This window comes from Thermobia domestica, chromosome 6, assembly GCF_964235325.1.
Source record: "Thermobia domestica chromosome 6, izTheDome1.hap1.1, whole genome shotgun sequence".
Classification (NCBI taxonomy): Eukaryota; Metazoa; Arthropoda; class Insecta; order Zygentoma; family Lepismatidae; genus Thermobia; species Thermobia domestica.
This window is the reverse complement of record NC_137459.1, coordinates 306,016,559-306,160,737: the sequence shown is the minus strand read 5'-3', so window position 1 is coordinate 306,160,737 and position 144,179 is coordinate 306,016,559. Positions and strand designations below refer to the sequence as shown.

General features: G+C 35.1%; 1 protein-coding gene across 1 annotated transcript; it reads right to left on the bottom strand.

Annotated features, from left to right (window-relative positions):
- Positions 1-24,497: 24,497 nt before the first annotated feature.
- On the bottom strand, positions 24,498-141,667 carry LOC145687612 (uncharacterized). The gene is made up of 3 exons (XM_081761081.1): positions 140,544-141,667; positions 64,880-65,094; positions 24,498-24,736 (listed from the first exon to the last, which is right to left on the bottom strand). The coding sequence occupies exons 1-3, from the start codon at positions 141,665-141,667 to the stop codon at positions 24,498-24,500; spliced, it is 1,578 nt and encodes a 525-aa protein (XP_081617207.1).
- Positions 141,668-144,179: the final 2,512 nt, after the last annotated feature.

Here is a 144,179-nt window from a genome sequence, read left to right as displayed (position 1 = left end):
CCTGAAGTACTGGTCTCACGTTCGATTCCGATGAGAAAACTTTCAAAATAAAAGCATATTTACGGTTCTGGTTCGATTCTTAGTGAAAGAGCATTAAATATTTCAAGACATTAAATTAATTATTTCGTTCCTTTCCGTGAAGTACTGGTCTCGCGTACGATTCCGATGAGAGAACATTCAAAATAAAAGCATATTTAGTGTTCTGGTTCGATTCTTAGTGAAAGAGCATTAAATATTTCTATTTCGTTCCTTTCTGTCGTGAAAGGAAGTGCTATATACGTGAAATTCTTTTTTTTTATGCAAGGATTAATTCAACTCAATGGTCGTGAAGTACAGGTCTTGCGTTTGATTCCCCGTGTCCTGCGTGTTCGGTCCTCGATGAGAAAACATTACACATTTTAAGGCATGAAATTAATTCGATCCTTTCTGTTGTGAAAACGAAGTGATTATTTTTCATGCAAGGACTAGTTCAACTTCAAAATCATGACCAAAATAATAATAATAATAATAATAATAATAATAATAATAATAATAATAATAATAATAATAATAATAATAATAATATTAATAATAATAAGGTGATGCTGTATTTTTTAAATTTATTTTTATAGTTGTTATTTATGTTTAATACCACTTTGGTCCGGGTTCGATTCTCGATGATAGAGGGAAAGAAAGAGAAAGGGAGCATTGAACACTTGAAAGCATTATAGTGCTTCGAAATGAAGAGATTCGAACAATGTACATATCATATGCTACGTTAAAATCAATACATGAAATTCTTTTTTTTTTCACGCAAGAATTAATTCAACTCTAAATCGTGAAGTACTGGTCTTGCGTTCAATTTCAATGAGAGAGCTTTCAAAATGAAAACATATTTAGTGTTCAGGTTCGATTCTCGATGAGAAAGCATTGAATATTTTAAGACATTAAGTATGCTCTTCGCTATGCAAAATAGCTATTCAATACATAACGAAAAGACGAAAATCAATCAATCAATTGGGAAGCTTCGAACTTGATATTCAATCAATTGGGAATCTCCGAACGTGATAGCTGAAAGGACTCTCATCAAGATCCGATAGCCGTCCAAGAGTATGAGCATAGTAACAACGTTCGCTTACGTTCTTCGCAGGAGGGAGTGGACGGGTTTGGGGGGTTCAAATTCATAACGAAAAGACACATATCAATCAATCAATTAATTAGGAAGCTTCGATCATGATAACTGATAGGACTCTCATCCGTCCAACAGTATGAGCATCCAAGACTATGAAGGCCAAGAGCATCTAGCTATTCAATACATAACGAAAAGCAAAAATCAATCAATCAATTGGGAAGCTTCGATCATGATAACTGATAGGACTCTGATCCGTCCAAGAGTATGATCATCCAAGACGATGAAGGCATCCAAGACTATCACCATAGCAACAACCTGTTCTCATAAACAAACATTTTCCCACGCTCTCCTGTACTAGCCGTAAAAGGCTATGAACATAACAACTAAAGGCTTGTCGAAACTTGCCTCCCAATTCCAGGAAATGATACCGAATTCTAAGAACGGGAGGGATCAAATTTCAGCTGGAGTGCCTCTATTCTACTACTACCCTTCGTAATTTTCTCAGGACAAATGATTTGTGTTATATTGTCGATTCGTTAATGAGATGTTTATTTTTGAAATATGAACATCTCGCTTGAGTAGATTTTTGAAGATCGTCCCGAAAGCAAACTCACCATCACGAGTAAACTTTTCCTATTTTTTCCAGATGACTTATACCATAGTATACGATTGCTATTGAAAATTTGACTTATCAAATATGAACAAAATCGTTACAGCTGTCTGTGAGAAAATAACAAATCTCTAGTGAACTAACTTTAATTTTAAGGATGGGTGAAAATTAACCCTTAAGTACTATGGACGAAAATAATCGCGTAACTACTATGTTCGTCCGTAAAATAATCGCGTCTGTCAGACCGCATTGTTGTTTCACATTTTCTGAATAGTAGTTTCATTGCATATTTTTTAAAATGATATCCTACATATCTTGGTTGCTTATAGACAAGTAAAACATAGTAATTTCACTATGTAAAAAAAGCTTTTTTTTATTTTTAAAACAATGAGAAAGAGAACATAGTCAAAATTGCAACAATGTTTTCATTGTTATTCTAAAATTGTAATTGTTGAAACATTCAATTTTTTCTCCGTTTCTATGTAGCCAAAATAACACTAATTTAAAATACACTGTTCTTATAGATGCACTGAGAATAAAAAATACAGTAAAAACGGAGAAAAAAAAACATGGAATTTTAGCTTTTTTAAACTTACAGGAAGGTACTGTTATAGTTGTACTCTTACATTTTTTTGTAGTGAAAAGGTAATGAATAAAACTTATTTTTAGTTCTTATATGAGGGAGAAAGTAAATAAAATACGTTTTTCTGGTAAAGAAAATACCGCACTAACTTTTCGGACAGCATGCACTTTCTTCAGATAGGCACTTATATCTTATTTTTCTGCACTGCAAGAAAATCGGTACCCCACAACGCTGACACGAATGAATATCTGTGCTTTCCGATTACAACTCAGTTGACAGAAGACTATGTTTTAGTTTTCAATTATGGTGGGAACATCACTTTCAAGCTGTAGTATGGTCTTCATTGAAAAACTCAGCTCTCGTGACGGATGTCCGATGAACAATCTACGTTCTATGTGAGGCCTAACAAGTCCTTTTGCCAACGTTTTCATGAAATCAAGTCTTGTCATCACTGCGGACTTAGCGTAGACTTGATGCAAGACATACGCATTGACACCACACGCAACATCCACCAGCATAAAGAAAATTGTCAATGGCTATCGTCTTGTTCGACGACTTGATGTGTAATCTGTACATTTTTGTCTAGAGTATCCACTCCGCCTTTATTCATGTTATAAAATGTGATTATTTCAGGTTTTCCAGTCTCCGGATCATTAATTGATGTGTGGTGCAAGACGTGCCACACGGTAAGACACAAAACTGCTAATAATCAGTAGATAACGAAAGACAACTGATCAACAAAATACTCACGTAACTACTATAGTATGTCCGTGAGACCGCTTGACCCCTCCAGTGCCGCGCACAGGGGATCAATTATAACACGAACTTCACAATACGTAACCATTTGCTAGTCAGGAAGGTAGACGAAAAGATCCACTTGTAGTAGTGAGACTGTGGAAAATATAATAAAAAGTCGCAGCGGTCTGAGAGACGGTCCATAGTACTTACGGGTGAAGAAAAAAAAAGAAGAAAAAGAAACGCCTCTGGAGAATCACATAAAAACCTTAAGCTTAAAATTTGGTCTGGATACATTAAACGGTATGGTTTCTAGGCAAATGTTCATCCGGAGGTACAGACGAACATATGCCGAAAATAGCTTTTTCGAACTATGCATGGGCCATGAAACGGGAAATCCGTTAAAATATCTAATTTATTTTTCCCCCATGAATATTATACTTCTTTGTTTCTTTTCATATCCAGAAAGCAATAAAAGTACAAAAATATGTGTGTCAGCGCTTTTGAAAGTTTCGTTTCCAAGGAGGATAAGGGGACAAGTCCTACAATACTAAGATTTTTTTTGCTCAGAATATATTGAATGTAAGAGTTTGTTTAAGTTGGAGGTGCAAAATTCGTTATACAAACTCATTAAAAAAAGAAAAAGAAAAAAAATCATATTTCAGTGTTTTCGAAAACCACTCTCGGATGGATAAAAGGGGAACATGTGCAACTGAAAATTCAGGTCATAAAAATGCTGATATTTCTGGACACATTATTTTTGGACAGGACATTTCTTTTGTTATTAGAACAATGAGTGAACAATAAAAGTGCCTATGCTAAGAAGATATCCCCTCACTCTCTTTCTGCTACCCTACTATCTAGCACATCCCTCATGATACAGCTCACTCTTAGCCAATGTTATAACCAGTTTCTCTTCCTCTCCCAATTCTATACTGTAAAATTGTTCTTTAAGAAGTGAATTTAAATGTTTTGTGCAGAATCGAGTACTACATTAACCCCTGAAGTTAGGGTGGTCAAACTCATAAACTCCTCATTAAAATGAGTAGACAGTGCCTCAGCTTCTTTAAATACCTGTTTTAAGAATAAAAGTGCATTTTGCTATTGCTTTTTCCCCTCCTGATATAAAGCGATGTTATATGTTGATTGTGATCACATCGTGGGAAAACTGCTGAAAACTTTGAATTAAAATCAATGCGAAAAGTAATATATCAGATAAGACCTTAGGATTAGGAAGATTAAAATATCTATATAAACTCATAATTTCAAATAAATGGTCATGTGACCCAACATTCTCCAAAATTCTTTTTTTTCTTTCTTTCTTTCTTTCTTTTTTTTTTAAGAAAGGGAAATGTGCAGTTTGTACATTTGTTTCAGCACATTGAAATAGATCTTGACTATGGTTTGTGATCACATCACGGATAACGGTTACCCGTTTGAAGCGAATATTGGAACATAAGTCCACTCCCTGCCTCAAGGTTTCATCACGCCACATTGAGGGCGTATCCTAAGCAAGTTGTTTTGTTTAAAACAAATGATTAAAACTTGTTTTAAACTATTGATTTTGTTTAAAACAAATTTTATATACGTTTTAAACATTTTGTTTTAAACACGTGCATTGTTTAAGACTTGTTTTAAACATATGTATATTTTTATTTCGTTTCATTTTTGTAAAAAAAAAACAAGAAAAAAAAACTGCCAGAGAAATGAAATTGTCAAAATATGCTCCCCATTCAGAAAGGTATTTTCTTCCCATGTGAATATTTTTATTTCTCGTGGCTACAGCAGGTCAATGTGGTCATCTACAATTTATTTCGTCTCCTTTTCCCCTTGTTTTCAACGTTTATTGTATTGTTTAAATGCTTATCAGTTAACTTGTAAAAAAGTGTTGTAATCGAAAGTTGGACTAGCTGCAGAACTGATACTAAAAATAAATGAAAAAATATCACACAAACAAGTTTTTGTGTTGTATTCGGAAAATATACAAAGGGTTCTTTGCTAAATTACGGTTCTGAAATTAAAATATTGCAGGCATTCGTTGATACAGTACATGTTGGTTCTCAGCTTCCGTACAACTGGTTCTCAGGATCCCGGGAAAACTTGATGTATATACATTTGTTCGTCTGTCTGTATGTATGCACCATACTACAGGGCGCAATTTTCGGTCTTTTAATATCAAATTTTCAGGGTAGAGGCACGAGACGTCCGGAGTTTGCCGTGTATATTTTGACTGAGATCCGACGTAAAATTTCAAAATTAGTGGTTTGGTTTCCACGTTAAACAATAAGCTCTGTCCCATGTATATTTGCTACTGATGCAAATCTGAAATCAATCAAACTAAACAAACTAAGTTTATGCTATTTATTTCGTAGCCAAGAATACGAAATAAATGAATCAAAAAGTACGTGAATGGGTGTGTGCTAGAGTCATAGGAAACCCGCTAGACAAGGGCGTTTCTGGAAGCATGGGAATGATTAAAAAGTCATATATTCGCAACCACGAATCCGAAATGAATGAAAGAAAAAGTACGTATCAAGGTGAAATCTAGAGTTTTATATGATTGCCGCTAGAAAGAGGCCTCCGTTTAGGTGTTATCCGCCCCCTACCCTGAATTTCAGATTTTGGTGTCAGTAATGCAGATTTAGAAACCCTTTGCTGAGCAAAGTCCAACAGAAAAAAAAATATGAAGTCCTTATATCGAATAAATATGAATTATGATCAGTTATAATCCATTTTCATTGCCCGTAAGGAGTTATAAGCCTATATTACTCTCGTGTATCTTTTTTGGCCCAAGGATTCCAAAGGTGGTTATACTTTCGGGTTTTGAACCTGCTTAAAATTCTGGAAATTGAGCATAATCAACTTTCCAGTTTTGATCACCTTTATTTCCTCCGTACTTATTCGGTGTAAGAATCTTACTCGTCAAGCTTGTTCTGTTGGACTTTGCTTATGAAAAGATTTCTAAAACTGCCTTAATGCCCCCAAAATCTGAAATTCAGGGTGAGGGTAGGGGCGGCTGCCCTCCTACTTCACTGACGCCCCTGTCTAGTGGATGTCATATGAAACTACCCTACGCCCTTTCACGTAGTTTTAGTTACATTTATTTCGGATTCTTGACTGCGAAGATATTACGTTTTGAAATAGAATTCATTTGCTGAGCAAACCTGAACCTTATTGAAAATGGACTTGAATCCTTTGTGCTCTGAACTCCCCAAATATTACTTTTCTTCAATATATTATTGCCTTGAAAAGAGAAAAGAAAATCAATGACATAGGCTTGCAGAAAATATTCTAAAGTTAGCACACCATGAAGTGTGCTTTAAACATTACTTTACGAAAATTTATTATTTTAAAATAATTTTATTAGCATCAGTGTTCTGAAATAGTAATGAAATTTTGCAAATAATATTCCACTCGCCTCAACAAAACGCGAGCTTAGCCCCTAAAGACATAATTCAGAAACTTTCAGAAGCAGTAACTCTTAAATAACTTGGTTTAGGGCTAAATTAGCAGCACAAGCGTATTTCTGGTTACGTTCTAGCCTTAAAACATGTAACATGACTACCTTTGCATTTGAAATTTCGAATACCAAAGATGGCCGCCATGATGCTTGATAGCACCATTTGATGTGTCAGACCACTTCTAAGTTTGATCATTCTCCCTCAACCCGTTCTCAACACACAAGGGTGGTAAGGACTTTTGTTTCACCATGTACATTGATAGATTGTGTGAAATCTCCGTAGTAGGTAGATTTTAAAATCTACCTAAAAAGCTTATTACAACCAAGAATGTACTTATGAGAGTCACTGACAAGAGAGTGTAATAAAAGGTGGTCCATGATATGAAATTGAAAATTACTAATCCATAATGAAATATTCTGTATCCAACACAGTGTAGTCTTAACCCGGATAAAATAAATGAAAAGTTCGGTTGCAAGTAAAGAGCAAAAATTTTTAACAAATAAGTTATTACACTATTTTGAAATATATGTTTCAAACGTTTTTACGTTCGTGTTTTAAATGATGTTTAAAACATTTTGAACATTTTTTTCATGTTTTAAACACACGTTTTGCTTTTTTTTTTAAAGAAAAAGAACTGTTTTATTTCCAATCTTGATCCTAAGGAAGTAGGGAAATTCATTTTTTTAAGGGTGCGGGAATAGGGTTAACTTCATAATTCTTTATTCACCAATTATTTTATAGGAGCAAAGAGACCTCTACTCCCAGCCATTAGAGGGTTACGCCCTCTCTTTGGCATAGATTCTTGAAGGATTTCTATTGATGATAAGATAAATGAAGATCGGCTAAGTGCAGAAAGTATGAACATAAGGAATAGTAATCATAATGTCACAATATATATTGAAGTTGAGTGCAGATATATGGTTGAGGTGCTAAGGTGCTAATAGGCACTCCAATACATAGAATAAAGAAAAATGATGATGATGAATGAAGTGAAGTGCTAACACATCACAAACAGAATTTGATTAGTGAGACAGATGTAGGGTTAAATCTTATGTCCCGGGGCGACTCGGGACTAATGAACACATGGGGAAGCTCTTGTTAATGGTGAGGATCTAGTGCTGAGATGGAAAAAGATGCGGTATATGATGATCAATGACGTATATATCCTATATTTCCCTTTCAGCCGCAGGGAGGTGCTCGTTTTTAACATATAGAGATACAAAAATATAGGGAAATTCAAAATTTAAGCCAAATATATATACAGTAAAGCTACGATTATCCGCGAGTGCTGTGGAAAATAAATTAATCCTGCTGCAGTCATTCTCGATTATTTTTCATAAGCAGTCGCTGCCGATTGATACTTCATATAAAAAAGTACTGTATGTTCTAAAACATGAAAATAAATTTCATTATAAAAATCAATATTTCAAATTATAGTGAGTTTTGAAGTGCAACTCTTGCAGAAACCAATTGTTTGTTAATTATGAAATACGGGAAATCGAAAGTGTGATTTGTGTTATAGTACATTACACTCATTGTTCACTACGGAAAATGGAAATGACATGAAATATCTAAATTTTACGTTCCACGCTTCTGTCGGCTAGGTTAAAGGAGACGGTGATGATGAGAAATTAACGAAATGGTGGAATGAAGAAAGTGTGAAGAAACGGGAGGACTCCGAGAAAACCCACGCACAATGTGTTTTTGATCACTTCGAAGTGAGAGTCCAAGGGTAACTATTGGAGGGTTAATTAAGAACCTAAAAAAAATCGGGAATGATCGGGAAATACAATAGGCCCTACCGTGCGAAGGTCGAAAATCACTGACAGGTTTTATGGATCGTCATCTTATAGACTTATGGATGAGTGACAGGCTCTTTCTCTTTCGTTTTGGTCATGCCTTTACATTCTGATTCACGGTTTCTGATCACTAACCTTGACGGGGCGAGCAATATAAATAATAAGACAGTCTTATGCTCGAATACTGTATTTTTTTTTTGTTTGCATATATATATATATATATATATATATATATATATATATATATATATATATATATATATATATATATATATATATATATATGTATATATATATATATATATATATACAGGGTGGGACATTTTAATTAATCCACGGAAATATCTGAAAAATGATAAAACATAGAAGAAATGTTTGAAGTACACGTTATATATTGCTAAGGGGGAAAACCATTTCCGCCAAAAGTACCCCTCCCCACCCCCCGGAAATGGGGGTAACGGGGGTAACTTTGAAATGTCAAATGGAAACATGGGTCGAGTAATACCTCGTTCGAAAGGTCTTGGAAAACTAAGTAACGCTATACCAAAATTTGTTTCATATGGAGCACCAGTTTCAAAATGGCCGCCATGATATAGTTCGGAAACTCCAGTAGCCGTAGTATGAAAACCATGGGAGGTAAATGAATGGAACAAAATTGAAATACGTAAATATCATAGGGCATATCGAATGATGTGACCCCTGCGATCCCAGCGGCTTCCCTGAAGGGATCTTGTGAGCTAACTTCAAAATTTCAATGTCCGACCGGACAACGGTTCGGGCGTACGCTTGACCTACCCACTGCTGTTTGGAAGGCATATTTCAGGCATAGAGAATTAGTGCACTCAGTTAATGCGGATGGCCACAGTCAAGGGCGCCCATAAGGGGGGCAATGGGGGCTCTTGCCCCCCTAGAGAAAATTGTGCTTCAGGATATCGAAAACGCAAAATTTGAAACTATATTTGAAATGTCGCTTTTTCTTGCCTCCCTTGGAAACCACAACATGGGCGCCCTTGGCCACAGTTACATTTTGATTAACTATTAGGACTCATGTCATATTGTGAGCTTGAGGGACGAAACAGTGTGTGCGTATATCCCCGAAATGCTTTCCGAATAACCAACACGCATTGCACAAAAGTTTCTGTGGCGACGGAGATTAGCAAATTCACACGTTTGTAAGTTCCAGCAACTGCATTATTCGACAACTTCTTTCGTATAACGTTCCTTCTGTTTTCGCATCAAATCATACTTAGCCATACAGATATGCGTTACCATTCAAATAAAATTTCACCTTTTTTTAGTCACTACAGCGTCATCCTTACAAACAAATGTTTCAACCATACCATACCTATTTGTAAGGTTGCCTTAATTTGCGAATTAAAGTAGAGTTCTCATTTGAACTTTCACTGTTACTTTCCACCCCACTCACATACAGAACACAGGAAAATATTATTTTGCAGGACTTGGATATCTCTCTATATATTATGGCAATTTTACTCTAAAATTTTTATCTCTGTTGTATCATTCTCGAGCCTTGGAACGCCTCCGTGGTTTTCCTATTTAATTTTCGTTATTTTCATTTATCTCTACCCGTATTCATACTATGGGCACTAGACGTTTTCTTAGACACATTCACAATGTCTTGGCGATCATTTTGAAAACGGTGTCTCATGTCGAAAATATTCTTACAGAAGCTGTTTGATATTAATTTGTCTATGTAACATGATGTTACTCGCTTCAAGTTGCTATTTGAAATTTTCAAGTTGGCCCCGGATACCTTTCAGTGGAGTCACCCCAACAACACCTCTCCATGTGACTTACGTCAGTTACCTACTCCAGTTTTTCTTCTGTTGATTTATCTCCAATCGCTTTCATACTACGGATACTAAACCTTTTCTCTGACACTGATACTATGTTTCGGCGGCCTTTTGAGAACACTGCCATTTCACCTCAATCCTTTTCTCCTGCAAGATGTTTGATTTTGCAAGATTTATCGAACGAGGTACCACTCGACTCATGTTACTATTTGAAATCTTGAAGTTAGCCCCCAAGACCCCTTCAGGGAGGCCACTGGGATCACAGGCACCACACCATTCGATATGCCCTATGATATTTACGTATTTCAATTTTGTTCCATTCATTTACCTCCCATGGTTTTCATACTACGGCTACTGGAGTTTCCGAACTATATCATGGCGGCCATTTTGAAACTGGTGCTCCATATGTAACAAATTTTGGTATAGCGTTACTTAGTTTTCCAAGACCTTTCGAACGAGGTATTACTCGACCCATGTTCCCATTGACATTTCAAAGTTACCCCCGTTACCCCCATTTCCGGGGGGTGGGGAGGGGTACTTTTGGCGGAAATGGTTTTCCCCCTTAGCAATATATAACGTGTACTTCAAACATTTCTTCTATGTTTTATCATTTTTCAGATATTTCCGTGGATTAATTAAAATGTCCCACCCTGTATATATATATATATATATATATATATATATATATATATATATATATATATATATATATATATATATATATATACAGTTTAGTCTTTGCTATAAAGTAGTGGTTCTCAAAGTGGGGTCCGCGGGTCCTAGCCAGGGAGTCCCCGACGCCTAAAAATTGAATTGTTATAATAAAATGGAACTCACAGTTGTTATGCTAGAAGTATTTTTAAAACAGCTGTGCTCAGTACGAGTACAAAAACGTAACTATTTATAATTTCCAGTGCTCAGGGATTTCATTGATTCTTCAGGTGAAAAACTCTCTGCTGAAATGCACAAAACTTCAGGACAATTGAAAGCATTAGCTGCAAGTTTTCGCGAATATTTCCTTGTACCAATACCTGGTAATGGCTGGATTGAAAATTCTTTCCCTAATGTAGAAATCCATAACATACAAGGTTTGAATCTACCTAACACAAAAAAAGAACAGCTATTAGAACTATCCTGTTATAATTCATGGAAAAGCGTTCTCAAAGAAAATGAACTTTGTAGCTTTTGGTTGCGTGTGCGCTGTGAGGATGTAGGGTTGTTGTGTAAAAAGGCATTGCAACAATGGATGCCTTTCCCTACCACTTACTTAAGTGAGCAGATCTTTTCTACCTTATTAAAACCTTAAAGCAAAATGTGGAACCGGACCTAAGATTGACGGTGACAAAACTTACTCCAATTTCAATACAAATATGGAAAAGCACAAATAATTTCATTCTTCACATTAGTGACCCCACATTTGAGAACATTGTTTATTAAGTGGATTTCTTTTTTTTTAAAATGGTTTTCTGTCTTGATAGTTACTGCATTTTCAATTGAAACTTCGTTCATTAGGAAACAATCATGTATCTCTAGAATAAATTACTTATTGCACTATTTTTCTTGACCTTTTTCTTGTCAGTGGTAAAGGATTTTGCAAAAGAAAGCAAACAACATTTAACTGTCCAGACTGTCCTGAGAAACCAGCTCTGTGTGCTTCACCATGTTTCAGGGAATATCACACTAAGAAATATTACAGAAAGCACTGTGAATGCCAGTGATTGTAATGTAATGTATACTTGTTGCCTGATATACCATATAGCCATATATAGATTTTATGTATTTCAAATGTAACTTTTTTTTTAGCACTAATGTTACACAATATTGTGTATTTTTGCACTTTGTCAATTTCAAACATTCACAACATGTTATTTTGCTATATGTCAAGAGTTATTTATGTATGTCATGTGTTACATATCATTTATTGAAAAATACAATGATTGAATTTGAAATGTTTAGCCGTTTATACATTTTTTTTTGTATTTCTAATACACATTTTGGGGCCTTTAAAACATATTTTAGGAAAATATAATACTTTCATTTTTTGGTTGCTTAATTGCCCCTTTCCCAGGGACAACCCGAAAATGTAATTCCGCAGTGAAAGGGTTTGTGGTCGATATGACGTTATTTTCGATACAATACTAAAAGATCATAATGAAATAATGATTGCTTAAAGAGAGAACAAGGGAGAAAAATGAGGGAATAAAACTTTCAACTACCATATAGTGTATGTAAAGTTTAACAGAATATAATCTTTCAGTTATCGCGCAAAATAGTTTCGCAGAAGCTTCAACATCTCATTTCTGTGCATTTTGAGGAAGATTTACTTTCTTTCTCTTACAATCCTGTTTCTCTTTGATACTTATAAAGGGTCGAGTATGAAGACAAAATTCCAAAAAATCGTCACTCTCTTTTTTCTGATGGCTCAAAGCTTTTACAGTATAAAATTCGATGTCATCATCCTACTAAGTTCCTTTTCTTTCCTTCTTTCTCTCCCCCCTTTTCTGGGCCTGTATGACATAAAGAAGAAACGTACAGGGGAAAGTGTTATTTTTATCACATTCATACATTTTGTCTATATGTTGTTATATGAGCCAAGCGTTCTCTGTCTATTCAGTACGACTGAAAAAGAGAGGAAAGGGGAATTGGACATGCTTGACGTAATTCATGACTGAAAAAAATAAATAATAATAAAAAAAAAAACTAAAACCTCTTTGTCATGCTGTCCAATGCCTATCCCTTCCTCAATTTTTTCTATTCTTTGACGCGTTTTTATCCTCAGTTTTTTATTCCACGGATACGGAACGTCCTTCCATGGAAAAACGCACACAACGTGACGTCTCTGCGAACATGAGCATGGAAATTGTCGAAAAGGATAGGAAGCAGCGGCTACAAGAGACACAGAAACACACACACACACACACACAACGTAACACAACAACCAAGTAAAACATGAGCAAGATACTTTGTACAGACAAGATCAAAACGACAACAAGAAAAAGCTGGGAAATCCCGCTTGAAAAGTCAGAGAACATTATACTATTTCTCTTAACTTTTTTGTCTTTTCTCAGTTTTTCTTATTTTTTTAAAACAAACCGTTTTCTCAAATGATATCTACTTCACAGCATTATACAATATGGGTGTGTAGTTATGTACTGATGCTCAGACATACTCCACATTCTGTTCAAACGAATAGGGAACGCAAGAAATCATGAGAGCTCTTGTACCCTTAATCTACCCAGACATCCCCATTACATAAGGCCTTCATTGCTTTCTTTTATATTATTTGATTTTACCAGTTGTGCACGCGTGTACTTGCTTCTTTTTTATATATTATAGTAATTCAAATATAAAAAAAGTGTGAGAAAAGAAAGGAAACACTCTTTCCGTCAACCCCTGCATTTTTGTTTTACTACTGCAGAAATTCGACGTAAATTTTGGTGTTCATGTGCTCTCTATAAACAAGCTACGTATATTTACTTGCATTCTTCTAAATATTTCAATTACATTTTATGCAAAGTCGAAAAGGAACTTTAATCAAAATTGATGACCGGCTTTAATTAACGATCCATATTACTAAGACAAAATTAAGTATCCCATTAAATTATCACATCTTTTAGTCTATGTATCTACCAAACAAATTTCCAAATACATCCTGAAAAGATCAATATACACTTAAATCATTAAGAATAAATATGAACAACGGTAAATGAAGATCAAGATAATCGGAAAGGGACTATTTTCAAAGTTAATAGGCCTGGATTTGGCGGTGAAAGTTCGAGAATATCCTGGAAAACCTCAGTAAGCATGACCTGCCCCTACATTCCAACCCGGGAACTCCCCATCAGGAAACAAGAACGCTAACAGCTAACGAGTGCCTGTAAACGTTCATGAAGAGGTAGAGAATTTCAGGACACGCCAAAAATAAAAGTAAATTTGATTATTATCAGAATTAAATTAACTTCCTAAATTACACTTTGACTACATAAATGTCAGTTTTTTGTCTTAAATGGCTAATCATTTTCATAAAAATCAGCATCGAAGATATCATCATTGGAAAACAAAATGTTGAATATGAGTGCCTGAAGTAACCACCCATTTCTCCAGTCGTCCATGAGGAAATTGCAATCATTGGTAGTCAAGAGAGAGAGAGAAAGAGAGAGAGAGAAACATCATACAAGGTGTGGATTACACAATGAAATATTAATCAATTGCAGGGACACTATAAGTCAAACAACATACGTGTTACTAAATTTTCCCTGCTGAAGGTGAATTTCCAATGCAATGGAAATCTGCCAAAGTCATTCCAACTTATAAACTTAGTTCAACACTAAGATAACTCCGACATGTCACTTTCATCCTGTTTTATTTCATTTTATTTTTATTGCCAAAATGTGATTTCCCTACAACTAATGCACATATCTGAGTTAAACAATCTTGAACATTAAATTTGCAATACACCAGCTTCAGAAAAGAGCTTGGTGTTGTTATGTCCAGACAAGTACTTGGCTAGTATTCTTCAGTTTCTCCTCTCAACCGAAATCAATTGCTGTAATATCTTGTTCCATCTAAGTTTGCTCCTGATTGTACACCTTTAAAGTGTATAGTCTGCTCGCACTTGCTCTTCCGGTAAAAGCAAGATAAATGACTCATGCGAAATAAGTCTTCTGTATGTGAAGTATCGCCAGAAAGCCAGTCAGTCACCATCATGCGATGCATAAAAGTTTAATTAGAAACGTTCGTGTCACTTCTTGAAAATTCATGTAAAAACAATATCACATCACCCATGTTTCCTCCTGTATTTTCATGTATTTAATCATTTTGGCTGGTTGATGAAATCTGCCTTCTTTACGAGAAGGTTTAAAAAATAGAAAATACGCTTGAAAGAAACAGATACAAGATTAAGCGACACAAGCCTACTCTATCAATGGACAAAAGCCTACGATGACAATGGAGTCAACTACCCGGAAGCATGACAGTGCAAAGTGAATACTGAGGAGGCCACCCGCAGGTCCCATAGGTCCTATTGGATCGAAATGGTCGAGAGCAAATTATTACTGGAGTTTGTCTAATGGTACTAGTGGATGATTTGTGGCTTGTTCACATGTTCTGAAAATCGTGAGTCTCTGGCAATATGGCCGCCAAGGTCAAAGGTCGCCTGAAAATTACTCTATACCAGAAATCTTTAAATATATATTTAAAACGGTTGAGATTTTTGAAAAATAGTCTTCTACAAAAGTTGTTCAAAATGAAATTTTCAGCAAATTTACTAGTTTTACCTTTCTTTCCAGTGGCGTAAAGTGATCAAAAATTTAGGGGGATATTATTTCATAAACTATCTTACAAATCTCTGGACCATACAAATAGCCACATGATAAAGACGTATGTATATATTTCAGGGTAGAGAGTTGGGGTATTACCGCCCTGTTCTACCTCTTACAACATGACGCCCCTGACTAAAATCTACGTTTATCGCAAAAATCCGCGCAAAGTTAAATACTGCTATATAAAGTAAACGTATAACTACATTTTATTTTATTTAGTTTTACGGCATTTACTTAAATGTAAGTCACTGTAATTTCTCAAAAGTTTTATTTCATTTAGTAGGAGGAGTCGTACTGTATTTAGTAAAGCCAGTAACAACTAGTTCTTTTTGTATATAACCTACATATTTTATATCTTCATTATCTGAGTTCTGAATATAAATCTCATTTACATAAAAGAAAATATTTTTAATCGGCAAAAATACTTAAGTTACATTCACGGTTATTACCATGTTAAGTTTGAAGTTATATATACTGATATTTGTTTATTTTTTTTTAATTGTATGAATTTTTTTCTCCCCATCACTTCAAATACTGATTGCACTGTACTGAAGGTAGAGAAAACGTATTTCCATTATTACTTACAAAGTACAACTCTAAATTTGAATATAATTGCAATCGATATTTAGGTGTTATTTAGTTTAGAATATATACATTTTTACACGAGTAGGTGCACTATGATTTATAAAAAGAGACCTGACTCAATAACATGAAAGTTACGTGAACGGATTTTTACATTTTCTGCTTTCACAACTGCAGAATTCATAATAAGACATGACATTAATGGTACACTTACAAGATGCGTTTCTTGTGTATTGTTTGCAAGTGCAGGGGAATGGAAAGTTGATAGGAAGAGTTCCAAGTGTCATTTCTGGGATCCTTTTGCCATCATTGTCTATGTAGTCATAATGGCATTAGATTGGTTTAGTTCTGGGGCTTCATCAAGTATGTGTACCATTTGAAGCACTGAAATCGTTGATGATGTTTGGAGGTTTTGCACATCACATCTTGCGTAGAATTCTTTCGATAGCCCAAGGAACAAGCAGAACAGATATCATATTCGATGTGTATACATAAAAAAAAGATAGTGTAAAATCGCGTGAGTGCCTCAGAAGATGTGACAAGATGTGAACTTACGATCAATGCAAAAGATATGCATGTATTATCTCACCTCCCAAAGTAAGTACTGGCTACAAATGGTTTTCGCTGACAGTTTGATGAAACAGTCATGAATTTCGAGGGATGGATGTGTTTGTTGGTGGTTTTTGAAATTTGTGGGGAAAGAAACATTCGCATATTAAATGAAGAAATGATCGTGATTTGCAATGCGAACTAGAAGAAGCTGATAAGAGTATACTTTTTTTCATATTAAACATGAAGTTTCCAACTCGCGCATTAAGCGTCTACTTCTTGCATCCTCTGATACTGATGCCTTCATTTGTGCCTTGTATTATTACCAGAAATACTTCAGAAGTTATAGATTAGTAGAATTATGGGTATTATGTGTGGCTGGGATCACTTCGCGGCATGTCCCCATCCATATTCTTGCTGAATGTTTGCAGAGTCCCGTGATTGATGTCTTACCGGCAGCCTACGCTCTAACTGGATGTGACACCAGAACCAAAGTTAGCACTGAGCATTCTGCTGTTACAATTGCAAAGAAAATGGTACAGTATTTGACTGAATTCGGCAAAGAATTGCCAGAAACCATGATAATGTCTGCAGAATCCTTTCTAGTGCAGATGATGTCAAGTAAATTCTCATCGATGGATAAATATAGAATTCACCAGTATCATCGCATGAAGCGTCTGGATTTCTCCAAATTACTGCCAACCTCATCATTGATACATCCTTACATCAGAAGAGTTTACTTTCAGTGCTTCAAGTGGAACCACATCCTGGATGAAGCCCCAGAACTCGATCCATCTAATGTCATCATGGCTACATATACAATGTTGCGAATAGATCCCAAAAAATTACATTTTGAACTCTTCCTATCGACTTACTTTTCTCCTGCACTTGCAAACAATACACAAGAAACACATCTTGTAAGTGTACCATTAATGTCATGTCTTGTCGATTCCTGCAGGGAATGTAAAAATCCGTTCACGTAATTTTGATGTTATTGAGTCAGGTCATTTTTTTTTTTTTTTTACAAATCATACCTATGTTAACCTACTCTTGTAAAAATGTATACACACTAAACTAAATAACTAACCAGTATCACTGTATTTGTTTATCGATTGCAATTATATTCCAATTTAGTGTTGTACCTTGCAAAGAAAAATCGAAATAAGGTCCCTGTTTGTACGGTCAGATAATCAGTATTTGAAGTGATGGGAGAGAAAATAATTCATACAATTAAAAATAAAAAAATATTAGTATATATATCTTCAAACATGGTAATAAACGAGAATGTAATTTAAATACATTTGCAGATTAAAATTATTTTGTTGTAAGTAAATGGGATTTATATTCAGAACTCACTAGGGATGACACCAAAGTTGAACCTGGAATCTGGGGATAACCTCTATATTACTTGAAAGGGTTTGTCGAGTAGGCTCCAAAACATGTTTCGATTCCTTGCCTGGAACTGACCCCACCCCTTCAGGGTTAGAAATACGTATAACAGCATGACCTATATATCTATATGTCAAAGTACGTGAGACAGTGTAAGTTACATGGCTCTCACACGTTAAAAACAAAGGCCAAGGTAGCACCATCTTGCCAGGACCGTAATGAGTCAGTTACATGACTCTCACGCATAGTCAAAAACTAAAGCCAAGCTCAAACAAACATCTAGTCGGAGCCTTCTTCCCTTTCATTACCCGGGCCTTGTCGTGGTTAGAAGGCTTAAATCCTGAAGGGTGACTAATCGGATAAAGAAAGAGCTATTTAGATCGAGTAAATGAGCTCAAATTACCACCACGACTAGTTTTCCCTAATTAGCAACTCAACATCTATTGAAAGTTTTTGTACCGTGTGACCTGTCAAACAACTCTTTTATATGATCAGTTGACGAATATGTAATCAACGTTCTGATCTGACAACGTATGTAAGTGAAATCGTGGAACATACAGAAATGTGTCACATCTAGCCGTAACAATGAGTCACATTAGTTGTGATACCAATTGAGTAGTGCATATTATATTCTCAATAACTAGTCATTCAGATCACTTTGATATGTATTACATATAGGTCAAATTGTTCTATACGTTTCCAATCCCGAAGAGGTGGGGTCACATCCGGGCAAGGAATGGAAACTTGTTTTGGAACTTACTCGACAAACCCTTTGATGAAATGTATAGAAAATTATCCCCAGATTGAAAGTTCAACTTTGAAGTCATCCCTGGTCAGATAACGAAAATATAAAAAAAAATGTAGATTATATACAAAAAGAACTAGTTAAAATGCCTTTACTAAATGCAGTACAACTCCTCCTACTAAATGAAGTAAAACCTCTGAGAAGTTACAGTGACTTACATTTAAGTAAATACCGTAAAAGTAAATAAAGTAAAATGTAGCGTATACGTTAACATTATGTATATATTAGCTTTTAACTTTGCTCTCATTTTCGGTGAGTGAAACAGGGAGGTACATACCCCTAGCTCTCTCCCCTGAAGCATCTACTTACGTCTTTATCATGCGGATATTTGTAAGGTCCAGATATTTGTAACATAGTTTAGGAAATAGTGTCCCCTAATTTTTGACCACGCTACGCCACTGGAAAGGAAGTTAAAAATAGTGAATTCGCTGAAAATTTAGTTCTGAACAACTTTTAAAGAATGCTATTTTTTAAAGTAAAAAGCTCAACCATTTAATATATATTTAGATTTTTGATATACAGTAATTTTTCGGCGACGTTTGGCTTTGGCGGCCATATTGCCAAAAAAAACCTCCCGGTTTTCAGAACATGTGACCAAGCTAGGAATCATCTAGTAGTATCATTAGACAAAGTCTAGTAATAACTTTATCTGGACCTTTTTGATCCAACAGGACCTATGGGTGGCCCCTAGTCTAAAACAAGAAAGTAGGGAATCCACACTTGAATATATACCCAATACAGATTGATAGATCTTTTGGAACAGGAGCAAGCAGAAAATGAAATGACAATGCAACGACTCGAGATGGGACATGTCGCTAAATCGAGGAAAGCAAAGTTGTGCCACCTTAATGGAACTCAAAAGAAGGCTTGAATCACAAAAAAAAAGACATACGTTAATGTAGTGTCTTACTGCATATAATTTGCGTGTGACTAGTGATTCTTTGTGCTTTGTTTATTTTATGATTTATGCAAACTCTCTCAGAATTTATGTCACTCCACTTTCTGTAACACATTTTGTAACTTCATGAAACATTTTCATATCTCGATGTCAACTATACAGAATTTAGTCATATGCTATAACTAGCCCTTGGTTAGCTAGAGGCTCCGCCTCCAGACCCCTGAGTTTACTCGGCCTACGTCCTCGCACCTTTTGAAACCACAATTCTATTCTTTCTTTTCCTATTTCAACTATCTAAGAGATCAGATTTTGTATCCCAAGAAACGCCCATTTAAATAGCATGGGAATTTCTTCATTCCCCTTTAGACCCCTAAACATTAAAAATATTCACTTTTGGCAATTTTCCTGTCGGTCCGTTTTGGAAGGCTACAATCATGCCAAATTTCATCAATCTAATCCAGCCGCAAGTACCTAAACATTTTGGGGTGTATAAGACGTCAGTAGTAATGGCTTGAATTGGCCGAAATTTTCCGCCCCACTGGAGCGTGGCGCCCGCTTCGGTATCACGTGGTATGACGTCATAGGTTCAAGTGATGTTAGGCCAAGCATTTTTGGGTCACGTGATGTTAGGCCACGCCTTTTTGGGTCGCGTGGTGTTGGCCCACTCCTTTATAGGGTAGTTTCACCGAGGGGTTGATTTTGTTCCCTTTTAAGACATAACATTTTGGAGATTGTTACCTTTGATGGAATACAGGTGTATGTATAGCCCGCCTTGCGGTATTTGATTTCAGCTTTTGCGCCCCCTATAGTGTGACGCTTGCTGAAATTTTGCGCCCTGGCTTATATGGCTAAAATTTTTTAAGCTTCACTTTTATGGAGTAGTTCCACTGAGGGTCTATTTTGTTCCCTTTTATGGGTATAAAACTTGAAGATTGTTATTTTTATTTTACATGGTAGGGTATGTGTATAGTAAATTTCCTTTGATGAGTATCAATGATTGATTTTGGAGCCTTATTAAGTTATATGGTTATTTGGAAGTGTACGTAAAATCATTCCCTTAAATTTGATATGCACTTCGTGGTCTGTTTCGTTCCACCTTAGGGGTGAACATGGATACCTTACATGTGTTGATTACTACTTTATAGACATTGCAATCGTTCCGAGTTCGATTCTTGGTACTAATTTAGGAAATGTTGAGTTGAACGTCCCTTGAGGCTAAGGGAGACGACGATGATGAGAAATGATGAAATGAGAAAACATGAATTTACTTGACTGAGGATTGAAGCAGGGACCTCACACATTGGAGACAAGCGCTGAGCCACCGTGCCCCATTCAGTGCAAGCAGTTTCACGTATGAAAAGAACATGGACATGTTATGTTACATTACACATTTCTGCTTGTTGTTACGCATACGAGTTTGTTGTGAAATTGCAGAATCTGCTTTTACGAAAAGTATAATGTCAGTTCGTTTATTGAATATTTCTTAGATGTTTAAAATGGGACGATTCCGGACCTAGTTAACAACATTAATTTATATCGTTTTTTTCCGCAGATTAAATAAAAATGCTGCAAAGTTTAAAAAAATCTTCTTCGTGCACTGGTTTATAATCATATGTTTAGGAGCAGACGTCAGCTACATTGTGTTAAATGTGCTTACATATTCGTTGTCAATATCATTGCCATTCTTTTGTTATTGCAGATTGAACATATACAGTATTTAAATGTCAAATAGTATGTAATGATTAACTTTGAAAGGATATATTTATTCTTTGAGAAGGGTAAAAGGAATGGGATGATGTGATTTTGGACCTAGTTTGTACCTTTCGTTTCCGTTCGTGGATTAAAATAAAAGATGACGTCACACTTACTCTTTGCTTAAATCTGATTAGTTCATTGTTCGAGTGATTTTTTTAAACGCTCAGCGTTTTGTTGCTCATTAAGAGCTTCATTGATGGAAACAATGTTGCCAGATTATAAAAATCTAAACTGCTCCGATTCTTTTTCGAAACGGTTTCGAAAAAGAATCGGAGCAGTTTAGATTTTCAAAATATGGCCCACTTTTGCGCATCTTAGAAATATTCAATAAACGAACTGACATTATATTTTTCGTAAAAGCAGATTCTGCAATTTCACAACAAACTCGTATGCGTAACAACGAGCAGAAATGTGTAATGTAACATAGCATGTCCATGTTCTTTTCACACGTGAAACTGCTCGCACTGAATGGGGCACGGTGGCTCAGCGCTTGTGCCTAATGTATGAGGTCCCTCCTTCAAGGGAACAAAATCGACCCCTTCGGTGGAACTACCTATTAAAGGTGGTGGGTGTACCCCATAAAAGCGAAGTATATGAACACACACACACACACACAAACATACAAAAAGGCGTGGCCTAACATCACGTAACCTCATGACGTAATCCCAAAGGCAATGCTAAGGTGGTCGCAGGAGCGTCAAAGTTTACCCATGAAAGAGAACAAAAATAAGGTAGGCTATACATACATCCTATAAGGTAAAATCGGAATAACAATCTTCAAATTTATACCCATAAAAGGGAACAAAATAGGCCCTCAGAGGAACAGCTCCATAAAGGTGGAGCGTAAACCATGTAAGCCATAGAGGACAGGGTGCTAAATTTCAGCGAGCGTCTACTATAAGGGGCGCAAAAGTTGAAATAAAATACCGCAAGGCGGGCTATACGTACACCTGTATTCCATAGAAAGGTAACAATCTCCAAAATTTTATGCCGTAAATTGGGACAAAATTAACCCCTCGGTGAAACTACCCCATAAAGGCGTGGTCTAACACCACGTGACCCAAAATGCGTAAATTGACTCCCTTGCAACAGTTGGCTGTGAAACATTACGGGAAAGTCCATTGTGTAGTTAGGGGGTAAGGGTACGCAGTTACCGACGGGACAAGGATACGCTTGCGTATTCTTGCCCTTTCTTTTCTATTAAAAAATCAATTTGATTTCAATCTAAAAACCAAAAAGAATATAAATTCCGTTGTAATAGATAGTGATGGAAAACGTTACGAATACTGGTTCCCATGTGTATCCTATAACGTTAAGAATTCCGAAGAATTCCGATATTTTTCTTATGTACGAGGGACAAATTGTTATTCTAAATTCCATTCGTTACATAACAATATCTAAGGTGGTGTTTGAATTTTCGAAACAAATAAAAGTCTGAGGCAGTTAAATATGCAGTTATTGAATAACAGCACGCTTGCTTATTTTATTCAGGTTTCAGAAATACTACATTTTGTCCTTTTTTTATCTTAAATGTCAAGTCTTCGTTAATAACATTTTATTAGTCCAATGTTTGGTATGGGATCCTATGAACATATATAAAACTACCCTAACCTAACATTTGATAATACGTAGCTTCATGAAGGGTAGGTCGAGGAATTTGGTAGGTCAAGTTACCCTCGTAGATGATAAGCATTCTTTGCTACAAGAAACTGATGAAATAAGCTGGTTAGAATATATATATATTGTAAATGGTCTAAATATTATCTGATTTTTTGTGTCTAATGCATTCTCATTAGGTAGGTCAAGTTACCCTCGTAGATGATAAGCATTCTTTGCTACAAGAAACTGATGAAATAAGCTGGTTAGAATATATATATATTGTAAATGGTCTAAATATTATCTGATTTTTTGTGTCTAATGCATTCTCATTACTAATAGGAGAATTAAGGATTTTTTTCCCTTTGTTTTGCGGAGAGATACTGCAGCGCCTTTGGGCACAATAAAGCCAGTATTTACCGAAGAAATGGTACGAAGAACGAATTAGTGTGATATGTCACATTACTGGATCAACTCTTCTATGGCTGAATTTTAAAAGATCTAAGAATAGTGGTACAAGATTTTCCTGAACGCAACCATTTGCCTCATCTCTTTAGCCATGTGAATCGAATGGCAGGAAGAGATTGAATAAAGTCTTTTCGTCGTAGACATCCAACTATTGCTTTGCGACAGCCTTCAAAGACTGGCCTGGAAAGAGCTCGTGGTTTTATCAAGCCACAAGTTGAATGCTTTTTTAATTGTCTACAAGATCTTGTAAGGGAAAACGGTTTCTTTTCACAGGATATCTACAATATGTACGATACTGGCAAAACTACGGTTCCTCATAAAGTTCTAAAAGTGTTGTTGACTAAAAATCAGTTGTGAATAAAATTGTATCTAGTGATTGTGGAGTTACCATCACAGCTGTTTCCTGCGTGAGTGCATCTGGTTCCTTAACTCCACCTGCGTTGATATTTCCCAGAAAACGAATGAAACAAGAGTTACTCGATGGATATCCGTCGGATTCTGTGGGAATGATATCTCATTCTCGTTTAATCAACTAATAACTCTTCGTACAATGGTTGCATTGTTTACACCAACATGTGCGATCAAATCCGGTCACGAAAAAGATATTGTTACTTGTTGTCAATTAGTACTCTCATATTTCAATCGAGGCGATTAATTTCTGCAGGTAAAATGGGATTCTGATGTTAAGTTCACCACCGTATACCTGCCATAATTTGCAACCATTAGATTGCTCGTTTTTTTGTTCCTCCGAAGTCCTGGTATTCAACAGCGTGTGATAAATGGGTGAGGAATCATCCATCCCGCCCAATTACATAATTGTAAGGTGATAGTTTGTACACACTGAGGCTTACTACAAAGCTGCAACCATTGGTATTGCAATATCCAGCTTTTAAAGATGTGGAATTGTTCCACTGAATCCAGATGTGTTCACTGAAGAATGTTTTCTTCCTTCTACTGTGGATGTCGTAGACTTAAATGTAGAAGCCAGCTCTGAAGATGAAAGCATTTATGAATCAACGAATCAAGCAGAAGAGCTGAATATAGTCCACAATCTTCCATCGGAGGATTCACTGGAAGTATAGAAGAGCATATGCGGTGCATTTACATCAAACACTCCTTCGTCAGTTGCTCGTTCTCCTCCATCTGTTTCCAAAGTTTCAGCCAGTAACGCAGGATCCTCACTAGAAGCAAGCAGGAGCTCATGCGGACTGTCCATATCAAACACTCCTCTGCCGGTTGCTCGTTCATCTGATACCAAACCTTAAACCAGTAAAGCTGGATCTTCACTGGAAGTAAGCAGGAGCCCATGCGGACCGTACACATCATACACTCCTCTGGTGGTTGCTAGTCCTCCTCTGTTTGCCACCAAGCCCTCAACCTGTAAATCTTGACCTTCTTGAAGTCAATTAGAGATTCTGACATGTTCTCCTTTCAAACAGGACTTACTTCCGAAACGGCGCCCTCCAATGACCAAAGCAAACATCAACTTGCACCAAGAAAACTACAACCAAAGATAACTCCTCAGGTCAGTGAGAGAGTAGTATACGAGTGTCCATTATGCAATGTCATCTAAAGCGATCCTCCAACAGAAGACTGGATACAGTGCGAGAGATGCAATGAATGGTGGCATGAACAATGTAAATCATGTGAAAGAGTGGGCACCTTCATCTATGATAAGTGTTAATGCTGTTTTGGGTACGTATTCTTGCCCCTTAGATTTCGAACTCTTGCGCCACATGCAGGGGCAAGAGTACGAATTTGAGCATTTTCATTTTACGAATTCTAGTTCCTCCAAGGACAGAGGTATACGAAAGTTGAGTTCACATTTTGTATAGCAGAGATCATGCTTTGTGTTCCATGTACAAGTTTCCCGTTGTAACTATTTTTTTTACCAAAATATATAAGTTTAATTGAAATTTGCGTACACTTGCCCCCTTTCCTGAATTTATGTCAGCTCATGTAGTTTTATACATAGTTAGGATAGGATTGTGCTTATACAGTTTTAGTATGTACTTTATATACTTTATGTACTTTATATGTACTTTTTAGGTACTTTATATATATATATAAATTTAGAAACTACAAATTTTTGTGTTATTTTTTGTCAGTACTACCAACATAATTTTGCATTAGGAAAATTTTGAATTCAAGATTCGCTTACTTTCTCTTGAGTTAACATCTGTATATCCCATTGCCTGGAGTTATTATGGGAAAATTGATATAATCTTTTTTGAGAAAGTTGTCGTAAAAAAAAAAAAACTCCAAGAGTAAAATACCCATTGCGACTTCTTTCATTACGAATAATTTAACTATACGGCTATTAATAAGCTATTTATTATTGAATTATGAACAAAATCACCTGAGCCGTTCATTAAAAGAATCGTTGGAAAAATAACTGAAACCAAGGATAAACTAACCTTCGTATATTTTTCAGGACTACAAATTATGCCATATGATAGGTTTCTAATGGAATACTTACTTTTGAAATGTGAACAAAAACTCCTCAGCCAGTTTTGAGAAAGCCGCTAAACAAAAGTTAACATTAAAAATAAATAATCTCTTGTAAATCTTCTACGAACAGGTAACTGATGCAATATTTTCAGGTTAATAATGAAATATCCCAGACAACACGTACGTGTACGACACATGTGCCCTATCCATGCATAAGCCGTATATGTGCACATGTGCATTTATGTGGATGATGAACACATACATAACCCGTGCATAAGCCGTACACGTGAATTTGCGTGGATGAAGCACACATACATAACTCGTGTATGTGCAGATGTGCATTTGCGTGGGTTATGTACACGTACATAACCAGTGACTAAGTCGTGCATGAGCACATGTGCATTTGCAGGGATAAAGTACACATTTATATAACCCGTGCTTAAGCCATTATGTACACACGTGCATTTGCATGGATGCAGCGCACGTACGTAATCCGTGCTTAAGCCGTTATGTACACATGTGCATTTGCATGGATGCAGCGCACCTACGTAACCCGTGCTTAAGCCGTTATGTACACATGTGCATTTGAATGGATGCAGCGTACGTACGTAACCCGTACTTAAGCCGTTATGTGCACATGTGCATTTGCATGGATGAAGCACACATTTATATAACCCGTGCTTAAGCCGTTATGTACACATGTGCATTTGCGTGGATGCAGCGCACGTACATAACCCATGCTTGAGCCGTGCATGTACATATGTGCATTTGCGTAGATGAAGCACATTTAAATTACCGGTGCTTAAGCCGTTGTGTGCACATGTGCATTTGCACGGCTACTGCACGTGTGTATGAGACGTCCATAATACCGTGCATGTGTATAGTTTTACTTTCATTCTTTTACTCTGATTCTAATCAACAATATAAAGTAACCTCCGTTTTTGGTAGGTGTCGTTTTTCCTTCAAGCGGTATTATAGAGACTTTTCGACGAGTGACAGCTGAATGATTGTAAAAACTTCATACCGTCCTCTGAGCTAGGATACAAGATGAACAGATGGCAGCACTGTACCGTTGTAACTACTGTCAGACAGTTCATAGGTTTATAAAATTATTTTCGTGACCTATTACAGCAGAATATGTTGCGTTATTTGTTACTTGGCAAACATGTCAAAGATACTACTCAAAGGTTTGCTCGTTGCAAATAATAAACTCCAAAAGTAAAATTCTCACTGACAACTATTAGTTACTTGTGAAATACTTTGGAGGTTATGTATTTGGTGTTATAGATGGTGTTACTGCGTAAGGCACCATATATATATACTCTTTTCTCCGTTGCATCTCGAATATGCTTTTACATCACCTCTGCACTACGAGGAAATCACATGTGTCCTACATGTAAGTCATCTGGATACTGCGTGTAAATCATCTCTGCCCTACATGTAAATCCCCTGTTTACTGCGTGTAAATCATCTCTGTCCTACATGTAAATCACCTGGGTACTGCGTGTCAACCACCTGTGTGCTACGTGTAAATCACCTCTGTTGTACATGTAAATCACCTGGGTACTGCGTGTAAATCACATATGTGCTACGTGTAAATCACCTCTGTCCTACATGTGAATCATCTGGGTACTGCGTGTAAATCACCTGTGTGTTAAGTGTAAATCATCTCTGTTCTACATGTAAATCACCTGATTACTGCGTGTAAATCACCTATGTGCTATATGTAAATCACCGTTTTCCTACATGTAAATCACCTGTGTGCTACGTGTAAATCGAATATGTGCTACTTGTAAATCACCTGCGCAGTAGGTGTAAATCACTTGTGCAGGACGTGTACGTGTGCATTGCACATGTCCTGTGCACGTGAAGATGTTGAATAGGACTTGTGATGTATACGTGCATCACATGTACAGGCGTGCATTTATACAGATGATGCACATGTTGCATCCGTGCAATTATACATGTACTATACAGGTACTGTATGTGCATTGTGCTGTCTGGGATGCATTCATGAAATATGAACAAACTCAGCTGTCATTTTGAGAACATCGTCTAAATAATAAAATATTACTGAAACACCTAAGAATAAATTACTCCTCGTGATTTTTAAAAGAACAATGAGTTACGCCATACTACGTGGATGATATTTAAACATTGACTTATGAAATATAAACAAAATCATTATAGCCATTTTAGAGAATATATCATTTTTCTATTTTCGCTCTTCAGTAAACTGTCCTTATAACTTTCGAGGGGCGAAAGGACAGAAGAAAATATTGTGATTGCAAAAATAAAATTAATTTGAAGTTTCGACGAATTTTTACTTTTCATGGTCCATAGGTACCGATAACGTGATTTTTCTACATCTTACCTTCTTTTTGTCTTCATATGCATTCGGCTAAAAGTCGTAACGTTCAACGAATCGAGATCAAACATTAAACCTACGTTTCTTGGTTGTTTCTCCGAGGTGGATTTGATTTTTTTCTACCCCTAAGGCTGTGTCCAACACACGGATTGTGTTGGGATTTCTCTATGTAATAATATGACATATTTATTTCCAAAATATTATGAAAACTATTTGCTTTATACATTTCAAAATTCGTCCGAATGTTTGTTAGTATAAATATTGCATGTTCAGATTTACTTTCTCTTGCTAGGGTAATATTAGAGAGCGCTAATTAAAAATTAATTTTCTTGAGTTTAAAAGCTGTATAATATATGGCACTACATTTTGCAACAACGCAGAGCAGCAGATAGGAGGCGAAACAAGTAGATTTCTTTCATTCACCGCCCTCGCTAGGTCACGTGCGTGAACTTTGGGTTGTACCCGGAGATAAAGAAATCGACGGAATGCAGATTGACAGCAGATAAGAGCAAAGTCTATTTTTCTCTCTTCATAGATATTAAATACTTCATTAATTCTACCTAGGTACACCTTGTCTCAAAAAGGTTGAGCGCATTCTTTATTGGTGTTTTGAGGCAAAAATGTTCTAAGTCCAACTTCGGGTACCTTCGGAAAATAGTAAACCACGTTCGAACTACCAAGCCAGCCTTTGCAATCGGGAAAAAGTTTGCAGATGTGTTTTTCTTCTTTTAAATATAATAAGACTTATTATCAAGTGTTGAAAAAAGCAACATTGATTGAAATACTTAATGATACAATATTTCGAAACCTTGTATTAATGTCAGCACATGTTTGTTTGTCATTTAGCTCTCCATACGTAATGGAACATTTAGATATGTAAATGAATCTTTCCATATGTAAAAGAATGAAAGAATGCTCAAAGTTAAGACATAGAACATAATTATCGCCTGAGTACTAAAATAATAGTCAAAGTAGAACAAAAAGAGCGTTTGTAGTGGATATGAATGTCATAATTTTCTTGAGATCCGTTATACATCGCTAGAAGCATGTTTCCAGAAGCCCTTGTGGTAGCTCACTGTTAAGTTGTCGGATTTCAAATCATAAGGCTGTGAGTTCGATTCCAATCTGGGTCAAAATTATTTTAAAAATTATATTTTCCGCAATGCATGAAAAATTATATAAAATAATTACATTAAAATACATCAGTTGTATATATATATATATATATATATATATATATATATATATATATATATATATATATATATATATAACATAATCATTGAAGAATGTAGTAATTATTATGTTTAAAATATAACATCTGAAATAGGTAGGTCTTCACAGTCGGTCGGTTCTATAGGCTATATATGAGAATGTTAAATACAAGTTAAGAAACTCGTTCAATAACAATAAATAAACCATGTAGTGCATTTATTTGCAGCTATTTGTTATATAGAGGGTAATTCTCCACATTCATAATACACCATGTCATTTATGTTCTTGAAAAATTATTCGATGCATAAACAGAGCGTTTAAACAGAGAATCCAAACTCGCAACGCTCGCACGAAATTCATGAAACCTAAAGGTCACATGAGTAGACTGGAATTGTATTTATGAAGCTTGCCACAGCAGAAAGTCTTTACATAGATTTTCGATTCAGTTCCTAATATGCTTTTGCAATGTGGAAGTGGTGATGCCTTGAGTCTCTCTCTCTCTCGCTTGCTCGCTCACTCTCTATTTATACAGAATATAAAAGTGGATGTATGTGTGTGTTTCAACATAATTCTGATATATCTAGAGCAATTTTAACAATATTTCTTACAGTCTGGAAAAGAGTACTGTCGGGATACATATCAAAAAAGCCAGAAACGGGTCGAAATTAGTATCGAATTCATAGTTTCGTGGTCGCTTAGATGAATAGTTCTACTTTCAATTCAAGTCCAATTAAGCTCCCATTAGCACCCAGGATGGTTACCTTGCGACATAAAAATATCGAAATCAACCGATATTAGAATCGAATCGTAAGTTTTCAGCGCCGCTAACAGTGCCGCATTTCCCATTAGTCCACATTAGTCCACATTTCACATTAGTCCTATTGCCTAGAGGGCAACATATTTGCAGAATGCAAAGTTTAAAACTTGAATAATATTTTATTTTTTTCCGTGTGAAAAAGTTAAAAATCAAGAGCAACTATACTATTTCATGAACAATCCTCTTTTACTATTCTAATATGTTTAATAATAGCGTAAGAAATCTAAAAATAATTCAGAACATGCTTCACATTTGTTATTTTTTGTTACGTAGTTCTAGCTGTAGCATGTAGTGAGTGGTATTTAACTGTAATGAATTAAGCATATTCGAATTAAGTTTTATTTTTAAGTTAAGGATGTAGGGGCGGAGAAATTTGTAATTGTTGGGGGCGCTGAGAGCAAAAGTGCGTAGGGGCGCTGAGCTTTTGAATGCAACACTGGTCGCTAAATTAATTGGTAGAAATTTTAATGTCATTTAAGACCAAATTTAGTCCTAACGGTGGTAGTATCCGTTTGTTCTCCTAGGAGAAATGAAAGGGGCTGACATCAAAATTATAAAAAAAAAGACTGACATTAGTGTCGAATCCATAATTTTCGGGGTAGATTAGATAAAGAGTGGCACTCCAGATGCTTAATTATAAAGAACATTAGTTTTTCTTTTTTTGTTTACGTTGGTCTACTTTTCCTTGATTTGAGACTTTCAAATTTCATCCTATTTTCTACTGAAATGTGTATGTAAGGCAACAAAGAAATAATTATATATGATAAATTTAAATTCATCTTAATTTGAAAGACGAGAATCACTTTACCATTATATATCGTAAAGGTTAGATTGACCGGTGTTGTAACAAAGCGGTGCTTGAGCGATTGACGGTAGGAATTCAAGCTCCGATAAGTGATAATTTCACAGTCTTCTTTTATTTCAAGTATAAGCTCTTTAGTCAACTGAGAAGAGGACGTGAATCATGGGTCAGAGTTGATGTCGATGGGTGTTGGTGGGTCGGAGTTGGTCGCAATGGTTCAGAGTGGTTCATACTTGGTGGTGGGTCACAGTGGATCAGGATGAATGATGGGTCAGAGTGGGTCAATGGGTCATTTGGGTGGTGAGTGATAGCGGGTCATGGTGGGTCGTGGATCAAATTTTCATTGACCCACACCATCTCTGGTTAAAATAGTACTAAAGGTAAGAGGCACCGAAGTTGCATGTCAGCTATTATGCTCAAATTTTGCACATAGATAGTACCCCATCAGAAAGCAATAAATCTGAAACGGTTCACGGTATCACGTCCTAGGACTCGAGATGTAGGGGTTTGTCTGATTGGCTAAATTAAGACATCAATGATTTATCCCTCAACAAGCAAGCTTTTTATGATCGTTTCCGTGAGGAAGTCAGAACACGTGGCTAGTAATCGTAATATTGATAGTTCGCGTAAACCCCGGGGTATTTGTTTTGTGTTTTTTTGACTCACCTAAATATAAACAAATCACACATATAGGCATTTTAATATATTTTGGGAGAGTAATTTTGTAGTTCGTTGTCCTTTCATCGCGTCTCTGCCGCTGGTAGTAAAGTTTTCAAAATTATAACTGGGTCCACCGCGGATTGTCACTGCGGGGCCACCAATTTTTGGCGAGAGGTCAATAGTTGACCATCTGTAGTCCACCGATGCTTACAGCTTAGGGTAATGAACGATGTCTTTGCCTTGTAGACTTCATGACTACCGACGTCGGCAGTCATCTAGCTTTTAGTATTCCTTTACTAACCATCTATCGTTTATGTTTATACACGGTGTTGTAATAATAATAATAATAATAATAATAATAATTATTATTATTATTATTATTATTATCATATTTTTAGTAATAGTAGTATAATTGATAATAGAATAATTATATTGTCTATGTATTGTCTAGGTAGGACTATACACAGAATTTGGCTCGTTTTGGTTCGACTCGACTCTAATCCGAGTCGAGTTGGAGGATATTTTTCGCGCCGACTCCTAGAGTAGACCTCAAAGATGTCTGTTTCGAGTCGAGTCGAGTTTCAAAGAAAAGTCGCTCGTGCCCATCCCTACTAGTGAGAGCTTAATCGGAGTTAAGCGAAATCGAAAGTCACACTATTTATATAAGCGACCCCGAAAACTATGAATTCGACACTAATACCGATCATTTTCTAGCAATCTTTTATATGTATCCCCCTCCGATTCACCATAGGTAACCCAACAGCACTGTTTTTCAGACTATAAAAATGTGGTTAAAATTACTCTAGGCCAGTGGTTCTCAATCTAATTTCTATCACGATCTCCTTTTATCACATCCTCTTGCCAGCGATCCTTTTATAATTTGTGTTTTATAATAAGCTTGTGTGGGATTTTTAACATACCTATTTCTATAATAGTAGAATCCATTTCTTGTTTGTAGTGAACAGTGCCGTGGCATTGAAAATCAGCGCTCGGGGCGAGAGAATACGACGATGTTTCCGTACACATGAGGAGGCCGACAGACTAACTGCGAAGCGCCCCATTGTTGGCACGAAGCTCAATAAAATTTTCAAAAGTAAACCCTGCCTTTCCTTGATTTTGAACACATTTATTACGTTTTTCCTTTTATTTTATACATGTGCACATGCACTTTCTAACATGAGTATCACACTTCCTCCGAAATTTGTGCCCCCTTTTTTCGGCGCCCGGCATTGACAGTGGATACAGTAATTGTAATATCTATATTCTCAACGACGAAGGTGCTGGTTCAGGATTGATGTTAAACTCCTTCATTGAAGAGGCCATTAACGTATCTGATCTAAGCCCACATCTTCCTGACCAAATAATAGAATGATCATGCTACAAGTCTTTGCAACTGGTTTTCTGTAACGAAGACTTGGACAAGTTCTGCCTGATGAGGAAAGAAGAATATCCTGATCTGGTATCTGCTGCTTTAAAAGTAATAATTCCATCTTCTACATCATACTTGTGCGAAATTTTTTTTTCATGGTAAACATTAAAACAAAGACAAGAAATCGCTTATCAGTTGAAAATGGCTTCATAATGTTCGTCACGAAGATTGAACCGGGCATTGCTGTACTAGTGAAATTACACCATGCTTAGGTATCTCATTAGGTTTCAATTTTAATTGTATTTCAATGTGCAGGTTTTGTTGTCTGTGTATTTTTCTAGTATTTCTATATACAGTTCTCATTAGTTTCATATCATACCCCTTTCAATTAAATTCATTTTTAAACAACTCTGCACCCTTTGAAAATGTTCAGTAGACTTATTTTTTATTGTGCTTTACAGTAGGCCTATGTATAAAAATAAAAGTATGCCTATCAGAACAAAATTCAAAATAATATTTAAAAATAATTTCCGGTATTATATTCTAACTATATTTATCTCTTCTGCTTATATTCGCGAACCCCAGGGGCCACGACTCCCAGGTTGAGAAACCCTGCTCTAGGCATACATGAGTTATGTTGGAACATATATACACACACTTTTATATGTATAAATGCAGATAAGAGAGAGTTGAAAGAGAGCAATTAAGGTATTACCGCTCTCAATCTCTTCACTTTACTTTTGCGATTCGTGAACTTCTTACGTGACAGTTAGGGGCTAGCTAGTTTTTGTCTTGAACCACGATCCGACTTTCGATATGCTCTACCTAAATGCTGTAATGCCAATATTGGGAAGTTATCTGCGTATGAAAATAGCTGCAAATAAATACATTACATAACTTATTTATTGCTATTACACGATTTTCTTAATTTGTATTTAATATTCACATATAACATACCGACGTTCTGTCAATACCTCAAATGTTATATTTTAAAGATAAGAATTGCTTATGTCGTGAAATGATACGAATATATATATTCAACTGATATATACAACTGATGAACTGTAATGTAACTATTTTACATAATTTTCATGCATTGAGGAAAGTAGAATATCATAAAAGAATATCACCTGAACGGGTATCGAACTCACGATTTAAACGCTCGGGGGTGTACCACTGAGCTAACGTGACCGCTTTTCGGAAGCTGCTTCTGAAATATAACTGAGCTCATACGTAAATGCTCTTTTCCGTATGGAAATCACAATGACGAAACGAGAGTGTGAATATATAATTTCGAAATATTGCATCGTTAAGTATTTCAATCAATTTTACTTATTTTCCACATTTAATACCATTTCATCATGTCTTATTATATTTAACAGAAGGAAAACATATCTGTACATTTTTTCCCGATTGCTAAGGTTGGCTTGGAGGTTCGAACCAGCAGCTTTGGTTTACTGTTTTCAGAAGATACCCAAAGTTGGACTTCGAAAGTGTTCGTCTCAATACAGCTGTAATCATATCGCTCAATCTGTTTGCTATATTGTATATGTTTTTATACGTGTAAAGTCAGTGTAACAATTCATTCTTTAAACAACTTTTCGTATGTATTAATATTCCTTTATAAAAACTGTTTTTAATATTATTACGGCGCAGCATTTTCAGATTTCTTTCGCGAGTCGTTGACCAAGTCGTTCCCCACAATAGGTGTGTCGTGCAAGGGGAAAAACACATCAGGTAGTAGCTTTTACCTATTGCTTCCTGCTCATATCTCAGAACATATGTAACTATGGATAGGCGTACAGCAGTAATTACTTTATGGGAAATGGAAGGCTACTCTGCAACTGCAGCTAGCAGGCGAGTAGGTGTCCCGGCCTCTACAGGAAGGCGATGAATTCGGAAATATGGTGCTACACGTCAGACTGGTAATTTACGATCTCCTGGTGTCCGCATGTGTCAACCGAAGCCGAAGATGCGAGATTAGTAAACGAAGCCCGGTTAGACCCACTAAGGACGTCTAGACAACTAAGGGAAGCATCTCTCTTTCCTGGTAGTAAACACACAGCTCTGCGAAGGCTTCGTTATGCTGCGTTACGTGGCCGTGTTGCTGCCGTGAAGGCAAAACTCTCAGACGACCACAAAATTTACCGTCTCGCGTTTGCACAGGCGAATGTGGGTCGCAATTGGGAAAACGTAGCTTTCTCAGATGAATCCATATTCACAACATCAAATGAGGTACGCTGTTTGTGTATCGTTCGAGAGGCACCCGATATGACCCTGGATATGTGGCTGCTTGAAATCGCAGTGGTCATGTATCTATTTCCTGTTGGGGTTGGATTTCCAGTAGCGGAGCAGGACAGCTTCACAGAATTGAAGGACATCTGGACAGTGCTCAGTATTTAAACATTATGAATAATATCATGGTGCCATCTGTACGAGTATTTCAGCCTGATGGTGTAATTCAGTTCCAGCAAGACCAGTCGCCAATACATATTTCCCGTGTGGTTCAGGAATGGTTCGCAGTGCAGCCTGAGATTGATTTAGTTGACTGACCGCCTCGTGGAGCAGACCTCAATCCCATGGAAAATATGTGGGCAGAAGTGAAGCGTACTCTAAGTGACAGTTGACCTGAGGCAGATCCACCAAGAACTCAGGATGACCTGTGGCATCTTGTTTACGAAGCATGGCTGGAGGTAGGGAAAGGAGATAGATTTGTCACCTATTTAATAGATTCCATGCCCAGAAGAGTGGAGCGTGTAATAAATTCAGAAGGGTCTTGGTCACAATATTAATGTCCCCACCTTAACTCCCGAAAACAGCCCTTTTCAGGGCTACCTAAACGCTTCTGAAAATATTTCTAGAAGTAAACCACTCCTTGTATCCGATTTCTGTGCAATTCCTCTAACAAAATAAATAAGATAGTTCTCTGCAGGCTTTGAACTCAAGACGACCTCATTAAAAAGCCCGAACTCTACCAGTGAGCTAACATAAACAAGCAAATCCAACCTGAAGAACTTTCAATTTCCGGTATTCCATGACACTGATGCTCATATACTTTACAAATGTTGTATTCAACTTGGGATATTCCGCAACAAACACACACACTTAAACAAAGCGAAAGAGAGAGAGAGAGAGAGAGAGAGAGAAATACACAAAAGTATATTCAACGTATTCGAATGAGACTAAGTAACGATATTCCGTTCTAAAGATAAATTTTGTTTCTTCCCGTGACGTTAAGGGGATCGGGAAAAGTTATGTGTCTTGAAGCAGGATCCGACTTTGGATACTCTGTTTATACACTTTCTTTATCCGTAGGAATATACTGTATTTCACGAATGTAAATGACATGCTGTAATGAAAATATTGAGAAGCTACATCTGTATGACAAATAGCTTCAAATAAATACACTACATAGTTTATTTATTGGTATTAAACGATTTTTCTAACTTGCATTTAACATTCTCATATTTAATACCGACGTACTGTGAAAATTCTCAGATTTTATATTTTAAACATAATAATTACTATGTTCTGCAATGATTATGTTATATATATATATATATATATATATATATATATATATATATATATAACTGATGTATTTTAATGTAATTATTTTATATAATTTTTCATGCATTGCGGAAAATATAATTTTTAAAAGAGGATTGACCCAGATGGAATTCAACTCATAACGTTACGATTTGAAATACGACAACTTACCAGTGAGCTACCGCAAGGACTTTTGCTAACATCCTTTATAATTGTTCTCGAGATAATTATGACATTCATATCCACTACAAACGCTGTTTCTGTTCTACTTTGACTTTTATTTTAGTACTCAGGGGATAATTATATTCTATGTCTTACCTTTGAGCATTCTTTTACATATGGAAAGATTCGTTTACGTATCTAAATGTTCCATTACGTATGGAGAGCTAAATGACAAACGAGCATGTGGTGAAATTGATACAATGGTTCGAAATATTGTATCATTAAGTATTTCAATCAATGTTGCTTTTTTCTACACTTGGTAACAAGTCTTATTATATTTAAAAGAAGAAAAACGCATCTGCAAACTTTTCCCGATTGCAAAGGGTGGCTTGAAGTTTCGAACCTGGTTTACTTTTTTCCGAAGATAACCGAAGTTGGACTTAGAACATTTTTGCCTCAAAACACCAATAAAGAATGCGCTCAACCTTTCTGAGACAAGGTGTACATAAACATACCCGCGAATAGTTACCTGTAGAGGCCTATTGGAGCTAAAGATGTACGAAAGTTTCAGAAAATCTGTCTATGTTACTTTGAAGTGAGGGACGTGTTCATCTGATAAAAATCGTTTCGAACTGTATAGTGTAGAGTAAACTCGCTTATTTATCGCATCAACTGGCAAACGTTTACATAGAGATCAAAGAGGATTTACCCTGTTGTGATGTACAGTGAACTGAAAAATAGTTAATATATGTGTAAGAAGAAAACGACCGGGAACTGCTTTTCGATATATCGTATCGTTTATGCTTTATGAAAATCAATATTGAAACCGGAAATGTAGTAAATTTCTACCAGTTCCGGTTTTCAATAGAGAGATAGGAATGGAGATGGTATATTTTCTAAAGACGTTGAATCAGTTCCCTGAAACGGCTTGTCTCGAGCTATTATAGTTTTTGATTTATGACCGATCTCTATCACTACCAATTTATATTGAATATTGACGAAGGAGATGGAACCTATTCTTAGGACGCTAAATCGATTCCGGAAAACCCTTCTCGATATATCTTGCCACCTTTGGTCTGATACCTGTTAACAGACAGACGAACATAGCCGTTCTATTAGACTTCCTATACTTATGCATAGAGTAGTTTGAAAGTTTAATAAACCCAGGTAGAAGAAATATTATTCATCAAATCTATTTTCGTGCAGATTAAGAATATGGGAATTTCAAGATTTTTTTTACATAAGTTATTATGCCCTAAGGAATAACGAGGAACGCGGTGGCTCAGTGGTAGAGTGCTCACCTTTGGTGTGTGGGATACCCAGTTCGATTCAAGATCGCACAAAGTGGGTTTTGTGGTGGATAAACACCATGTTCGTTGGTTTTCTCCGGGTTTTCTCGTTTCCTCCCACTTTCTTCATTCCACCATTTGATACATTCTCATCTTCACCGTCTCCTTTAGCCTAGCTGACATATCCGAGGGACGTAAAATACAAGGATTTCATTTCATTTTGAAATAATAACCTAAAGCATTCTATAGTGTTCTGTTCTTTGCTAATATCCCAATAATAGCATAATAGCATACAGATTGATTATACCCTTGCAGACTGATATGCCATACAATCGATTTTTTATGCCAAAAAATGCACCAATATCTGCCAGGTAGTCAATATAAGCAAGAATGTTATCTATTTCGTCATATAATGTTCTCCATGAAACGAGACGAGACGAAACGAGAAGTAAGGTTTTCTCTTCTCGTTTCCTAAATTTAGTAGGTCCCGTCTCTTCTCGTTCCTCGAAGACTTCTTTCGCTCTTATTGTTCCGTTTTGATAATTTATGTATGTATGTATGTATGTATGTATGTATGTATGTATGTATCTATCTATCTATCTATCTATCTATCTATCTATCTATCTATCTATCTATCTATATATATATCTATCTACTATATATTCCCTAATCCTTAATTTTATCTGGAAGTTATCACAACCATTCTGCGTCGCGATTGGTCCACGAATATTGTGATATAACAGCATTTAAACCATGGTTATTACTGGAGTAAATTGTGTAATGACTTGCATATTTTAAACGTAGATAAATGCTCTTCATTGCTTTCGTAGCATCATTTTTTTTAATTTTTAATGTTTTATATATGAATCATGCAACACTAAAGCAGTGTTTGAGACCAAGACTTGGGTGAATTAGTGTTGCCCACGGGACTCGAAAAATTTCTCATCTCGAAAACGAGGCGATAATTGTTGTTTTTCTTGCCTCGTATCGAATTTAGAAAGGTACCTCTCGTGTCGTTTTCGAAGTTATAATCAAGACGAGACAAGAAATTTATTGTCTAGTGGAGAACACTACGTACAGAATAGGATGAACTGGTGGACTTGCGCGTGTGTACGTCTGAAGTGAGCAAGAGAGTTAGCAATGGTGGGTATGCGCGTAAACCAGAAGTTTATCTAATCATTATATGAGCTAGAAATTAAAAAAAAAAATATATGTACGTTTCGAATTGCTAAAATTTAAATACATCACGAATATCGACCAATATCTAGTTTGTTTTTTGTTGTTTTTGTTGCGCCATAGTGAAATATTTTCCAGTATAGACTGCAAAGTGCTTGCAGAAACGTTAGTTTAAAATGCAAATTAACAAGTACCTCTTACACTTTCATTCAAGAAGTCAATCCTTTGGGAGTTCGTTCGACAATACGACTACAGTTACCTGTGACAATTTAGGTTTGAACTTCCTATGAAGTATTTCCACTTATATAGGTAATATTGATTTAAACGTTATCAAAACCAGTTGCGTATTTAGGATCTTGTTTAGAAGGGGGAGGCTTGAGAACAAGTAAGAAGAATTTGTGTTGTACGTATAATGCGAAAAAAATAATGAAATTTTTTCGGGAGGGGGGCTTGAGCCCGATAGCCTCCTAATGCCCCACTAATCAAAACATATTTGTTATAATTATGAGTGCCTAAATGTAAATTTCCTTCATAATATTATTAAATACTTATGCTCATTGCATTGATGGTGATGGAGCAAGCTTTTCAGTGCTGTATCTCAGTTACATGAGTTACACGTTATCCAGGTTTTCGCCAGGCGAGATTGTAGACCACGAAATTTTGGTTGAGATGTTTCACTCGCAAATCATCAACAGATCAGCTCTGTTGTGATGGATGGTCAACTACAAAATAGAAGAATGTGGATATATGGAATAATATAGCTTTCTGTGGACATATTTTTTATTGATTCCATGCGATATGTGATTATTCCAATTTGCGACAAGGTTCATGTATAGGCCAAATTTGATTGAGAGTTTGATAAGTTTCCTCAGTCGAAAATAATAATTCCAGTTTGCAACCAACCGGTAATTGGTTCTTTAAATGAATCAGGAGAGTAGAAATAATACGTTACCAGATATTTTTCCCTAAAATTATGAAGTGTTATGAACTACATAGGGGAAACAAGGATAAGCATCTCTTTGTTCAAAAGCAACGTAATTGTAGATTCCTAAGATGTAACGTAATGTTGATCAGGAAACTGAGTCAATATACTATATAACACACACACATTATATATATACTATGTGATCAAAATTATCCGGACACCTGGCTGAAAATGACTTACAAGTTCGTGGCGCCCTCCATCGGTACTGCTGGAATTCAATATGGTGTTGGCCCACCCTTAGTCTTGATGATAGCTTCCACTCTCGCAGGCATGCTTTCAATGAGATGCTGGAAGGTTTCTTGGGAAATGGCAGCCCATTCTTCACGGAGTGCTGAACTGTCGAGTGGTTTCGACGTAGATCGGTGAGACCTGGCACGAACTCGGAGTCCAAAACATCCCAAAGGTGTTCTATAGGATTCAAGGCAGGACTCTATGTAGGCCAGTCCATTACAGGGATGTGATGGTCGTGTAACCACTCCGCCAAAGGCCGTGCAGTATTAACAGGTGCTCGATCGTGTTGAAAGATGCAATCACCATCCCCGAATTGCTGTTCAACAGTGGGAGGCAAGAATGTGTTTAAAACATCAATGTAGGCCTGCGCTGTGAGAGTGCCACGCAAAACAACAAGGAGTATAAGCCCCATCCAAGAAAAACACGACCACATCATAACACCACCACCTCCGAATTGTACTGTTGGCACTACACACGCTGACAGATGACGTTGACCGGGCATTCGACATATCCACATCCTGGCATCGGATCACCACATTGTGTACCGTGATTCATCATTGTACACAACGTTTTTCCACTGTTTAATCGTCAAATATTTACGCTCCTTACAGGAAGTGAGGCGTCGTTTGGCATTTACCTGCGTGATGTGTGGCTTATGAGCAGCCGCTCGACCATGAAATCTGAGTTTTCTCACCTCACGCCTAACTGTCATAGTACTTGGAGTGGATTGTGCTACAGTTTGGAATTCCTGTGTGAAGGTCTGGATAGATGTCTGCCTATTACACTTTACGACCCTCTTCAACTGTCGGCGGTGTCTGTAAGTAAACATACGAGGTCGGCCTGTACGTTTTTGTGCTGTACGTGTCCCTTCACGTTTCTACTTCACTATCGCATCAGACACAGTGGACCTAGGGATGTTTAGGAGTGTGGAAATCTCGTGTACAGACTTCTGACACACGTAACATACAATAACCTGACCACGTTCGAAATCCGTGAGTTCCGCGGAGCGACCCATTATGCTTTCTCACGATATCTAACGACTACTGAGGTCGCTGGTAATGAGTACCTGGCAGTAGGTGGCAGCACAATGCACCTAATATGAACAACGTATGTTTTTGGGGTGTCCGGATACCTTCGATCATATAGTATATATCGGGTCCAAATGATCTTGGCTCTTAGAAATATTATAATATTTATTTATTTATTTTGTATATTACCGTTACTCACACCCATGATTTGTTCTTTCATTTTCCCAGATATTTCTTTTAAAGTTTTATTTTTTAAAGATACATTCCTCATTTTGGAAAACAAAAATACTGATGATAATGCTTTTAGTTTTGCATTTCCTCTGACGTGTCTCCTTTTTTCACTGCTCAAAAATCAAGAATTAGGATAAAATGGTTGAAATATTCAAGTAGGGAAAGTGCATCCTGCTTGACAAGAAGGCATAAAATACAATTAAAAGGATGTGTAGGTGGATAAGGTTGTCTCGTTTCTGACAGCGTCCAGTCCTGCTTGCCGCAACCCTTTCTTCTTCCGAACCATATGATCAGGTTGTCAACTAACATAACTTCGAAGATATGCATTTTCCGCATTTTTAGAAGAACGATTTTATCTCGTTTCGTAACTTCTTTTCCTCCCCTACCAACTTTTTGAAGATCAGTGAGGAACAATAGTGTGAATGGATCAGGTATCGGCACCTCCACGAATATGAAATGAAACCCTGCTAATGTGCTTTCCAACGCTGTCATATTTCATTGTAAAAAGTAATAATGAACTATAAGAGCTAGATTAAAAATTAAAAAAAGTTAACATGTAGTATTGGGGTAGTTTAACATCTGGAGAAATTTCGAACTGCATAAGACAAATACTTTTCATAATACTTTGGAAAGAAGTTCACCATGTTTTTATATAGGGATTGATGATCTCAGTTGAAAACGTTAGACACGGCCTTAAGGGTAGTTTACTGAAGGGCGAGAATTAAATTTGCTATTTTCTCATAAACGGCACTAATAATTTTGTATATCTTTCATAAAGCAAATTTTCAATAACAACTCTATACTGTGGTATGAGCTATATATCTGTGAAAACTGAGAACATGTAGTTTGGTCTCGGGAAGAGTTATTTTGGGATGATTTTCTTTAAATAAATATATAAAAGAGTCAGGCGGTTTTGTTCTTATTTTATAAGTAAGCATTTCATTATTATCTGGCAATATGGCATAACTCATTTTCCTCCCACGAAAAAACTACGGGGGTTAAGTTTTCTTTGTCTTGTTTTCTCAAAAATGACTCAGGTGATTTCATTCAAGTTTCATAAGTAAATATTTCAGTAATAACTTGATAATACTAGTATACCATCTAATTTTTTTTTGTAAAATAAAAATAAGAAAAGAAAGAAAATACAGGGAGTAGTTTACTGTTGAGGATGGTTCTTTCGGACGATTTTTTTCAACAAAGACTCACACAATATTGTTCATATTTTATAAGTAAATATTTCGTTCATAATTCTATAATCCAATGTATATTACTCCTTACAAACGAATTTACGAGTGACTAGCTTAGTCTTCAGGAGATATTCTTTACAGATCACTTTCTCGAAAATGACTCAGGCGATTTTATTCATATTTCATAAATAAATTTTTAATAAATATTTCTATAATGTTCAATAAATAACTTCTATGAGAATATGCACAAGTGCTATTTTGCGGTGAGACTTTTTGAGAGTTTTGTGAAATACGACTTCTACAATTTTTGTTATTTTATATAGCCTACAAATATTTCATTAATAACCCTAACACATTGCATAAGTCATTTTCTATTCGGAAAATATATAAGGGATAGTTTACTTTTAGGGGTGAATTTTCTTTGGGCGAAATTTTCCGAAAGCGCTTTACAATTATTTTCATATTTGACAAGAGATGGTTTCATTCATATCTGCACCGCACCATGATTTAGTTTAGAGTTGGAAAGAGACAGTTTAGTTTACCTTTTATTTTTAGAAGTAGAAAGAAAATTCAAAATCTCCCTGGAGAATTTCATTACAACCTTAAGTTTATAATTTAGTTGAGATATGTTGAACGATATGCCCTCTTGGCAAGTGTAAATCAACAAGATCGGACGAAAAGACGGACATAAGTCGGAAATCACTTTTCTAATGTCTATGGACATGAAACGTTTAAATCAGTTTAATCCTCGAAGTCGATTTTTTTTCACGATCACTATACTTTCTTGTCTCCTTTCGTCGCTCGAAAGTTAAAAAAAGCTCTTCTTGCTCTCTTTTATATTTTTGCTCTATGCAGATAAAATTGAAACTGAAGGCTGTAGTGGATTTCTATCACTTCCAGTATTAATAAAGAGTTAAGAATGCATATGAAATGTATTGATAGGACAATTAATCGACGACAGGAAAGAGCTTTCACTGTACACAAATACACTTTCATTTTGCTGTTGTATTATCGTTTTTTGCCCGTAAGAGATCAACGTTATAACCGAAAATGGTTGATTTCTAGCACTCCTGGTGAAGTGATCTCCCCCATCAACGAACTCGATTTCTAACTTATTTCCTCTACATCCTGGTCACAATTGATTGTGATCCATCAAACAGTTCTTGAGATATTTTGTCTCCCTGTCGAATGGACACACACACAGATGAGGAACATATATAAAAGAGTTATGAACGGTAAACCAAATTCATTATTTTATACACACAAGGGATAATTCCCTAATATCAAATGGGTTTAATAAGTCTGTTGACTTTTCCGAAGTTCTAGATGCTAATAGATGTGAATAAAGAAATTATAGTACAGGGGGTCATTTAGCGGGGCAGGAGGGGGCAATTGTCTCCCAAGTGTTTGAGGAATATATATAGGTACTTTAATCGATTCTCTACTAATATACTAGTACAAAATGTAAATATCTTATGTCGGTGGTGTGCTATTGACCCCCTCAACCGAAGTATGAAATGACACTTCTCTTTCTTTATTATATTATTACCTTGTATAGATATGACGATCACATTTCCAAATAAATCAAATATATATTCGAAATTGACGTAGACAATACATGAGGAACTTTCATAATATATAGCCCAACAAACTGCACAGGTTATTCAGAAGTGTTATCACTAATTCAAGAGATGCAATGTTACCAACTTGCTAGAACCTGTTTTTATTCAAGTGGCACTACGTTCAAGTATTCTTACATATTGATAAACTAACAACTGATCAATAATTAAATATTGTGTTTGCTCTTGAGAGCTGTCTGAGCTCAAGTTCGAACTTATTACTAGCCAAAAAAGAAGGTCGAAAATACTGCCTTAAGCTTGTCGTATATCTTTACATTAAAAAATAAGAGAACCACAATTATGTATATAAGCTCAGAAATTTTCCTATTTTTGCCAGAACCAAAATAAATAAATAAATAAATTGTGAAGCTGATCTGTACATATAATACCTAGGTGTATATGAATACATTATCGGTAAAGGAAGAAGTTCATTAACTTATTTTGTTCCAAATAAACCAGCAGGATAACATGATATTCAAAAATGTATAATTGTGATTTCAGTGTGGTTATACGAAATATGTTACAAACTGGTATATAAAACATATACCAACAGTTTATCGTACAGTTTCATCGATACAAAGTTATCGTTGGGCCCCGTCTTTTTGTCTTCAATGATATTACATAGCCCATTTCTTTTCCTTTCAAAAGTGCACATATCCTAATATATGCATATCTTAATTTTAGTTCATAGTTACTCACATGTATTTTTTTAGACCACAACTTTCACATGTCGTTGTAGTAAGAACATACGCTAACAAATTTCTTAAGCTTTTTAAAGGATGGAAATAGATCCCCAGTTAAATCAATGTATTAGAGTGTGTGAAGTGGAAAAGCAAATTAGGTAATCCTGGGAAGAACGCAAGAATGATTCGACTGCTGAGGAAAAGCAACTTGTTTCCATTTCATTAACCACGGACGCAGTTGAGGATGAGAGAGAAAAGTCAGAATCAAAACATGCATTTCGTTTCTGTTGTTCCTTTGATAACACCACTGGGTACAATCTTAAACGGCCACATCCTTTGCATCGTCTTCTATAAATGAATTTATATTTGCAGGTTATTTTGTCTATTTGTTTCGACAGCGACACCCTAACATTTCGACTTTTCTAAACCTCAGAAAACAATAATACACTCTTGAAATCCAAAAGGCCATTTGGGTGCACTTGATTTTCCAGATGCAGAAAAACCCAGAATATTGAACGCCAACATGTTTTTGTTCTACGAGGTAAGTATTTCCTTGTTATCTACACTGGTGTACTGCGCCCATGAGAAACATGTACTTTGAACTATGCGGTTGCATACTCCAGGAAAATCTTACACAGTTGAGTAGAAAACAGTTTCGAGCTCTGTGTTTTCTCTGAAAAAAAAACTCTAAATGATGTAGGATAAACTCTTTCTAGAGATTTACAGTAATATTTGAAAACGTCAAAGGGCAAGGCACAATTAAATAAAATGATCTTTGAAATTAAAAATCATCAATTGTTAAATTGTCATTTAAAGAACTTACCTGTTCCACAAAGAGAAATACACATTCTTCTATTTAAGGGTAAATAATTTACTGATCCACATACTCCATAATGAGTCATGTATAACTATTTAGACACGTACTAATGAGTTTGTAGTTTTTTCTAATATACTGTACTGTGTGTCCTTCAATATTGTACTCGTAGAAAACATGAACTGAAGCTCCTCACACAATGGGAGCGCTGCACGTCATACTAATAACACTGGTCAACATTATTGTCAGAAAGAATCTGAATAGTGTTGTAAGCTAAGTCGAGTGTACTAAATTCAAAAATAAAATCAGTTTTGGGCTATGCTTTTTTTTTGTGGGATGCTACGAACTCCCTATCAAAATCCTCTAAATTCATTGAAAACTCTATAAATGGCTTATTCTGCTGTGGCTCAATTAAAGTAATTTTCAGTCGAAATAAAGCGAAGTAAGTTGTAATACTTGCAAAGAGTTCCGATACATGTTCTTGAGGTCACAAACACTTTCCAGGAAATAAGTAACGTTTAGCAACATTACCGTTGAGTCGCGCCCATACATGTAAAATTGCGTTGTGATCGTTGGCATCAGCATCGCAGCATTGCGAGTTTTGATAGCGTGGGAAGTTGCTGTACGTTGTTCTATTTCGTTTGTGTTTGTGTATTCTTACATGAGGAAGAAGAGAAATGTCTCGTTTCTGTGTAAACAGTTCTAATTCTTTTTTTTATATCTGGGAAAAGTGACTCTGAAATTGCAAAAACAATTGACTCCCCTTGCTAAGAAGTGTTACGAACTATATTTTGGGTGCAAGTTTGGCGCCCCAAGAAAAAAAATGCCCCCTCCGCATATGTGCTGTTTGACATGTATTGAACTCTGACAGACTGTTTGAAAGATTCGCGACACGTGCCGTTCGTTGTTCTCATTATTTGGAAGGAACCGACAAATCACACAACATAGTTACTTTTGTCTAACAAAAGTAACTGCAATTCTTCAAATTATTCAAATGGAATATGAACAGTCGTCGTTTTGGAGAAAATTATCTGAAAAGAATCTAATCTCATCTCAAGAGCAAACTTCTCCTTGTAAATTTATTCGTAAAAGTAATTAAGGCACCATTATAGAGTTATTAATGAAATGTTTATTGAAGAAATATTGGACAAATGTATATTTTTGTGGACAATCGAATTAGCAGTGAAACAATTAGCAAATTGCTTGAAGCAGATATTACTCATTGTGGTCTGTTTGCAGTTACGATACTTTACGTACTTCCATTACTTATTTAATAGTTCTAAATTAAAAATATAAATAATCTATCACATTTGCCACTTAAAATTACCGTAATTTTCTGTGTTGTACCTATTTTCTTTTTCTACAATGAAATTATGCATATTGAAATATTATCGTTCAATTTCTACCACTGAATAGCAACATTGCAAGGAAAAAAGAGCCAAACCCTATAACTGTAATAGATTTTGAAAAATGGGCTAAAGTTATACCAATCATGAAAGATCTTGCATGGCAAAAAACAAATGGAAATATAAATATCATTCTTGGTCACACTGAGTATTTACTGCTTTCAAAAGAAAGCCAAAGTGTTGTATTTTAACAAGGAGAAATGTCATTAGATTGCATTCCAAATCTTAGGAGATGTTAGAATGGGAAGTTTGAAAATTAAAAAAAATGGGCCAAAGTATACACAGGTTACGGTACCAAAGAATGAGAGAACTGGAGCAGGAGTTGGCTGATCATACACAAAGAAAATGTAGGGTCTAAAGAAACTTATAGACTGGAAAACCATAAATGAAAAAACAATATATGATTGTTAGAGTAAAAGACTTGAATAGTAGAACAAACACGGGAATACGTGCCTGAGAAAGACGAAATTACTGAAAAGAAACGGAAATTCTATGAAAAAGAGCAGAACACAATAGATAAGATAACGGGAAGCACTATCATTTTGCGAGATCTAAATGCTTGAGTGGGAAATAACATGGAAGGAGTTGGAAACCCTATTGGTAAACATGGGGAAGAAATCCGTTTTTATAATGGAGAAAAGCTATTAAATATATGCGTGGCAAAAAACTGAATAATCACGAACACAAAATTTCCGCACAAGAAAATACTCATGTATAAGAGACGAACCTTCCAAAAATGAAAAACCAATAATCGGTTACATAATTGTAAATGAAGATAAAATGTTAGGGATGAACGAGTAAGAACAGGTCCCGAAATTGGCAGGAACCATTAATTGTTACAATGGAAATTGTAATGAAAACCACAAAAAATAAAAGAGAACAAAGAAAAATATTATAATGCAAACCTACAAAAGCTATAAGTTGAATGAGAAAGACCATCAAGAACAATTCAAGAAGATTCAGGAAGAAGTTGGAACAATAGAAGAAGAAAAGAGTGAAACAAACAGTTTAGAAGTAAGCTAGAAAAAACTTCAAACAAGTGGTACTGAACTCAGCAGAAAAGGTAGACAGCAAACACAAATAGGAATACATAAAAAAGAACTCCATGGTAGAACGGCAGAAGTTAAATAACAAGTAAGATGAAAGAGGCATGGCAAAAATACCTGACGACAAAAAAATGAAAATTATCAACATTACAAACTCCGAAAACAACAAACGAAAGAAAAAGTACAGGCAGCAAAAAAAGAAAACATGGCAAGAATTTGGCACCATCATGGAAACCAACAACAAAGAAAACACAAAATTGTTTTACACAACACTGAAGAGCCTGAGAATTTACAAAGGTTACCCAATAAAATTTATCAAAGATAAATTCGGAAAACTGTTAACAAAAGAAGTAGATATTATGAACAAACGAAAGAAATATTTCATTGAATTATTAGAAGGAAATAACTTCTAATAACGCATCGCGGAAGATTCAGAAGCACGAAATTCAAATTAGGAACCATAAAACGATGAAGATGCAATTACGAAACAACAACTACTACAAACCATAAGGAAGGTAAAACTTGGGAAAGCAGCAGGACATAATACGATAGCAACAGAAATAATCAAAATGCATGGGAGAAGCAGGAAACAAACTACTATTACATACAATCCGACTAGTTTCGAAATACAATAAGATCTCAGGGATTCGAGAATAGCTGTCATCATTCCTATTTACAAGGACGGAGACTATCACCACAAAAGTATATCGCTACTGAGTGTACTAGGAAAAACGTATGCAAGAATCTTGGAAAACAGACTGAGACAAGAAGTCGAACATCATCTAGGAGAAAATCACTGTGGCTTCAGGTCAAGTCGCAGCACTCAACATGCAATATTTACTGTGAGGCAAATATTGGAGAAGACTATCGAATACAATAAAACGGTGGATCTGTATTTCATTGATCTGGAATAAGCTTTCGACAGAATACCCTGGAATGCAACATAGGAAGTTCCTCGAACAAGGAAAGTTAAAGAAAACCTAATATACTTTATATGTATTACAAAGCTTTTAAAGAAACTGCAAAAATTTTGTTCGGACATGCAACACTAGATAAGCGATTAGTTCTATACAACAACAGGAGTAAGGCAAGGATGTATATTGAGCTATCTGTTATTTATAATTCTAATGGATGATATTATGAAAACAATAAAGGGAAAGACAAAAAATATTTATTGTAGGGAATTCGCGCATAATGATACATATACAGTATCAGAATTCGCATTTGCAGACGATTTGGCCTAGTGGCTAAAACGGAACCGAAACACAACGTAAATATACTGAAAAATGAACTTAAAAAGTATGAAAATCAGCGTAAACAGAAGAAAAACTATGGTAATAACAAAAGAAGCACAAAACCATGCAGCAAAGTTGGCAGATAAAGACTTAGAACAAGTGTCACGTTTCAAATATTTAGAAGCCCTAATTAGGAATGATGAAAAAATAGACGAAGAAATAAACAATAGAATTGCAGCAACAGGAAGACTATACCATGCCCTAAGGAGAAACTTTATAAGTGAAAAAAATATATCGAAGTTAACAAAGTTAATTTTCTATAAAATAACGTATCAACGTTAACATATGGATATGTCATGGCCGTTGAAAACCAAATATCACTATAAGTTATAAGCAAGTGAAATGAATATTTAATAAAAATAGATAGAAAAACAAACAGGGTGAGAAATCAAACCATCGGAACAACACTAAAAAAAGTAGAGCATTTAAAACAACAAACAGAAATGACAAAACTACGATGGTTTGCAATGTTTACCGTATGGGAAAGGACGATACTGTGAAAGCTGTGGCACGCCAGCCGAGATGGAAAGAGACCAAAAGGAAGACCCAGGCAAACATGGGAAGAAATGGTAGAAAAAAATGTAAAGGAAAGACGATTGGGGATAAATGAAGCAAAAATACTTGCCAAAAGTCGTCCTAAATGGAAAGCTCAATGTAAGACCTCTACATCTGATGGTAGTAGAGAACCAACTAAGTAAGAGATGACACCAGGGAATATCTGTATGACTAAGAGAGTAAAGTGTAATCCAAGGAATGGTGCCACAGTGGTTCTCCTCGTCCCAAAAATATCAAGTCTTACACATCAACCCAGAAGATTATGACAACAGTGTTTTGGGACACACAGGGTGTTGGTTTCTGAACATCGTGCCACAATTGACAGTGAAATCTATGTAACCACAATTACGAAGCTTAAGGAGGCAATAAGAAAGAAGATACTACTACGAGTAAAAGACTTCACTCCATCAAGCTATATCATGGTAATGCACTTCAGCTCACTTCATTTTTCATAAATCAGGCGATTGCAAAAGTGGGTTGGTCAATAATGCCTCACCCACCATACGACCTTGATTCGGCCCCTTCCGACTTTTACCTGTTCAGACCTATGAAAGAAATCCTACGTAGTTTCAAGTTAAATGGCTTTGATGAAGTTAAAATAGCTTTAAAATCTTAGGTCAAGAAGCAAACTCCTGAATTTTTACAAAATGGTTTTGATACCTAAGTTCGACGATGACGCAAATGTCTTAAAAGCGTGGTGACTATGTTGAACGGTAGCTTTCTTTAGAGTAAAAAATGAAATGGAACTTTAACGTCCAATGATTTTGCCGGCTAGGCTAAAAAAGACGGTGCTGATTAGAAATTAATGAAACGGTGGAATGAAAAATGGGAAGAAACGGGATAACCACGAGAAAACGCACGCAAACGTATTTGTCCACAACAAAGTTCAGTTAGCGCGTGCTAAGATCGAACCAAGGACCCCATGCGCCCGAGGTGAACGCTCTACCACAGAGCCACCGCGTCCGCTCAATAGAGTAAAATTGAAGCTATGATCTGTAATGCCTTTTGCTGTTATATGTTCATTAATTAATAGACTTTTATACCACACAAGACATTACTTTTTGATTCACCCTCGTGTCTATCTTTTATTTGGAGTGCATTATCTTTTATTATATATATTGTACAGCGCATAAATTTTGTTACAAAGTATAGTATTGAATACAAAAAGTGGAGCTGCCTTCCTGAGACGAAGTCCGAAAAAGAGACTCTAGGTCCCTACGAATTCTTACAGTTTCTGAAAATTCCGCACCTAAACAAGAAAGGAGTAATTCGTATAACATTAATTTTTCAACTGAATTTTATTTCATTTATTTTTAGAAAATGATAAATGTCATTATCATAGGTATTCTGCCTTTATTGGCAGGCCACTTGCCGCAGCTGAGAAGCTTCCATGCTCACGATCCTCCGCAAACCTCTTCGTCTTCGCGTATGATCCTTCTGTTTTTATATAATCCATTAATTGTAGTCTCCTTCGCCCCTCCCTCTCTTTCCCGCCTAGTTACCATCTAGGACGTCCCTCATGATACAATCTCTTCTTAGGCAATGTCCCAACCAGTTTCTCTTCCTCTTGCTAATAATATCTAAAAGTGTTCTTTTCTCACCCACCATTTCTAACACTCTCTCATTCGTTTTCCGCTCTACCCAACTAATTCTTTCCATTCTTCTCCACACCCACATTTCGACGGCTTCCAGTCGATTTTCGTCACGTTTACGTAATGTCCACGTTTCCGCCCCATACAGTACAACACTCCACACGAAGCATTTTATGAGTCTTTTTCTCAACTCTTTATTCAAGTTCCCACAAAACAGACTTTTCTTCCTCCTAAAGGCTTCTTTCGCCATTCCTATCCTTGCTTTTATTTCACGTTCGCACTTCATGTCATTACTAAGAATACTACCCAGGTGTCGAAGACTATTCACTTGCTCTATTTTCTCCCCTCCTACTTTTATATTTGACACAGACCCCTTCGTTCCAATCACCATGGCTTTTGTCTTTCTAGCATTTATTTTCATCCCATATTCTTCAAATCCCTTTCTCATTTTTTCTAACATTTTATTGATTTTCTTTTCAGATTCTACAACAAGCGCCATATCGTCTGCAAATCTTATGCATTTAATCATTCTACCTCCTACCGAAATGCCATCATCATCATGTAAACTCTTTTTCACTATCTCTTCTAGATAGACATTAAATAGTGTTGGCGAGAGGCATCATCCTTGTCAAACTCCCCTTCCAATTGCACTCTCTTCCGTCAGTTCTTCCCCTATCCTAGCACTCACTTGTTTGTTCATGCATAAGTTTTTTATTAGTATTTTATCTTTCCATTCCAACCCTATCTTCGTTAGAACTCCCAACAACAATTCCCAATTCACGCGGTCAAAAGCCTTTTCTAGATCAATAAATATAACATACACCTCTTTCCCTTTTTCTATAAATTTTTCACCGATCGCCCTTGATAATCCAATTGCATCTCTTGTGCCCTTGCCTCTTCTGAACCCGAACTGCTCCTCCTCAACTTTTGTATTTGTTCTTTCATATAACCTTCTGTTCAGTATTCGGAGCAGAATTTTAGCTGCATGAGATGTGAGACTAATAGTTCTATAATCCTCACATCTCTTTGGGTTCGATTTCTTAGCCATCGGTATCATGATGGTTTTCAGAAAGTCTTTTGGCCATTCTCCTGTTTCATATATTTCATTTCATAATCGGAACAATTCTTTCTTTCCCTTGTCTCCTATATTTTTAATGAATTCGATTGGTATGTTATCTATTCCGGTTGCCTTTCCATTTCTAATCTCGGATATAGCCTTTTCAAACTCATCCCTAAGAATACTAAATCCTTTATAATCCTCGCCTACTTCATTTTCTACTTCAACATTTAGGCTACACGGTCTATCCCTACTCTCATATAAGTCTTCAACGTATTCTTTCCACCTTCCTATGACCTCATTTCTCTCGCTGACTACCTTCCCATTCTTATTTTCTACTGCCATCATAATACCCTCTTGATAAATGTAAGAATTCTTTATATTGGAGACGTGAAATTTCAAAATTAAACTCAATTAGAAACGAAACAATACATGTTTAGGTTTTCCGAAAATTCTGTCCGAAGATGAGAATGGAGGATAGTGTCTACCTATTAAAATTTCTGCATTTGCTTACGTTTGAGGTGTGAAATTTGGCTTTGATTTCTTAACTATAAATAATTGAACTTATATTTCTTGAAATTCTCCTCTTAAAGATGGAGAAAAGAGACGATTTCTATAATATTAAAATTTACCACTATTTATTCAGAAAATGTCATGAAATGTGAAATTCGCTTAAATTCGTAATGTGAAATTTCGTAAACCAACTCTGAACTAAAAAGAATGGAATACGTATTTCAGAGTTTTCGAAATTATCCTTTTAAGCAGGAGGGAGGATTTAATTTACTTATTTCTCGACATTCAAATCGGTGTTTGCTATCTCATCATCATAGAATGTTCGAGGAGAATTACTGAACATATTTAGAACTACTCTAGAGCATGGTTTCATCATATCACTTTCACTGAAATGTGTATCCTAAGGGGAGGGGTCAAGGTCTAAAATATTTGCTAAAGATACAGTATCTTTCAATTCTCTCATGTATGAAGATGAAATTTAACATAAAAACCAAGTAGACACGCAACCCAGCGTTCTAGGAAATTCTACTTCCGTCTCATCTCGTGAAAAATGATTGAGAATTTTAGAACATAGTTAGCACTTGGCTGAAGCCATTTCTTAACCATGTCAGTTTCGTTAAAATTCGTATCCTAATAGGGTGTAGGAGTTAATGTATACGGCAAAAATTAAATATCTTCCTAGCATAGAAGATGAAACTAGGTATATAACTTTTTACTTAACGAGGTCATCATGTGGACACGCCCCAGCGTTTTCGAAAATTCTGCTTCCAAAAGAGGTTACAGTGTGGCAAGTTGTTTGAAACGTCTAAAATGAATTTTTAAACATATTTAGCATGTGCGACATTTCAATTTTATCAACTCACTTCGAAATAATCGTAAAAGCAGAAGAGAATTTAGATTTCTTGCAAAGAATAAATACTGCATCGTATGAAACACATTTTTGAACATGCTCGAGCTAGGGGTTTTATTTCACTTTTGTTCAAATAAGTAACGTAATGGGGAAAGAGTGATCAAATATAACTTTCAAATATTTCCCATAAACCTATTCTACCCGTACGAAGAACGGGCTTGCATATAATAATAGTAAATAATAATAGCCATATTCTCACAAATTTATATTTATTTCCAGCAAGATTCCTGCATAGCATTGTAGTGCAGTGGAATATTATATTTTACCAGTTTTGTGAATGAAACCACAGTTCTTACAGAATAGTTATTTCGTGTTTAAATATTTAATTTAATGTTTGTTACAACATTCGTAATATCTGTAATTTCAAATTTAGTTATGTCAGAGACTCGCACCCCTAGATTAGGAGCCACTGCTCTAGGGACTACCAGGAAACTTTGAATTTACACCTACATAGGATTTGTGACGTGGGGTACCACTAAGAAAAATTTTTGAAAATTCACGAAAAGAGGAGGAATTGTGGTGAGAGTTATTTTAATAATATACACTTATCTCCGAAACGTATAGGACTGGGAACTTAAAATTTGGTATTTGGATTTCCAATTTAAAACAATTTAACACATGTTTCACCATTTCTTTTATATCTTAGTAATAAAGGAGAAGGAAAAGGTGAGAATAGGAATTATTACTCATATAATAGCATATCGGTATCTCAGAATCTCTAAAAGTTACAAACATGAAATTTGGCTTTAGGACTTCTCATTTAAAACAAAATCACTTAAAGACAGTAAACAGGACCAACCAATATTTTTCAATTAAAATTGAAACCAGAAGTTGTAGTAGATATCTACCACTTAGTGTTATTTACTAGTGATTATAGTGGAGATGGAATATATTCTAGGGACGCTTAATCGAATACAAAAACCGTGCCTATCTATTGCCGTTTGTCATACACAGTATTGTTCAAGAAAACTTTGCCACTCATCTCTCTTTGAAAAGGTCTGTGGTCTTACCTATAGTTAGAACTAAATCAAATAAATGTGAATTTTGTTTGGTCGATTAAGAAGTTTATTTAGAGTCACAGCATTATAATTTCCTTTTGCGGTTGCAAGAATATCATCTTTCATAGCAGTGTGAATGGTCAAGATTTCTTGAACAAGACTGTACAACGATGAACGTTAAAACCGGAAGTGGTTGATTTCTAATAATTGTGTTTGTTTACAGGGTAAAAGAAGAGATGGTACCTATTTTAAGAACGCTAACTCATTTAAAAAAAAAAAAACTCTTCTCGCTGTCTCTTATAGGTCATGTTCTATGTATATTACATTGAACCTGGAAGTCATACTGGATTACCAGGGTGTCTATCGGTCACGAAAAGGATTAAAGAAAGTCACGAAATCAGAAAATGGTCATGAAAGTGAAGAAATTTTGCTTTTGGGTCACGATTCATTTTGTCTGTACAAATATAAGTACATACTTGTAAATGTTCTATAAAATGTCAAAATTCACCACCAAAAACGCATATGGCTTTAGACGATACCAAATCACAAGTAAAGCACGCTTCTAGCACGTGCGTGAAAATTTGCCCAAGTCGCACTCAAATTCGCTTTTGAGAATGCTACTAAATTTAATGGTTTGTTAAGGAAAATGTCATGAAATTTCATTTTGGAATTTTAGTAGACACCCTGTCATTTCTGATTTTATTAGAGTGTCATGGAAAAACAAAATGTATTCTTGGGATGCTCCGTCGATTGTCGAAAACAGCTTCTCGCTATCTATTACAGCTTTTGCTCCACAGTAATGAAAATTAAACAATCGATTATGGAAAACAGCGTTTTGTTACCTATTACAGTTTTTCTTCCATAGCAATCAACGTTAAAAACAGGAAATAGTTAATCGCTACCAATTTCTGTTTTACTTGTAGGTTAAGAACAGAGATAATATGCATTCTTAGGACGCTCAATCGATTTTCAGAAACAGCTTCTAGTTTTCTACTAACGTCTTTTGCTCTGCAGTGATCAATCTTGAACCAGAAGTCGTTGATTTTTGCCACTTCCAGTTCAAGAGTCACCTCCGTTAATTTTAAAACATTTTTTCTTTCATATTTATGTAACACTTGATTTAATTCCAACTAAACTTTATATGTCTTACAATCTGGAAAGAAATACACGGGAGGGTAAGGAACCCATAGCATCCCAAGGAGTGGGGATGGGAGAGCTGACATTTTAAAATAATTGTAATGATCGATATTCGTGTTGAATTCGTAGTTTTCGGGTGAGTCGCTGATATGGATAATGACTGTTTACATGCCGTTCAAGTTCATCCCTGAAGAATCGAGAAGAGTGACATTTTAAAAGTAATCGAAAATGACGGATATTAAAGGCGAATCCATAGTTCTCATTAGTGCTAAGACGAATAGTGGTACATTTGATACATTTTAAAAAGAAGTTAGAATGCAACTTTTGAATTTAATTAATGTAAACTTATGCATTAAGAAAAACTAGACTATTTGCCATCCAATGTTGTAGTGCGACTGTAGAGTTTTTTTTTATTATTTTTGAAGTATACTTTTAAATGGCACCACGACATGGGAGGGAAAGAGATTGAGAAATTTCTGGCCTTTTCGGCATATTCTTAAACGTTTATAAAGATTTTATTAAGATTTTCTTATAATTTTAATTTATGTTTGTTTCTTATAATGCAAGTACCAAATTTCACAAAATTAAATCCCCACGTTAAGCGGGTTTGCATATCCGGGCTCCTAACTATGAAAGCATTTACGCTCAGTCCAACCTCAATCATTTCACGAATTCAACCTGTTTTACGTATGTTATTAGGACATAATATCGATTGTGATTTATTCTAAAAACACTTTTATACATTGCAAGAGCTGTAACGTCCAAATATTTACTGAGAACTCATAGTCGTATCGAAATAAACAAAAGCGAGTATGGAACAGTAAACTGCTATAACAAAAGACAAAAGAAGATGTTGCAAAGGCATACAAAACGGTTGACTGGTTTGGGACGATACACTATCGATCACATGTTTGTGAGTTCAAACCCGGTAGCAAGTTGTTTCTTTTTTAAGTGTCTTCCTATTTTTATCCGGAGGCTGAAAATATTTCTTTGAGTAACTCATTGAAAACTTCTTTTGTTTCAAATTTGATTAGAACGGAACATTATATGAATTGCGAATCTTAAATCCATAGCTAAAAAAATGAAGTATACTCACTACTCTATTATCCTCTGATTTGTAACGAAAAACTATTTATAAACAGTGGTGACTTCAGAAAATTATCCTCGGGGGGAATTTCAATATGCGGGAGGAGGGCAAACATTGGTAGTCCACATTGAGCACGATCGGATATATGGTCCTGAAGGCGGAAATTTCTTAGCTCGAGAGGGGTCTCAAATTCTCCCTCAGATCATGTCCTGAAAGCATCATTGCTTAAAAGCTTTTCGTAACAAAGATAATATTACACTTGTTTCTCGTTCTACATTTAGAATTGGCAAAATCATAATAAAAGTATAAAAATTACAATACCAATCATGTATAAATTATCCTGTAAGTTACCAACTTTGGGTCAGATTAAAACTCAAACATTTGTTTTCCGATTGCACTTAGAAGTAAGTCCTCTCTATATAATCCTGATTGGAAAGCCATGTTTAAGACTAATTAATTAATCAATATTTATACGAATATTTTTTATATTACTATTTTTACTATTCAATAGTATATACACTTCATTTCCAAAATCAAAATCTCGAAAATGTATATTGTACGGGTGCAGAGTCGCAAATAAATGATTATTTATCATATATATTGGTCTCTATTCAATATTCTATTTAATCGAATCCGACAAGAACACAGACAGAAACATCGAGAACAGGTGAAAAAAAAGAGAGAAAAAGACATTGTACCCGGCGTGGACTCGAAGTAAGTTCGAATGGTGCTTTACAAGTCGAACGCCTTAGACCACTAGGCTATGGTAACAACTAGTAATTGCAGCAAAGGCTTCGAGTAGTAGTTCTTATTACAGAATAACATTTTCTATTGCCTAAAATTTAAACCTAATTTACTTTGATATAATATATCTATTAATTTGTTTCATGAACGTTTTCGTTACTTTGATGAATGATGTATGTTGTTGATATAGATTCTATTACACGTTCTTTCGTAAATATTATAGAAAATATCAGGGTTATTTATGATCTTTTATGGAAATTGACTGGCGCATACGCAGTACACAGACAGTTCAATTGGAAGGTGAGGAAGGAAACGCTAACACACTGTTAGAATGTTTCATCGCTGTGAAGTATAAAGAACAGCTAAAATGTATTTTACGCTTGTCATTGCGTGAAGAATCACCAGGTTAATGTTTGTCCAAGTTCTCACTGATCAACTGGACTCATGAAAAATAATTAATATTGTCATTACTGCACAATATGAAGAATAAAGAACGTATATTACACCACATTTTTCTCGAATTCGAACTTAGCTAAGGAAGGGACAATAAAGAAAATGTGGTTTATTCATTCGAATTTAGATAATTCAATGAAACTAGAAATTACACAATCAAAAGGAAAAAATATCGTTAAAAAGACAATAATACTTTTATCCGAGATGTGAAATAAAGTTATTAATTAACTGAAATGAAAGTAATATTGAGCATGATATAGAGTAAGAAAAAAAGTAAATGTATTCTTAGAAACGTTCAAAGTAAATTCACAAATACTTGTTGAAGATATACTACTCTTCCTTTAAGTTTTAACGAACTAATAAGTAAACAAGCAAAGGAAAAGAATGAAGAACGAAAGTATTGCTCTTGAAAAAAATAAAGATATAATAAATAAATGAAACTTAAATAAATGTTTACACAAAAAATAACACACTAGTACTTCGTGTAGTCACCTCCAGAGTCAGTAACTTCTTGAAGTCTGGAGGGGATACTAGATACAAGTCTCGAGCAATACGACGGTGTGTCACGAAAATGTTGCCACAGTTCCATAACATGATTTTGAATAAACATTTGGTCTCTGTCTTCACGTCTCTCTTCCCATTCTTGCACCATGTAGGCCCACAGATGTTCAATTGGGTTCAAATCTGGGGATAGAGGGGGCCACTCAATACAAATTAACTCTGGATGTTCACTTAGCCACTCTCGTGTTTGCCGGGAAGTGTGAACAGCACTGTTGTCACGCATAAATATATATTCTTCCTGTTCGGGGAAGTTTCTTTCTAAGGACGGTAACAACGTATTTTCGAGGATATTAATGTAAACACTGCTGTTCATTCTCTCAGGCACCGCAACCAAATCTCCAGGACCAGCAGCCGTCATGTATCCCCAAAAGTGTGCTGATATTCGTCCTGAACAAGAATTTGAAAACCTTCTCGTCGCTCCAGATGACTAAGTCCCAATATGACTGAGGTTGGGTTATATTATTCTGTGCCCATTCCATCGTCTGGCCTTGTGAGTTTCAGTCAGGAGAATCTTCCTAGCGGGTCTTGAACAGTGTAGACCAGCCCCGAATAATCTTCTTATTGTTTCTTGAGAACAATTATATTCGCTGGCTTTGTCCAAGAGGATTGACGTGTGGCGTAGAGGTCTGTTGATTACTTCTGTAACTAAAGCTTGATCTTGAGCTGCAGTTGTCACTTTTGGCCTTCCACTTCTTGACCGAAACCTGAACCATTCACCACCTTCTTCATGTCGCTGAACCCATTTCTTGACCGTTTTCTTGTCACATCCCAGATCTCTAGCAATCAGAGGCACAGTTTGTCTCATTTTTGCTCGGCCTATGATTTCTCCTCTCAGAGCAACAGACAGTTCTCCACAACCTTTAGAACGAGGCATTTTGAGAACCTGTTAGAAATTTGCGTTCTGGCGTGTATGACAAATGTCGGTAAAGTGCATCTTTCTGTTTCTACTGCGCATGCACCAGTCAATTTTCATGAAATATCATAAATAATCCTGACAATTGTTGTAATATTTATGAGCGAATACTGTAACGGATGAACGATACACATATAATCTTTAAATAGCCCCCACTACCCACAGTCCTGCGAGAACGGACGTCACCCCACTTCCCCCTTTAGAATACAAGAATTTTAAAAGGAGAGAGAAAGGAGAATTCCACTCCCCCACGGCTGAGAATAATGACGACGTGAAGAGTGAGGTTCAATACTGGAAAAGGCTTATACTGTACGCAAAATGTCACTATTAAGATAATCAGGAATATTTCTACAACTACTTGTAAATGTAAAAAGTTTTCTAACAAAATGGAAAATTTTATTATAACAAATCCGAAACGTGTTATATAAATAGTAATATAGAAAACATTCAACAATGTTAACAAGTAAGAATATCATTAATCGAAATCTCCGTTAGCAAGCAACATTAATTTTCCAAAAGTTTTTTTTTTTTCAAGTGACAAAAGTTTCTGAAGTAAATACTATAACCAATCGTAAATCCGAATATAGAATTTAGAAACCTATACAATAATATCATCAAAATGTATGGAACTCGAAGTTACTGCAAAGTGGCTTTCTTTGGAATGAAAATGTGGGAGGAAAGATTCCTAATATATGGGTCAAAATACATGAGTTACGAGCAACAGCTCATCTGCAACTCTATAGATTCCTTTTTTTCTTTCCTTTTCAAAAGCGGACCTAAGACATAAATCATTCATTTGATGTCTCCACTAGCCTTAATATTTTCCGTAATTTCAATATATTAAACTTTTTGACTAGCGACTTTACTTTAGTTTTATCAAGGAAAACAAGAATCAACATGTTTTAACTCAAGGCATAACTCTGCCTACACAAAACCAGTAACATGAACTATTCAGTTAACTATTTTTACTTTCTTACTTTTCCTTTGGCAATATTTTTAGAAATAAGTGCTTCCAAATATATTGAGTAATAATAATGTCTTCTAAATAATAACCATAGTCAGGAACTTTTATAGATCTTAAAAGAAGTTAACTAAACTATACGATTATACGGAAAAATATTAATTTTAATGACCCATTCTCTATTTCGAAGGACCTAACACCCTTACCTCATTTTATACACTGCGAAGCGCTTCAGTCTTAAAGCCAGAACCTCGGCTGCAACGTGACGTCATCCCGATCGACGACTCGCGCAATCCAACCGAAGGTTATGCAGTGCTTCCAACTCCAAGAGAAATAACCGACTTAAGAGTAAACTGGAGTTTCATCTCACAAAATTTTCCTTTTACAAAATTTCATTTTATTATGAAACTTGGGTGGGTTACATAATATCCGAGGGTCGGTCAAAAAAAAATTCCTAACCATAACAAATCCCAAGTTGAATAATAAAATAATTTCAATACATTACCAAATCTTCTATTAATTTTCAAATGCTAACGCCTTCTTTACAAACTGCTACAGTAAATTTTCCAATTCCTTACATAACATACACAAAGGGTGATGATGAGATATTTACAAAATGAAAAGGGTTGACCTCTCACTTTCTCGGACGAGGCATTCCTGCAGGAATAAAAAAATATATACAACACACAAAATTTGTTCGAACAAACATCCTAAAATATATAAATAAGTACAATATTAATAATTTACTTAACCTCAATTCTCACATCAAATCATTTTTTTTTTCGTGTTACCTTATGGGTTAGATTGATTAAATTGTCTCGATGGAAAATATTTCTTACAAAAACGAACATGACGTTTTATATGAACATATGGTCTTTCAATATTTTCTAGCCAAACTGTATTTGGTGTAGGTTTAGAAATAAGGCGGTATGGGCCTTCCCACTGAGGGGCGATCTTTGGATTGAAATGTTTCTCTGCTGAAATTTTCATGAACCTTTTAACCAATACTAAATCATCAATATTTAAATTAACAGGACTATGTTTTTGACTATATACCTTCGCACTATGTTTCCAAGCGCGTTCAATGTTATTATTTATGTTGACTAATTTTTGCTCTTTATCCTGGTCATCGTCTAAAAGATCTAAATCCATCAACCATTTAACATCCAATGGATGGTAAAATTTCCGTCCCATATAAAGTTCACATGGACTGGTCCCAGTAGTTTCATTCATGCTTATGTTAATAGTAAAAGCAATTTTAGATAGTAATTGGGCCCAATTCTGTTGAGACTTATCAACATAAATACGAATTAAATTTTTAACCGATCTCACCGTACGTTCGGCTCTGTTCGATTGTGGGTTATATGGGGAGAATTTTACACTCTGTATACCATAACTATACAATAATTTCAAGAAGTAATCACTCACGAAATAAGAAGCTCCGTCACTTAGGACTTTACCAGGAAAGCCGTATCGAAGAAATAATTCCTGCAACTTATTACAGATGATTTTTGAAGTTAGTCGTCTTAAAGGTTCTAAAAAGACAAAACGACTATAGGCGTCAGTGACAATTAAAATATATTCAAATCCAGAACTACTAGGCAATTTCCCCGCAATATCAATAAACCAGGTATAATTTGGGTGCATTACCTTTTTTGTAAAATATTGACCCATAGGTTTTCGATTGGAATCTTTACAGGTTTGGCACAAATGACAAGATTGTATAAAATTCTTAATGCCAGAATATAAAGTAGGCCAGGTATACTTTTCAGCGACCTTAGCAATGGTTTTTCGATATCCCATATGCCCACCATGAATTATTGGACAATGAGAATACTCAATAATCGACTGAATTAAAGAATTAGGTATTACAATTCTAAATCCATTATTCCCTTTACCTTTGGTCTTTTTAAACAAGATCTTACTTCTTAATACATACGGAGGAACTTCTTCCTTATGCTCTAACCTATTGATAATCTCTCTTAATTCAGGATCCTTCCTCTGGTGATCTGTAAGAGGTACATTAAACACAGGATTTTGCCAAAAATTAATGAAAGACAAATTTACTGTTTTATTATGATCTTTTACGACTTCCATTGTATTATCGTCTTTTGTATAGAATTCTAGATGGTTTCCAACCCTTGAAAGGAAATCGGCTATACTGTTTATTTTTGATCTTACATGGACTATACGAAATTTAAACCTTGAAATTTTCTCTAACATAGTTCCATATCTCCTTTGTCTTTTATGGTTATTAAGTAACCAAGTTAAACTCTTACTATCAGTATATACTACAAAGGGATTTGCCAAATAATACTGAAATTTTTCCAAAGATAAAGAAAGAGCCTTAAGTTCTAATTCGTATATATTTTTACTCCAATCAGATTGTGGAATTGCCCGACTAAACATAGATACAGGTCTAAGATTCCCTTCCGAATCGTATTGGCTGAGAACCCCAGAAAAATGACGCAAAGAGCTATCACAATGTATTACGAAGTTGGAATTCATATCTGGGACTTTCAAAATGACCTGACTACAAAAGGCATCCTTTAATTTTTGTAGGGCTTCATCATGAACTTTAGTCCATTTAAAAGGCTTTTTTACAGATCTTAATTCTTGAAGGGGAGCAATTAACTCTGAATACCCATAAATAAATTTTGAATAGAATGAGAAAAATGAACATATTCTGTTCACTCCTTTTCTATTCTTTGGTTTTGGTATCCCCTGGATAGCTTTAATTCTCTCAGGGTCTATTGACATGTTGCCATTTTCAAAACGAAACCATAAATATTTAATACTAGTTTGAAATAGACAGGACTTCTTTTCTGAAATAGTAATTCCCCAGTTTCTTATTCGAGATAATACCTCCCCTAATAGAGCTTTATGACTCTCAATATCTTTGCTAAATAAAATTATGTCATCAAAATATATCTCTAAATTCTTACCAATTAACCCTTCAAAGACTTTTGACATCAAATTACTTAAAACAAAAGGTGATAACACTAATCCCATTGGTACTGATTTATATCGATAGATTTTATTTTTTGTCACAAAAGCAGTAATATTTCTACTCTCTTCAGACAGAGGAATTTGATGAAAACAGGATTTACAATCAAGTTTTGAAAAAATATTATTGTCCGAAATACTAGATATTACATTCTCCATGTTAGGAGAAGGATAGCTGTTTACCATAACCTTTTTGTTCACTTCTCCGTATGAAATTACAAGACGCCTGCTTCCGTCTGAATTTGTTACTGGGAAACAGGGCGATGTGTAGGGAGAATAATCTACTTCCTCTATAATATCGTCTTTTAAAAGCTGGGCAATAAAATAATCTAATTCCTTTTGCTTATGCGTTGGAAGTTGATAAGGTTGCAATCGAATGGGAGTTTTATCGGCAAGTTCAATTTTGTAAGTGAAATTTTTTACTCTACCAATTTTGTTTCCAATAACATCAGAATATGAAGTTAACAAGTTATTAACATATTCCTGTAAATTAGAATCACATAGTAATAATTGATCAGGAACCGTATAATTACCTTGAGATTCCTCCGGTTTAGTCTCCGGTGGATGCAATATGGACTGATCAAAAACGAATTCCACTCCAGGATCAAACGTGGTGTTAACTCCGTTGTCTCTGGTTACTGATGTCGATGGAGTCAAACTCTGATTGAAATTACCAAAAGATCTAGGCTGAGGTGTAGCTTTCGGACAACCAAGGTCGCATGGCGGCTGCTTTCCACTCACCCCATTCCTAGAAGTATATGCAGAAGCGAGAGAAGTCTGGGTACACAAAAATTCATCAGCTCGGATTATAGGAACCACTAACTTCCGAGCTTTTATATTATATAAATTACCAGCAATGTCTATTATGGCGTCGTATTTTGTATGAAAGTCATTTCCAAGCAGAAGATCAAACTCATTAGAGTCCACGATGAAGAAACTTTCACTAAATTGGTGTCTTCCAATTTTAAAATATAGTCTTACTCTCATATCCACTGTAACTTGTACATTTCCTAAGCCAATCGTCTGAACGTTCACCTTTTCTGTCTTTATTTTACACCTTTTTCTAAGTTCATCATAAAGATGTCGAGCCAAATAAGAGTTCGTACTCCCAGTATCAATTAAGCACTTAAAACGCATACCCGTAATGTAAACAGGAATCGCTAACAAATTTTCCAATTTACTACCATTTTGTTTTACGTCTAAGTTATTTTGAGTTAAGTGTTGAGATTCTAAATTATGGTTATGAGAAAATTCCGCCTTATCAAAATTTTTATAGTTAGATGGTAAAGAATACATAGCTGGAGAAACTAAATTTTTATGTAAATTTCTTGGTTCACGAGATAGCAACACTACTTGCTGTTTTGTGTTCTTCGCTCCGATAAAGGAAGATGATTTACGGGGTGGTACCAAGTCCCGTACGCTACTACCTCGATTAAGTAATTTATAATAATCCTTCCTATACCTATGCAAAGCATCATAGTGTTCTGCAGCTAAATACAATTGATTTAAATCGATAGGCATACCTCTTTCAGCTAGAAATTGATGGACAGAAGGCGTTACCATATTAGTGATTAAACTACAAATGGTGGCTTCATCAAAGGACATATCAAGTACGTGAATAATCGATAATTTATTATCTACGAACTCATATAATGAATGATCCTCCCGCATGGGAACGTAGAAAAATAATCGCATGAATTGTGTTCTACCAATAGTGGAAATAAATCGCACCACTAAATGTCTACAAACTGTTTGCCAAGGGGAAGCGTCCCCAATAAACGATTGTATCACTTCTTGCATTTCTCCTTTTGTACGAGAAAGACAAGCTACCAACACAAGATCTAAAGGCAAACCCTTACCTCTGACAATACTATCAAGTTTTAATAAAAACTGAAATGTAGACTCAGTATTGGTACCATCTATTATAGGTAGACTATTAATATCATGCAACAAAGATTTATAGATTCCTTCCGAAGCAAATTTCTCAAAATTTAAATTTAATGAAGCTGCCATATTAAATGGCCGATCTCTATATTTATTTTGCAAGCTCTGACTCCCTCCTGCTCTTAAATTAGGCGAGGAATTCGCAAACCTTGTACTGTGTCCCACATTACTTTGTGGATCCACGTTATAATTTTGATCCTGAAATGGTCTACTTTGACCACTTAGTAAAGGTTCGTGAGGATTCACTTGAATATGGGCTGAAGGCCTTAAACGATCAAACATAGGATTACTAAATTCATAAGAATATCCAAGAAATTCATCCCCACTAGAACTTGAAGAATCCGAAAATCGAGACTTTACATGTGTCTCTTTGACTGTGCCATCCTTACAAGCACACCACAAAATATTAAGCTCAAAAAAACCAAAAGGATAATTACTATTAATTTTACAACCTTATCAATAATTATTTTCTTATTACACAATGACCTACTATACCATAAATTTTGTATCCGACCCCGGCAACACTGTATTAAGTATTTTATGTCAACATTCATATACATTTATATTACTCAACAAGAAAGGCATAGTATAATGAAAATATGTTACTTGTTTTAGAGGTTAATTTGACCAAAGAAATACACACAAATTTTAGTTTATAAAGGGGAACACTTTTGGCTGGACCTCCCCGAACCGGACCTCGAAGCCAGCATAAATTTTGCCTTTCCAGGGCAGTGTATAAAATTTATTTTATTTAAAAACTAGCAGCGTTCACCCCGCTTCGCTGCGGTCACCCCGGAACGCAATAAACTTTGTTACTTAGATAATTTTTACTTTTTCGCTTTCAAGTGATATGATAAAAACCATAGAAGATTGCAGTAAATGTTAACATTATATCGCCTGTCATTTATGTTAACCCGCCGAGTGGCACGGTCATGCGGGTTGCATATAAATACGTTTATTTTTACCTATGATGAACTAACAAAGGATTTGTACGTTATGGACACTTGAATGGTCAATTATCTCAAGACACTGGTAATTAAAAATTAAAGTGATATGATAAAAACCATCTAGGGTCCAAATCCTAATAACCCCCCCAAAATGAAAGAAATTGGTTCAGCCGTATTAGCGTGATGAGGGAACAAAGGATTTGTGCGTTCTCTTTTATATATAAGATTATATATGTAACGGATGAACGATACACATATAATCTTTAAATAGCCCCCACTACCCACAGTCCTGCGAGAACGGACGTCACCCCACTTCCCCCTTTAGAATACAAGAATTTTAAAAGGAGAGAGAAAGGAGAATTCCACTCTCCCACGGCTGAGAATAATGACGACGTGAAGAGTGAGGTTCAATACTGGAAAAGGCTTATACTGTACGCAAAATGTCACTATTAAGATAATCAGGAATATTTCTACAACTACTTGTAAATGTAAAAAGTTTTCTAACAAAATGGAAAATTTTATTATAACAAATCCGAAACGTGTTATATAAATAGTAATATAGAAAACATTCAACAATTTTAACAAGTAAGAATATCATTAATCGAAATCTCCGTTAGCAAGCAACATTAATTTTCCAAAAGTTTTTTTTTTTCAAGTGACAAAAGTTTCTGAAGTAAATACTATAACCAATCGTAAATCCGAATATAGAATTTAGAAACCTATACAATAATATCATCAAAATGTATGGAACTCGAAGTTACTGCAAAGTGGCTTTCTTTGGAATGAAAATGTGGGAGGAAAGATTCCTAATATATGGGTCAAAATACATGAGTTACGAGCAACAGCTCATCTGCAACTCTATAGATTCCTTTTTTTCTTTCCTTTTCAAAAGCGGACCTAAGACATAAATCATTCATTTGATGTCTCCACTAGCCTTAATATTTTCCGTAATTTCAATATATTAAACTTCCTGACTAGCGACTTTACTTTAGTTTTATCAAGGAAAACAAGAATCAACATGTTTTAACTCAAGGCATAACTCTGCCTACACAAAACCAGTAACATGAACTATTCAGTTAACTATTTTTACTTTCTTACTTTTCCTTTGGCAATATTTTTAGAAATAAGTGCTTCCAAATATATTGAGTAATAATAATGTCTTCTAAATAATAACCATAGTCAGGAACTTTTATAGATCTTAAAAGAAGTTAACTAAACTATACGATTATACGGAAAAATATTAATTTTAATGACCCATTCTCTATTTCGAAGGACCTAACACCCTTACCTCATTTTATACACTGCGAAGCGCTTCAGTCTTAAAGCCAGAACCTCGGCTGCAACGTGACGTCATCCCGATCGACGACTCGCGCAATCCAACCGAAGGTTATGCAGTGCTTCCAACTCCAAGAGAAATAACCGACTTAAGAGTAAACTGGAGTTTCATCTCACAAAATTTTCCTTTTACAAAATTTCATTTTATTATGAAACTTGGGTGGGTTACAATACGTAATAGAACCTATATTAACAACATCATTCGTCAAAGTAAATAATACCGTAAACATAAAACAATTTCAACAGACTATTACATCAGGCCAAAATAGGCTTAAACTCCAGAGAATACAAAATAGATTTCATACTGTAACAAAAGATTGAACATGAAACACGCTTACTATATTTTCAACTTGTCAGATTATCCGAGCGGACTAAGGCATTCGGCTAGAGATTCTGAGGTACCATTCAAGAGTAGTTCGAATCCCACCACAGTACAATTTGGTTTTACCTCTTCTTGACGTTTCTGTTTGTGATCCTGCTTGATTCTATTAAATATAATTCCGTAATACGCTGAAATATACGTAATATTTGAAGTTCTTAACCTCCAATTTTTACATTTTTCAAGCTCAATTGAGAAGAAAGAGGGAAAATGAAAGTACAAAGATTTACAATAAATACTTAGCATTTACTGTCATTGTAATTGTAATTAATTTATTTATGAAAATGTATAATGAACTAAAAATATATTTAGTAGGTCACTGTCTCCATTTTTCGATTCTAACTTGAAAGTTACAGTTTAGGCGGTGATATGTCGAAGACCCAGGGGGTTAGGGGGTTGTAACCCCTCCCATTGATACTTTTATATTCTATTGAAATAAAAAGTGTTTCAGTTTATAATCTTGGAAAAGCAACAATCACTGTGTGTGGAGAACGGTTTATTTGTACTACGATTTGTCACTTCCAAATGTGTAGAAGATGTGACTGGATATTGTGTATAACCATTCAAGAAATATAAGACAACGAAGGGACTTCGTAAACCCTTCACGCCACCTAAGGAGGACGAAAAGCGTCCCGCCGTCCCTCGGTTGGGAACTACTGCTTGCGAAAGAAACATTCTAACAGTGTGTTACCGTTTCCTTCCTCACCTTCCAATTGAACTGTCTGTGTACTGCGTATGCGCCAGTCAATTTCCATAAAAGATCATAAATAACCCTGATATTTTCTATAATATTTACGAAAGAACGTGTAATAGAATCTATATCAACAACATACATCATTCATCAAAGTAACGAAAACGTTCATGAAACAAATTAATAGATATATTATATCAAAGTAAATTAGGTTTAAATTTTAGGCAATAGAAAATGTTATTCTGTAATAAGAACTACTACTCGAAGCCTTTGCTGCAATCACTAGTTGTTACCATAGCCTAGTGGTCTAAGGCGTTCGGCTTGTAAAGCACCATTCGAACTTACTTCGAGTCTCCGCCGGGTTTAACGTCTTTTTCTCTCTTTTTTTCACCTGTTCTCGATGTTTCTGTCTGTGTTCTTGTCGGATTCGATTAAATAGAATTTTGAATAGAGACCAATATATATGATAAATAATCATTTATTTACGAGTCTGCACTCGTACAATATATATTTTCGAGATTTTGATTTTGGAAATGAAGTGTATATACTATTGAATAGTAAAAATAGTAAGATAAAAAATATTCATATAAATATGGATTAATTAGTTAGTCTTAAACATGGCTTTCCAATCAGGATTATATAGAGAGGACTTACTTCTAAGTGCAATCCGAAAACAAATGTTTGAGTTTTAATCTGACCCAAAGTTGGTAACTTACAGGATAATTTATACATGATTGGTATTGTAATTTTTATACTTTTATTATGATTTTGCCAATTCTAAATGTAGAACGAGAAACAAGTGTAATATTATATTTGTTACGAAAAGCTTTTAAGCAATGATGCTTTCAGGACATGATCTGAGGGAGAATTTGAGACCCCTCTCGAGCTAAGAAATTTCCGCCTTCAGGACCATATATCCGATCGTGCTCAATGTGGACTACCAATGTTTGCCCTCCTCCCGCATATTGAAATTCCCCCCGAGGATAATTTTCTGAAGTCACCACTGTTTATAAATAGTTTTTCGTTACAAATCAGAGGATAATAGAATAGTGAGTATACTTCATTTTTTTAGCTATGGATTTAAGATTCGCAATTCATATAATGTTCCGTTCTAATCAAATTTGAAACAAAAGAAGTTTTCAATGAGTTACTCAAAGAAATATTTTCAGCCTCCGGATAAAAATAGGAAGACACTTAAAAAAAGAAACAACTTGCTACCGGGTTTGTACTCACACACATGTGATTGATAGTGTATCGTTCCAAACCAGTCGACCGTTTTGTATGCCTTTGCACATCTTCTTTTGCCTTTTGTTATAGCAGCTTACTGTTCCATACTCGCTTTTGTTTATTCCGATACGACTATGAGTTCTCAGTAAATATTTGGACGTTACAGCTCTTGCAATGTATAAAAGTGTTTTTAGAATAAATCAGAATCGATATTATGTCCTAATAACATACGTAAAACAGGTTGAATTCGTGAAATGATTGAGGTTGGACTGAGCGTAAATGTTTTCATAGTTAGGAGCCCGGATATGCAAACCCGCTTAACGTGGGGATTTAATTTTGTGAAATTTGGTACATACAACTTGTAAGATGTTAATACAACTTAATTTTGAACATACTAAAAAATGGTGACGCCATTTCCGGTGTTCTAATAGCTAACACGCGCGCCTTTCGTGCACGTAGTTGCACGTTCGATTCCCAGTGGGAGTCTCTTACAAAATTTGGACGATTACTTTGTTTGAGTTTCATCATAATCTTTGAGTGTACGTCTCATATAGTCTCGATGCAGAAATGGAATCCTAAACTGAAATAATTAACTAACTCGAAACCGATGAGAGTTCAAAACTCAAGGTTTCGGCAGAAAACTAGCACAAACCTTTGGAATAGAAAAAGTATCAAGTATCCAGTTGGAGGGGGAGGGAAAGGATGGGAACACGGACATAAGACCATAAAACACATTGTTGAAATGGCAGTCAGTGATGATTACAGAGGTGGCTCTTGGGCCTAGTGCTTCGAAATTCCCTCTAGGGCATTTCCCGAGCGTGCTCAATCTGAGTTACCAGAATTTTCACATTACTATATTCACCCATCGTTTATTCAATCCCCCCGCACTGGAAAATCTGAAATGAACATTGTCTCCTATCGTGCTCAATATGAATTACATGTGTTTTTGCAGTACTACTTTTCAGCTATAGTGTAAATAAATTCTTCCACGAGAAAATCTGTAATAAATATTCAGGCACGTAGCCAGGAGGGTCTGGGGGTTCCGGACCCCCCTTGGAGACCAGAAATGAAAAAAATAAAGAAGGAAAAAACAAAATGAAATGACAAAAAGAAGGATTAGCGTTAAAAATTAAAAAGGAAACTACAGGAAACTTTTGCTTACTCTTTCTTATGAAGAGATTTGTATTACTTGCAATACGGTGGCGAGGTAGGCGAGGTATTCTGGAAGAGTCAGATAATTTGAAAAATCAAGAAAAGTTATGGAATTTTCAGAATTCCTGCTACTAGTCAGGGAGATTTCAAGCTTTCGAAAACGTAAGTGCCGTTGTGTAACAGCGTGGACATTTTTAATCATAACTTTTCGTCATCGCATCCTTGCAGTATCAAATATGTCATTTCAAGGACAATTTTCTGTTGCTCCTTTAACCTGTCATTTGGAACCGACAGTAGTTGAGGAATAATAAAAACAAAAAGTTCTGTTGAAAGAAAGTTCTGTTAGCATTTGATTCAACAGAGAAATCAACGCATATATTGTAAACTAGTTGAATATACACATGCTTCGCACAGGAGCTGTATTTGGATGTCAACGCTTGTGGGAGTATCACCATTTATCTCAGCGACCGCGAAAACTATGGATTTGATACTAATATCGGTCATTTTGGGTATTTTTTACATGCCTCGGTATTCAGCCCCCGCTGACTCTAGGCCCGCATACTTGCAAATCATCACTAATGGAAGTGTCACCATTGATTTCAGCGACCGCGAAAACTATGGATTTGACACTAATATCGGTCATTTTGGATTACTTTTATATGTCTTGGTATCTCTCCCCCCTCCGGTGACCCCCGGCCCGGAGCCGAATAGCGTGAATTTGGAAGTTAATGCGACTGGAGTTTCACCATTGATTTCAGCGACCGCGAAAATAAGAATTTGACATTAATAGCTCAAGTGGTAGAGCGTTGGCTTCGCATTCGGGAGGTCGTGGCTTCGAATCCCGCTGCCTACCATCCTGACTGAAGTTTTCCAGGGTTTCCCTCAGTCCTACCAGGCAAATGCAGGGATGGCACCTACTAAACTGGCCCTGGGCGATACCTTCCCAAATCCTTTCCATTGTTAATGTTGTTGGATATTCAATGCAAGATGGCCTCTGAGCTGTATCTGCTGATTGTTAAATAAATAAGTAGTAAAATATCGGTCATTTTCTACTACTTTTACATGTCCCGGTAAACGCCCCCCTGAGACCCCCTGGTTCGAATTTCGACAAAAACGTTTACTCTGGTCTGGAGCCTTGAGCAAGGTATTCGTGACTAAAATTTGGTAACGCTCGGTCAATTTGTCTGGTTCCCAAGCCGTTTCCGGCGAAAGACCCCTGAGACCCCACTGCTTCGAAATTTTGAAAAAAAATCACTGCATCTTGATGTGGGGCCTGGGCCAAGGTACCACTGACCAAAATTTGGTAACTCTCGGTCCACTCGTCTGGTCCCCAGGCCGCACACAGACAGACAGAGACAAACACACAAACAAACTCTTTATTTTATTTATATTAGAAGATAGTTTACAAGACAGTATTCAGTGTGTACTTTTTATAATAATTGAGGTCATAACGAAAGGAAAATTGTTATATTTGAATAAACAGGAGAAGAACGTAAATATTGCAAAATCTTTTTCAATACTTTTTTTTATTTTGCTCGAAATTTCTTCATGGTTTGTTATTAAAATACTTGCCAACATATCGTCATTTTATTGTCCTAACAAACCAATATATGTTGATAGTAAAATAGTTTAGATTGATCGAGGTACTGGGTCTTCAGAATTTCATGTCACTCCCCCTCACCGTTACGAAATGTTGGCTAAACGAACCAATATATGTTCCAGTAATATAGTTTAGAGTGATCGAGCCCCTTTCATGATGACCACCGTATTTCATGTCACGGACGCCCCCCCTCCTTCACGAAATCCTGGCTACGTGCCTGCAACACTGTCAGTAGCTACGTCCTCGACTAATATACATTTACATGTACAGCTTTATGTTCGTATTTTTTCAACAGTGAACGAATTTAAAACCGTATTATAATTCAAAGTACTTATCATATTTTTTATCGCAAAACAAGAATATGTAGATAACTTCTTAAATACTTCGCTTCGCAGGAACTCGTTCAGCGCGTGCAACAAGCAAAAACAACATGCTTGGCGTCTCACAAATGACAAAGGACAAACAAGAAAAGCAAAAGCAGCACAGCAGTGCCTTATCGCAGTCAGGGCTGACAACATAGTTTCGGTCGTCACTTACGCCAATAGAACTATTAGCGGTGTACAAGAGTTATACAGTTACAATATTCGTTGTGCCACAGTAGCGCTGAAGGCGGAATGTGCACGAACTACAAATGAATATGTTTCTTACAAGTATCAATCACTGTTGCACCCTCTTTACATTCTACACATCCATTTTTCTCCCACTTTTTGACCTTGACAAGCAGAAGTACCAGGCTTTCCGAGTTCACAACCATAACCTGTTTGTGTACAGAGTACGTTTTCAGTTCTTCGAATGACTCTGCGCGCGAAGAACAGGGGTGATGATCGGGCTACCGAATACGGTAGCGAGAAACACCCGGTTGCAACTTTAAATGTAAAATACAAATATAGAGCCTTGACAATGCCGTGAGTAGTCCTCAAAGTTTGCACACCTGTATATGAAATAGTAGAAGTGACTGACTTATCATCACCCATCCCAAACTACTATAGGTAGACACGTTAAATTTGGAGAAAATGCTTTTTTTTAGGATGAAAGCGGGACATCAGGAATTTTTTTTGGGAATCAGGAACACTTATCCTAAGGGGGTTAAAACTTTTACAAGCAACTAGTATATGTCCTTAATCCTTGAAGTTAGAGAGATGAAACTCGGCATATAAACCTTTCATTGAATATAAAAGAAAACATGATTCAGCGTATTCGAAATTTTTGCTCATAAGGTGCAAAAGAAGTGTTTCTAAAATACTCAAATTGCCATTTGTTTAATCAGTAGGTGTTGACTGTAACTATTCGCTTAAATTAGAGCCCCCGCCAAGTGAACTTTATGGTGGACAAACACCGTGTGTGGGGGTTTTCTCGGGGTTCTCCCGTTTCCTCCCACTTTCTTCATTCCACCATTTCATTCATTACTCATCATCGCCGTCTCCTTTAGCCTAACCGGCATAACCGTTGGACGTAAAACAAAGATTTCATTTCATTTTCGTTTAAATTAGAAGTCTGAAATTCAGTTCAGAAACATTAAATTGAAAGTAAGACTACGCACGTTTCCGAAAATGTCACACCTAAGTCACTAAAGGATAAATTTCTATAATATTAAAATTTCCCTTTCACGAAGTACTGAATGTGGGAATTTGATTAAGTTGGAGTTGTAAAATTCAGTCAATAAGCTCTTAAACAAAAAGTAAGAAAGTAACACATGTTTCGTTTTGGAAATTTCGCTGATGATAGAAGAACGGGGCAACCTGTATTATTATATGAAAGACTGAAAGTGAATCGCTGGTAGATGCTCAGACCACGCTAATAAATATAGAGGCATGATATTTGAACAAATAACAAATTTCGTCATAGGAGCAATGAACAATAAAATATGTCCTTTTTGAAATATATATACTTAAGGGAAGTAAAAGGAATTCAAATGTTTCACCCAGAATAGAATACCACAAACATAATTAAGTTAGGCATATCAAATCTCCAATAAAGGCAACGGATATTTGTCTCACGAGGAAACGGTCTTAAGTGTAAACAACCGATTTGGCTGGGGTCCAGATATGTGTTACGACAGACCAAAGTAGGAGACACGTATTTTGGCGTTAGGGCCCATACACAGAAATTTCCTAAATATGGGGCCCCAAAGTGGCCCTACATGCTATAACTAGGAAGCGAATGACGTTACTTGTACACAACCGATTTGGCTGGGGTCCGGATATGCATTACGGGATACCAAAGTAGGAGACATATATTTTGGCGTTTGGGCCCATACGCAGAAATTTCCGAAATACGGGGCCCCAAAGTGGCCCTACATGCTATAACTAGGAAGCGAATGACGTTACTTGTACACAACCGATTTGGCTGGGGTCCTGATATGTGTTGCAGGAGACCAAAGTAGGAGACGCGTATTTTGGTGTTTGGGCACATACACAGAAATTTCCGAAATACGGGGCCCCAAAGTGGCCCTACTTGCTATAACTAGGAAGCGAATGACGTTACTTGTTCACAAACTATTTGTCTGAGTACGGATTCGTGTTATGGAAGACCAAAGTAGGAGTCACGTATTTTGGCCTTTGGGCCCATACACAGAAATTTCCGAAATATGGGGCTCAAAAGTGGCTTCCTAGTTATAGCATGTAGGGTCACTGTGGGGCCCCCTATTTCGGAAATTTCTGCATATGGACCCAAACGCCAAAATACGTGTCTCCTACTTTGGTCTTCCGTAACACATATCCGAACCCCAGCCAAATCGGTTGTGTACAAGTAACGTCATTCGCTTCCTAGTTATAGCATGTAGAGCCACTTTGGGGCCCCGTATTTCAGAAATTTCTGCGTACGGGCCGAAACGCTAAAATGCATGTCTCCTACTTTGGTCTTTCGTAACACATATCCGGACCCCAGCCAAATCGGTTGTATACAAGTAACGTCATTCGCTTCCTAGTTATAGTATGTAGGGCCTGTTTGGGGCCCCCTATTTCGGAAATTTCTGTGTATGGGCCCAAGCGCCAAAATGCGTGTGTCCTACTTTGGTCTGCCGTAACATATATCCCGACCCCAGCCAAATCGGTTGTTTACACTTAAGACCGTCTCCTCGTCAGCGTTCCTGAAAATCTATTTGGCGGAGAAAGGGGATTTCCTATATAACCTTTCCACATTGAAACCGATGTTGTCTTTTGTTTGTGATCGCATCACTGTAAAACGGGTGAAAACTTTGAAACTAGTTTTGGGTCATAATTAGCACCTACCTCCAACTAGCTTACAATGATAACTTCGATTTAAGGGTAAGAGGTTCAAAATTAATATACCTACAACAATTTTGTTAAAAGATGAAATCCAAGGTAAAAAGTTGAAACTCGTATGTAAACTTCTCATTATAAATAAGTGGACACATGGCCCAGAATTTTCCAATTCCGACCTCAAGAGAGGTGGAAAGAAATTATTTATTTATTTTCTCGACACATTTGAATTCATGTTCTCTGTTGTTTGTGATAGCATCATGGAAATGACTTATCCATTCGGAATTAATTTTGAAACATATTTAGTACCTACCTGAAGGGTTTCATCATGTCTTATTGATTAAAGGATGTATTCTAAGCAGATATTAGTATTCAAAATTTATGCGAAAAGTAGTGTATATTTGAACTCGTAAGCCTAAAATATATCCGGATTTCTAGTGTCCGGGAAATGACTATCGGACCTAATACTTGCACTACCAGAACGCAGTTTGTATTATTATTATTATTATTATTATTATTATTATTATTATTATTATAGGTGTCTTTGCCGTTGGAGACCCAGGTTAGATTCCCGACAGAAGCTCAAGTCGTTCGGGCTTACCTTAAGCATAGGTTCATTTCTCATATAGCTTCACTGTTGAAAGGGATGCTAAACTGAAAACCAAATATATTATTATTATTATTATTATTATTATTATTATTATTATTATTATTATTATTATTATTATTATTATTATTATTATTATTAAGAAGGGAATAGAAAAAAGTTTTGAGGGTACTAAATTTGGTGAAACAACATTTTATTTCCTTCCAGTTTGTTGGTACACCTATGGACTTTATGTTGTCTTGGCGTATCAAAACCACTTTAAATAGGCTTTCACGATGACCTCGCATTTTTTTCACTTAAACGTCTTAGTAGTTCTCAATAGTATCATCATTTGCCAGAATCTATCTCATAAGAATGCACTCAGTTTTATGAAACATTGGCCATCACCTTACCCCTAACAATCCCACATGAGTATTTTGCAAGTGAAGATGAGGTGTGTTCTCTACTGTTTTCAAATCAGTTTTGTTTCAGTCTCAAAGTAGTGAATGTAAGCCGAATAGGGTGGTCCTTATGCGTGCGTACTCCTAATTTCTACTTCTTCAAATACAATGTTAATGGACATTTTATCTGTAGATGCTGATTGAGTGATTGGTGACTCAACTGAAAAAAAAATGTATCAAAGACATTGTTGTGATACAGCAGGATGGAGCATCAGTGCACTTCGCGATTCCCGTGCGCATTTACCTGGATCGTACATTTCCTGGCCGCTGGATTGGAAGAGGTTGTGTATCTTTACCAGCTCCCTTTGCCTGTCCTGCAAGAAGTCCCGATCTGGTTACACAAGACAATACTCTTTGAGTTTTCATAAAACAACAAGTAACAAACACTCGATATCACACAACGCAGTAATTACGAGCAGGCTTTGGCACACGCCTTCACCCTCTTTACTCCGGACTATATCCGCAAAATATCTGCGAGAACGTGACGCAGAATTCAGCTGTATTACGACATGGGTGGTGATCATACCGATGTTTATGACTTGTTAGGCTCTTAAAACTTCAAGGTAACTGTGTACAGACATTCTACAAGAACTACCACTATAGGGTTGAAACTAAAGGGGGTTACGCCAACTTCCGGACCACCTTGTACAACGAATTATTCTTTTTGTAAAATCTCGTTGTATCCTCTTCATAAAGATAAACGATGTGCTCAAAAGTGGCATTCTTTCACATTCTTGTGTAGAAAAGTTTTTGTGAGGGGAGTTGAGGCCATACTGGGACACCATTTGGTATATCTTAGATCCTGCGCAGAGCGATGTTTCATCTTCGAGGGGAAAAGTACGCCTAGAGAGAACACTGAACTCGCTGGCGACTACGTTCAGCATTCTGATTTGGGAATCTGTCTCTTCAATATTTTCCTCATACTCTGCCTCATATTTGTATCTTCAACACTTCATCAGAGGATGTTGTAACTCCTGATACAAAATGCCTATAGTTTCCATAGCACACCAATGGTTTTGATTCTAGAATACTATGCCATGGATAACATCAATGTTTTCTGGGTCAGTATTATTGAAGGTGCACCGCAGCCAAGTTCATTCACAATTAACGTCTGACTTTTTAGAAATCTGCAACTTAAATTCTCAAAATAGCATTAGAAGTTGCACGGTTCCTCAACGAATGACACATATCATGGAACAGTAATTCTATATTTTGTTCCTCTCCCGTGGTTCTTAATAAATATTATTTGAGCCACAATATATATAAAAGAACATTAAAACGTAAATATTATTTATTTTTACACACGCTTAGTGTTCAGGATACAAACTTATAATTCCTTTAACATCAATAGTTCTGAGAACTTCCTAATCTTCAATCTATCATCCATCTATTTATTTTATTTAATATCGTAACTAAGGAACAATAATACTTATTACAATTTCCTTTTCTTCCTTTACAAAATATGCTCCGTTATTGCACCTCTGATCTTATTCCTAAGACCAGTACAGATAGATAATAGTACACCATAATAATAAAATATACAACATACGACATCATACAACATACCGTTGTAATCATGATGAATTTTTGAGGCGATATCCTTCTAGAAGAGGCACCCAATAAGAGCTCCCCTGTTCCTTGGTCATGCCTATTCACAACTTCATTCTTTCTGTGGGCTTCGGAGCAAAATTAAATTGTTTGGAGAGTGTGCAAATTACAAGTTGGACAAGGGGAAGTCCCCTTTGGTAATACTGGATTACGCTATAACCAAAGAGGATTTCCCCCTTATCCCCCTTGTAATTCGCCCCTTTCTATACATATAGACACAGAGCTCAAGAACATTTTTTACGCAACGACTGTGGTAACCATAATATAACTTGGGATATCAATATATTTACGGAATAGGTTACATGTTTATTTCTAGTTAACATGGAATATTAAAAGGATTTACGACTGATTTGAACATTTTTATTGTTTTATGCATTATAAACATATCTTGAATTAGTATTTTACTTGTAGATAAAATGGCTATCTTATTAGTTAAAGCAAAAAGATATGTTGAATCGAGCAGGGATCGAACCTAGGATCCTCTGCACGTGAGTCGTAGTTGCTCTCCAAAAACATCACTTGAAAAATTGGCGCGTCATGTCGTATATGCGGCAATCGGAAACTTTAAGACGCTTTTCCTCTGCTCTTTCTGGCTATTGCGCTCCCTCAGTTTGTGATCCAAGAGGATCAAAATTGAAATCGGAAGTTTTATAAATTTTTAAAGCTTCCAAGTAGTAGAAAATGGATCGATCTGGCTCATACTTGACCATACTTGCTCAACTCAGGAGCCCCTGGGAAATCGAGCACCTTGGACCATCGATCCACGGTCTTTTACGACCTTCATTTTAGGGGTGTATTTGTTCAATTTTATGAGTACTTTTTAGGGGGTGTATTCATTCCCTTTTATGAGCACTTTTTTAGAGGTGAACTCGTTTCCTTTTATGAGCATATTTTCCAACCCCTATTTGAACATAGCAGAAATTACACTGAGACTATGAACGCACAGCAGAGCAGATAATATATAAGATTCGTTCCACCCCTATTTGAACATAGCACAGCTAATAAAAGAGTATGGCTCATTTTTCAACCCTTATTTTTCCATAACAGAAGACTACGAAACATAGCGAAGAATACATAAGATTCGTTCCACCCCTATTTAAACAGTCCATTTTAGGGGTGGACTCGTTCTCTTTTATGAGCATATTTTCCAACCCATATTCGAACTTAGCAGAGAATACATAAAACTAGTCCAACCCTTATTTTAGCATAGCTATGACTTATTTTCCAACCCTTATTTTAACATAGCAGAAATTACATAATATTCATTTCCTTTTATGAGCATACTTTCCAACCCATATTTTAACATAGCAGAAATTACGAACACATAAGACTACGAAAAATAGCAGGGGTGTATTCATTCCCTTTTATGAACTTTTTTTCAACTCCTATTTTTAACGTGTATTTGTTTCCTTTTCAGGGGTGTATTTGTTCCCTTTTATGAGCAATTTTTAGGGGGTGTACTCGTTGTCTTTTATGATCACTGTTTCAATCCCTTAGCAGAGACTACGAACACATAGCTGAACATAAGACAACGTAACATACAAGGGATGGACTCGTTCCCTTTTATGATGACTTTTTCCACCACTTATTTTACCATAGCAGAGCAGGGGTGTATTCATTTCCACCCCTAATTGAACATTGCATGAGACTACGTTTCCACCCTATTTGAACATAGTCCATTTTAAGGGTGGACTCGTTCTCTTTTATGAGCATATTTTGACATAACGAACATAGCAGGGGTTTTTCAACCCTTAAACATAGCACATGACACATAGCAGACATAAGACTACGGAGGTGTATTCGTTCCACCTTAATTGAACATAGCACATATTAAATAAGGCTTCGAACATGGCAGAACATAGCAAATTCGTTCCACCCCTATTTAAACATACCAGAACTAGTAAAAGAGTATGACTTATTTTACCATAACATAAGCAGGCGTGTATTCATTTTTCCACCCCTTAATGAACACAGCAGAGATTATTTTCTTTTACGAAGGTAGCAACCCCCAACCCTCCTCCTTTCTCATCCAGGGCTTGGGACCGGCAATGGCGTAGTTTAAAAAAAAATAAGAACACCATCATCATCATACTCTCATAAATGAATAAAGCATAATATCATTAGCATCAATTGTGGTAAGTGAGAATTTGTTTAAGAAATCGTGCAGTGAATAACCAGATGCACGACATGCTAGATATAAAAAACAGTAATGTCCACAAAATTGAGATAAATAACTTTGAATACGTCGATTATTCCATGTATAATACAGACAGTTTCGTTTTAAAAATCTTATATGATTTTGTATATAGGGAGGTATACGATAGCTATCGAAATACTCTCCCACACACATATTAGATATATAAACAGCAACCCAATGTTCACCAGGCTTATCACTAGAATCAGTATATGCAGCTGGAAGTGTATCAATAAACAAAGGTAACTCATCTGCAGCATATACAACAATAAAATGATTTTTTGGTAAATTTTGTTGTAATGCTTCATAAAGTTCAATTGTATTTAACATTTTTAATTAATATATATGTTTCTCTGGAAATCAATTTCTAATTCTGAAGGGAATTCACCATAAATAATTGCTGTTACAGGAGATGGCAGTGCTTCTTTAAAATGAATCTCTAAACGTACACTTCCTTGCCGCTGTGGACTAGTATGAAATGCAGCACTTGCGCTAGAATCGGGAGTTAAATCAAACACCAGTAGAGTATAACCATTATTATATTCGGCAAGTGAAATATCATTACCTTGATTAGAATAATAAATACCTGAACCTGTAAATAACGTAGAATATGCTTGTAGATATAGCTTGTATAAATAGCTTGTATATATATCAAAATAGGTTGTATTGGTTTGGATCTCACAGGCGTTCCATCAACATACAGTGTAAAAAACGACATACTAAAATGTTGAAAATTGAGCGGATTTGTTTGATAAGTACCATTAAAAGCAGCATTAGTAACAAAACCAATAATAATACGTTTAGGCACTATGCCTGAAAACAGATCTGGAAGTGTACTATCCATAATTCCTTGTGGCAGAGTTTCTGTCTTCACCTGCACTTTTGTTAGAGGATATTTTATTCTAAATTTAGGATTTTGTAATACTTTATTTTGTGCTATTTTAACTGCTGATGATATATCAACCTTTTCCACAAGCAATGTTGCATCTGTAATTACAACTTTTCCATCAGCATCCTGCCATTAAGCGTTGTATTAGAACACGGCTTTTATGGGATTAACCCATCAAAGTCACATATACACATTTAAAACTGAATCATTTTTGTAAGCTTACTCATCATCATCATCATAATCATCACTACCATATTTATATTCATCATCACTACTCAAATCAGATGTTTTTTGTTGCATTACTAATAACTCTTTTTCCTTTAACAGTATTTGCTTCTCTAGTAGTGTTGCTAAGAGTTTAAGATCATGATGAATTAGTTTAAGTCTATCATGTAATACATCAAAATCTTTCTCCATATTTGTTATATAGAAAACCAACAAAAATGAAATAAATTTAAAAATCTAAGAATAAAAACAAACATGACTAGTGCTAAGGAAATATTATCTTACAAACCTATATTTGATTGTGTATGTAAATATTTAGATATTGGTGGTTATAATGATAAAGACAAAATAAATTTTAGCGTGTCCATAGGTATGTTAGATCATTTGTTCAAGAAGGCTACTAAAGAAAACAACTCATTTCTTACGCAAAACATTCTCTATGCGAACGTTATGAACTTGTCTGATGAAATATTAGATTCACTGACTGATGAACAATGGCTATCTATAGGCTATGATGATTATGAGGAGGAATATAACTATGATCACATTACAGAAGACTTCATACGCAAATATCTGCAGAAAGTTAATTTGAGTGAAATATGTTTATGGAAAAATGTATCGGAAGAGTTTATAAGAGAATTAGCTGATAAAGTTGATTGGGTGATTATTTCAGGAAGCCAAGACTTATCAGAAGACTTTATAAGAGAATTTGCAGATAGAGTTGATTGGAAAGAAGTATCGTATCACGAAAAGCTATCTGAAGAATTTATTAATGAGTTTATAGATAAAGTTGATTTTGATGCTATATCTTACAAAAACGAACTCTCTGAGGCTTTTATACGAGAACATGCAGATAGAGTTAATTGGTGGTACATATCTGGAACTCGTCAATTATCAGAAAACTTTATAAGAGATTACGCTGACAAAGTAGATTGGGAAATGATTTCAATGTCACAAAATTTAACAGAAGAATTTATTGCAGAGTTTGAAAGCAGAGTTCATTGGACTAACATTTCAACTTATCAAGACCTATCTATAGACTTTATATATGCATATAAATATTTTGTGGATTGGAGAGCTATAATAAGAAAATATCATAATAATCCCAATTTAGGTGATATGTTGAATGTAGCATTCGCTGTTGCAGCAGAGGGTAATGTATAACACTTAAATTGTACTTTGATGGTTTAAACCATAAAAGCAATGGTATATTTAGTTTCTCATACTTAAATATCTCTTAACTGAATAAACCTGTCAACAAGATCTATATCGCTTAAATCTGTGTTCATATGTGAACCGTGCCAAGTTATTCTATCATCATATCTTTCTTTAGCTCTGTTGTATAAGTTGATAGAGTTTGGATCGTCGAGGTTAAGCAGAATACTCATACTTGGATACTTAAGTTTGAGTTGTTTAATCCTACTTTCGTAATTGCATGTTTGTACTCTTCCAACCCAATACTTATATCGTTCTATTCTTTCTTTTTGATCTCGTTCTTCTTCGTCATAGTAAAAGAGTATATTCTCAAGTTGTTCTTTACTAAGGTTTTTCTTGATAATGAATAGCCTATGTATCTTTCCTGGATCTTCTGTATACGGTGCTGCAATTGTTTTAAAATACTCAACCTCATTTTCTAGTTCTTGATTGTCCAAACGTAATTCATCCATTTGTTGTTGTATTTTTTGCATTTGTATTTGGAGTAATTCGTTGTTGTCACGATATTGTTGAAAGTCTTGAAGGAAGTAACTTTCGATAATGTCATAGCACTTGTCGTAAAAATCATCTGATAACCAATTGGCGATGTCTAGTATTATCTTCTTGTAAACATATGTGCCTGATATGGTGTTATTGATCTTGTTACCTGCTAACTTGACTTCATATGATGCTTGTTTGAAACCCTCGGAATTCCGATGATTAATTTTCTGCTCATAGTACCTCATTCGTCTTTTGGAACGTATATTTTCAAGCCAATGTTCGAGTTTTTTACCTCCAGTCTTACACAACTTAGTAGCGTTGAAATATCCAGTGCTCTTATCTATAATCAGTTTAAAGTCACCAAAAATTCCATACCAATACTGATCCTTTATCTGCTCGTAACAAATATCATTTAAACTAAGAGAACTATCCATAGTACCCATATTTATTATATAGAAAATCTTTATTTTTAACTTCATTTTCGTTACCAGCTAGTTTTACTATGTAATATGACGATTTTTGCCGGAGCACATCTGCTCCAGCTAATTTTTTTTATCATATCCGATCTTCCACATGGTTCTACATATTAAAATGGGTTTTGCAGCTTCCTACAATTATAGGAAGCTAATTTTTCATTGTAGTATTCCAATAATTCTTTACATATCTAGACCGCTTATCTTTTCTGAAATGAGCTTGTCTTCTGATGTTTTGTTTTGTGCCATGATGGTATATTTTGCAATCAGAAAATCTTCCGTTCGGGGGTTTGTACCTTTAGATGTGAGAAAAATACTTAACAGATAGGGAGCCCGATCGGTGCTACCAAAAATAACTAATTATCTTTTATGGCTATTATACCATAAAAGTTGTATGTTTGAAAGGGGTCCAGTGCTGGTGGACCCCAGTTGTAACCAAATTTTCTTCTTATAAAAACGTTCGAAACTCATTATCTTTTACCTTTTTTACACCTATTCATCTTTTAACTCCAATCCTTTTAATTTTTCGATTACTTCATCATCTTGAATTTCTTCTATAACTTCTTTGATCGTGTTGAGTTCACACTTGAAAAATTCACCTATATATTTAAATTCATCTAATTGTTTATGCACAAGTGACTCTAACTTTTTGGCATCATTTGCCTTATACGTTTCTTCATAATAAAATAGCTCGAAGTCAAGTCTAAACTCATTAAACTGACCTAGGCGTTGTTCAAGGTTTTTTGTATAACCCACTTTATATATACTCTTCTCTTGATGCTGTTTGGTAGTTGCTATATAAACAAAACCTGACTTATCATTATCTTTTTTCAATTGAGACCATCTTTTTATTTCTTGGAACAAGTCTGGATGAACATATGTACCCCTGATTATCCTTTGTCTTCCTCCTAAAATCATGTAATATATTTTTTTAGACTGATACTTTTCTTCTAATTTTTTTATTAGTTCTTTTGATCCTTTATTTTCTAACCAGTGATCGAACCTTCTACCATTGACCTGACACAGTTTAGTAGCATTGAAGTATCCAGTGCTCTTATCTATAATCAGTTTAAAGTCACCAAAAATTCCATACCAATACTGATCCTTGATCTGCTCGTAACAAATATTGTTTAAACTAAGAGAACTTTCCATAGTACTCATATTTATTATATAGAAAATCTTTATTTTTAACTTCATTTTCGTTACCAGCCAGTTTTTACTGTCTAAGATGAGTTTCTGAAGTAGTCGGATTTGTAAAATGGGTTTTGCAGCTCCCCAGCAAGCTGGGAAGCTAGGTTTCTCTTATAATAATCCAATAAATCTTTTGAGTGTCTGCATTGTAACCATGAAGTTTGTTGTAGTAGCCCGGACTCGTTGATGAAGATTGTATGTTGTTGTGGATTAACGCAGGGCGGTGAATTACCGCTCTTCCGACCCTGGAAATATATGCTATGAGAGTAACGTTTCGTTACTGTGTAAGATGAGTTTCTGAAGTCCCTAGAATGCTAGGAACTTCGAAGTTTGTTGTGTTGCTAATTTTTTGATAATTTCATCTCCTATCATTGGAGTTGCTTATTTTTTGATAATTTCCACAGTCGAAATACCGACCCCGGAAATATGTTATGGGGGTAACGTTTCGTTATCCCCTTATCTCGTTCAAACTATCCTTTTAGGGCATAATAGCCATAAAAGACAAACATCTATATTTACACTACAACATTACTTTTATCTATCGAACTATTATGCGAATCATCAAACCCTAGCCATTTGACATATACTTTATCACCTTTCTTTCTCAACACTTTCTCCACCAAGTATTCATCCTTATGTTTCGTCTTTAATAGTTCTGGTTCGTAAAATCTACCTTGCACATCCTCTTCTTCTAAATCTTTAATTCTATATGTAGGAGGATTGGATGGTATAACTTCACTAATAACAAATACTTCTGTTGACCAATTAGGTGTATATCCTTTCTCAAATAACCCTTTCGATTTACTTATACGAACATGATCACCTAACTTGTATTTGGGCTTAACACTCTTATATTCTTTTTGATACACTTTCTCCAATATCGTTCTCTCATTCTTCTTATTAACTTCTATAGGTTTTAAACCAATTGTTCTATGAATTTGATGATTATACTCTTTAACTAGTGTTGGTAATATCTCTGTCCATTTGTAATTCCCTTGTGTCGTGAACCTTTTCCACATGTTCTGCTTAAGCGTTCTATTGAATCTTTCAACCACAGAAGCTTTCTTACCACTATAGGTTGAGTAGTGATTAATCTTATTTTCCTCCATTAACTTCTTAAACTCTTTATTGTAAAACTCTTTACCTTGATCTGTTTGTAAGTTGCTAGGCTTTCTCGTTCTTAATATGGATTCGAATGCTTCTGTAACATTCTTCCCACTCTTATCTTTAACAGGAACAGCAAACACATATTTCGAGAACACATCTATAATCGTTAGCAAATACTTATAACCTTTATTGATTTTGGAAACACCTTTTAATACTCCGCTATCCATTTCTACAAGATCAGCCTGCCAAAGATTATCGATACCTTTTATAACTACACTTAATCTGTCAAAGTTTTTTCTAGATGGTTTTTGAATTTCTTCTACAATGTCTTCTCTAACACCTTTACCTTCTTCTAGTCAATCAGGCTTCCTAACGAATTGAGTTTTAGTAACACCACACACAGAACAAATACCTTTCTTTAGATATCTTCCATTCTTTGTTTGTTCAATTCTAATGGTATCTTTCTTCGTATCTGTCGATTTCTTACACTTAACACAATACATCCTGTTTATTATATAGAAAATCAATAACTACCGTTGTTTAATATTATGCTTTCAACATTCTCACCATCATCATCACTATCTTCGTCTTCTCTTTCTACATGCATAAGAAGCAATAGCAATTTACCATGTTTCAGATCAGAACCTTTAGATGGCCTAACTGCTAATAGATCATTTGTATTAAAGTGCAATGGAAAAGTTTCAACTAGAGAACCATTTAAATATAGATCTATATAATACGTATTGTAAGATGACTCTATATGCATTAACCTACCTTTATAAAGAAATTTGTATGCGATAGATAGATTATGTATTAAAAAGAACGGAGTTTCAACATTTTCTGATATCAATCGACTATGAAGCTCTATAACATAATTCCGTTTGGTGAAGTTAAGCTCTTCTTTCAACATGGCAATATCTTTTCTCACAACTGCATTATCTAACTCTGATGTCATTTTAACATTACCAAAGATATCCATATTTATTATATAGCAAACGTCTTTAGGAAAGCTCTCTCTCTATGTACATTACAACAAACAATAATTGTCCTTCTTCCATAGCAGAATTTTTATTTGGATTAATCTAATTATATCGTTCTTCTTAAAGTCAAAAGGTATATCTTTAATCAAAGTATCACCCAAATATATATCTAGAAAGTATTTATCCAAACTTAAGTTCATGTGCATTATTTCCCATTATAGAGAAATTTGTAACCGTTAGAGAGATTAAATATTCTAAAGATTGGCTCCTTAACGTTTTTAGCTCTTAATCAATATAGTAGAGGCATGGTTTCTTTCTGCATAACCAATCTAGTGATATCCATTCTAATCTTTTGAAAATCTTCTTTCTTGATGTATGTGTCTTGTAACGTTTCTAATGCATCTTCAAATCGTTTTCTATCGTTCTCTAATTGGGCTTCTATTGACCTAAGTTGACCAACGCCCCCTAACTTCTGAAAATTTTTTCTGCCCATCCTAGTTTTTCAAAACATTTCTTTAACATCTATATTTGTCTAGGTGAGCGTTTAAAATCAATATCAACATGAACATCGTGCTTTTTCAACAGATGGTGCAATACACATTTCAAGTTAATAAACAATGCTCTTTCCGGATACAGCTCCCTAAAGGCCTAGTGTAAGTTTTCGAAGTCGCTTATAAGTGTTTCCTCCATATGTTGTAATTTTAATGGTTTTTGATCGGTAAGGTGATAGTGTATTAAATAGACATCATCATAATATTTTGTGTATTTGTTTTTCTTTAGTACTTCTAGAACATCTTTTGTTGATATTAAATCTCTTGGTACATCTCTAAGTTCGTCATTTAACACCTTGAGCACCTCTTCAGGAATAATTCTATCCTGTAAAGCTTGCAAACGAGATAACTGTAACTTAAATCTTTTTATAGTATCATACCATGGTTTTCTTACGCAAGCAGCTTTCGTTTCTTCACAAGTACTGTAAACCCAACCACTCTCTACAGAACAATCATCACAAATGTAACTACTCATACCTTTTGTTAATGACTTACTACCACAATAACTGCATTGTAATGGTCTAGAGCTATAATTCGACAACAAGTCCTTTAAGGTAATTATTGGGCGTAACTTTTCCAACTCTTCTTCCGTGTACAAAAATTTTGGTATTAACCTTTTCCATAGATCAATAGCATTGTATACGTTGTCTTTATCTTTTAAGTCTATCTCGCTAACATCCTGAAAATACCGACAAAAATTATATCTATCTAGTGCATCTAGCTCATCCTCATGCTTCTCAAAATATTCTAAAAATCTATTGTGTATAGCTTCCATATTTATCTTAAAGCAAAACTTTTATGGATACAAACCATAAAAGCACTTAATCATTTTTAATCATATACATAACGTCGCTAAAAGAATACAATTGATTTAGAAGATTTAAAACCTTAACACAAAGATGACCACATATAACTGAGTTAAAGTCTTGTATTCGTTCGTCATTGTAAAGTAAGTTTTCGGTACCAAGATATTGTACCAGTTGTTTAGGAGGAACACCACCATAAGAATCAAACACGTACTTTATGTTGTTATCTTTCCAATAGCATATCCAGTGACTACCAATGTTTTCTGATTTATCAAGGTTAACTACGCCACACTCATGTACATAAGGTTTTTGTGGAAGTTCATCACTCATAAATACACCTCTAAATCGTTTTATCTTTAATTCTTTAGCCAACCTCTCTATATCGAAGTTGGTCAATGGTTTTAGTTTTTTGACTTCTTGGGTTTACCTGCCCCCTGCTTTTCTTCCATAGCCATATTGTGTCTTTTTTGTTCTTCAAGTTCTTGTTTATTCTTCTTAGCATCAAGTACAGTTTTAGTAATCGCTGCTGCACCACCTGCTAATGAGCCAACTGCTCCTAAAGCTGCTAGAATGGCTGGAATTGTAAAGATAAAACCGCCAATATGCTCTTTCTTAATCTTTTTCATTTGTGCAGTAGTTAAAGTTAAATCCATTCCTTTACCTTCTTTAATTTTCTTGGCTTTATCGTTAAGTTGTTTCTTTGTTAATACATGATCAATATTTAAATCCTTTAGTTCACTGTAAGGAACACTAAACATACAACCTTTAATGGAGCACATCTTCTCTATTTATCTAAGAGAAAATCTTGGTTTGCAAAAGTACAGTTGTGTTGCTCCACCAAAAAAAATTAAGGAATCATTCTCATCTGTTATCCTTATCTCGAAATTGTCAACCTTGTCTTTGGATATAGGGAAAAATAATGGATAAGTAGGTTCGTAAATAATACTATGTTTGAACTCAGCATCTGTTTTGAATGATGCTATAATTCCTCTTTCTCTATGTGTGTATTCTGTATCTTTAACAAACATGCCATCTGCTATATTACAGTGAACATTTATAGTATCAAACGGATAAAACTTTGGCAACTTACTTCCAATATGTGTTTTGTTCTTTTCTAAAACTTTAGAAAACTCAAATCCAAGAACAGTACCTAAGTTTCCCATCTTGATATCAATATCACCTGTTTCTATTTTTACTCTATTTGTTATATGATCCTCTTTTAACGTTATGTTTATGGAGCGAGATTTTAAATACTCATTAAGACTGTTTAAGCTGTATTATCCATTTGGTATACGAACAGATTCGCTTCCATACGTAAACCGCTCATTATGTGTAACGTTTGGTGTCAGATATGTACTGTAAAACCCAACTAGTCCTATACTTAAATAGTTGCTGCTGTTGTCTAATTCGTAATGGAGCTTCTTCTTTAAAACAGAAGTATCACTCGTTAGCTTAAATACCTTAGCCATTTATTATATAATAAATGATCGAGTTTGATTTACCTAGAGATATTCCAAGAGAGAAAGTAATCAAGTTAATAGAAGATGTCATTCGAAAGTTAGAATACAGTTTAAAGAAGAAAAAGAGAAAACTAAGAATTGTTAAATATGCATACTACACTTTGATCGCGTTGTCGGTTATACTTTCTGCAACAACTGGGTTTATTAATATTTTTATACCTGTAACAATTTACTCAATATTAACAACGTCTCTTGCAACTGGAAGTGCTATAATAACAGGTTTGTCTTCGAAGTTAAACATAAGCAAAAGAAAAGACGAGTATAAAACCATTGTCACTTTTATTAACTCATTTAAAGAACAGTTAGAGATGATAATAACATTAAATGGTGAAATGGATGGTGAATATATAAAAGATACGTTGCTTAAGATCAGAGAACAACTTAAAGATTTAAGATCATAAAAGGCGCCAAGCTGTATTCGAATGTCCAAAATGTTCTTAAGGGTGAGCAAAACGCTCACTTTACAGTTCATCCTCAAACTGTTTGAAAGGGGTCCAGTGCTGGTGGACCCCTGATTTTCTCTATAATAAATGAGTAAGAAAACTATTAATTGGGATGTAAAAGAGATGATAAAAGAAACAACAGCTAAGAAAAGAAATGGAGAACTTATACCTGATGATGTTCACTGTCTTATCGTCGGTCCCTCGGCGTGTGGTAAAACGTTTTTGCTATTTAACTTCTTATTACAGCCAGGTTGGTTAAACAATAATTACTTCTACATATATTCTAAAAGCATGAATCAGCCAAAGTATGAGCAGTTAAAAGATCGATTTGAGAAAGCAGGACTAAAGTTTAAGAAGCAAATAGCAACGTTCTTAAGCGGTAATGATTCTATTGTACCTATTGATGAATGTGAAAAATACTCTGTTGTTGTGTTTGACGATTACATTTTGGAGAATCAAGATACTGTTACAAATTACTTTACAAGAGGTAGGCATAGACATTTAGACTGTTTCTATCTCGCACAAACATATTCAAAAGTACCTAAACAACTTATAAGAGATAACGTCAACTTCCTATGTATATTCAGACAAGATGATACTAATCTTATACATGTGTATAATGAGTTTGTTGGAGGAGATATGTCTTATGATAAATTTAAAGAGTTGTGTTCAAAATGTTGGCAAGAAGATTATGGTTTCATAGTAATTGATATGACAAGGAATGTAAACAATGGTAAGTATAGGAACAAGATAAAACACTTCTTGAACGTTTGATGTTTATTGACGTTTGACGTTATAACGTTTGACGTTCTTTGACGTTTATTAACGTTTATTGACGTTCTTTGACGCTCATTGACGTTCGTTTGCTATACAATAAATGGATGAGAAAGAAATTGATAAGAATATTAAGTTGAAGGAGTTCTTGATAAAGGGCTTCAAATCTTGGAAGAAAGAAAGAGCAGGTATATACGATAAATTTAAGACACAAGAGCAACCTGTAATCGATGCTATTCAAAACTTGGGAATTGAGATCAAAGAAGTAGCAGAACAAAATAAAAATCTAATAACTGAACTTGTTCCAGTTGCACATAAGACGGCCTCAATAGATCCCAGTCTACTAGAAACACCTAAAAAGATAACTTACGATAGTTCTCCAAGTAGTAGTGATACGCCTATAACGGGAGAAATAAAACAAATGAGAAAACAAATTAAAGACAGAGTGGAAGGAGTAGAACCTTTAACAACAGCACAGTCATTTGGTAAGATTGCAACGAAATATTATAGTAAAAGAAATGACACTGTGTTTGGAATAAGAACTGTAGAAGAAGATGGGAAAATAATAAACAAGATAGGAAATTTGGAAGTTAAAGTGAATGGCGATGATTTGATAATTAATGGTAAAACTTATAAAGGAACAGAAGGTCTATGGGAATTGTTAACGACGAATACTAGTAAAACCATTGAAGATTATGATGATGATGATTTTGAACAGTACAAGGAAATAATAATAGACACAGATGCTGCCTTCCAAAAATATAATCGAGATAAAAAGGTAGCATCTAGTAGAGGTTCAAAGTACATTAATATTATCAACCCTATTTGGGATAATCATATTAAACCAACTTTACCTCCAACTCCTAAAAAGAACACGACACCTAAAAGGACTGGTGAAGGAATTAAACAATACACAGATATACCTAAAGAATATATATGGACGGATGATGTGAGAAAGTTAATTGATCGGTTAATAGTTATAGATGGAGAAGAAAGGGCTGGAAATCATAACTTTTACAATGAGAAAGTAGGTATAGTGAGTATGATTAATAATAAGCTTTCACAATTTATTCCTAATGGCATAGGAATAGGCATAGGTTATTTGATTAAGATCTTAAATACGTTACCACCACGATTCTGGAATGATGAGAAGCTTGGGAAAGGACTAATGAATAAGATTTTAAACATGAAGGGAATACCGGAGTTACATATACCAGGCTTCAGATTTTGCGGGCCTTTTACGAAGCTTCAAGAAAGGTTAGAGAGAGGTGATGAAGATATTAACCCATTAGATGAGGCTTGTAAAGAACACGATATATACTACAGAGACAATAAAGATACAGAGTCGAGACATATTGCAGATAAGGAACTAGAAACTAAAGCATGGAAAAGAGTATTTAGTAGTGATGCGCCAATTGGTGAACGATTAGCTGCTTTTGGGGTTGGTACTGCTATGAATGCTAAGGTTAAGTTGGGATGGGGATTATAAGAATTGGCGCTCTTAACTTCTGAAAAATTTTTCTTATTTCCTTCGTCTACATGATCTTGTGTTATTATGTATGAGTCTTTTATGGGTATGTTCCATAAAAGCGCCAAGGGGGAGTTTTAACCACCACCCCCTTACAGAACGTTCATCCTCAAACAGTTTTTATCAACGATGTTTCAAGATTTTCTTTATAATAAATGGATAGTGTTGAGAGTTATGAGTTACAGAGTTTTAAAGCTAACACAAGAACATTTAATAATTTGAATGAAGATAACAAAGATATTGAGTTCGATTTCGACGTGGGTGATGGGTTCGTACATCCACACAAAGCAGATTGTCATATGACTTTTGAAGTTGTTGGTGCATCAGCTGGAGGAACATTTGGTGCAAACGATACTATAAAACTTGTAGATAACTTCTTCCCATTCTTCTTTTCTCAAATTGAGGTTAGAAAGCATGGAGTTGTTGTAGATAAGATTGAGCTACCTGGAATTACATCTACAGCTATCGGAACATTAAAGATTTCCAAACCAGAAGTTGAATATCTAAAACAAGCAGGATTTGAAACAGATGATAAACTTGGTCTAAGAAAGGACTTTAGTGTTTTGTACCCATTAAGATTAATTCCAGGCTTCTTAAGTGATTATAAAGAGGTTATGTGGAAAGGTGGATTGAGAATAACATTTACAAAAGCTAACAACAATAACGATGTTTTGTACAAATGGGCTGGATCAGGAGCAGCTCCTCATGATGGAAAAATAACAATAAAAAGTATGGAGATAAGAATGAATATTGTTGAATACGAATCTAGTTATGAAAACAAGTTAAAGTTGAGCATTCTTAAAGAACCAAAAATCATGTTTTCATTCCATACTTATCAATGTGTTCAAAAGGCTGTTGTAGGTTCTTTCTTGGAGTTTGATGTTACTACTCAATTTAATTCTAGACAATTTGATATGCCTGATTTCGTAGTTGTAATGTTCCAAACTGATAGAAGTGGTAAACAAACAGCAGATGCAAGTAAGTTTGATCATTGTAAGGTAAAGAATATATATCTTAAGAATGGGAGGAATGAGGTATTTCCAAAAGAATCAAGAAACTTAGATATTGCTAACAAGGATTACTTTAAGATGTACGAAGATTATACTGCATTTAAGAGGATAACGTGTGGCAACACTGAAATGTACTATGACCCTAAAGAGTTTATAGACAACAGACCAATGTATGTGATTAATTGTAGTAAGAGAAAAAATGTATCAGTAAATGAAAGAACAAACATATAGATTGTTGTAAACTTTTCAGAAGGTGTGGCTGCTGATACTATATGTTATGCGATTTTAATTGGGCGAAAGAACTTTACATATGACCCTAAGAATGAGAAAGTAGTAGAAGAGTTTTAGATAGTAATTTTCACTGTCCTTAACTCCTAACCTTGCTTTATAGACTTAGTCTATCATGCGCTTAATCAAACTTCAACACGCTAACGAAAATGAACCACTTGAGCCTTAAACAACCATACGACAACCAGTTATCATGAGGGTATTTAAATTTCAAGACCAAGAGCTTCTAACTGTGATCGATGATAACGGAACTATATGGTTTAAGGGTAAGGACGTTGGGGAAATTCTTGGATATCAAAACACTAGAGACACTGTAAACAATGACGTTGATATTGAAGACAGGCGTGAGTTTAAGTCTTTTACAGACGTCGGGAAAATCGACGGCCGCTGTGATGGTAAAGCAATCTTCATCAACGAATCTGATCTATTTAATTGTATGTTTGTATTGTTTACGGAAGTTTTCCATAAACGAAATTAACAAAAATGATTAATTTTTTTTAGTGAAGATAAAAATTGAAGATTGATTTTCTATATAATAAATACGATGGCAAAACACGTTGATTTTTTAAACAATCTTGGAAGTCTTGAGCAGAAACAGGTTATTGGATTAAGAGAATTAGAATTAAATACGGAATATAAAATTGTGAAAATGGAAAAGATTAAAACTAAATTTGGAAAGAGCATATTAGCCGAATGTGAGAAGTTTAAGATTTTTCTTCCACCTAGATTTACAAAACACTTAACAGATAAAATGATTGATGAGATCGTTAAAGATGGAATAAAAATCAAATACACTGGTCTAAAAGGTAATTATCCAACTGTTGAGTTCTGTATGTAAATCCAAAAATGAATGAAAATGAACAAAAATATGTTGTCAGAACCGAAAAATGAAGTGTTTAGAAATGGACCCTCAAAAAAAGTTCATTCTTACTAATAACTTTAATGTAATTGTGAAAAATGTGCAAACCGAAGTTCAAGTGGTATTTGATATTAACGGTTGTCTATTCAGTTTGAATTACGATCAATGGACAGAGTTTAATAAGTCATTGTTTCCTATAGAGAACGAAGTTAACAGAAGATTCCATTATCAGTATCCGAACTTGTAATTTTAAGTATGTTTTAAGTGTTTTTATGGTAATAAAGCCATAAAACTAAGACCTTTGGATATACAAATACAACTCAGGTATTGAATGCTTTCAACTCTAGAGATGTATGTGGAGAGAAAAAACGAAAATGTGTGGAGAGAAATACATTTCGTATATGAAACACTAGCGCGCGCATGCGGCACGTTTTGGAACTAAATAGAGGCTCTGTCGACAACGATGCTCACAGCCAAAGTCCGCCGTGTAACAGCGCGAAATGTTTCTCTCGAATTCTGATCGTTACGAATCGTTACGAGAGAAAAGTTTAGCGAAGGATACAGCGCCCGAGCTATGTTTAGCTGTTAATTTCAATACTAAGTATATGAGAGGCGACGTATATGCCGCCGTTAATCATTCTCTCTCTGTTTTCTATTGCATAAACCTCTCTGTCGTTCAGAGCTGATGGGAAGGAAAGAGAGAGAGAATGAGAGAGAGAAAAAAATTGGCAAGCGTCCAAGTTTTACTTCCTCCTTCTTGTTCTTTGCTATATATGTATGTGTGTGCTCGACAGCTGATATTGTAAATGTGTGTGTGCGATTGAGCGAGAGTGCATATACATATATCTGTAGTATGCAACATAGTAAACTTTAAGTTCGCATTACTGTTATTTTTAAACCAATTTACACCAAACAAAAACTATTTTTTCAATCAAAGACAGCACTATAAGTTATAAGTTTGAGATGTAAGTTTTTATGATTTTAAATGTCATAAAAGCATATTCAATCTCACTTTGGGGAATCCTTCTGTGTTAAAGTACAATGGTCAGTGGCGGCTCCATAATTTTTGGTAGTCAGGGGGTGGAGGGGGAAAAGTGTCTGCAGAACATACATATGTACTCTACTCCTACTAACACCTGATTTAATTTGTTTTGAGCTTTGTTTTTTTAAATTTGTTTTAGCTTCTTGCCACCGATTTTGTAAAGACTCTTCAATAGGTCTATTATTATCTAGTACATCTCCTGCTACATTAATTCCTGTACGTATCAACTCTTTACCAACAGTTTTTTGCACATTGTTTTAACAAAGGAAATACAGTGCGGAATAAACCTCCTAGAAAACTAAGAATGCCATAACCTTCTTGATATGCTGTACCTTTATATACATTGTATCCACCTCCTGCTTGATTAGTGTAATAATGAAAGTACGGATTATTCATCTTTCTATATACTCAAAATATCAATAGATTACAATATTATATTAGTATTATTGTTTATAAGTACGCTATTTACGTTTACGGGGTGGAGGACCATCCTCTTCATTCTCATCATCATCTTCGTCCTCTGTGAGTTTTCTAATACATTCTATTCGTTGAGGATTACCAATGTACTCTAAGGGTATATTGGCTTTTGCTAATAATGTAGCAAAAGGTTTCCAACCGGCAACTGAAATATTTTTCTTACTACATCTAACAAAATCGGATATCAAATCCACTATATTTGCACCTGGAATTAATTTATTATTAATACTTACATTTCCATTACCATCCCATTGAAAATTAGGATTTTGTTTCGATTTACGTAATAAAGGTCTTGCTTTACGTTTACAACTTTCAGGGAGAGTAGATATTATTTCATCCTCCTCCTCCTCGTCTTCTTCCTCTTTATCAATAGTAGTAGTAGTTGTTGTAACTGCTGCCGGTTTTTGAATTATATTTAAATATTTTTGTAAGACCTCTCTATATCGTACCCATTTTTCTTCTGCATTTAAACTTTTATTATTTCAAATTTCTTTCATTTCGTCATCAAGATAAGATATCGTTTGTTAATGATGTATTTTTTTCTGGTGAGATTAAAATAAGTTTTTGTGCGTTTTGCATAATTACTTAATTAAACTTGATAATATACATCCTAAAATAGGTGGAAGCAATGCAGTAAGAAAACCACCTTTTTGTATAATTATTCGTTTTTTTCTTTTGTTTTAATGACGGACCTTTTTTCAACAAATATCTCAGTTCCTTTTTTAAATTTATTTATCTCTGTTTTATTTAATGGAACATTTCTTTTTAATACGTTATAGGAACATTCGCAAATAGAGCGAATTAAATCAGGATCTACATTTTGTAAAATTGCCTTACGTGCTTTCGGTTTTGACTTTGCTAAAAGCTTTAACAAATGTGCATTTTCCTTACTAATAATTTTTATACGACTATTATAGCACAAATAGTTGTTAAAATATAAAACATATTGCAATTATTTTTACAGACACATAAACATAATTAAAAAAATCTGTTGGAAAGATATTTGGTCGAACTCGCTGCTCATCAGCAGTATTTGGTTTTAAATCCAAAAATAAATAACCATGCGCAATTCGAGTTGCATCTTGATATGCTTCTTGAATAATTTTTTTATTACCTGGATACAATTGTCGTGCCAGATAATTAATTTGAGCTTGGTCTCTAGGATTTTTAAAACAAACTATATAATGACAATTTAACGAAATATCCCGCATTCCTTTTTGTTGATGAAAAATATTCTGTGTTATAAATATTACACTTATATTTCTATGATGGCTACCCTTAGTAAAAATATGTACAATCCGATGGTCACACTCACGCATTAAATCATCAATAATTACAAGATGTGGACCCTCGTGTGCTTGAAATTCATTATTTTGAGGTAGACCTTCTTTAAACGTGCAGCCTGAAAGAGTATCATACAACAGCTGCCATTCACCGTAACACCATACAATATTTTTAAATAACGTACTATAATGGTCAAGAAATGTTTTAACAAAATATGATTTTCCACAGCCTGTAGGACCTGCTACCATACATGTAAAATGAATTTTCCACTCCATATTACACATATATCACATTTATTTTAAATAACGTTTTTAAATATTTTGCTTTAGTTTCTCCTTTACATAAAAACACAGCGTTTGTTGAAGAACAAATTAGATTTAATATACCTTTTACTTGTGATACTGATAGACCTCGTGATGATGATGATGACAACTTCACTAAGCAACGAAAATTTACAGTGTTGCTAGAATTTAAAATATAGAATTCACCTTTTGAAACTATAAAATCTACAAGAAATACTTGTGACGACATGCTTCACCTATAAATTCTTGACTTTTCTCTTTTACCATAGAGAATGCTTTAAATCAATCCAAGAATTTTCACTTTTTGGCAGACCTAACCATTTCACATAGGCCTTATCATTTTTCTTTCGCAAAACTTTTTCAATTAAATATGTTTTTGGAAATTTCGTTAATTGTAATTCGTGTCCGTAAAATCTTCCTTCAATAGGTTTATTATTTGAGTCTGCTAAGTGATATGTTGGAGGATTAGTGAAGAAAACTTGAGCAATTCGAAAAATTTCTGTACTCAAATTGCGTGTAAAACCTCTATCAAAACCAGGACGCTTAAGTTTACTAATTCTTACATATTTACCTACCTTAAATTTACTTTTTCTTTTTATCACAGAAAACTTTTTGCAATAGATGTTTGTCAATAGATGTTTTTCATTTTCTTTTTTAATAGCGTCGATAGGTTTCATTTTAATAGTGGAATGAATAGTATTATTATATTTATTTAGTAATTCCGGCAGAATGCCAATCCATTTATAATTTCCCTGCGGTGTAAATTGTCTCCACATTAAATTACGTAATGTTCTATTAAATCTTTCAATAATACTTGTTTTCACATCACTGTACGTGGAGTAATGTTTAATATTATTTTGGTTCATCGCCTTCTGAAACTCTGAATTATAACATTCTCGACCCTTGTCAGTTTGTAAAAATTTTGGGATTTTGTTTGCTTTTCTCAGTACTGTTATAAATGCTTGTGTAATTTCTTTCCCAGTTTTATTTTTCAGAGGAATAGCCCAAGCATATTTAGAGAATGTGTATATCACAGTTAATAAATATTTGAAATTTCGATTCGATGTTTGCTAGACCTTTCAATTTTCCACTATTCATTTCAACTAAATCAGCTTGCCATAAATCATGATTTCCTTTCGTTATAACGGGTATTCGAGGATAGTTCCGTCTTGCACCTTAATGTAATTCTCCAACTATTTGTTCTCGAACTGATTGTGACATATTTTTGTTTACCAATACTATTACACTAATATGTATACAAAAACTAAAATATCATATTTACAATATACAAATCTCGAATGTTAAATCTTTATTATGATACCCCCAAGGAACAGTGTGTATATTACAATTTAAAATTTTTCTTGTGTCATCATACGGATCTAACGCTAATTTTGTTACCTGACTTTTTGCTAAATTGTGATATTTACTTTTAAATTCAAATTGTGTTTTATGAATCGTTTCGTTTTGAAGTAGACATGATTTATAATCGTCAAGCGTAATTTGTTCTTTAACTACATTTTTCTTGATCCCTTTACATTTTTTTTCAATTCTTTATTTTCAACAGATTTTAGTGCATAACTTTTTGCTCGTAAACCAACATATTCAATGATGGGAAGTCCACTTGATTCATCTTTCATTTTACCCAAAACGTGTTAATTTTTTGTGTTATATAAAGCACGAGTTTCCAGATAATTAGAACTATCAAAATACTCATTCATGTCTTTTGTATCTTTATAAATATTGTCGGTTTCAATGTAGTAAATGAAAGAGTCAGTGTTGATGTAAGTAATACTAATCTTATCTCCACACCGAGGTTTCATTACATTATAATGGAATTCATACATTGCTAATTTTGATAATTCTAAAACTGTAGCTCCTACATAGATCGGTTTATTTAGAGTTACAGTTTTTTTAACATATGGAATAATGCAAGATTGTCTCCTAATTGTACCCAATTTTGAAACTGATCTTGCGCTACTAATTTTTTACACTTTTTTCATTATTAATTAATCTTATATCAATACGTTTTCGTACATTCTCCATTGTATTTCCGTATACAGAATTATTTAATAACTTATAGAAATCTTTTTCAAATTCAATTGTAGAATTTGCACGACGTTTAGTATTTTCTTCTATATAAGATGCAAGCCATTTAGATAGACGAAACCATAATATTTTATGTACTTTTACCAATATCAAACCTTGCTTTAGATAAAATTGTAATACTCTATAATGCGATATAATTCGGTTTCGATTTATGTGTTAATAGTAATTTTGAGTATTTACCATTCGGTGGAATTTCATTAGTGGGAGCACACGGAAAATCAGAATGGTATTCGTGAAAATAATTTGGATACTCTAAGTCCACTTCTAGAAAAAACATTCACTATCAGTGGGCCAATTAATAATTTTACTCTTGTCTTGCCAATCGTCAATTTTGTCCTCCCACCGAAAACCACCATATGGTAAATAATCAATCATTGATAGTCCGTACAGATTGTTCATGTCAATATACAGTAAATAGGATTTTTCTTTTTCCGCATCAAAATCATGCACATAGGGATTATTAGCTTTGACATACCTTAATACAGATTGTGTGATGCCTCCACGAATCGATTTTTCTTCAAACATATACATATTAATACCTGATAAGAGTTCAAGTTCAACTTTTGTTTTATATAACATGGCTTGCCATGCCAAACCAGGTGCAGTAAAACAATTATTGGGTCAATACTAAAAGCAGTTAAACACGTCTTTCAAAAATTTTCCAATACATCTGCTGTGAGAAGTACATCACATTTTAAATACAGATCATGGTAGTCCCCTAAATTTTGACAATTAAACGTATGCCAAATCTGTTGTGCATTATGATAGTCGGTCTCGGAAATTTGTGTTCCGTTTAATTTGCTATTAAACGCCTCTTTTACAGGTAATTGAGTTTCTTTAAATGTATCTAAATTTGTTAAATGTTCATAAGGATAAATTCCCTTACGGAGAATTAAAGGAGACTTATCGTCGGAAGAAAATTGCTTTGTATATACGAATTGCTCAGGTTTTAAATTTTGACACCAATTTTTTTAATTTACGAAAGAAATTTATAAAAGTCCACAAAACGTAACTCAATAGGTCTACCACTAAAATTAAAATGTTTTGAGAATGTGGTGTACTTGTCAGTGCTTTCAGCAATTACAGATATATTGCCAGGTGTGCAACCTAGTTCTTTCACGAATAAATGTGCATCATATGCAGATAAATTTGAAAGAATACTGGGATAAAATTACTGTGACGTTTAATTTGCAAATTACAATTATTGCACACCGTGGTAATATATTTCCCAGTTAAATGATTATAATGTTTAACTTTTCTATTGTTACTCATATATTTGCTATCACAAACAGAGCATTCAGTGGATAGATTATACTCCTGTAACTGAGAACTATTTAATGATATTGGTTTTTGTTGATCTAATATATTTATTATTTTTAATTCCTTCTTCATAGCAGACATAAAATTAATCGATACATTTTCACCACGATAAATAACTAGATCTGATTTTATATATTTGTTACTCCAGCACACAATATAACTAAAACTGCATGTATATGTTCCAGAATTTGTTTTGTATTGGATCCAATTTGTTTATTTATAGGTTTTAATAAACTTTCGAAATCTGCAACTATTATGACATCATTTCCTAATAACAATTTTAGTTTACGAAATTTTAAAACATCTTGTTTCGGAATGTTAATTTTGGTTGGAGTGCGTTCTTTATATAATTTCTCATGTTCATCTAATTTTGATTTGTTATAAAAAGATACTAAACATCGTCTACAAATAAATGTTTGATGACTACCTAACTGATGTCTGACTAAACCATTTAAATTTGTAATTAAACAATAATGAGAGTTTAAATACAATAAATCAATATGTTTACCTACAGATGTGTTTTCGCTTATACCTACCAAAAAATGTTTCATTATCATAATTAATGCCATATATATAAATAGAAATTTGTTCCTTAGTAAATACTGAATTATACATATGTTCAAATTTGCATTTGCTTGCTACTTCAACGGGGAATTTTATATTCGTTTTTTTTCAAATAACGGTAATACAGTTTTAATATATTGTGAGTAATTATTTACACTTAGTGGATATCTTTTGCAGGATGCAATGCAGCTAGAATGCAATACATAAAACATCTATTATCGTTATTTTGAATATTTAAAATATTTTTTAGATAAAATCCATTGAGACAATTTTATATAAGGTGATGCGGTCAGTGGATCATATTTACCAATTTTAATTTCTAAGAGATGGTTTGGTTGGGAACACAAAGACCACCCTGATTTCTTAATTGCTCTGTTTTCTTGTTCAACTAAAATATTATTAAATAGTTTTTCAATTATAGCATTTACATCTGTACTCGGTAAAATAATTTCGTTACCACTATTTACAAAGAATCTACGTGTTTCTAAATCTATTGGTTTTACAAAAGTTGTAGCCAAAGAGAAATTTACTTTAACCCTTTCCGGATCCTGGCTTTTTGGGCTATTTTTAGACTTTCAGTCAAGCAGCTACTGTATCGACACTATTTATCCTAGGATCATGGTTCATACCTCATTCTCTTCAGAATGGAGATAGCTTTCAAATGGTACCACTTGCATGCTTATACCATATACCAGAAGTGAGAAAAAATGTGAAAGAGAAAGTTTCGGAGGGATTTTTTCTCGAATTTTGCCCCCCCTGGACCCCCTGTGTCAACGTAGCCATCTAAAAAATCTGAGAAATAGTACTTGGTATACTGAATGTGTGTGCCAAATTTCAAGTTTCTATCTTGAATAGTAAGGGAGGGAGAAATTTTATCAATATTTCGCACCATGCCCCAAATTACCACAAAACACTATGATCTCAGGGAAAAAACGTCCTGAGACATCCCTAATTACCCTAGGGTCATGTGTCGCCCATATTCTCTTCTGAATAGAACTGCCTTTCAGGCGGTACCATTTACATGTCTCCATCATGTATCTAAGGCGGGAAATTGCAGAAAAATGGAATTTTTGGTCTAAATTTACCTTTTTTCAACTTTTACCCCTCTGGAGCCCCCTGTTTTAACGCAGAAATCTGAAAGAAAATCTGTTAAATACTACTCGGTGGACTGAATGTTTGTGCACCATTTCAATCTTCTACGTGCAAAAATAAGCCCGCCAGAAAGAAAATCAGAAATTTCCCCATATTACCCTATACAGAAGTGTATTTTGAAAAAATTCACTGAGACGTCCCTAATTAACCTAGAATAATAATTCGACCGTCATTCTCTTTAGAATGGAACTGCCTTTCAGACTTTATGACTCACGTGTCTCCATCATGTATGTGAGGCGGGAAAATCCTGAAAAACGGGATTTTTTTGGTCTAAAAATCTCTTTTTTCAGTTTTTCCCCCTCTGGACCCCCTGTTTTAACGCAGAGATCTGAAATAAATCTGATAAATACTACTAGTTAGGCTGAATAATTGTGCACAATTTCAATCTTCTAGCTGCAAAAGTAAGCCCGCCAAAAAATATACCCACCAAGTCCCATTTTTCCCTATATGGAAGTATATTTTTCAAAAAATCTCTGAGAAGTCCCTAATTACCCTAGGACAATGATTCGACCGTCATTCTCTTTAGAATGGAACTGCCTTTCAGCCGGTATGACTCACGTGTCCCCATCATGTATGTGAGGGGGGAAAATGACGTGAAACGGGATTTTGGGGGTAAAAATATTCCTTTTTTCACCCATTTGCCCCTCTGGTTCCCCCCCTGTTTTAGCACTGGCATCGAAACAAAAAATCTTGTAAATACTACTCGGTGGACTGAATGTTTGTACAAAATTTCAATCTTCTACGGGGTAAAGTAAATCCGCCAAAAAATATTGAACATAGGCTTAGAAAATGAGATAATAAATTTTTGACTTATGACGTCATCACCTCCTATGTCTGGACACAGGAGGTCTGAGACCATACGTAATGTCTTCTACAAGGCCTGTGGACTTGGAAAACAAAAAAACCCGGACGAAAAAGCTCAAATAGAAGAGAAATAACGCAATGTACCATGAAAAACGCGTATGGTACAAAATTGTACCATAGGATCCCCAAAGTGTTAAAAGATGTATTATCTTGTTCGTGTTTTCATATATTTAAACAGTCTTTTCTTTTATTATTTAAAAAGCATCAACTATCCTCATTTAAACACTATCGCATTTTAAAATGATTTTTTTCAAATTATTATTACATAGAGTATCAGTTGGTTAATTGATAGTATTCGGTTTATCCTCTCTCATTGCCATGACTATAATACGTTCAAACGTGTGTGTTTTTTTTTAAATCGCACAAGTTACTATAATAGTTTAGATGTGAGTTTTTATAATATATTATCGTTATAAGATGTCTTACCTATAGACAACTAAGAGAATACACACACACACACACAATAAATAAACTTTTAAACAGAGCTTCACCGATAAGAAGTTTACTCTTTACGCACCAACAAGCAACTGATTAAAAAAGAACTTCTCGGTCAGTCTTTTATACCTTTGTAATTGCATTGCGCAATATTGCGCAATAGGGATGATGTCATCGAGTCACAGTCAGGGTTTGAATGACAAGACAGATCGCGAGCAATCAACACAAACCTATGTGATTGCATTGCGTAATATTGCGCAATAGGGATAATGTCATCGAGTAACCGTCGGGTTTTCCCCTTTTACTTAAATCCTATCGTTGAATGACAAGTCAGACCGCGAGCGATCAACACATACTATAAAATCAGTATTGTCTGTTGAGGAAAAACTAGCACAATGTTTTTAAAATCCGGATGAATGATGTAATGAGAATTATTAACATATTTCGGAAGTTATTGAGTAACTGATAACAAATAACGGAAGTCTGCATTCCTTTGCAATCTTTAAACAGTTGATAAAAAGCTAATGAATACTGTCTCCCCGTAAAAGAAAATAATATCTGTTATGTTCAAATAGGGGTTAGAACAAGTTCACCCCTTAAAAGAATCTTTGCTATAGAGGTCGGAACGAGTACATCCCTGCTATGTCAAAAACGAACTATGTTGGTAGTCTTTGCTATTTCTGTTATGTTAAAATAGAGAACAAATACACCTCTAAAATGTTTCGTAGTCTTTGCTATGTTAAAATAGGGGTGTGCTCTTAGTCTCAGTGTAATTTCTGTCATGTTAAAATAAGGGTTGAAAAAGGAAACGAGTACACCACTGCTATGTTATGTTAAAATATTGATTGGAAATGAAGCCATACTCTTTTACTAGTTTTGTTGTGTTCGTTATGTTAAAATAGGGGTTGGAAAATATGCTCATAAAAGGGAACGAGTACACCCCCTAAAAGTGCTCATAAAAGGGGACAAAGTTGCTACCCCCGTAAAAGAAAATAATCTCTGTTATGTTCAAATAGAGGTGGATAATGTGGAACGAATACACCCCTTCTAAGTTCAATTAGGGGTGGAAAAAATGAATACACCCCTGCTATGCTACACAGTCTTACGTTTTGCTATATTCAAATAGAGGGTTGAAAAAATGCTCATAAAGAGAACGAGTACACCCCTGCTTTGTTACGTAGTCTTTGCTATGTAACATGTTTAAATAGGGGTGGAACGAATACACCCCTGCTATGTTAAATAGTTGTGTGTTCACACTCCCTTTGCTATGCTCATTGTCTGCTATGTTGAAAAAAATGCTCATAAAAGGGAATGAATCTTATGTTATTTCTGCTATGTTAAAATAGGGGTTGGAAAATAAGTCATAGCTATGTTAAAATAAGGGTTGGAGTAGTTTTATGTATTCTCTGCTAAGTTCGAATATGGGTTGGAAAATATGCTCATAAAAGAGAACGAGTCCACCCCTAAAATGGACTATGTTTAAATAGGGGAAGAACGAATCTTATGCATTCTTCGCTATGTTTCGTAGTCTTCTGTTATGGTAAAATAAGGATTGAAAAATGAGCCATACTCTTTTATTAGCTGTGCTATATCCAAATAAGGGTGGAAAGAATCTTATGTATTTTCTACTCTGCTGTGTGTTCATAGTCTCAATGTAATTTCTGCTATGTTCAAATAGGGGTTGGAAAATATGTTCATAAAAGGAAACGAGTTCACCCCTAAAAAGTGCTCATAAAAGGGAATGAATACATCCCCTAAAAAGTGCTCATAAAATGGAACAAATACACCCCTAAAATGGAGGTCGTAAAAGACCGTGGATCGACGGTTCAAGGTGCTCGATTTCCCAGGGGCTCCTGAGTTGAGCAAGTATGGTCACGTATGAGCCAGATCGATTCATTTTCTACTACTCTTCCAGCTCTTCTATAAAGGGAAGTACGAAAATAAAACTTTTTTCTACGATACTGAGTCCATATATCGTGTTTGTTTTAATTCGAATTGATCTTTTGACATGTAAAAGGTGAAGATTGCTGTTTAACATATACCAAGTATTATATTGTAATATTAGAGGTAGGAGTCAGACGAAGAGAGATATTATGATAGTGGGCAACAGCTCTACCATTACCACACTGAGGCTGAAGATGATTGACATCGGCAAGACTCTGATGTGGACCAAACAGGCAAGGACAGGATGTCCTCTATGGCTGCTTCACTGCGAGGTGGAAAGACCTGGGACACTACCACTTTACTCAGTCTCTAGAAAACAACATGGAAAAGAAATAAGAGAATGTATTGTTAGGAAATACGACGCTACTGTTTCACAGAGAATCGTTCCCGGCAATGGAGGGAAACACAGCATGGTCTCCTCGGTCGTAATCAAACGAAACCCCTGTTACAATGTGGAAAATTTGAAAACCTGAAGAAAGAAATGGAACGCATGAAGATATAAATATCTTGGGAATCAGCGAACTTAGGTGGCCTGATGGAGGAGACGTGTGGAGCGGAGACTTCAGAATGATTTACTCAGGAGCTGTAAACGGTACAGCAGGATTTTGCTTTCTCTTGAATAAGAAGATAGGATAGAAAGTTATAAGACAGTTGGAAATATAATGAAAGGATAATAACGTTGAAGATAGCAACCGAACCGAAAAAAATATGATGATAATCCAAGTATATATGCCTACATCAAGCTACACAGATGAGGAAGTAGAATAAATCTATTAGCAAATATAGGTATAGATGAAAGCTGAAGACCAAGACAATTTAATCATCATCGGTGACTGTAACGTAGTAGTTGGCGAAGGCAAAGAAGAGAATGTAACTGAGAATTTCGGCCTAGGAGAAAGGAATGATTAATTGTGTCCTGCAAAAGCCATAATGTTACTGTAACGAACATTCTCTTCCAACAACCACTAAGAAGAAGTTACACATGGACAAGACCAGTAAACAAAGAAAGATGTCAAACAGAGTATATACTGGTCCGACAAGCATTTAGAAATCAACTGAAGAATAGTAAGAGTTACCCAGGAGCAGACATTGCGTCAGGTCATAATTTAGTTTTGATGAAGGGCCAACCCCGACTAAAGAGGAAAAGAATAGTAGCACCAAACAAAAGATGGAACACAATCAAACTAATAAGAGATGAAAACATGAAAACTGAATTTGCAAATGCGACAGACAAAGAGATGTCTACGGTAGCTTTAGCAGATTATGACATCGACTCGAAAAGGGAAGCCATGAAAGCAGGTATTACAAAAGCTGCCGTCGAGCACATAGGAAGAGAAAACAGAACCCAATATAAACTCTGGATAACAGCAGAAATATTGGAAATGATGCAGCAAAGAAGACAGTTCAAGATAACAAACAGAGGAGATTAATACAGAAGGTGCAGAAATCATATCAACAGAGAAGTAAAGAAGCCTAGAGAAAACTTTACAAACAATTTATGCAAAGAAATTGAGGAAAATGTAGTAAAAGGCAATGCAGAAACGGCATATAGAGAGGTTAGAAAACAGTTCGGTGAGAAAAACTAACGCCCATACATTATCATAGACAAGAATGGAACAACACTAATAGAAGAGGAGCAGATAACAAGAAGATGGAAGGAATATATTGAAGAACTCTACAATGGAGACAGAGTGAACGAAGAAAAGTTAGAGAAGAAAGAAGACATCAATGAAAATGAATTAGGACCATCAATTTCACAGTGCGAATTTGACAATGCTTTGGAGAAAATTCAACATTGTAAAGCCACAGGAATAAATCAAATACCAACGGAAGTGATTAAGAATCTCGGAATAAGAAGAAAGAAGAAACTATTTAGTCTTATTAATGAATTGTACATCTCGGGAAAATACCAACACACTTCGAGAAAAGCATATTGGTCCCTATCCCGAATAGGAAAGGCGCACGGAAATGCAAAGAACACAGAACCTTAAGTTTGATTTCCCATGCATCAAAAATCTGCACAAAATTATCGCACAACGAATAGAGGGGAAGATCAAAGAACGGTTATCGGAGGATCAATTTGGATTCAGGAGGAAAAGGAGAACAAGGGAAGCAATACTGTGTCTACGATTGATCATGGAACAGCACATCAGAATAAACAAAAAAATTGTGATATCATTATAGATATAGAGAAAGCTTTTGACAACGCACGTTGGAATATCATGTTCAGAGCGTTGAAGAATCTGAAACTAGACATAAAAAAATAATATACCAAAATTATAGGAACCAGACAGTTGTTATAGGAAGAGACTAGAAGGAAGATAGAATAAGTAAAGGAGTGAGGCAAGGATGTGGAATTTCACCTCTCCTGTTGAACGTGTATATAGAAGAGGCTATGAAATAATTCTTGGATAAAAAGAGAAAAATGTAAAAGTAAATTGTCAGGTGTTCACCACAATAAGGTTTGTTGATGGCATAGCATTGATAACGGAGAACGATAAGGACATGGAGGAAGCACTTTCAAACTTTAACGACTAACTGAAAATATGCAAAATGAAGATAAATAAGAAGAAAACAAAAGTGATAAAGTGAATAAGAGCAAGACAGGAAGGGGCAAACGTATGGCTAGATGGAGAGAAAATCGAAGACGTTAAGACGTTCCCCTATTTAGGAATTTTAATATCCTCGGACGGAAGAAGTGAAAAGGACGTCATGTTCCAGAATAACACAGGCTAAACAAGCTTTCAATAGGAAAAGAGAACTATTAACATCAAGGAATGTGTCTCCGGACGTTCGTAAACGATTTATTAAGACACTGATAAGGAGCGTGGTGCTGTAGATCAGATACACGGACATTGAGAAAAGCAGAAATATCCAAGCTGGAAACAGTTAAAATGTGGTGTTGGCGCAGAATTCTGCGCATATCATGGACAAAAATGAGGAAATAAAGGAAGCTAATGAAGGACCACAGATCATGAAGATAATAGGAAAAATAAGAAAGAACATGCTTGGCCATCTTATTCGACACTCCGATTGGATCATTGTGCTGATAAAGGGAAAGGCAGAAAGAAGACCAAGAATAGAATATGTAGATGCAGTTACGAAGAAGAGACTTTATCAAAGTATAAAACAGCTCTCCCAAGCGAGAGAAAAGTTTTAAAATTTCCATGTTGCGACCAACCTAGGGTTGAGGTGAACAAGATTATTATTATTATTATTATTATTATTATTATTATTATTATTATTATTATTATTATTATTATAAATGTCCCTTTGTACAAGTAGCCCAAAAATAATCATGATGGTTACAAAATTCTCAAATACATCATTGACCCTACACTTTGATTTTACTCCCAACCCCTCAGACGGAATGGACTTTTGAACAGACATGACCAACGAACAGGAGGATAAAACCAAGCTGTTATTGGGTGCATCTACAGAAGAATATCACCTCAAAAATCCTTCTTAATGTGTGTCAATCGTTGAGGAACCGTGCAACTTATAATGCTACAGTGTGAATTAAAGTGGTAGATTTCTAAAAGGTCAGGCGTTCATTCTTAATGAACTTCGCTGCGGTGCACCTTCAATAATGCTGAGCCAAAAAACATTGATGATATCCATGACATAGTATCGCAGAATCAAAATGAAGAAAGAAATTATATATAGAAATTATAGACATTTTGTATCGGAAGTTATAACATCCTCTGATGAAGTGTTGAAGATACAAATATGTGAGAGTGCATAAGGAAAATGTTGAAGAGACAGCTTCCGAAATCTGAATGCTGAACACAGTCTGTAGCGGGTTCAGTGTTCTTTCTAGGTGTACTCTTCCCTCGAAGTTGAAACATCGCCCTGAGCAGGATCTAAAATATATCAAATAGTGTTACATTATGGCCTCAACTTGTTTTGATTTTTCCTCAGAGAATTTTTTTCTATAAAAAGGTGTGAGAAAGTGCTCATTTGTGAGCACATCATTTATATTCATAAAGAGGATACAACCAAGTTTTTTTAAAAAAATCATAACGCAATGTACAGCTTGCATGCACTACTTTGTAGTGATGTCTATCGGCTCAGCACGGTTCAACTGAGCCAAAAGCTCTAGCCAGCTCGAATTGCATGAGCCATTGGCTCCGCTACGTAAGCCATCGGCTCGAGCCGATTCGGTTGCGATAAGCTACCGGCCTGGTTTAATAAGGCTCAGATGAGAAATCGGCTCGAGCCGGTTCGGTTGAGATTAGCCATCCGCTCGGTCGACCCGGTTCAGATGAACAACCTCTCGAGTCGGCTCGGTTGAGGCACGCCATCGGATCGGTACACGGCTGATATATGAACGGTTTTTCTGAGCTCTGCTCTGTGGTGAACAAGTCGTGAGCCCATTTAAACTTATTGGATTATTAGAGTCGGCGCTTGTCATTCAACGCATTCGAATGGATCGAGTTTGGTCGCTAGAGGTTAGATCGGATATCTCCTTTATAGAAATGACTGTGTGTCCAGCTTAGTGAGTCTTCGTGTAGGTAACGTTTTCTTAAAGAGATCCTTGGTTCGGTTGTGAAGAGGACTGTTACGAAACAAAGTACTCGTTAAAACAGGTGTAGATTTCCAACTCGATAATTTTTTTATTTAGGTATCTTGAAAACTTAGTGGATTTAGAGCAGTTTTGAGCTGTTTTAATCGGTTCAGGTGAGTAGGTCCATAGTTTTCATTGGACATTTAAGAAAACACTAGAAAGAACGATGTGTTTTATTGAAAATAAGACTTCACAGTTTTTGTTATGTTTTGTACCCATGCAGCATCACAGGATTTTCATTGGAGAAAAGATGTGCAAGTGACAGTTAACCCACACTTTCTTTACTGTTAATGCATACTGCTGTTCTGTTGGAGATATCAGTAAAAGTGTTGAATGAGTATCAATTTGAACAACAACGACACGCTGCTGTTCTCTCAGGCTTCAAAGCGTAAGCATGAAGATTCGTGAATTATTGGGAATGAATTTTCTAAAAGGTAGTCTAAACATTTGAATACACATAAGATAATTTTGAATAGCTCTAATATGGGAACATTAAAATCAAACTGATAAAATATTTCAATGATATAAAAATATAATTTGACACAAACGTCAAATATATTGTCTAGAGTTCAATCTGTTTGTTAAGGTATCTTTAAAATGTAACCTGTTACCTTGTGATGAACATTTCCTTATATACAGTATATGACACAAATTATACTAAGTGATAGTTGTTACTCACAAATCTCATAATCGGTTCGGAAGTAGCGAGCTATTTGTAGCAAAGCTACAATTGCTAGCTACAAATTTGTAACTCTAGCCGTAGGGGTGCTACAAGTCTAAACCTGTAGCTTGTAGCAGTAGCTAAACTACATATTTCTTTATAGTTTGTAGAAAATTTTGCACTACAGATAGAAATAAATCTATGCTCTACGGACGCAAAAATATTTTGTAATTCCAACATTTCCTCGCAATTTCGTAATTTTTATATGATTGTAAGGAAGAATATATGAGTGGTTTCTAATTTGTGTCTCGAATTATTTTGCAACAACATTACAAGAAAATTTTCTAAAATAAATTGCATGTTGACGATGAGTTAAAAGGGTAGTAATGACTCTTAAAATAGACCTACATATCGTTCTAGCAGCGAAAGCATATGCATTTTTTGGGGAGGGAAATATATACTTTAAAATGAACAAACAAAAATGCATACATTAGCGTGAAATGCAAATTGACAGACATTTCTTTTATGTAATATTTTAACTAAACTTTAAGTTCAGTTACGCATGTAGATACCATTCTATATATTATGATGCATGATGCCAAGTAAACTGTATTTGTGACAAGAGCTTAAGTAGTTAATAGCTGTAGATAGAGCTGTTCATTTTAAAAGTAGCCGTAGCTCAGCTACTTTTCTGGAAAAGAACTAATACTTGTAGCGAACTACAATTTTTATCATGTAGCTTTAGCTGTAGTGCAGCTACTTTTGAAAAATAGCTTTCCGATCACAGCTCATACTAAAACAATGTTGACAAATGGCGAATATACAATATACTTGCCTTCCACGTCTTCGTCTAGGGTCTTTTCTCATCGAGCTTCCTTGCTTGGGTTTCAACAAGGGGTAGAACAAATTTATCACCTTTTATCAGTTGTTTTTCTCCTTGCTCAGAAAGCTCTTAAAGTTAAGGATATAATTTAGAATATTCGTGTCATAACCAAAGGAGGGGCAAGAAAATATGTCCCTACTCACCTGTACCGATGAAAACTGCTAAACGCTGCTTAAATTCATTAATTCTTCAAGATGGCTATGCAAAACTTTATCGTGTTGGAAATAGTGATGTCAACCGACTCGGGTCGGACATTGGCTCGAGCCAGCTCTGTCGGGGTGAGCCATCAGCTCGGTTCGCCTCAGCTCAGATATGGCATAGTAAAAAGATGTTGGTTTCTACACGTAAAAGAATGCCAACAATTGGAGAATCTGTTGTTTTCAATGCGTTTGAACATGTTTGGCAATGCCTAGAAAGTGTCCTATTGTTAATTATTGCATGAGAAGAAAATAGATCTTGATTGCTAAAAGGTGTGAACGACATTGGGATGTGAATGACATTTGTGAAAAGTGAATGACCCTTGAAGTCAATAGGACCGTGGCCCGTGGATTGAGAATTGTTCCTGTGTAGGGACTTTGTATAGCCCCTCAAAAACTCGTTGTTCTCTGACTTTTCAGGTTCGATCCTAGACAGAGTATAAAAATTAGTTGTGAAAGCGTGATTCAATGTAGCCCTTGTAAGAAATGAAGCCTCAGGAGTCCTATGGGGACCCTCCAATCGCTTTAGAACACTGTCCCTATAGAAAATAATTGCAGGACCCTTCCAGGAAATCTCCACTGCTTTTGGGACCCTCCTGGGTCCTCAAATGTAAAAGAATAAGCCCCTGGTTTTTCAGGACTCTATTTTTTGATTGGCAATTTTAAATTACTTGCTCTTAACTTATTTAATCTCTCTCGTATTATTTACAATAATACACCTTGTTAAAAATGGAAAATCGAATTAGAAACTAAGTTTCGTAGGAATAAAAAATGGGAATCAAATCTGATACTACCAGGTTAAGGGCTTGCACACCAAGTGCTTAGCTATGGAGGAGTGGAGAAATGGAGGAAGGAAGGAATCTTGTGGATTCTCCGCCTGAAAGACGTCGTGAATTTATGAGGTGTAGTGGAGGAAGGAAGGAACATTTCTTTATTTAGTCGTAACATTCATTTTATTGGATCATATACTTTTACAAATTCAGAACACTATGTGTGAACGTATTAAGAATTCGTTGGTAATAATCTGAAATACGTCGCGAACTTGTGAGGTGTAGTGGACGAAAGAAGGGAAAAAGGAATAGGGTTGAAACCTTTATTCATTTATTTATTTTATTATGCATTACTTTGTATGCATATCTTTCATTATCTGATGAACACACAAATCTATAACACGATGCAGAGCATGGTCTTCGCACATTCCTCTTGGCCGAAGTCAGGAGACTGAATGAAACTAAAAGTAAGATTGCTCTTGTCAGAGAGTGAAAGTGTGTGTCTATGTACGTGACATCACAGCCATCGACAACGTCACAGTGGGAATGATCGTGCTGCGCTGTCCGTTATAACGAAATACGTATGAACTTTCCCCCTTGTTCGCGCTTACGGTGGTTTCTTGTGAATTACCTGGCTGAGGAGAAAAAAGCGAGTATATACGTGATTGACTTAGTACTATGAAGTGAGCAGAGAGTGAAGGGGCTGTGGGGATGAAGCTACTCTGCGATGATAGATTTCCTGGCAATAGTATGCAGCTAAATTCTCCTTTTCCTCACATTGCATAGGGTGTATGATACGTACTTGGAAACAGCTTTATCAGTGTTTCCTTATGGACAACTTATCATTGACCTTAGCCCTACATACTTTTGCTTCCTTGTTGCATCCAACTTTCGTTTTAGTAGAGAGAGTTAATTGATTGCGATTACTTGGAAAATTGTAGTTGAAAAGCAGATGAAAACATTGATTTAAGAACACGTTAAGAAAATTTGATATTATCAATAGAATTTAATGGCTATACATTAGAATAAAATTTTATCATACAAGCTGTACATGAAGTCCAGATGGAAATCGCAGTTCTAATTTACGTCTGCAATATCCTAGAAGTTATGTAGATTTCAATTTGAAATATTTAGGTCCAGACAAGATGTCTCTCATTTGCAGTGAAAACTCTGATGCTGTCTCTGGATTTTTGCAGAGAAAATGAAGCTTCATAAATTACCCCCTAATGTCCTAAATAAAAGATTTATAAACCCTTGATTCCTTTCCCTTTTTCATATACTCTGATATTGAACTCTGTTATATATGTATTAACGATTTTTGGTGATTTGTTTTTGATGTTTGTTTCTTCTTCATCTTAGGAGATTCATTTAAGTCTTCTCTCTCTTTCTATGCTTTGTTATTCTTCTTTTCTTCTTGTATGATTTTAAGAGGTAGTTTAGACACTTGAAAAAATTAATGTAAGAATGGGAATGTAGGAGTAAACGGTAGAACATATAACGAGATGGATTGGCATGAACATTTAAATCAACCCTCGTATTTCCTCAACTCTAATTCTTAGAAATGAAACGCAACCAGCTAACATTTGGAGGAGAACAATGCTCAGGAATTTGTCACCCAAAAGGTGCCTCATTTTTCCAGACAGCCCTGCTTCTCCCGTCAGTCCAAACAAGGTGAAGAATTTTTGCTACCCTTGTGCTGAACGCTCACGCAGCAAAACTCATGCGATGACAGATTTTACGTGACAATGTAAAATTTAGTTGTAATCATTAATTTCATGATTTATTGAAATTATCAGTGTCTTTATAGTGATTTCAATTAACCTATGGGTTATTCATTCTACATCATTTGTGAAATAAAGAAGCAAAAACTTAATGTTTTCTACGAACCATATTTTAGTTTGCTAGTGTATTCTTGCGCTGTTAACTCGCAACGATGTGACGCGCGAAGAAGTGAGAAGAGCGTTGACATCTGCTAAGCAAATTGGACGTATTCAACATACGCTCTCAAAAAGAGTTTGATTTTAAAACCTCAGAGCTAAGATGGATAGTAATTAAGTTCTCATATATATATAAAATGCATCAAGAGATCTGGGAGCAGTGATATGTGTATAAATGAAGTTCCGATAGGAAGAAGAGAACATGCATATGTGATAATAAGAGTTACTCCTACGTATTTCTCTCGCCAATGTAACGAACTCATAGAAGAATCCTACTGTACATCAAGGAATGGGATATTAAACTCATCGCTATCCAGCAATGGAAGTCAACTATTCAACAGTGCACTAGTGAATATTTAGCATTGTATCCACCAATCGCGAATATCGTGCGCGTTAACGGTATCGTCTCGTAAATAATTGGGCCACCGAAAAAAGAAAAGAAAATTATGATGATAAATCAAAAGTGTTCTGTGTTGGTGTTTACATGTGAATATTTCAGTGTCAGTGATGATAAATCAAAATATAAATGTCTTACGAAATATTTCTTTTCTTTTTAAAATTTGTAGAAAGGAAAATCTAATAAGATTAAAGAGTGTAATTTTACATTTCCTTTCATAGTGAATCTAGGATGCTAAAGTTTTAAAAACGTATGCAATCTAAAGTAGTATGTCACAAGGTAAGGTACTTTTTAAGCAGTGAGCTCCAAACGTTTACTTTCGTCTCCCACTACTCGTCTGGTGTTAACCACACATACCTGTTCCACCTTGTATTCTTTTACAGGTAGTAAGGGGTATACCTTTGGGTTGACGCAACGGCGACGGTGGCCATACGGCATATGCTTCTGGTATGTGTGACGCCCGAATCCCAGGACCGTGGGAGTGAGGTTATTTGTCTTGTTACCAGTTTCTCACTATAATTCATTAATTTGTGCAATTGAATGATGTTATAAAGATTTCTAAAGAGGTCCATGGTTCGGATCCCGATAGTATTATTAGTTGGTCTTCTCGAACTGGAACAAGTAAGTATCGAATCCGCCTACCATTATATCTGGCTTTCCGTCACAGGAACACATAATGAACGAACCCGTCACCCGTATATCTGACGTCCTGAACAGAAACATACTAGGATTAATAGTAAAATGTGTTCAGACCTCCCAAACTCCCATTATATCTGACGTCCCGAACAGGGATAGAACCCAGCACCATTATAAACACTGGGAAAAACCACAGGGACAATCATATTGTATGGTAGAGCTGTAATTTTTTGAGCTAAGTTCTACGAAAACGCATTAAGAGCTACTTTACAATGTTTGGGAAACGAATGATATAAGGGAGTGAGGAATGCGGGAGTAAATGCGAGAAGTCCGGGAAAAAACACGGTCACAGTTAACGTTTGGTATACAGCTAACTTGTTGAGTTGTTGACCAAAGTTCTATGGAAAAGTAATGAGTAGAATTAAATAACTAAGAGATGAGTTATTGTTCAACAGCACGGATAAATGAGACGTGAACCTATATTTTTGTTACTGGTCAATTTTTGAATTGTTACTAGCTAATTACATAGTTAAAAAGCTATATCCTCACAAGACTGTTTGTAGTAATTTTTACTAGCAATCCGAAATGTATAAGCCCTTGACCTGGGGAGGGAACCAATCCCCATAATTTTTGGCGATAAAGATTTGAATTCCTGTTATCTTGCAACAGATCTGTGTACTATATGAGTGAATGCACGCGCGCTGTTTAAACCGCGGTAGTACGCGGTTGATTACTCCGGCCTAATCCGTGATTTGAAGTTGTCTTTTTTAAGATAAAAACGCGTACAATAAGCAGGCGAGTTTTCATGCTAAAAGGCGGAAACAATAAGCATTATTGCAAACGTTTTAACACGCCCCGTTACCGCCAGGGATCGATTTAGAGCATAGATACTGCCACCAGTATTCGAACTTAGGTTGTGACACCAAAGACGCGATGGATAGACATTTCTGTCGAACACTATGTGTTCTTTCGTTTTCTTTATAATTAAACACTCAGATTTTGTATTATTTCGTGTTATTTATAATAACTCTCGTTGTAAAATGTCTGAAAATACTGAAAGCTGAAAATTATTCGAACACTCAGTGTGAGCATAGAAATTATTTACCGTCTCCTTTCCTACGAAAGTTGGACAGGAAAAAAACAATTACTTGCTGATTTGCTGGCCGAAGGAAGTTCAATATATTTACTAGTTGCACCCCACCCCGTAATTTGCTGTATACCCCCCAATTTTCGAGAGTAAAGGAATAAAAAAAATGTTGGAGGGGTCCAATATCATAAGTGAAATAAGAAAATGGTATTAAATTATTTGAACACTGTGTGAATGATAAGAATTTCCGAAAATATTAAAAGCTCGTAATAAATTACTCGTATATTCTGTGAGCGAACGATTTTTTTGGGAGGAGTCCTTCACCGAGAGTACAACACCCATTTCCGCTTTGGTTATTAAATTCCTGTAGTTTTTAAAAATGTCGTTAGGTATAACAACTTAAAACGGTTAATTATTTTTCATAATATTAAATTTACATGAGACAAAATGAGTTAACTCACCTGAAGAGAGAAAAAGTACGCATGAACGTCCGACGTGAAGAGCAAACCACAGTAAATTGAGTAGTAGTACCAAAATTTGACGCCACATGTGGTTACTAGCATATATGTCTGCTTACTTGATAGGACAAGTCGACATACATGATAGCATTTGATAATAGCTATTTATCCGGTTTTGATATCATTTCCTTTTACGCCGTCACCAAACAGGAGTTTCGTCTGTCTTTTAAGCACTTGTTTTTGAGCAGTTGTTTTTTGAATAAAAATATTTGTGCAGAATTTTAAAGGAGTTAAGATTTTTATTGAGTTAAATTATTATTATGTTAGAGTAAGCTATACCTTTCTGGACTATTGGTGGTTGCAGCATTAGTAACAAGAAATCTAGTTTTTCAAAGAGACGTTGTTGTTGAATGTTGAGCGGCAGAAGTACCTACATTAAGTCATTTTCCTTTTTAGTGATTTACCAGAGATTAACTAGAGATTAAGAGGTGTGTATTCTATATTCCTTATAGTTACTGATTTTTTTTAAAAAAACAATATATCATACATATCGTACATTTCATTGGCTAGTTTTTAACCAGTACTAAGGAAAAGAGAGACTCTTTTTTAAATTGTAGTAATTCTTCTGCATAAAGAAGTTTGATTGATGTCTTTCTCGTTTATTATATTATTATGATTATATGACTGAAGCTTGAAAATAATTAATCTTTATATTACACAATATTTAACTGCAGATTGAAAATAAGTGATTATTCTTTTTTTAAAAAAATGTACTCATTCGTCTGCATAAAGTAATTTGATTGCTGTATTCCTTTTTTACTTATATTATTATTATTATTATTATTATTACATAACTGAAGCTTGATAACTAGTCTTTTTATGCTATATTTAACTGCTGTTTGAAAATAAATGAGTGCTTTTGCTGTCACACAGAATATTTAACTGCAACTTGAAACTAAAGTGATTAGTCCTTTTTAACATCATTAGTAAAGTGAGCTTGATAACTCACAATCGCTGTTTCTCTGTTGTTTCTTTCATATGGGTTTCTTCTGCCCAAGTGAAGAACTTAACAAGATTGTTGAGATTTACCTCCAAGAATTGGTGTGCGGTCTGAACGATGACCCGAGAGTTTTTAGCGTCTGGAAGACCGTAATGGAAATGCAACAACTGGCACATCGGGAGTCGGAGAGACGTGATTCACTACTACGCCCCCTTCGTGTTTTTGAAGGTAATAACATGTTACTCTTGCAGCACTATGTATCCAGTGCTGATGTACTGGACTTATTTTGTTTACGGAAATTTTCCGTACATATGAGGCTTATGATCAGGCACAAAGAAAACTTATGTATTTATTATCTTGTACGGAGGTCCGCCAGACAGAATACAAGATACGGAGCTCTCATTTTTTCGGTTTTGGGACGCGGTTTGTTTCGGAACAGTGCTTAATCCCATTTGAAAACTGCACAGTTGTGACCCCTCAAGAAAACCATAAGTAATAATAATAATAATAATGTAAATCAATTAACTATTTAGCGTTTAGCACTTAAAGATCGGATTGACGATCTAAATTCCGTTGACGAAGTAATAACGAGATTGGTTTAAAATGAGGACGAGACCCATGCAAGAAGTCCAGGAACAAAATCCTGTATACATTCCCCCGACTCAGCATTGTGTACATTATAATCATGACTATGGGACTAATCTCATCCCCAATCTGGCCCGTCATACGCCCCTGATCCAGCATTGATTGGATATGGGAGCAACAACATTAATAGTACAGGTGGTACTAGTAGTGGTATTAATGGTTATAATAAAAGCGGTAATAATAGTAATAATAATAATGACGGTAAAGATCAGAGAAATATAAACTTTGAAGTTGTAAGATAAAGCAGAAAAAGGTTTCGTAAGTTTCATCGTAGGGGCCATAAAATCACCGCTAGACTTGTGGATAATGAGAGAAGCAATTATAATCCAGGGGCCTATGTGCAACATTTAATTGATTTTGCGTTGCAACATGTGTTATCCAACGCGCGTCCCACTGATTACATCGGTCTATACATAGATAGCAATAACAGTACAAACAATAAATCTGTGTTTATGTCATTTAGAAGAAAAGACGATTTGTCTGCTAGAACTGTCCTTACCTCAATTGAGTGAGTATTAAATTCAAATGAATAGTTCCTTTTCGGGCATGAAGCACTGTTTTGGTTCCACATTGCCAACAGCGTGTATTGCCAGGGAACAACTAATGAAACGAGTGCCGCTGAAAATATTCAAAATACCAAGATTATTTGGAGAAACGTTTAATACGCATAGAAAACAAAATATTTATTGACTTCCCCTGACAATTGTTTATTGGATGAAAAACATACATGAAGTAGTAAAACTTTTTGTAATTTAAGAACAAGAGATCAGGATACATGGCTTCTTAAGGCAGAAGTTATCTGCGAGATGGAAGGAGTTAACGTTAAAACTAAGGGAGGCTGTGACTTTAGACATGTTGATGCTTTCCAATCGTATTTGAAATGTGAGTGCCAAATTGTAATTTATGAGGTGCATTAAAAGAATAACCTGGAATATATAATTCGTTGCCCAGGAGAGTCAGCAGAAAATAACATCTTTATTTACTATCAACGAGATGACACTGTTGTCCATTTTGAACCCATTCGTAATATTAAAAGTTTTCTTATTAAACGAAAGTATTGTTATCATTGCTTGGGACGGTTTAATGGTCTGACTTATGAACACAAGTGTGAAACTCAATGTTTTCTTTGCGAACACAAACACGAACGCGATTATACTAATAACAAAATTAAATGTGATGCATACAATAGAGAGTTTGTTGAGGGTGTGTGTTTTGAGAATCATGTGAAGCGTAATAAAGCGGACAGATCTGTTTCTGATAATGTTAAGTTCAGCATTGATTGTGGTCTCATCTTTGATAACAGGCAGCGAAAATCTGATCATGTGTGCGTTTAATATTTTTGTTCGACATACATGCAACACATTGATATAAACCACACATATTTTGTACAGAGACAAAAGCCTGTACATACTAATAGGTTTATGTACATTGTTTATGACGTAGGGGCTATGCTGAAGGCATCGAATCCATTCGGTGAAAAGGAACATGAAATGGTGTAAGTGTGATGTAAGCAAATTTGTCACGCCAGTATAAGTAAAAGTATCAGTGAGCCCTGTAAAACATGTGGTGATAATGTTGGATATCGTTCGTTTTCTTTTAAGACGGTGAAAGCTTTTTATTAACCATGTGTTAGTAGCGTGTCCTGTCTTTAGCAGGATAATATGCATAGCTCATAGTAGTAGCCGTTACGATGGTTCCTTCTTCCTTAAAAATCTATTAGAAGGACAGCATATATTTCATAATATCCTTATTCAGTGTCAGAAAATTTTAAATATTAAGGCTGTGTCCAACACTCGGAATCCGATAGGATTTCCATATATAATAACATGGCTTATTTCTTTCCAAAATTTTATGAAAACGATTTATTTTATACAGTTCAAAATTCTGCCAAATTTTTGTTAGTATTAATACTGCATGTTCAATTTTACTTTTTCTTGCGAAGGTAATATTAGAGCGCGCTAATTAAAAATTAATTTTCTTCCATTTAAAAGCTGTTTAAGATATTGACTGCATTTTGCAAGAGTGCAGAACAGCAGATAGGAAGCTAACCAGGTAGATTTCTTTCATTGTCTGCCCTCGCTGGGTCACGAGTGTGAATTAGGGTTGTCCGCGGAGAAAAATAAACCGATGGAATGCAGATTGACAGCAGATAAGAGCAAAGACTGCTTTCTCTCTTTTCATAGATCGTAAAGATTTCCTTGATTCTACGTAAACATCTCCGCGAATAGTTATCTGCACAGGCATATTGCAGCTAACGACATAGGAAAGTTTCAGAAAATCTGTCTATGTTGGTTTCAAGTGAGGGAAGGCTGTTCATCTTATAAAATTAATTTCTACTCTATAAAATTAATTTGTAGCGTACAGCAAACTCAAATTTGTTGCGTCAACTGACAAAAGTTTATATATAGATCAAACAGAAGTCTTAGGGGTAAATACTCTAGAAATGGGTAAAAATAAAGATTGGTCCGTACGATTCTTTTACTATATATATTTTATTTACATATCTTCGTTTGCAATGGCATCGAGAACCCAATTCTTTTCCTTTTTTAGAAAAAAACAAACTTGAGTCTATAGGGTCCTACGTCTCAAAACTACTAGTCTTGTAATATAAGTGTGAAACTTCTCAAACTAAAATATTTTACACCTTTATCAAATTAAAAATGTCGCCAATAGTACTTAGAAATGAATTTTATTATTATTCTAGTATCTCTACTTCATGATATCTGGATTCTCAAAAACATTACAAGACGGGTAGTTTTGAGAAATAGACAGCTGCTGTGTTAGACACACACACACACAACTGACGAGTAAATTTAAATGTATTAATTGATATTTATTTTAGACAACGAAATGTTAGATGGAGCCAAAAGGTCATTTTAGACCGAAATATTAATAACTAAAACAAGGAAATGTGGAAATCAGGCAGAGCATATGTGGAGAGTACATCATCCTGGTGATATTCGAATGGTGGGACAGAAGAAAATCGTATGCAAACATTATTAATAACAAAAATGCTTCTTGATATCACTTATTGTTTTTGCTCTATGGAGCTATGGATTTGGTTTTAGTTTGATTTCAGCTTAGCGTACCGTTCAGCAACGAGGCTATATGAGACGTGAATTTACAGCGAGGCAATACGAACCAAACGAGTTCCCACCGGAAATCGAACCCGGGTCTCCCGCGCCAAAGACGCGTATGCTATCCACATAAGCCTTAGGGGATCAATATTGAAACTGGAAGAGTGGAATTGTTTTACCATTTCCGGTCTCAGTAGAGAAAGATAGGTGAAGATGGTATTTTTTTGAGATGCTAAATCGATTTCGAAAACTGTCTCTATCTACTACCAATTTATCTTTATGGCGATCAATGTTAAAACCGAAAACGGTTTATTCCTACCACTTATGATTTCAATACACGGTTAACGGAAGAAAGGGAACTTATTCTCGAGACGTTGCTTGAATTCCTGAAAACAATATCATGGTGATGGAACAAACTTTTTAGTGCTGTATCTCAATTACATGAGTTACAAGTTATCCACCTACATAAGTAAGTTCTTTGTTTCTGAGTTAACAGGTTTTACCCGTATATTTTCCAAAAAAGTTGCCACCTCATTCTTGTTCTGTCTCTATTTAATTAAATTATATGGTGAGCATGGAATGTGAATATCTATTTTCGACGCAAATGTTAATAAGGAAATAACTACTTATCTATCTTTCTTTTCCTCTTTTAAAAATCAATAAGATCACTTATGTTCTGTCTTGTAATTTATTTATAATAATTATTATTATTTTCCAAGTGTACAGTGAATATTTTAAATACATATTTTATACATTCTATTCAGAAGAAATCGCTACTGCAAGGTTTGGGCCCGCTATATTTCGTCCGACAAGATTTTGGTTCGCGAGATTTTCGCCGGGCGAAATTGTGGATCGTGAGATTTTGCTTGCGATGTTTCATCCGCAAATCATCAACTAATCTGTTGTATTGGATGGTCTACTACAAAACAGAAGTATGCACGACTGCGGATATATAGCTTTGAGCTTTATTATATTTTTATTGATTCCGTGGAATTTGTGATCATTCCACTTTGCGACAAGGCCATTACTTTTCATGTGTCGGCCAAATTTGATTGAGAGTTTGGTAAGATTCCTCAGCGGAGAATAATAATTCCAGTTTACGACCAACCGGAATTGTTTTTTATATAAATCATGAGAGTAGAAGTGATACACATTACCAGGCACATACCTCTTTAAAATTATGAAGTGTTATGAACTACGTAGGGAAAACAAGAATAAACGTCTCTTTGTTCAAAATAACGCAATTGTAGATTCCTAAGAAGAAATGTAACGTTGGTAAGAAAATTGAGTCAAAATGCTATAACAGACACACACACACACACACACACACATATATATATATATATATATATATATATATATATATATATATATATATATATATATATATATATATATATATATATATATCTGTAAATCACGTTTTCAGTCAAAATCAAGTACAAATATTGCATTTGTTTACAATTGGAATACCAAAATCATCTAGATCCTCAAAAGTATTGTAATATTTATTTATTTATTTTGTATATTACTGTTACGCACACGCCTAAAACGCCATGATTTGTTGTTTCATCTTCCCAGATATTTCTTTATTTTGCAAAGTAACATTTCTTATTTTGGAATGCAAAATATTGATGATAATGATATTATAATACTTTTGTTTTCCTTCTGTCATGTCTCCTTTTTTCACCTCGTAAAAATCATAATTTAGGAACAAAAGTGGTTGAAAAATGAAAATAGAGAAAGTTCATCCTGTTTGACAAGTCTTGTTATAAAATACAAGTAAAAAGATCTGCAGACAGGTTGTCTTATTTCTGACACCGGTCAGTCTTGCCTCCCGCAACCCTTTCATTTTCCTAATCATGTAATCAGATTGTCAACTAACATATGGTAACTTTGAAGATATCTATTCTCCACATTATTAAATGAACAACCTTTTCTCATTTCGTAACTTGTTTTCCTCCCCTACCAACGTTTTGAAGATCAGTGAGGAACAATGGTGTGAATGAATCAGGAGAGTTTGTATCTGCAACTTCACGAGCAGGAAAAGAAACTCTTTTGATTCTTCAATACCTGAACTTGTGTTTATTTTTATATTATTTCCAGCGTAGTCAGATTTTCTTGTAAAAAGTAATTAATAAACTATAACAGCTAGATTAAACAGAAAAAAGTGAACATGTACTATTGGAGCAGGTTAACATCTGGAGAAAGTTTGAACTCCATAAGACAAATAGTTTTCATAATATTTTGGAAAGAAGTTCACCATGTTGTTATATAGGGACTCATGATCTCAGCTCAAAACGTTAGACACGGCCTTAACATTGGAAATATTTTTTTAGAGATTCATTTCTATTCTTCTGTGTGGGACTATCCAAATTACCCAAAACTTTAGGCCTTAGTTAAATTTAAAGAAGAAATCTTCTCTTTGTTCAATAGAGAAGAAAATCAAAATTATGTTGGTCACTATCCCGTGCTTGAGTTTTACGATCCTGAGGGGCGAAGCACAGAAGAAAAGAAACAATTGGAAGCCTGGGACAAAGATCGTGCGCTAAGTGGCGAGGAATTTAACCTCGAAAAGGAAATGCTCTCTTATTTTGAAAATGACGTTAGAATTCTAGCAGAAGCGATCATAAAATTTAGCGACATTATCGAGGTGAAAACAATTTGTTTACAATGTTTCGTTACTTCTTCCACCATTGCAAGTCTTGCGATGCGTACATTTCGTACTTTGTACTTACCTGAAAATACTATTCTCATTATTCCTAAGTTTGGTTTCCATCATAAGACCAAGTATAGTACTAAAGCAATGCAATGACTTACGTATATGGAAGAAGAACTAGGGATAGAAATCCAGCATACTAGGAGAGTTGGTGAAAAGCCTTCGACGTTATGGATTGTTACTGGCACTCTTGTAAGCGCCGTTTTCCCTTAAACCGAGACACCATTTTCATGACGCTCAAGACTCGTACAATACGATGGAAAAAAGACACGTACCAACAATGCTCCACCGGAAGTACCTGAAAAATATAGGTATAAACTTATAGGAAATATGGGAATGTTCTTGGGATGAGAAGGTAAAGACGAGTAAGGACGTACATAGGTTTATTAAAGAAACTTTGTACTAAACTACATGATTTCCTTATTCCCAAGAATTGTTGCAACGGCGGCCGCACTGAAGTGTTTCGATCTTACGTCAATTGTACGAGTAATGAGACGTTGAAATATTTAGATACCACATCGTTATACCCATATGTGATGGCACGTAGATCTATCCCTCTTAATTCAGCTAAGATACATACGGGACCGAACTTTCCAGATGTGGAAAGTGTTCATGGTGCAGTGAAATCCACAATATTGCCTCCAAAAGACTTCTATTTTCCGATCTGGCCGTGCGTTCTGGGAGGCTGATTACTTTTTGGTCTCTGTCATGCATGTATGAAGGAGAGAAACACTAATGATTGTAGTCATAGTGACGCTGAGTCTTCTCTCAAGGGACATTTTGTAGTCCAGAGTTGCACCTTTCTCTGCAAGAAGTTAGAAAATACTCGATATACACTAAATATGTTAATTAGAACTCATGGGGCCTGAAGAGGGGAATTCAGATGGTTTGTTCATACCCTACTTGAATTCCTTCTTTCAGAAAAAGCAACAAGCCTGTGGTTTTCCTGTTTATCGTAAAACGGAAGAAGACAAACAAAGATATATCGAGGAACATTATGCCCATGAAGGCATATAGCTGAATTATGATAACTTTAGGACGAACCCGGGATTTAGGCAATGTGCAAAACTATACCTCAATTCATTATATGACAAATGGGATCAGCGCTCTGATGTCACATAGTGTAATCATTAGTGATGAGGTTACATTTCTTAGGTATTTAACAACGGCGCGGTATGAAATTCAAAGTGTTCTCCCAATTAATGATGATCATTTAACTATCACTGACAGAGAAATTGGAACTCAAAACGTGTCTCTAGAGTTTTCCAATGTAATACTAGTCGCATTTATTACTTCATGGACTATACTTAGACTGTACGAACTACTGATGACTGTAGGACCAGACCGAAGAATCTACTGTCACACTGACAGTACCATGTACCTAAAGAAAGAAAAAGACTAGAAACCCTTGTTACCACTCTTAAACTATTTGTGTGATTGACCAATGAAATTAAAGAATGTTGAGAGTATACAACCTTTAACGGTTTAGGTGCAAAAAATTACGTTTTGAGGCTACAAAATGCCGAAGGGGATGCCCGGCATATATTCAAAATAAGGGGATAACACAAAATGATAAGACCTCTCAGAAAATTAACTTTCAGGATTTCTATAAATTAGTGTTTGGACAATTAGAGTCCACCGTTATAGAAAATCCAAATAGCAAGGTGCGTAGACCAGGGTTCAATATCTTTAGCTGTACATAGACAAAGACACAGCGTGAAGTCATCAAAATTCGTAAACGTATTGACGAACATGACGTAACTGACGATGAACTTATACGAGAACGTGCAAGTGTACAGTACGGTTATAGGCCCAGGAACGAGTGAATGTGAGCTGTATGAATGTCTGTTTTCCCTTTTTTAAACCGGCCCGTTTACTGTGAGAGCTCCGAAAAGTCTTGGATTGTGAATATATTACAATTTATTTATTTATTTTTAAATGTATTTTTAACCGCATTGTTTTTTTTATTTTTTACCTATCGTTTGCTGCGCAAAGTCATTGTTAATTATTTATTGAATCGGTTTATGTCTTTTATATTATTATTTCCCAGTGAAAGTCGATGATAATTATTTATTTAATCGGTTAATGTCTTTTATATTCTTCTTTCCCATGGAAAGTCGTTGCTAATTATTTATTGAATCGGTGTCTGTGAAACGTCGAGAGCTTTAAAAATTTCAAGATTTAGTATTCTTATACCCCGCTGATTTTCTCTTTTCTTTTGTGTGTGGATGCGTGTGCATTTAAAGAAAATAGTCTATTGTATGTATTCATTTGAGTACAAGATGTTACAATTTTAACATCCATGTACTATTTTTTTGATCACCCGTCCGTCAAGGGATGGGGAAACATGTTTGGAAATCGATTATTTAATGAACGTGTTCAAAGGTTTTTGCAAATTGAATGATATTGAATGGTGTTATATATATCAAAATTAGATGTACTTTGAAAACATGTTTTGTGGGATGGATACCCGACATGGGTAATTTTGAAATTAAAGAAAACTCACTATTAATACTTGATGATTTAATGTCGGAAACCAATGGCAATGTTGCTAATTTATTTATAAAGTATGCACATCTTTAAAAGTTAGCTATAATATTTATTATTCAAAATTTATTTCCAAAAGGAAAGCATGCACGTGATATTAGTTTAAATTCACATTATATTATAGTATGTAAAAATCCTCGTGATAAATTCCACATACAACATTTAGCTTGGCAAATAATGCCTCGATATACTAAGGAAATCGAGAATGTGTTCGAGGAGGTAACACGTGAGCCTCACACTTATTCATTATTTGACTTAACACAGAAAACAAACGATGCAGTGTGAATGCGTACAAATATTTTTCCTAATGAAATCATGCATATGTACATTAACGTAAAAGACATTAACGTAAATCTCATATTAGGACTTACTCTGCACGTCAAACTTTTAACATATGTGACTTTTTAGATTCTGTTCTTCTTCTGCTTTATTATTATTATTATTATTATTATTATTATTATTATTATTATTATTATTATTATTATTATTATTATAGCTATATGAAGCAATTATCTCGGCAAACTTGGTTAATACATACCATTCAGCAACCGGTAGTTGTAGAAACCTAGTAATTGTTAGCTCAATCGGTAGAGCGCTGAGCCATGGATTGAAGGGTTGCGAGTTCGAATCTGGTCTATGTCAGAAGATTTTTTTCCTGATATAATTCTTGAAATGGGAATGTTTCTCTCTTCACCTTTATCTCGTAATTCTGAATAGAGATGTTTGGATGTGAAAGAAAAAGTATACTAGAATATAAGAAAAGAGAGGTAATTTACATGATACCTTTTGCAATTTTTAACTATATTTTCACCTATCTAGGACGTTTCTAAAAAGTTCGGGCTTCTAGAGCTCCTTTTCGCTCTCTTATGTGTCCTTTAACTAATTTCTACAGTTACTTAGTGAATCACATATACATATATTACAGATGTCGTATCTCTTTCTCTTCTCTCTACATCATGTCTGGAGATGAATGTTTTGACAATAGGTTACAAACACGATTTTAAAAAATAATACGATCTGCGATATCAGTGATACATATTGTGGTGTTTAACTTAACATATAAAACAATAAATAGAAAAACTGAGAATACAAATCTTTTCGTGCACTGATGCTTCAATAACAGTGAACTGATGCTTCAAAACTGTGTCTTTACTCCCTTCACCAATGTTAATTCCCTAGTCAAAATAAAAAATCTTCAAAACTAATCACAAATTCTTATACAACCATCCCTTCCTTGGAGTACTGCGCGGTCACATACCCGTCACTGCGATGTAAAGGCACTTATGGCGACGAGGATACAAATCTATGCTTAATGTCACACAAGTTGCGGTTCCTGTCTAGTTTGTGATAACTCAAATGACGTGACCGTGATTTACGACTCCTTCTGTTTCTGCTACTGCCTTTCCGAGTGCAGTCTTGGTTCTGATTCCCTTTAAATTTCGTATTGTTTACGCTCCGGTCTGCGTATCTTTGACTATTGCTATAACTGTAACCTCGTTTGTGCTTTTTTACCCTGTAGTTTGTGACAACTGTTGTTGTGCGCTTGCGACTTCTGTCGTCTATAATCATATGTTCGTAATTTTCACTAGATTCTGAATGAATAAAATCATTGTCAGGTTTCTTACGAGGTTGGTTTGGACTACCTGTCTCTGGTTTGAGTTCAGATTCCTGCGTTTCCTTTTCATTAGTAGTATTAGTTTCTAGCTCAGGTTCCAATTCCAATGTTTTATTTACACTAGGAATATCAGTCGCTAACTGAGGCTCAAATTCCGGTGTTTCGTATCCAGTAGGAGCATCTGACTGTAACTGGGGTTCACATTCCGCTGTTTTGTTTTCGGCATTTACTATTTGCTGACTATTTTCACGAAACAAGTCCCGTAAAGCGTCTATCTTTTGACCTAATTCACTCTTTAGCTCTTTTTCTATTCTAGCTAGGTTTTCTTTATTTTCCTTTTTTAAATATTCAATATTTTCTTTATTTCCTTGTTCTAATCTAGCTAAATTCTCCTCGTTCTTATCTGCTTTTTGTAAAAGTAAATCTAGCTTAGTAGCCAAATCTACTTCCTTGTGTGCCATCTTGAACAAGATAAAGCTTAAAACATACAATTAGAATAAACTATAATATCACAACACGATATGATTGAAATCACCTAAAAGAGAAGTTTTTTTTTTCAGATTGCTGGTTCTAAGCTGGAAAAGAAGTGATATATTAAAATATTTATCTTTTGAATATTCGAGCACCAATGGTCTCGATTCGGGACGGTAGTTCGGGCGTCATTTATTTATAACCAACTGTAGTTCGTGTCGCTGTTCGGGCGGAATTTATTTGTAATCGCCCAGTGTTCGAGTCGCTGTTCGGGCGCCATTTATTTGTAATCGGCAGGAATTCGTGGTCTCTGTTTGGGCGCCATTTATTTGTAACCACTCCGTATTCTGTTCGCTGTCCGTGGCTTGTTGTACTACCAATAAGTATACTCCTGATACTTTAACTTACCTGGACAGGACGATGAAGACCTCTCCAAGGAAGGTTACAAACTGTTTCCAAAAAAGCTCGTCGGTCTCAATAATGAGATGAGCATTAGGCGCCGAGAGGTTCAGGTGTCTCGTCTCGAAAACCCCACGGACGATCAGACGGTCATCCAGACCATAACGCACACAAACATCACTCATACAAACAACGAAAACACACTGGATTAAATGACACTATACTTATTTATTAGAACACTATCACATATATACTGTATATAAAAAATAGCGAAGATGAATGAACACAACACTGGACACTGACTAAATAAAATAATTTTCGTCACTGAAATCACGCTTTGCTCCTTTCGGGTAATATAGTCCTTTATATATATATGATTATGATTCAGATATCACTACCAATTCTTCTCTCACACCATTGACACACTTGGGGGATTAGCACTGGGGAAAAGTTGTCTGGATCGTCCCACGATGAATCCAGTTGTTACGCTGAACAGTCCTGCAGCGTAAAGATGAATTTTCAGCAAATAAACGAAAAGAAGATCTCCACAGTGGAATACTGATATTGGAGGGCGCGTATATAACTTTTTAAACGCACAAGGTCTGCGGACCTGGGATTTCACTAGTTCGGGCTAGCCGTAAGAAATCGTCCTTCACCGGCTAAATAGCTTGTGCCCCTTCACAAAACTTAACCAACGCAACGTGCGTGGTGGCTGCGTACAACACCGGAGTCGAACTCCTCGAGCATCCAAGCTCAAGCTACGGGTTGCAATGGTCAACGGAAAAGTGCTGGCAGTTCATTTCAAAAATCACTCAGTTAACTCACCTATATGCACATACAAACATAATATAGAAAACAATTTATGTTAAATTTTAGTCAACTGCCCATAATGCACTAGACACGGCGATAACACTGGCGTGAGAAAGTACAGATAACGAGCTGCAAAAACTGTGAGGCTGGTGCCACTTTGGCTACTGGGACATCTGGTCAGCCCGTATTTCTCTAATCTATTGTAATGTTTCCATAAGTGATTAAAGAAAGCACTTAATTCAGTTCCCAATAACTGCAGAATATACACTGTGTATATAATGAGTCAGGGAGAAACACTGAAATGATTAGTCACTAACTGAAATGTTCTCAGTAAAAGCAATGTTTTAAATATATATATGAAAAAATGATGAAAGACTTCTTTGTCCAATTGTGTGGGAAAGAAGCAATTCCCACCAAAGAAAGAACTTATGTGCGTTGTAGAATAAAGTATAAATCGAAAATAATAATCACTGTCTTTACGAAATATACAGTGTCCACAAAAAATCCTTCTATAACCTGGTAGCGGTTATAAAATCATCTAGTCCTGCAGCACTTGCTAATTTATTTAAACATTGGAAAAAATATAATATGTCTAAACGGCAAATTATCAAAAATATATTATGATTATTCAAATCCCGATTCTCTAAGGAGTATACAAACATTTCATCCTAAAACAAAGATGTCTAAAATGAAAATTAAAAATAGCTTCTCAAGATGTTTATACATTACATGCACCATCTCGTAAAGTTCTTGAACGTAAAAAGTATTATGTTAGTGCAGCAAATGACACATTACAAATTGATTTAGCAGATATGCAAAATATTGCAATGTATAATAAAAATTAACAATATATATTATGTTTTATTGATATCTTTCACGTTATACATGTTGTGTTCTCTAAAAACAAAAGGTCCTGAGATGGCGAAAGTAATATTTTTTTTAAAAAAATAAAGTTACTCTTGTTTAACGTACATACATATATAGGCGGTGAATTTTATAATCGTCATTGAAACAATTGTTTACAGAATATTAAATTAATCATTATAGTCTTCATTTCGAAATTAAATGTGAGCAGAACTATTAATAAGAACATTAAAAGAAAAATCGTATCGTTACTTCCCTGCAAAGAATACTTATAGTAATGTCTTGGATCTAATTGTAAATAATTAGAATCAATCATATCATTCAAGTATTAAAATGGCACCTGCACAAGTAAATGATTCCAATGCGATTCAAATATGGAACATTATACGGAAATAGAATGAATAAGAAAAATATATGTTGTAAATTTAGTCCTGGTGATTATGTCCGTGTTAGTAAGTATAAACATATATTAGAAAGAAGATATTTACCTAAATGGTCACAAGATATATGTATTGTAGATAAATGTATTAAATCAAATCGTGTAACATATAAATTAAAATATTGGAATGTTGAAGAAATTAAAGGAATATTTTAAGCACGAAAATTACAAAAAGTAATTATAAATTCAAAGAAAACGTATCTAATTAAAACGTAAAAATGGGAGGATTTACGTAAAATGGTTGGGATATCCGTCAAGTATGAATTCGTGGATTAGATCAGATTCTATTCAGTCTGCAACATGAATTCAAATTTACACAAAACTTTTACGTTACTCTTCCTTCAAATGCAAGTAGTAAACTTACCGATAATAATACTACAGCTTCATTACGAGTTAAATTAGCACAACCTATTGATTTAAGTCATAGGGAATATGATGTTGCATTAACACAAATTAATATTCCGTGGAGTTTTTATAATGTTGGTGAAAATTAAGGAATTTTAATTACTACTGTTATCAATGATAAAGTTAAACGTCATGAAGTTTCAATAGCATCAAGATATTATTCTTCTATTGAATCTATTCTTCAGTTGATTCCTGAAAATGTTCGTATCTTACAATATTTACAAAATAAAAATCAGATTTTTATAAAATATTGTTTAAAATTAGAAGATGAATGTAAGGTTGATATTACACCGGGATTACAACTTTATTTTTGGATTTATTAATGAATATACACTTGATATTAAAAATGTTGTATACACAAAAGTTAGAAATTTTCTTTTGATATTAACACGTGGAAAATTTTGATGTAATTTAGATTATAATATTCCGGATACAATTAATGTGTGCGTTGATATTGTAAAACAACAACAAAATATAGGCCCGATAGTTCGAAAACTTAGAGTATATAACGTAAAGCACGGTCATGTAAAACCTTTTGTTTCACACACCGCATTATATTAAAGTTGAAAAGAAATATTTTGATACGATAGAAGTAAACTTAAAAGGTGAGCACGGATTGAAATCACCATTTCGTTTTCGGATTTCAAACTTGACACTTCACTTTAAATGAGAATGATTTCTGAAAATATTGATGACAGTTTTTATATTACATTAGTTTGAAACGCTAGTACAAATGTATATCCTACAAATAGTCCAACATATTTTATTAATTAACCCTTTTACATTTTTTGCCTGTATACAGGCCGTGGCGCCGACTTTCAAAATTTGCTTTATAAATCTCTAGTAAAGCTTTTCACACTGGTTTTTTGCATTTATTCAAGTATGGACGGACCAAGAAAACATGTTTTATGGGCATTTTGCAGTCACGTGTCAGATGCCTGGGGACAGTGACGTAATAAATAACGAAGCGGTTTTTAAAAAGGGTAAATTAAAAAAAACCGTGACGCATCCGTATTAATCTTGGAAACAATTTGTACATCGTTGGCTTCGTTATGAAGCACAGTTTCCAAATGTAGCACTCAAATTTCCTTATCATGTACCAGAAGCGCGAAAATCTTGCTCAAGTCGAAAAAAGGGATTTTTACAAAAAAATTACCTTTGGGTGTATTTTCTTCTCTCAGGTACACTTTAGGGATATGTAAGTTATACCGTTGGAAAAGCCTATTCATGCCAACCAATAAGAGGTACGATTCATGGTCCTATATTGATTACTTTTTATGCTAAAGTGGATTGGATAGAAATTAACTGAAAATGTATTATCGAGGGAAAATTGATAAAACGTCTATAGCGTCAAGACTATTTTTCTCCGTACATTCTTCGTTCCTCATTATTTTCACAATGAAGCAAAGTTTCCTTTACCATTCGCATGTGCGTGTCATACATTTGAGCGTAGAAATTCGCGATAAAAGAGGATTGTTTTTTTTTTAAATCCCTTTCTCCCAATTTCAGATGGAATTTCTCGCATTGGTACGTAATAGGGAAATTTTACTAATGTAGTTGGAAACTCTGCTTTATTACAAAAAAAAAAACGAGGTACGAACCATGATCCTAGCATCAATAATGTTTGTACTGTAGCTGCTTGACTGAAAGCCTAAAATTACCTAAATAATCCCAAAATGTAAAAGGGTCAATGAAAAATATTAATATACGATTATCACAATCCGATCACAATCCCAGTTAAGTGAAGTATATATTCCATTGAAGTGTTATAATGTTACCGAAGGTGAAAATGTTATATGGTACAAATTCAAAAATGCAGAGGCTATGAAAAGTAAAGTTATTGTTGGATATTATCCATCCATTCATCATTTACTAGAGTAATTAAACGCAATATCAACTTTTATAAGTTTTAGTTTTTCAAACGTTGTACATGTTGAATGTGATGAACGTGTATAATCAGTTACATTATCACCTACATTAGCTTTACAATTATTTTTTTTGAAAAATCGGATCTTGTAAAAGAACGTTGCGTATTCAAACAACCATACGTAGATATTGGATATTCACAACAAATTTTTATGCATACAGATATTATACAATATCAAATTTTAGGTGATGCAAAAGCACCATTATTACATATAGCAACAATCTCTGATATTAAATACGGCAAAGTTCAAACAATTACTTTTGAAGATATTCATTATATGCCACTTGCAAAATTTGCAAAATTCCACACTCCCAGTTTCTGATTCTACCAAGTTGTCTAACATAGTTCACTTGCTTTAATCATAGTCTTCCTCAACATAACATGCATAATCGTGGGTCATTAAACGTGAATATTACATTTTCTAGCTGTTAACCCAAACCAATCCGAATCAAAAAGCAGTTTCATATTATTGCTCATTAACGTGTTTTCACAAAAAAAATATGTAGAAAAGAAACTGTAAATCGTAATTCCATTCAAAAGTGAAACAGCAGACTCATAATACCTTCACCTAAAGCGAAACACGATTACGATTCCCCGTTTTCTTCTACATATTTTCTTGTGAAAACATTTTAATGAGCAATAATATGCAACTGCTTTTTGATTCGGATTGGTTTGGGTTAACAGCTAGAAAATGTAATATTTACGTTTAATGACCCACGATTATGCATGTTATGTTGAGGAAGACTATGATTAAAGCAATTGAACTATGTTAGACAAATTGGTAGAATGAGAAAGTGGGAGCGTCCCAAGACCCAAGAGCAAGATGTTGTCCATCACAAGCTTACTTCCCTTGGGAACGAACAAGGCATTCCACCCATCAGATAGTTCAGTTGGCGGGGTCTCAGTTTCGATTCCCGATGGGATAACCTTTGAAATATTAAATGTCCTCGATGTATTTGTGTTCGTGTCCTTGTCGTTCAACGTTACTGGAAATAAATGTAAAATGAGAATAACCGAATATAACAGAGATAAGTTACGGAGATACTTTCGGTCTTTTGTAAAAAAAAAAAAAAATAAACTTAAATTCTCTGGACTATAGTATTTTATCCTGACCGAAATCAGTGTTTCATCGTTAATAAAAAATAGCGCAATCGTAAACGTTTGCAATTTGTAATATAGACGAGTGTATCTTGACTCTTACTTAGAAAAGCAGTCTCAGGATTGTGGCTTGAGTAGTCGTTTCGTGAGTCAGGGGTGCGGGGTTCGAGTCCCTCCTACGAAATTCAGATATATCTTATAATTTACAAAGTTGATGTTTCTGATGTATAATAACATAAAACATAGTCAATTTATCTCGTTCTTACCAGTTGGACCTCAAAAGACTTCCTTCACCGGGGGAAAACAAACATGACGTCACAGTCTACACTCTCGATTCCTACTGTCTGAAAACGGCGTGTTACGCAAACAATTCATGAATACAAAACTGTCATCCTTAAGGTCTAGTATGAGTCATAAATTTGTCTGAAACGACATTGTGAAATTGTTTCTACGTTCTTCCAGTCTTACTAAAATAATAATAATAATATTTCCGTTCGTCATTTTCAAACACGTTCCATTATTTCGTTCAACCAAAATTGGTAAATACGAAGTATATTTTGTATGTATATTTTGTTAACATGTCAATATAAAGCAAACATCAAACAAAGACTTTTACCGAAAGAAAGGGCGTTACTATCTATTGTGATGAAGATAAATCCTACTAAGTTTCTGTTAAGGGATGCGAAGGTTCGATTTTCATATTGTTCAGTAGCAGAGACCTTATTTCCCTCTTCTCTTTTCCTTCCAAAGTATCTCTTATAATGCAATTTATCCTTATAGAGGGTCCAACAAATTTCTTTTGATTTTTCTTAAGTTCAGTATGCTTATTTGCATTAGAATATGACATAATATTTAGGTCTCAAATATTCAGTAATAATAATAATAATAATTATTATTATTATTATTATTATTATTATTATTATTATTATTATTATTATTATTATTATTATTATAAGAACAATAGTAATATTAATGGTATTAAAAGTTTCAAAGTAGGTCTAAAATTTGGAAAAACTTACTTAAACGTAGGGATTTAGAAGAAGGGTTTCCGTACCTTCGAGATACACCTCTGCAACTACCCACATTTTAAACAAAAGCTTTCCACTAACGTTTAATGTAGAAAGTGTTCTACTGTATGTTTTAAGAAAAACAACTGTAATAGAAATAATTGAATATCACTCAACAGTAAGACATATAATATACTATTTTTTAGGATATGCAGAAGTAAGTTTAAAAGCTTTGCTAAAAAAAATACCTACACAGACCATATTTCAATTAGCTGTAAAATAGAAAGTAACAAAAATATTAAGAAATTCCGTCTACAGAGCGATTGTTACTTAAACAATGGACATGCACTATTTCGAGAATGGTAACAAGACGAGTAATGTTTACGATACTTTTAGTCCCGTCTCTTTTCCCATCTCTAAAGCGACATGATAATTTGAGTTACACTTATTCCGTCTCGAATGTAAAATGTTAATTCTCATGTTATTTTGTTTGTCTTAGAAACAAGATGAGAAATTTCTCTTCTCGTGGGCAACATTAAAGAAAACCGAAATATTCTTGCCAAATGTCACGTTTCTGCTTGTAACGGTATGACCGGAGCGATAATTAGCTCCTAGCTTTTAATCTTCTACGAGGTAATAATAAGTATTATTATTACTAAGTAGGTAACCCGTAAAAATCTCAGTTTTTTGGTAATTGAAGTAATGAGTATTTTCAATGAGAGTCTAATTACGCTAATAGCGCAATGAGTATTTTGCAATTGAGGTCATGAACGAGTACGATGTATGTAATTGAACTTATAAAAGAGTATGGGGTGTTAATGATAATATGAATTAATTTTTTATATGACTTACATATGTAATTGTTATTTACGTACGACATAATGTTCCGCACAATGAGATGAATCCCTAATTACGATTTTTTATGATGTATATATACATAATGTTTCGGAGAATGAAACTAATTTGTAATTATGAATTTATGTTGTTGTACCAATTAAAATTATTGAATAAATAAATAAAATATATTTACTTACCATTGACGTCCTTTCGCGACGCACGCCGAGGACACACGAACCACACTGACCGCCCACAAAGTGGATTTACGATTTCGGAATAGTTATTGTAGAAAAATATATAAGCATACCGTATTAAGAATTATTATTGTCCATAAATAAATATATACATTCTTTCTTTATCTTATATTGAATACACATACTTATTTGATGTTTAATGAATATATATATGCATAACACACATTTTTTTAAAAAAGTAAGAGCGTCACATAAAGCATTATTAAACCATGTAAATAAATTTAATTGTATGATACTTGATATGAAGCAGTTCATGTATTTTTCCTTTATATTACAGAATATACATACGTTTTGATATTAGATGTATATAGGTATAGGAATAAAACATAACATCGAATTTTTTTTATTTTTATTGGTTTGTTTTTGGTTTAAATACACTATTTAAATAGAAAAAAATGAATAATTGTTGTTTTTATTATATTGTAATTTTATATTTACATTTTCCAATAATTGTTGCTTTTTTATTCGTATATTTACATATTTACATATTTACAATATTAAAAAAAGAGTATTTACATATATACAATATTTACATATTTACTACACTTGGAATATTTACATATTTACAATATTTAAAAAAATATTTACATTTATACAATATTTACATATTTACAATGCATGATGATCCGTGTACGATGGTATTTAACGCAATGCAGTATGGGGTATGAGGATAATATAATATTCAGTACTTGTGAATGCAAGAAAGAAACCCAATGATGTGAATAATTATATGCTATATCCGAGGCAGTATAGCAATGTTTTGCGAAATTGCCATAGTCATCTCCTTTCATTCATACAATTAATATATATATACAATATTTACAACACTATTTACATATTTACAACACACTTACTCTTGTTTTCATTCACACACTCCTCACAGAACAAGACGTTGCCTTCGATAACCATATGGAATACTACGATAATCTGTTTCACTGTCAGGGATTAGTCTTTGTCGTTTATTACTAACCTTACGATGTGTTTTTACTTGTGTTTTAGAGACAATAGAAGACCCAGCCTTACGTACAATTCTCCCTGGAAACTTAAGCTCTTTTTTCTCAATTTTGTTTTGAATTAATTTGTAAAAATGCTCAAAATTAATTTCCTTTCGCGTTCTACTGTCTAAAGTGATTCCCCTAATTTTATATACATAATCAAATTTTCCCGACCCAATTTCTTTCATTCTATACGCATAATTTTTAGCCCCTAATCCAATAAACATATCGATTTCCCACCCTTTTGGTACTTTATTAGTTAGTTCTCCCAGGTAGGATCCGGTTGTAAGATTGGATTCTCTATTTCGTTGCTGCACAAACATAATGCTGTCTGTGTCACAATAAAGAACATGGTCTGGTCCTGCAGCAGTCAATAGGTCATGAAGACGAAGTCTTGCCCATGACGTGATGAACGAAGCAAGCACGACTTTTGAAAACTTCCATGGTTTATTTTCGCTTTCAATGTCTTTGTAAGTGATTAGGAGATGGCGTTGACCAATGGGTGTTACTGTTTGTACCTCGTATTGCGGTGACAGCAGGTACGTCAAAAGTCTTTCCGGAGTGTCAACGACTTTTGATTGTGGAAGATCGGTTCTCTGTCCCCATTTTCCATAAAGTGAATTGAGGAATATTTTAGCAATATACCTCAGACCCGGGTTTGTTCTAATATTATTGTAATTTAATTGTATGCCTTCGTGGGCATGATACTCTTCAATGTATTTTTGTTTGTCTCCTTCGCTTTGACATGATGTAGGAAAACCTGAAGCCTCCTGCTTCATTTGAAGGAAAGAATTCACATAGTCTTTAAACAGACTATTCGATTTTTCTTCCTCGCCACCAACCAGGTTAAATTCCCAAACTTCCTTTATTTTGAGTATCTTATATCCGTTTTGAAGTGCTTTATGCAATTCTGGGGAGCAGAATGTGCCAGTAATAGCACGATCATTTTCACTATGCAAACATTCGGTAACACTTTCTTCCTCCATACATGTGCGACATAAGCCAAAAAGTAATCGGCCATGTGCAACATATGGCAGGATTGGAAAGAATAATTCACTTGGAGGCAAAACGGTACATTTAACCATACCATGAACACTTTCCATTTCTGGAAAGTCCGGCCCCCTATGAATTTTTGGCGCACCCACTGGCAACAGTTTACGAGCCATTACCCAGGGGTAGAGGATAGTGACATCTAGATACTGAATATACTCCTCATCAGTACACTTATACAAGGCATTAAAGCATTCAGTTCGGCCGCCATTAAATCCGTGCTTGGGAACCAAATGATCGACAAGATCATTACACCGAGATTTAATAAACTCTTGAATGGGCATGTCGGACTTCACCTGGTCATCCCACTGACATTCCCATTTCTCAACAACATTGAGATTATGTTCTTTTAAATATTGGGATTTAATAACGGTCGCTTCGTACCTTTGCTGCATGGCTGTACGATGGGGTGAGGACGCGTCAAGCTGTTCATGGTGCATATCAGGGTAACAGGTCAAACACCCATGGAAAAACACCCATGAAATTCATAAACAGTATTACTAGATGGCTCATACTCATCCACCTTGTATTTTCCAAATCGTCTTTCGCCGCCATTCCCTGAATGTTGAATTTCAGTACCTCTTGTTTCGCTCATATACCGCAACCATTGCAAAGCTTTTACACTTTGCCGATCGCGGTAGTCAAATCCAAGAGGTGGAATAATTGCAATTGACTCTTTGGGTAAATACAAAGTGCAGTATGTAAGCATAGCAAGACTGGCTATGGTTCCGGATGAAATGAAACACTGGATTCCGCCAGTTTTCTCATCTACCATATCCGAAAACTTGATAACCGCTTCTGCTAAAATTCTCACATCATTGCGGCAATACTCCAACATCTCTTTTTGCAGGTCATACTGCTCGACACTTGCAGCACGTTCTTGGTGTCAGGCGATTAATTGTTGTTGTTCTTCCGGAGCACGATTTTCAGGATCAAAATACTTAATGTTCTGAATTTTGCCTACATAATTTTGATTGTTTGGTGTATTAAACAAGTATGGGAAATCTCCCTTCCTTAAATTTCCAGAAAGGCCTAATGATTTCGGGAGTTTTGATAATTTAACTCCCATATAAAGAAATGTATCGTGAAAGATTAAATGATTACCGACTTGAAACTCGGTAATTTTGTGCCCCGTCATTGTCATTGATGGTGTAAGATGGTGGGTTTGAATGAGATTTTTAAGACAGAAATGGATATCATAGCGTGATCCGTTATGGCTCAATACAATTGTACGTTCAAACTTCGGACGAGATATTAACACAAAGTGAATAAACTCGTCGATGTTTTTAAAAGAAAACTCACGTTTTCCATTTTCATTTCCACATTCAAAGCATGGTATGTCTAAACTGCTACCCTTACATTTATAGCAAATCATTTGCGCGCAAACAAGATTTACTATATGCTCCTGTTCGTCCTCAGTATTTGTATCTAGAAGCATAGTCTCTACATCAAAGACTATGTCCAAAAAATTTTCTACCCGGGTAAGTTCATGGTTTTGCACATAACATACGTGGTCACGTTCAACATGCTTATAGCATGATTTACACAAACGTTCCCCGCATTTATGCATAGAATTACGACGGCGTCTCAAATCAAACATAACACCACATTCATCACACACCCTAACCACATCACATACACTCTTGCCTCGTCCGGTGACATCTTTGTGATTATCAAAGCACTCATTTGTCGGAAACAATCTATGGCAATCATCGCATTTTCGTTGCATATCAGAGGTCGATAACTCGTGGTACTTTTCACAATATGTCCACCTAACTCACACTTATGAAAAATACCAGACTCATTGTACCCCTGCAAGCAATGATTACAAAACCCGTCGGTTCCCAGAAGTTTACGGACACTAGTTATCAGTTGGTAGTGATTATCTTCGTATAGCAAATATATTTGCTTACCACCCTTAATCCCCGGATATATCACATAAAATTCTCGTGTCATTTGATTTCTTTCGTATACAACGATCTGGTACTTAGGTGCGAGGTGGTTTTGTATTTTTTTCACGTCGTTCAAAGTACATCCATTTTTATCTGGAGCGTTTTATCCTAGTTTTATAGCTAGTTTTCTTGCCTGTTTCAACAATCGTTTCGGATTGTTCTTCAAATCATACACTTGAGCATATCGTTGTTCGGCCCTTGCCATCCCAAGAATTACACTCTTTGGGAGGCAGTACACATCCTTTTCCATAGGAAGTAACTTATCTTCCAAGAAGTTACCCAATGGAAGATATTTCTTAATGGTTCGTTCACGTCTTTTACCTCTTCCCTTTCGGAGATGCACAGTATGCACCTTAAATGTGACATTACCTCCGATTAGGAACTCCTCATTACTGTTGAGAGTATTTTCCACTACGGAAAAGAGGACCTCAGGGTTCAATTCCGGTTTTCTGCGCCATGACAGATAAATTGGTTTGTTTATCTTCGAGGCAGTGCTCTCGATAGTTATTCCTACAAAGGTGTTGTTGTCAACATCCTTTAATGTATGGGTCATTACAAAATCAACTTTGAACCCATACACTTAATGGTTAGTTCTGTCCCCTTTAGCCCAAAGTAAGCATATGTGCGGGATGTACTCTTTACTACTTCAAATTGTTGTGCACCCATACCATCCATTGCCTTAGGTACTTCGTCAAATTTCACAGAACCAAATCCAGTTAAGTTCACAGGTTCCCCAGATCTTGCAGTGCTTGGCCCTGGTAAGTTTACAGGATTACCTAATTGCTCAGCAGCAGCATCACCAAGTAAACCATCAGTTTTACCTGCTAATAGCAGCTGGTTGAACTTTTCACAAGCTTGATTTTTTATACTATCCTCACGAAAAATCCGCACTGATATAAATCAGAAATATCAGCAGCGGATTCACAGGTTGCCAAAATAATTTCCTGAACAGCCC

What these genes read in the sequence shown, in the direction of transcription:
- LOC145687612 (XM_081761081.1), bottom strand. Translation starts at nt 141,667, where the DNA reads ATGCAGCAAAGGTACGAAGCGACCGTTATTAAATCCCAATATTTAAAA. An exon ending in TGTGACACAGACAGCATTAT is followed by an intron (nt 65,095 to 140,543) that starts GTTTGTGCAGCA and finishes ATATACTTCTAG; the next exon opens with GAATGGGGTGAGTGGAAAGC. An exon ending in TAAACCGGAGGAATCTCAAG is followed by an intron (nt 24,737 to 64,879) that starts GTAATTATACGG and finishes TACTGGTTTAAG; the next exon opens with GTTTGGTATCAGATGAACGA.